The 144,179-nt window shown below is 41.5% G+C and overlaps 1 protein-coding gene and 1 non-coding gene across 2 annotated transcripts; one reads left to right on the top strand and one right to left on the bottom strand.

Moving 5' to 3' along the window:
- Positions 1 to 69,164: 69,164 nt before the first annotated feature.
- Positions 69,165 to 143,807, bottom strand: LOC126262997 (CLIP domain-containing serine protease HP8-like). Its single transcript, XM_049959958.1, has 7 exons — positions 143,709 to 143,807; positions 121,745 to 121,820; positions 119,504 to 119,598; positions 96,609 to 96,714; positions 93,122 to 93,312; positions 90,664 to 90,765; positions 69,165 to 69,495 (listed from the first exon to the last, which is right to left on the bottom strand). Exons 1-7 carry the CDS (start codon positions 143,791 to 143,793, stop codon positions 69,185 to 69,187), a joined length of 966 nt encoding a protein of 321 aa, XP_049815915.1. The 5' UTR covers positions 143,794 to 143,807; the 3' UTR covers positions 69,165 to 69,184.
- Trnat-ugu (transfer RNA threonine (anticodon UGU)) lies at positions 71,963 to 72,036 on the top strand. Its single transcript has one exon. It is a non-coding gene; the product is annotated as a tRNA-Thr (tRNA).
- Positions 143,808 to 144,179: the final 372 nt, after the last annotated feature.

Below are 144,179 nucleotides of genomic sequence, written 5' to 3'. Positions count from 1 at the left end.
CGCCATTAGATTGAGGAACAGGGGAACGCTCCACACATTTCGCTTCGCCTAATCTACTTATTTTTGAGCATTTAACGCTTCGGTGAAATGTATTTAATTGTGGAACCAGCTGCCGTATACTAACTACCCTCATCATTGAACGGAACCACTAAATGTTTTCGTATGAGTTATGGAATTGCTGAGCTGATAACTCGCACGTTGATGGGGCGCTGAACTTCAGTGAAAGGAAAGGAACTACCCGTATTCACGTTACTGGCATTTAGCGGCGTAGTTTTTGCCCACGTACAAAAGGGAAAAGAACAATTCTCTGAAACCGCTGCTCATCCGACTCGAAGAAACACGTTTCGCTCATCTCTGACGTCGACGGGTATCCGACACGGAAATAATTGCAAAGAAGAAAGATTGAGAAATGTTTTTCTGCAAGCTCTTTCAAGGTCTAAGTTAGTCAGGCGATAGACATCTCGACTGCCTCTGAGAAGTCACCGATGATAAAACAGTAAGTCTGTGAAAAGCACCGATCGAAATATCTGTGCGCCGGCCGGGTGGTATGGATGTGTGTGATGTCCTTGGGTTCGTTAGGTTTAAGTAGTTCTGAGTTCTAGGGGACTGATGACCTCAGAAGTCAAGTCCCATAGTGCTCAGAGCCATTTGAAATATCTGTTGCATAACTCTAAAACAGGTCTTGGTAAGCACAAATAAACCTCGAGAAAATAACAACTTCTACGCAGACTTAGTGTCACCAGATCCTCCGTAATTCCAAGACGTGTAAACTCACTCAAAAGAAGTGTAATAAATGACGTGTGTTCCGCAAACGAACGTTCTATATATCTTCTGGTGTAAATTAACGCTGTAGAAGCCTTCCTTTAAATGCTATAATATCGAACGTCCAGTGAACAGTTGCTTCGTGTTTCCTTCACATCTAAGGTACGTTACGTTTTTTTGTCATGCAGCGAGTCTGCGAAACCAGCAGCCTGGTAGTACTTTTCTCAATATTGTCAGTGCGGATCGACATGGACGTGTCGCTCATCTATACCTCGCTTTCTTAAAGTTGCACAGCCTGAAGTGCTAAATAGTTTCTGCAGTAAGCAGTCCATTTATTCGGCCTCGCAGTGTTATGTACAATGCAAGGAAAGCGATCAACTAGTTTCTCGCAGGTCGTCATCTTGCAGTTCGCGTCAAAGTTCATGTTTCTTCCTCGATGAATGTACTGTAAGTATGGACGTCATACACGATGATAACACAGAGTACTTAAAACATCAGTAGTTGAACTCAACGATCTTTTCCTTAGTTTCCTTTCATGAGAAAAATGAAAGAGGGCGATTCAAAGTATCGCAGCGGAAATTCCAGTCATTATTGGGATGCTGTAGATGTATAAAGGACGAATCTGTTACCTAACTAGGAATTATATGTATATCACGTCAAAAGGTAACATGATTACGCAACATTATGACCACTATTTGCAAGTTGCTTCATCAGAATATATAGAGTGTTAATAAATTGGTGTCAAAAAATGTAGTTATGTGTTCCTGAGAGCAAAACATTACTGAAAGTCAATGCGAACATCCGAAAAAAAAACCTTCGTCTTCTTTTGGGAATTACGGAAGGAATTCCCTGTAGTGACCCTGATTGAGTAACGTATCAAGAGCCTCTATTTTTACTTACATTTTTCTATACAGGTGGTCTGGGCATTAATTTCAGGGTTGTTTGATTGTCATTTGTCCTTATTTATCTCCGCAATATTATTGGGATAAACGTACCCACAGTTTCTTATAAATGAGATGCCTTATTTACTAGATAATTTACTTGTAGAAGTCACCCAACGGATGTGCTTCATGCACACTAGTGCCCCACCTCATTTTAAGCAGTGGCCGATATTTCGATAACTATTCCCACAATCAATGGATTGGTGGAGAGAGTCCATTGTATGGCCTGCACGAGCAACGTCAGTTTTAAATACGACGGATTTTAACCTACGGGGACATTTGAAGTCCTTGATGTATTCAACTTTTGTACCTAAAATCGATGTTCTGAGAAAATGAACCCAAAATGGATTTGACCTAATACGATGCACTCCAGGAATTTTCAACAGAGTACGGCAAAGCATGGAGCGCATGCTCAGAGCGTGTATCGAACCATTTTTGTAATGTACTCGTTAAATGCAAAACATGTAACATTAACGGTAAATTTTGGCGTTGCTTAAGGAATGATTTTCGGACTTAAACTCATACGGACTTTTGTACTGTTATGGCTTCAGAAACGCGTCCGATATATTTATGGACATCCATTTATAAGCACGTTGTATAATTATCTTGGTGAAGGTCACGTGCATTGTTGGCTGTAATGTTGATTCAACATTTTAGAATGAGACACAGTCTACAATTCAGGAGATCTTTGTGGAAACTAATTACGATCACTTGAGACTGCGAACATACATTAACACCAAGCTGTCAGCGTTTGTCGAAAATTCCTTAAAAATATTGAGGAGTTTTAACGAAATGTGCAGGGTACGTTGAAACTTATTCATAATTGTTTATGGCTGATAACTAATGCAAGAGACATGCCTGATTCTGGTAGACTGACGGCCATTTTCAAGAAGAAGAGGCCATGGCACAGACGTAAGAATCTAACCACCCTCCACCTTTTCTTTCTATACACTGTATAAGGGAACGTTGCTAGCGCAGAAAGGCTTTGACATCTCTGCTTATATCTAGGTTGTCCCCTGTGCGCAAGGGTCGACATGCCATGATGGGAAGTTTGCTGAACATGTCACAGTTGCATTAAAATTGCTATTATGACCGGGTAGCTGACTGTGAGGACTTCAATAAAACATAGTGGCAAATATCAGCACGTCTCATACGCTACTAGTTTTAACACAAGGCTCATAGTTATTCTATTCACAAAAAACCTACATTAGCTGTTAATAGAAAGAGAGTAGCCGAGAACGGCACGGCTAAAAACGAAAAATACAGTGTCTGTTGTGACCTGGACAAATACAAGCAGATACTGAGGACGCAGATGTGGGTTTTGAGGAAGTTTTGTGGCGCCATGACCAGCTGAGACAAGAAAACTCGTTCATCTTTGGGAACTACTTCACTGGCAATAGTTCCTTTTCGCGAAACGTTCATTTTTACTCGTCACCGTTCCATTTTTATCTAATTGTGTGCCATATGGGTTTTAGATTAATTTCCCGAAAAAATGTCAAGTACATACATATATAAATTCTGCACGGTAAATTCGTAGATTACCTAATGTAGTCAGAGTGTTTACTTAGTTTACCTTAACTGAATGTTTTCAGAGAGCATCACATTAGTTAGGACACGTGTCGGGTCAGTAAACGAAAGCTAGGCAGAGAGAGCCCAGGACAAGATGAACTAATTTACAAATTCCGGTTAACCTGTTCACGGCCCAGCGCGAACAACCCTAATCGTCATTCACTTTCGAGGGAAGCTCTTAGTCGTAGCAAGTACAGTGTTTTGGTTTTCAGTCAGTTTACAGAGCAGAAAAATGTACATATTTGTATGCACATTACTAGCATGAAATAACTGGAACTAAACTGTCACCTGTCACACCAACATTAATACTTTTTTGTACATTAACTACGGATCAAAGTGTCGTACTGCATAGGAAGTGAAGATTTATATGGAAAATTAACGACTTGCGACACACGAACTGCGTACTAAGATTACAAGGTTTGTGTCAGCAACGGTGACAACTACATAAATATGCTGGGAGATAATCGAAACTCCAAGAAGTGAAAAGAAATAAGACTTTTCTTAAAAAAAAATTTTGACGACACAGCAAGCATCATTGCTTACAATCAAGAAGATAACCAGTTTTTGATCAGTCAGCAGCTGAAAAGCGCCCCAAGGTACATGCATGGACTCGATCATCAATTATTTGAGAATGAGAACGAGCGAACACAGGCAGCTATTAACAGACGAGACGGAAACAATTATGAAAATCAACAAATCAGTAAATCACCGATTAATGTACTTAAAAGATGATTTTTACACACAATTGTATTTAAAAAGAAACTACAAACCCACTACTACTTCAATCCTGATAATTTAACGCAAACTTCTGTCGTTTAACTTACTCCGGCAAAGGGCAGGAAAAAGTTGCCGGTGAAAGTCGCACTGAATGTCTCTACTGCTAAAATATTAGTTTCTGTCCCAAAGGTATAAAATACGACTCCTTTAATAGCTATGTGTATCTTGATTGAAAACATTTTGGAAAAGATCTCTTGTACGCGGTTACTCAAAAAGATCTAGAAATACTTTAAAATGCTAGTAAAAATATTCGGCATGAGGTAAGGTATTGTATGATTTCATGTACAGAATCAACAACACAAGCAGCACACATTCAGTCCGTAGCCCAGTTCGACACACACTCGTTACAAAGTATTCACGTCGATATCAGCCACAGCTGCCATGATACGCCTTTTTATCTTGGGTTTCAATACCCAATCGTATATGGATTGTATGACAGGTGGGGGCTCGTTAACTGTGATCCTCAGTTTCCTATGCTCTGCATTTGCGGACTCGCTCCTGCAGAACTCCAGCACTAAAAGTACTGAAATTTTGAGCTCAGTTCCCTTGCTTGCAGACAATAATAATGAACTTTTTCAGCACACAAATTATTGTTTTGTTTTAATATACAGGGCAAAAAAGTCAAAAATGACCAAACAGCCTGTGCAACAAAGCACTATTCAACACTCTAAACGAAATACCAAATAAAACACATACATACACACACACACACACACACACACACGCTCGCAGAATTAAAACAGACGGAACAGATTCAAAGTTCCCTGACGTCAAACCAAAACATAACAGTAAAGAAACGACAGTCGGAAGCGCAGCAGAAATATAAATTTCTGCAGAGAAAAATGTGTCCTATCGACAACAACATACAGGAAACAGTGTTCGCAAATGACCAGGAGAAAACGTGAGTAAACACTGACAAAATACAAATAACAAACCACGAATAACGAACTACATCAAATACTTCTCCATATCTAAACTCTTACAGATATCCACAGGTCAGCCAAACTACACAGAAACAACAAATTCGGCACAAAAAAAAAAAAAAAAGAACAGCCACAGCCGAGGAAAAGCCACATATCGCAATGGTAAGGACAAAAACGGGCATATGCCATGATTTTTGCGGAACGTAGGTTTTAAATGTTGCATTGTAAACAAAAATTCAATGCAGACGATATCCTAACAACTCTCATATTTGAAGATGACATGGAGTACTAATTTAAACCTGTGGGTGATTTCGGTTGGCAGCTGCAGGACACGTCCAGAGTAAAAAAAGGGTAAAGTGCTTACATAATTTAAATAACAACAAAATATACGGCAACGTCTTTCCTAGCCTGAACAAAATCTGTAAGTATGTACTTCGCAAAAATAAAATAAAAGAGAAAAAAACACTGCGTATGTCATAGCTGACGTGAAACAGGACCCGTCCTTAATTCTTTTGAGTCATCAGTCTTCTGAGTGGTTTGATTCGGCCCGCCACGAATTCTTCTCCTGTGCCAACCACTTCTTCTCAGCGTAGCAATTGCACCCTACGTCCTATTATGTCCTATTATGTACTATTATGTACTAGATGTATTTCAAGCTCTTTCTGCCCCTACCGGTTTTTTCCTCTACAGCTCCCGCTAATACCATGGAAGTTATTTCCTGATTTCTTAGCAGATGTGTTATCATCCTGTCCCTTTTTCTTGTCAGTGTTTTCCATACATTCCTTTCCTCTGCCATTCTGCGAAGAACCTCCTCACTGCTTACCTTATCAGTCCATCTAATTTTCAACATTCTTCTGTGGCACCACATCTCCTTTCGGTTTTCTCACAGTCTATATTTCACTACCACACAATGCTTTGCTCAGAAATTTCGTCCTCAAATTAAGGCCTATGTCTGATAGTAGTAGAGTTCTTTTTGACAGGAATGCCCTCTTTACCAGTGCTAGTCTGCTTTTTATGTCCTCCTTGCAGGTCGTGTAATTTTTCTTCACTTTCACTGAGGATAGCGATGTCATCAGCGAATCTTATCATTGATATCCTTTCATCTTGAATCTTTCTTTTATTTCCGTCGTTGCTTCTTCGACGTATAGACTGAACAGTAGGGGTGAAAGACTGCATCCCTTTCTTACACCCTTTTTAATCCGAGCACTTCGTTCTTGGTTTCCACTCCTATTGTTCCCTCTTGCTTCATATACGTATTTTATATTACCCACTTTCCCTGTAGCTTGTCTCTATTTTCCTGAGAATTTGAAACATCTTGCGTCATTTGAGGTTGTCGAACGCCTTTTCCAGGTCAACAAATCCTATGAACATGATTCGATTTTTCTTTAGTCTTGCTTCTCTTAGCAACCGCAACGTCAGAATTGCTTCTCCGGCGCCGTTACCTTTCCTAAAGCTTTACTGATCGTTATCTAACAGATCCTAAATTTGATTTATCATCCTTCTGAATATTATTCAAACTCGATGAGTGAGCTGTTAAGATGATTGTGCGATAATTCTCACACCTGACGGCTCTTGCTATTTGCGGAATTGTGTGGATGATGTTTTTCCGAAAGTCAGATAGTATATCGCCAGACTCATACATTCTTCACACCTCAGCGAATAGTCATTTAGTAGACACTTGCCCAATTATCTTAGAACTTCTGAGGGAATGTTATCTATTCTTTCTGTCTTTTTGGTCTCAGGTCTTCCAAAGCTCTCTTAAATACTGATTCTAGCACTAGATCCCCTATCTTTTCTACTATCGACTCCACTGATTATAACACTAGATCCCCTATATTTTCTGTTATCAACTCCCATTTCTTCTTCTGTCACGTCACGAAACAACTCGTCCCCTTCATAAAGACATTTAATGTACTCTTTGCACTTATCCGCTCTCTCTTGAGCATTTAACAGTAGACTTCCCATTGCACTCATAATGTCAACATCCTTGCTATCAGTTACACCGAAGGTTGATTTCACTTTGCTATATGCTGAGACAGTGCTTCTCACAATCATTTCTTTTTCGATTTCTTCACATTTTTGCGGCCATTTCGCCTTAACTTCCATGTACGTCCTATTTATTTCATTCCTAAATGGCTTGCATCTCTGTATTCCTGAACTTTCCTGAACATTTCTGTACTTTCTTCTTCCATCGATCAACTGAAGTATTTCTTCTGTTACCTATGGTTTCTACGCATTTACTTTCTTTCTACTTGTATTTTTCTTTCCAACGTCTGTGAGCGCTGTTTTTAGAGATGACCATTCCTCTTTAACTGAACTACCTACTGAGCTATTTCTTATCGCACTACCTATAGCCTTAGAGAATTCCAAGCGTACCTCTTCATTTCTTTGTGCTTCCATACCCCGATTCTTTACTCACTGATACTTCCTGACTAGTCTTATAACCTTCATCCTACTCTTCACGACTACTTTGAGTCTGTATATACTCTAGGGTACGCCTCACAATTCAGTATCTGATTTCACAATCTCTACCTGATTCTGATGTAATCTAACTGAATTCTTCCCCTATTGCCCTGCTTTTAGTAAGTATACTTCCTCCCCCTTTGATTCTTGAAAGGAATATTCACTATCATTAGCCGAAATTTATTACAGGGCTGAATAGTCTTTCCCCTCTCTCCTTCGTAGTACCAAGCTCTTTTCTCCTATAACCCGTCTTCTACTCCGCCTATAACCACATTCCAGTCCCACTTAACTATTAGATTTTCGTCTCCCTCAATGTACTGAATTACCCGTTCAATGTCCTCATATACTTTCTCTATCACTTTGTCTTCACCTTGCGACATCGGCATGTATATCTGAACTGTCGTTGTAGGTGTTGATTTGCTGTGAACAACCCTATCACTGAACAGTAACTCACTCTCTGTCGTATCTTCTTATTCATAACTATTCCTGCTCTCGTTATACGATTATCTGCTGCTGTTGATATTACCCTATTGTCGTCTGACCAGAAATCCTTGTCTTCTTTCCATTTCACTTCATTGTTCCCTATTATATCGAGACTGAGAATTAGCATTTGCCTTTTCAGATTTTCTAATTTCTTTATTACGTTCAAATTTCTGATATTCCATGCCTGACTCGCACAACGTTATCCTTTCATTGGTTATTCAATATTTTTATCATGGTTACCTCCCTCTTGGCAGTCCTCTCCCATAGATTTTAATGGGAGACCAATCAGAAATGTTTTGCAATAGAAAGATCATGACACTTACTGAATTACAGACCACAAGTCCTGTTGATACACATTATATGCCTTCAATGCAGTGGTTTCCATTGCCTTCTGCATCCTCAGGCCGGTTATCATTGCTGATTCTTCCGCGTTTTAGGGGCAGTTTGCCACCCCAAGGGCAAGAGAGTGCCCTGAAACTCTGTCCGCTTCTCCGCCCTCTTTGACATGGCCGTTGGCTGCGTGAGGGCGATTTCTTATGCAGGAAGTGTTCAGCTGCCATCGCTGCTGATTTTTATTCTAAATTTAAGCAGTGGTAGGGCTCGAAGCCGTTGCCGAGATAGTTTTGATTACTTACCAAAGACGCTACTTTTACCCTACAATAAAAAACAAAAAGCTATCGCTAGTCAGGCGTTGCCCTCAATTGTTCCCAAAAACACTCCCAAGGCAATAGACTCGATAGTTATATAATTTTTTGTTTAATTGGAAATTTGTGGTAAGGTCTTGTGGGTACAAACTACTGAGGTCATCGGTCCCTAAGCTTACACATTACTTAATCTAACTTAAACTAATTTACGCTAAGGACGACACACACACACACACACACACACACACACATGCCCGAGGGAGGACTCGAACCTCCGACGGGGGGAGCCACGCGCACCCTGACAAGACGCCTCAGACCGTTTGTTTAGTTATTTCAAAATGGATCAAATGGCTCTGAGCACTATGGGACTTAACTTGTGAGGTCATCAGTCCCCAGAACTTAGAACTACTTAAACCTAACTAACCTAAGGACATCACACACACCCATGGCCGAGGCAGGATTCGAACCTGCGACAGTAGCGGTCGCACGGTTCCAGACTGAAGCGCCTAGAACCGCTCGGCCACCCCGGCCGGCCGTTTAGTTATTTATTAGTTTATACATGGTTATAATTAGTAAATGTCAAAAATGAAAATTCTATAAAGTAGAATGTTATAAAAATGTGGAAATGGTAAACTAAAATAAGTTTGTATATTACCTGATGCTACTTCGGCTAAAAGAATCTTTCTTCACGAAATGGTGCAACTGGAGTTTTCTTGTCCAGTGCCATTGGCGTTTTCTACCTCCAACAACAACGTCTAAAATATCTGCAGCAGACGCATACTACACTGCTAATGCCTCAATGACTGCAGCTTTCCATGAATCAGCCAGCCTCTCTCTTTTCTCACAGTTGCAATTTAGGTCTCTTTGCATTCGATCTAATGCTGTGTGGAACGTCGCACTGAGCCTGGTACTCCTCAAGGAGGGAGTTTATGAAAACATTGCAAAAATTATTTGCAATTAACGTACAGCACCTCGTTTTGCTTCAAGAGCGTTGTGAGAGTTTTGCAGGTACCACCAGTAATAAAGTTCCACTTTCTCCCCATCTTCAAAGATGCAGTCGATGATGATTTCCTTGAACCACGTAAGCGCATATTTTGCGAGGGAAAGGGGACAACCATCCGGACACCGAAGGATCTGAGATTCAATAACGTCAGGTCTGAGATTCAATAATGCCAGGTTTTACACAGAGGTAACAAGCTGTGATCATTTGTGTCAGTCGCCGAACGCCACACAACGACGTGCACGTGGGGAATGTGTCTCCAGGAGGCGACAGTCAGCGCAAAGTGCGGAGTCTGTCAGTCGGACAGTAAGGAGTCAGTGTCTCGTGGCACAATTTTTTGGGTGACTGGATACCACTCACGCACGAGGTGGTTGGCAGAAAGTGGGGGTGTATAGTTTTCCACAGTCGTGGCATATTGACAATTGGATACTTGGTTTATACAACATTACGCATGATTGCCCGCAGAAGGGTGGTGTAAAATCTTTGCCTTTGGCGGGCGCGTTGTTGGGAGATTCGAGGTCACATAACCGTATTCCAGAATAAAAGTCTATACACGGGAAAACTGTCGTGACGTGCTCCACTGCCACTTGCAGGACAAAAGAGACTGGCATCAGGACCTTCAATAGACAACTTGTAAGATATGCATGTCGACTGGTCCGTCATTTCCACATATTTCTCATACAAAGAGCAGCTGCCTGTGCCCAGACGTTAACCAGTGACAGCTCCCCATCACGTAGGTGGAGGGTGAGAACGTCCTAAAATCCTAAAATACTTTAAATACGTGTTTTGGGGAGAAGAAATAACTGAAGGCTGTCTGAAGTCTGCGACCTAACACTGCCAGTAGAGGATGACCTGTGCCATGTGACTGATTTTTGACGACATGTAAATGTTCAGGTATTTCACACGTTGCAGATGGTTCAAGTTTCGGAGCAGGTTCTTATGTACTATTATAAAGTGTTGATAGTTCGCGTAGTTGTTCTGCACACATACTTTGTAAATGTGACTCCGAAATACCTCAGTTCATAACTGGCGGGAGGAGGCCGTCAGGATCCAGCCCAAGATTGTGTCCACTATACAGCGCTGTCCACTTACTGATGTAGAAAAGACTGCCTGCAACCTGTTCATATTGGTCGATCCAGTTTAGTATGCTGAAGACTTCATCATTGCAACAAAACGGCATTAGCAGGTCGTCGACATACGCCCTATGGTGGAAGGTGATGTCTCACAGAGTGATGCCAGATAGCCTGTGGTTGAAACCCAAGAGGAGAGTCTCGAGCACGACTACATAAAGGTAGAAAGAAAGGGGCAACTTTTCATAGAGACCTCTTAATGGGTACTGAAGCCTGTTGACCTGGACCTGAGAGGTCGTTGTTGCCAGAAGGCGCTGCAGGGTGTCTATGAGCCTCAGCGAAAATCCCATGTGGTCCATCAACTGTAGAGGAAGTTATGGTGCACTCTATCGAAGCCGGCCGAAGTGGCCGTGCGGTTAAAGGCGCTGCAGTCTGGAACCGCAAGACCGCTACGGTCGCAGGTTCGAATCCTGCCTCGGGCATGGATGTTTGTGATGTCCTTAGGTTAGTTAGGTTTAACTAGTTCTAAGTTCTAGGGGACTAATGACCTCAGCAGTTGAGTCCCATAGTGCTCAGAGCCATTTGAGCCAACTCTATCGAAGACCTGACTGACGCTAATTGAGACACTCGCCACTCGCAGGTGAGATGCCTACGATTTTGACGATATGTGAAGGTTCAGGAAATCGATGGAGAACATCAACCCTCCCAGGTGGCACGCCTAAGCGATTGCTATTAAGCCCCTACAGTTTTGACGACATGTGAAGATTCAGATATTCCACAAGTTGCAGCTGGTTCAGTTCCCAGAGCAGATTCTGGCACACCATCACAGGTACAATCTGTAGTATCTGTTGATAGTTCGCCGTGGCTATTCTGCACACTACATTCCCCTTTGACGTCCTTCTGAGTTGAGGATCATTGGCAAAAGTTTCGTAATGTGGTCTGCCAAAAGCCTGACGAAGATTTTGTAGTTGGCATTCAACATTGTAAGTGGCCGACAGTCATTCACTGATTGTCCTCCCACTGGTTTGTGTACCGATGTGAGAAGTCCTGTGACTAAGGTAGGTGGTACGGTGCAATCGAGGGACATGAGTTCACAAAACACTGTAACCCTGTGGGGCATCATTATGTCAAGGAAGTTCTTGTAAGACTCGACTGATAATCCATTGGGCCGTAGAGACACATTGAATGTACCTTCTTCCAAGGAGTCCCCACCTCCTCAGTTGAGACTTCCTCCATTTATTCCATCGCTGTTGCCATGCCGATAGTACATGTCATCTGTTGTAATCCTTCCACTGTGTCCTTGCCAACTAAGTCTCTTTTCTGCTAAACATGACGAAAATGATCTTCCATGGCTTTCACTATCGTTTTTCGTGTCATGCAGGAGCTACTGTTTCACATCGTAAGGCGTATCATTAAATGTCAGCACAATGAGGTGCATGGTGGATACCTCCGTGGCCTTTTGGTAGTATGATCATGACCAGACTATGGTGCCTTTTAATTGGCATTTCCTCAACGACATTATGTGTGCCTTGATTTGGTGTCGTTCTTGTTGTCTGTCTGGCGATGGAGGTACAGTTGAAATGGTTCAAATGGCTCTGAGCACTATGGGACTGAACTTCTGTGGTCATCAGTCCCCTAGAACTTACAACTACTTAAACCTAACTAACCTAAGGACATCACACACATCCATGCCCCAGGTAGGATTCGAACCTGCGACCGTAACGGTCTCGCGGTTCCAGACTGTAGCGCCTAGAACCGCTCGGCCACCCCGGTCGGCGGAGGTACAGTGCTGAGGTCAAGGAGCACTGTGTAGTAGATAGCCATCAACAACTATTGCCACACAGATATGTCCTTGTGTAGGCGCATAAGTATCTTGCGGATTGCCAGTTTGTTGCAGAGAAGCTATCACGCCGAAGTCGAGTGGTATCGAGAGTGATGTCATTCAAAGTTGGCCCATGTTTCAGCTACTCACCGACGGGAGTCCAAGTCTTCGTGGTGTGTAACACTCACCTTCAAAAAGCTGTTACTATGCCAGACTCGCAGGGTATGGAGATGCATCGTGCAGATATAGCCACTGTGATTAGAGAAGGCCAGAGGCCATTATTCGGCGGCCAGAGAACCTGTGTAAGATCTTGTGACATGTATATGTCATCCAACTGAATCACCAAATGGCTAGTAAGATGTATATTTATCACCTGTTGCACAAGTGAACACTGTGAATCTTCCTACCCACCTCCAGACAAGGAGTATGGTGCTGGATTTGGTACTTGAGGTGAAGGATGCAATTAAAATCTCCAGCAAAGACGCTGCGTTTGTGCTGTTCTAGGAAAAGGGAAGCGATGTCAGTGGAGTAGAATGTTTCCTGGTCACGATACGTGCTGGTGCCTGACGGGCATAAACATTAATGAATTGGGTGTAAAGTGCCATGACTGCTAATTGTAGTGTGGAGATACTTTATGCCAGTGGCTTCGATACTATCATGCTCTAAAATCTCCCATCAGTGTCGTTGAGACAACCAGGAATCTTGTACATTGTGTAACCATAAAAGTTCAGGAATGCGTTCATTCTTCTTGAAAAAATGTAAAGTTGAGCCCTATGGCAGGTATTGTTTCTTTCAGCAACTGGATCTTAGCAGGAGAGCTAAACATGTTGATATTTAAAACTTCCTGGCAGATTAAAACTGTGTGCCCGACCGAGACTCGAACTCGGGACCTTTGCCTTTCGCGGGCAAGAGCACTTGCCCGCGAAAGGCAAAGGTCCCGAGTTCGAGTCTCGGTCGGGCACACAGTTTTAATCTGCCGGAAAGTTTCATATCAGCGCACACTCCGCTGCAGGGTGAAAATCTCATTCTGGATGTTGATATTTCATTGTTGCCAGGCAGTAAGACTGGTTGAGAAGTGGATGGGCAGGGGTATCCATGGTGATGGCGGAGGGAAGCAGACATCGTGAGTGAGATCACACCCCAATAACCACGGCCCTCCCAGTAATGTTAAGATCTCAGTGAGCCCTGGATCAGGATGCTGCCTGGTGTCGACATCCTCAGACTTTGATGTGGGACGTGGATGTCTGTTCATGGTCCATTAAGGTCATTGTGGTTGATCGGAAGGGACCGAGCGGCATCGGAGCCTGCACTGGAACCTTCCTGCTCAACACTATCGCCACAGAAGTCTGGCAAACGGACAACACCCGCCCTGCCATCTGTTCTCCAGGGACGGACACATTGGCAATGGTGTCAGCTTCATAGCTGGTGTCTTGCAGGATGAGTTCTCCTTCCTCCTGTGAGTGGTAGCTGCCATGTTCCGACATGCAACATCGCTTCTGGCTTTTCGGTGAACGTTAGTGGTGGGATAAGGCGGCGTATTGAGGACACCATTGATATTAATTTAATTAATTAGCATATCAGTTTGATATCAAAAGTGTCCTCATACTCCTATTACCCCATTGCTACTTCACCATTCCCTGTGCCAAAGTTAGATTCTTTAAACGATAGTCCAGATCATTTTTCCTCTTTCTGTGGGACTTGTGAATATTTCTGCTATTCTCAAACTCAGATGGATTATTGATAATACATTTCATAAGTCAGTTGGCTATGAGACTGTGGTTCATATTATCAGGAGATTAAAGAGATACCTGCAGGATGTACAGTGAACTACAGACATAGTACTTATTACTTTATTTTGTGCTATGAATTCTTTATTCCTAGGCGGGCAGTTGCTCAAAAATATTATCCCTTAAGGCCCCAAAGAATGAAAATATGCAACAAATGCTATCTTACTAACTTCTATAACCCCAAAGTTGTAAATACGTATGGCAAAAGTAGCTAAACCAGTTTAAGTTTTCATCAGTATGCACTCTGAAGAACTTACAATTTTCTACCCAGTTTCTTATTCTTGATGGTATACTATGTTAACGAGAATGAAACTAGCAGGCTGGCTGTAGCCTGATGCTTTAACACATTAAGAGTATTTAGTTTCTTTGTCGAGTGATTAAAGGAACATTTTGGTGCGTGTATTAGAACGATGAGGGTGTTGATACACAAAAAACGTTACGATATGATTACGTAGGTTACTATTCCCCTCTACCACTCATACCATTCCGGTGGATGTTTTAATGTGTTTCTACTTGCAGTGTGAGTGTGCTCACCTTGTTTACGTCCTTTGGGTGACACTAATGTGGCGCCATAACGTGACTAGATCGTGGCGAATCCTTACCGAAAATCGACGCTTTTAGGAACCACTTTACTTGACCAAAAGCACTCGATCTCAAGCACTTTTTAATGTGCCATGACGCAGCACTGCTGACGTCCAAATTTACCAGTTTAGATTCACAGTCAGTTAATTATTGAAAGGTTACATATGAGTCACAATTTTATTGAGAGGTTAGTCACGTTATTATTGCGAGATTACGGAATGATATACTGTTGCGAGGTTAGACAAAATGTGAATGTTATAATTATTTTTACTGTTGGTAGGTTACACTGAATGTGAATGTTATAAATGAATTTTTTTCTGTTGGGAGGTTACAAGGAAGAGACCGAGATCCTGGCTGCCGACATTATCATCATCATCCACTTTTCGATCGTAAGTAGCACGGTCTACTTGAAACTTATATACGACACTAAATGCAACAGTGTTCTTCGAGACACTAAGCTAGGACTCCACTTCTGCCATGCACACAGAAATGTAAGCAACGTTGAGCCTCACCATGTCAGACTGGGACTGTGACTATATGCATATTTGAACTACTCTTCGAACGCCCAGTGGTAGACGCCGTGGCGGCGCTCCGCACCTACAGTACAGCAGATGAACATGTGGCCGAAAAGAAGGCCCAATTTAAGACATATCCAGTCCTCAACAGGACCTTTGTACCTCCTAATAGAAAGCTGCTGGGTCACAGTTATTTACGACAGCCAGCCTAAAACGTGTTCCAGATGCGACAGGGAAGGTCACTTACATTCCGAGTGTCCCCAACGTCGGAGCACACAAATTCTACCGCACGACATGGCAACTCCACCAACATCAACAATCGTTCCAGTAACTTAAGCAGCAGTTCTCACGACGCCTCCATTTGTCCAGACACAACAGACTGACGTTGCGGCACTGGAACCAAGCTCTGTAGACTGGAGCGTGGCCAGTCAGCGTGGCCAATGGCAGAACAAAATGGTTCATATTGCTCTGAGCACTATGCGACTTAACTTCTGAGGTCATCAGTCGCCTAGAACTTAGAACTAATTAAGCCTAACTAACCAAAGGACATCACACACATCCATGCCCGAGGCAGGATTCGAACCTGCGACCGGAGCGGTCCCTCGGTTCCAGACTGTAGCGCCTAGAACCGCACGGACACTCCGACCGGCCAATGGCAGAACACCTTAGAACGCCATTGATACCACCAAGCACTACAGCCATCGCTAATAGCAAGATGGCGATGTTTTAGTCAATGGCATAATCTGACACAGATAAAAAAAAGTGGGTTAGTATTAGAGTAAATTGGGTAGGAGGGCACTTGCAATAGTGGAGTAAGGATGAAGCTGATGCAGTTCGCTTTGTTGCCATTTTTTTCATGATAGCACATCTCCTTAAGAGTCCCCCCCCCCCGCCCCACTACCTCTCTGTGCGGCGTAGATGAGGTTATGTTTCACTGATGATGTCACTTGATGACATCATGGCCTTTCATTCTTCCCCTCCCCCACTTGAAAATTGGTCGGAAAAATTGCTCAGTCTGTTCTGAGCTGTTGGTGTGGGAGGACATAGGGTAGTTTATTTTCTTAATTATGTGTGTTATCCTGCTGGAAAATTTTCTATATTTCAGCATTTTTGAACATAATAATAAAAATAATAATATACTCATTATTTATAAATATTCAATTTGCATATCGCTGGTGTAGAAGGATGTAGTGCACTCTCGTCATTTTTTGAATACTGAAGCAGTCTAACTATGACATCACGATCCAAGATGACCGACGTAGAATACTGGCACAGTCTAACTTCCATTTTCCTATTGCCAGGAAATTCGTAAATTGGGGAAATTAAACTTTTTTTTCTTCCTGTGAAAGATGGGAGTTGGAGATGGATAATTACCACCGATCAAGTGCTAGAGAGTAGCTCTAGACAGTCTTATCAATAACTGCTGGATGCAGAGGGATATTTTCGCTACTAGTCTAGCACTATAGAATTGCACCAGACGGTCTAGTCAGTAGCCTTATGTGGGAAGGATGGGTAATAATATTAATAGGACAGAAAACTATCTCTGAAGTGATCTACAAGTGAACAACTGCGGGGAGGTATGGGTAATAATATTAGGACAGCTACCCACTCTCCCCCCCCCCCCCCCCCACACCCACTATATATAGGACTCCTGCAGCAATAGCATTGGGAAGTGAAACACACTTATACCTATTTATGACTTGCGTGTCGCATCCCAGCCAACAGAAATATGGGAAATGTTTTGTACGATATTTTTTGTGAGTCTTATCTTATTTGAACACAGCATCTCCAGACGCAAAAGTTGACCAGTCACTTCCAGTTTAGTACAATGCCATCCACCAAGTGTACTGTGTACGTGAAGAACCGACAGTTCTGAACATTTCTCCGTATCCCCCAGTCACAAGCGGATAGGCTGTGGCCTCTAGTCAGCTGAAGTCTAGTGACCACTCCTGCCCCTGGCCGCGGCACACTGCGACACAAGCAGGCACAGTTTGAACATATAGATCTAACTGCAATTCCATCCCTGACAGAGACTCCCCAGTTTTAAAAAAATCCACATTACCCAAACCGAAATGGAGATGTTCGTATACCTCCAATTTCTCACGCAAAATGTAGATCCCACTCTTTTATACGAATTATTTTCGAATACAGAAGAAATTGTAGCGTCAGCGTTAAAGTACTATTATTTGTTGTGAAAATGCTATGCAACAATATGGCATAGAGTATTAAAAAAATGGTTCAAATGGCTCTGAGCACTATGGGACTTAACATCTGAGGTCATCAGTCCCCTAGAACTTAGAACTACTTAAACCTAACTAACCTAAGGACATCACACACATCCATGCCCGAGGCAGGTTTCGAACCTACGACCGTAGCAGTCGCGCGGCTCCGGACTAAAGCGCCTAGAACCGCTCGGCCACCGCGGCCGGCTCATAGGGTATATTTCCTCTAAATATTCTTTCATCTGGTGAAAAAATCTGTTCTTATCAGCTTAACATCAGTTATAGCCTGCAGCGCAGGACTAGAATATTAAACTCAATTTTGGCCCATGATGGAATGCTACGAGCATGCTGTAACTGTGTCACAGGATGCCTCATCACTTTCGAACTCTCTTAAGGAAGCTGATTGTCTCGTCACCGACGAAGTTTCACAAGGTAAACAAACATCAACGTACAGTAGACGTAAATATCATATTAATACTATGTATCACTTTATAAATTCAGTGACACCGCTGATTTTGTTACGATGGCCATCTCTCTCTGTGTACGTGGGAGATTGAAATTTCATTAAAAGATTTCACTGCAACGAAACAGCGCTTGATTACTGCTCCTACTCGTGAATCATGTCCATGATACTCGCACTCCCTTCCACCTACCTGGCAGCACGTCATTGCTAGCAAAGTGATTGACTGATTAATGAAACTGGTCATGAGAGTCCCCTTGTAAAGTGAGTAACTTTTTTCCTGCAGTTGGACTACACTCACCAGGTATCCATTACAGATGTTTTTGTGCCACCACTGGGGGTTTCCCACAGTCTAGGTAGTAACTTCATCCAGTTCCAAAATTGGTGGTAAGTGTCATCAGATAGCTGAATGTATCGAACGCTAATTACGTTTTGTTTGTTGGCCGCCTTGTCTTGCAGGTTGAAGTAAGTCACTTTGAATACCGGTATACTGCTCCCGAATTAATACTACCGAGACTTGGTCTTCTCCCCACCAACGTCGCCTCTGTCCCTCTCCCACTGCCGCCACTGTCACACGCGAACAGCTGCCACCGACATCACCAGGTCGCAGACCACCATCCATACTTTGGGGTCTTACTGCTCCCAGCTAGAAGCAATTGCTCAGAGTGCTAGGAACGTGTTAATGATTTTAGACTCACAAAAGTTGTCCTATCCCTCCCAGAAGGAGTGGGCACTTAAATGTTCAAGGTGTTCAACAATATGCTTATCCTCCTGCCACCTGCGAATTCAATCATTCTGGGATGTGTTTTCGAAATATGCCAGAAACGCTGACACAGTGAAAAAATAGCGAAATACGTATCTGCTGATCACCCCATTCCATACCTGTACGAGCCTGCAGACATGGGCTTCCCTGAGAATACAGAACTGTAGAAGCGTTCCTATTGGCTCCCACTAAATTAGTGACAACTCAAATGGGAGTCTATGGAGGGAAGACGAGGTTCTTTCAAGCAACATTATTGAGAAAATTTAGAGAGCTGACATTTGAAGCTGCCTGCAGAAGCATTCTACTCAGCATACATTTTCTCCTTTATCATATTTCACGAAGATAAGATGTGAGAAATTAGCACTGATTTGCATGCTTATATATAGTCTTTTTTTTCCTCGCTCTATGTGTGAGTGAAATAGGAAAGGAAATAACTAGTAGTGGTACCCTTTGCCACGCAACATGTGATGGTTTGCGAAGTATGCATATACATGCAGATTTAAATTTAGAGTACATTTTAAGATGTCAGTCCATCCATTTATAGGCTCACAAAACTCCCAGAAGTATGTTGTCTTCTACTTAAAAAGTTGAAACTTCTGTTAATGATTGTCTTTCTGTAAAATCCTTCGTATTAGCCCCTAATTTTCTCATCTTAGAAGAAGCGGTATAGTTTCGTCTGATTATCACTTACCTGCCATATTCTCACGAATCTTCCAGTCTTCGAAATATATTATTTGAATCCACCTGATTTCGACCAGTAAGAGATGTCCACGGACAAGTCACAGACCCTTGCTAATTCTCTCAAAATCCCGTCACATTCCAACTGCACTGTTCAGTTAGTTAGAAGGCTGTCCATTCCTCCACCTGACTAGGTAGAGAGCTATCACAACGAGAAAAATAGCACACTAACGTACAGGAGGAAAGTCACAGCCATGCAGAGTATGCATGGATTGTACAAAGAAATTCAGAAGTATAACACCTACAATGTATCCCCCTATATGCATTGTAATCCCCTTTATCGTATTCCTATGGTTGACACGCTAGAAATACGACTGCTTAATAGTGTCTCAGGCTCTCACCTCCTCACGTAATTCAGAACTACTGCAGGAGTATGGGGAGATTTGAGACTTAATCACAGCATAGCTCATTTTTTTTTACCACCACCTGCTGTTTGATGGTGGACTAACAATGATACTGTATTCCTTCTAGAGCAGAATGTATCCACAAGGGTAGTAGGTACCGGTTGTGCTAGTTATTTATTTGGATGTAAGCTCGGTACATACTCCCTTGTATTTTATGTATTGTATTATGTTGAACTGGGGACCTAGAAACGACGGAGAGGCTTCGTCCCACTGTAGTCCCCAGTGGTTCACAAACTCACAACAGGCCACAGCAGTCCACCCACACCCTCACCGCCGATCTACACCGAACCCAGGGTTATTGTGCAGTTCGGCGCTTCAGTGGACCCGTCCCCCCATCCCCCCCCCCATCCCCCCCACCCCTTCCCGCCGCGCCCCGGTAACGTCTTAGACCAGATGAAAATAAATAGTGTAATCCCAATGTTGGCGTGGTAGACTACTTATGGTGCACACGTACGTGGGGACAGTGTTTGCGCATCAATCGCGGACAAAGTGTAACAGAGGCGGAATGAAGGTAACCAGTCCGCATTCGCCGAGGCAGATGGAAAACCGCCCTAAAAACCTTCTACAGGCTGGCCGGCACACCGGACCTCGACACAAATCCGCCTGGCGGATTCGTGCTGGGATCTACTTACTCACTTACTCAGCTATTGTGCATCGATAGCCAATTAACAAAGTACAAGCTAGACCAAGTCAATGTCAACGTTCCCTCCAGCAACAGCAATCATTTTAAAACCTCCCACACCTTGATCCGAAATGAAAGCGCTATACCTACGTGAATTTCGGTCACTCGCCACCTACACAGTCATTTCTTAGTGTGCGGATAACATCTACTTAAAAATCCAGGCAGATGAATTTGAACCAGATATTTTCTCCTACTTACCTCATCGACTTGTCAATTATTAGTGTTTGGATTGCTTCCCTTATGATTCCAGCAAATTAATCTGACCTAACAAGTGCGTTCTACTTCATCTCGCTCCAGATGCTTACTGGTAGGCATTTCATGGCAGGTAATGCTTTCGATGAAAGTGTATAGGATTTCTGGTCCTGTTAAGGACAAATGGATTTACTTATGTTCAAGACGATTATGGTTCAAATGGCTCTGAGCACTATGGGACTTAACATCTGAGGTCTTAGAACTACTTCAGCCTAACTACCCTAAGGACATCACATACATCCATGCCCGAGGCAGGATTCAAACCTGCGACCATAGCGGTCCCGCGGTTCTTTCGTTTAGCGGATCATAGCCTATCATATAACCGCAAACGGGTCTATGTGTGTTAATTTCCGGGTAACGGCTGCCAATGGCCTGAGGGCTATGGTGGAAATGGGGACTGTGTGGTGGGGCCCTGTGGGAAGCTCCCAGAGACATCATAGCAGCATCTGTAATGGTTACCTGACGAGTGTAATCCGACTGCAAGAAAAAAAGAATTACTGACCACGCAAATGGACTCTCATGATTAATTTAAGTAGTAAGTCAGTCAGTTTGACAGCAATGATGTGCTGCCAGGTGAGTGGAAGCCAGCGTGTGTGTACCAAGGATATGATTCACGAGTTGTAGCGGTAATCAGGCGCTTCTATCTTGCAACAAGATCTTTCAACGAAGTTTGAAGCTTCCACCTATACAGAGAGAGAGATGCTCACCGTAATAAAATCACCTATATTTCCGAATTTATAAAGTGATTAGTAGTATTAACCTCGCAATTACAACTCCACTGTGCTGCTATTTGACTACCTTAAGAGACTTCGTAGGTGACGACTACTTGGTGATCTTAAGCGGTTTCTAAAGAGAGGAGACATCCTGTGATAGAGGTACAGCATGCTTTTAGCTCTCTGTCATGAGCCAAAATGAGTGTAGTATTTTAGTCCTGTGTTACAGGACATAAAAATTATTAAGCTGATAAGAACGGACTGTTTTTTATCTGATGAGAGCCTGCGCCATACCATTGCACAGGATTTTCGCAGCAAGTAACGGAACTTTAGTAAGGTGAAAATGTGTGTATTATCCAATTTCTTCTCTCTTTGAAAATGTTGTTGTTGTGGACTTCAGTCCTGAGACTGGTTTGATGCAGCTCTCCATGCTACTCTATCCTGTGCAAGCTTTTTCATCTCCCAGTACCTACTGCAACCTACATCCTTCTGAATCTGCTTAGTGTATTCATCTCTTGGTCTCCCTCTACGATTTTTACCCTCCACGCTGCCCTCCAATACTAAATTGGTCATCCCTTGACGCCTCAGAACATGTCCTACCAACCGATCCCTTCTTCTGGTCAAGTTGTGCCACAAACTTCTCTTCTCCCCAATCCTATTCAATACTTCCTCATTAGTTATGTGATCTACCCATCTAATCTTCAGCATTCTTCTGTAGCACCACATTTCGAAAGCTTCTATTCTCTTCTTTTCCAAACTATTTATCATCCATGTTTCACTTCCATACATGGCTACACTCCATACAAATACTTTCAGAAATGACTTCCTGACACTTAAATCTATACTCGATGTTAACAAATTTCTCTTCTTCAGAAACGCTTTCCTTGCCATTGCCAGTCTACATTTTATATCCTCTCTACTTCGAGCATCATCAGTTATTTTGCTCCCTAAATAGCAAAACTCCTTTACTACTTTAAGTGTCTCATTTCCTAATCTAATTCCCTCAGCATCACCCGACTTAATTAGACTACATTCCATTATCCTTGTTTTGCTTTTGTTGATGTTCATCTTATATCCTCCTTTCAAGACACTGTCCATTCCATTCAACTGCTCTTCCAAGTCCTTTGCTGTCTCTGACAGAATTACAACGTCATCGGCGAACCTCAAAGTTTTTATTTCTTCTCCAAGAATTTTAATACCTACTCCGAATTTTTCTTTTGTTTCCTTTACTGCTTGCTCAATATACAGATTGAACAGCATCGGGGAGAGGCTACAACCCTGTCTCATTCCCTTCCCAACCACTGCTTCCCTTTCATGTCCCTCGACTCTTATAACTGCCATCTGGTTTCTGTACAAATTCTAAATATCCTTTCGCTCCCTGTATTTTACCCCTGCCACCTTTAGAATTTGAAAGAGAGTATTCCAGTGAACATTGTCAAAAGCTTTCTCTAAGTCTACAAATGCTAGAAACGTAGGTTTGCCTTTGCTTAATCTTTCTTCTAAGATAAGTCGTAAGGTCAGTATTGCCTCACGTGTTCCAGTGTTTCTACGGAATCCAAACTGATCTTCCCCGAGGTTGGCTTCTACTAGTTTTTCCATTCGTCTGTAAAGAATTCGTGTTAGTATTTTGCAGCTGTGACTTATTAAACTGATTGTTCGGTAATTTTCACATCTGTCAACACCTGTTTTCTTTGGGATTGGAATTATTATATTCTTCTTGAAGTCTGAGGGTATTTCGCCTGTTTCATACATCTTGCTCACCAGATGGTAGAGTTTTGTCATGACTGGCTCTCCCAAGGCCATCAGTAGTTCTAATGGAATGTTGTCTACTCCGGGGGCCTTGTTTCGACTCAGGTCTTTCAGTGCTCTGTCAAACTCTTCACGCAGTATCATATCTCCCATTTCATCTTCATCTACATCCTCTTCCATAAAATTGTCCTCAAGTACATCGCCCTTGTATAGACCCTCTATATACTCCTTCCACCTTTCTGCTTTCCCTTCTTTGCTTAGAACTGGGTTTCCATCTGAGCTTTTGATATTCATACAAGTCGTTCTCTTATCTCCAAAGGTCTCTTTAATTTTCCTGTAGGCAGTATCTATCTTACCCCTAGTGAGATAGGCCTTACATTTGTCCTCTAGCCATCCCTGCTTAGCCATTTTGCACTTCCTGTCGATCTCATTTTTGAGACGTTTGTATTCCTTTTTGCCTGCATCGTTTACTGCATTTTTATATTTTCTCCTTTCATCAATTAAATTCAATATTTCTTCTGTTACCCAAGGATTTCTACTAGCCCTCGTCTTTTTACCTACTTGATCCTCTGCTGCCTTCGCTATTTCATCCCTCAAAGCTACCCATTCTTTTCTACTGTAGTTCTTTCCCCCATTCCTGTCAATTGTTCCCTTATGCTCTCCCTGAAACTCTGTACAACCTCTGGTTCTTTCAGTTTATCCAGGTCCCATCTCCTTAAATTCCCACCTTTTTGCAGTTTCTTCAGTTTTTATCGACAGGTCATAACCAATAGATTGTGGTCAGAGTCCACATCTGCTCCTGGAAATGTCTTACAATTTAAAACCTGTCTTTGAAAATAGCTGGTATAAAAGGGAGGAATCTGCATTTCGTGTGACGTTTTAGATTGGGTAAAGTGGATTTTTTTTTCAACTGGGAGTCTATGTCAAGGGTGGAATTACGATAGAGCTGTATGTCCAACTCGCACCCACTTGTCTCATGGTTGCCACGGCCGGCGGCGGGCGTGGTCACGAGGCTTCGGCTGACCAGAAGCCATGGCTTAACCTCTAAAGACTGGCAGATACAAAGAAAGGCTCTGAACTGTCAGTTCTTCAGGTGCACAATACACTCAATCGAGGGCGCTGCGCTAGACTGTCGTTTTTTTCGTCTTGATATGCTGTGTTGAAGTAAGATGAAGGACATTACACTCACAGAAAATACCGTACGATGTATTTCCCATGTTGCTGTAGGCTAGGCTATGACTTGCGATTCTTGCATAGGCATAAGTGTGATTCATTCGCCAACGCTGTTGCTACAGGAGTCCTATATATAGTAGTAAGGATTTGTAGCCGCAGTGGGACAGTGGGTAACTCTCTTGTCGATCAGCGGTAGGCTACTCGCCTGTACTTCAGTGATAGTTTTCTGTCTTAGTAATATTAATACGCATCCTTTCCACATGTGGTTATTAGCTAGATTGGCTGGTGAATTCTCTAGTGCTAGATTAATAGTGAGCATATCCTCTCTACAACCAACAGCTATTGATGAGATTAGAAAGAAGTACATTCCAGCACTCATCAATCGTAACTACGCCTTACCAACTCCCGTGCTTCACAGCTAGAAAAAAAAAATATTTCACACCAATTGCTGGATTATTTGCCAATAGGAAGAGGGAGGTTAGAGTACTCCAGAATTGTAGGTCGGCCTTCTTTGATTGTGATGTTCAACAATGAAAAATCCAGGCTGGAATGTAACAATGTTATGAAAAGGATAGTTACTAATCACCATATAATGGATATGCAGAACAAAAAGACTATCAGAAAATGAGCTGTCAGCCAACAAGACTTTCATCGGAGATAGAACATACATGCAAACACAAATGCAGCTCACACACACATGACTGCAGTCTCTGGCGGCTGAGGCCACACTTCAAGCAGCAGCACATGATAGGACACGGAATCTGGTGGTGAGGGAAAGGAAGAGGCTGGGGTGTGGAAGTTGAGGGACAGCAGGGTAGGAGTGGGGGATTGTAAAGTGTTGCTTGTGGGAGCACACAGGGAAGAGGTGGAGAGAGGGTAGGGTAGCTAGGTGCATTCGAGAGGATAGACAGAGGGCAAAGGAGGGTTAGTGGAATAGGAGAGAGATAAAAACATGTGGGTGTGTTGGTAGAATAGAGGGGAGAGTTCCCACCTTCGCAATTCAGAGAAGATAGTGTTGGAAGGATTCAGATGGTTCAGGCTGTGGATCACTCATTGAAATGAAGAATGTTGTGTTAGGCAGTATGCTCAGCGAGGGGGGGTCCAGCTGTTTCTTGGCCACAGTTTGTCGTTGCTTATTCAAGCGAACAGACAACTTATTGGTTGTCAAGCCCACAAAGCATTCAACACAATGGTTGCAGATTTGCTTGTAGATCACATATATGGTTTCACAGTTAGCCCTGCCTTTAATGAAGTAGGTGGTGGTGGCAGGATGTATGGGACAGGTCTTGCATCTAGAACTATTGCAGGGATATGAGTCATGAGGCAAGGGATTGGATTTGTTTGTAGGTAATGGCTTCAAAGGAGAGGTAATTTTGGGTACGAATGTGATGTGATTGTGATGCCATAGTTAGACTGCGCCAACATTCCGAAGGTGATGAAATAAAGAGAATATTCTACATCCTTCCACACCAGCGATATGCATATTCAAATTTTTATAAGTAATTATTATATTATCATTATTATTATTATTATTATTAATGTTATTATGTCTGAAAATGATGAAATAAAGAAAATTTTCCAACAGGATAACATCCAAAATAAAGAAAACAAGCTACTTTATGTCCTTCCACATCAACAGCTCAGTACAGACAGAGTGATTTTTCCCTCCAGATTCCAAGTGACGGTGGGCAGGGGAGGTGTTTGAGAGGAGAGAGAAATAGCCTACGATATTATCTGGTGAAGTCATCAGTGTGACTTTACTACATCTACCCCATAAGATAGAGGATGTGATGGAGTGATACACCCACTAAGAAATAACTATGTAGGTAGCGAGTGACCGAAAATCCCATAGATATATCGACTTTGATTGGGATCGAGGTGTGAGAGATACTAAGATGATAGCTGTTACTGGAGGAAACATTGACAATGACTATGTCTGGTTTATACTTGGTTAACTGGCACTCGATGTACAATACCTGAATAATCGAGTATGTACTGGGCTTGCTTCTAAATAAATAACTAGCACTACACTTATGTACACTACCTATGTGGATACACTCTGCTCTAAAATGAATACAGTAGAGTGGTTGGTCAACCATTGAACAGCATGTGGCGGTAAAAAAATGTACTATGCTGTGATTAAGTCCCAAATCTCCCTGTACTTTTCAGTAGCTCTGTATTATGTGTGGAGGTGTGAGACTGTTGCACCAATGTAAATAACTCAATGGATAGTGTGTTGGAAGCTCTGTGCTACGGTTAGAGTCGTATTATGGAGGTATGTTCCGGTTGAAAAAATGCGACATATTTCTCACGAAACACAATGACATCATCAAAGTCTCTGACACCATTACGCTGTGGTTTTTCTAGCGTAGCAATCATAGGAATACGATAAAGGAGACTAGGATGCATATAGTGGGATAAATTGTAGGTGTTATATTTCTGAATTTCTTTGTGCAGTCCACATATACTCGCATGACTGTGACTTTCCCCTATCATCATGATAACTCTCTACCTAGTCAATGAGAGGTGGAGGACTAGACAGCGTTCTAACTAATTGAACAGCACTGTTGGAACGTGATGGGTTCTCGAGACAATTAGCAAGGATCTGTGACTTGGCGATGGACACGTCTTACTGGTCGAAATCAGGTGGGTTCAAATGATGCATCTCGAGGGCTGAAAGATTCGTGAGAATATGGTGGGTAAGCGATACTCTGAGGAAAGGAGAGTTGAGAGGTGAGCTCTATAACGTTTCTTCCAAATATTGTGGGGAATGTATAACTACCTGCCACATATGTCTTGCGAAGTGACTGCAATGAGAAAATTACTGGCTAATACAATATTTTTATTGAGAGACAATCAGCAGCAGAAACTCCACCTTTTGTTTTCTGGATGAATAATAGAATATTCTTCTGTAAGTTTTGTGTGTCTATAAATGGATGGACTGACATCCTAATGGGTGCACTAAATTTATATCTACGTCTATATGCATACTTTGCAGGTCACCATAAGATGGGTGACGTAGGGAGTCCTACCATCTTGAATAAATATGGCAACAATGGACATTGCGCCATTACTCTATTAGTTGAAGTACGCAGCTATTTTTCTGAAAGTCTACTGTTTCTGAAAGTGTGCTTTTTCCTTACACATGTAAGGGACTGATACAGTTTCTTCTCCCCCATTTAAATCCCTTGGCTGATGCTGCTAGACTCCATTGTAAAATAAATTCGTTACGCAGATCTGACACAGCGATTTCCACTCTTAGTTCTTTTCATAAATTGGATATGGAAATCAACTATTAACTCTTTCCCTAAGAGTTTTCCATCTGTTAGAATGAAATGCGGTAAAAATTGGGTAATGCTGAATCTAGGATCTTACTGAACCAAGTTAATTAAGTTCTATGTCTATTGGATTTACGGTCACCACCCTATCCAGGCAAAGAAATGGTTCATTTTTAGAAAAGCAGAAGAAGTAAACCTGGTCCACTTTCCTGCTGTTCCCTAGCATAACTTCACAAATAAATATAACTTTTCAGGATATGATTCTGAGACAGCCAAAGAAATCTTTTAGTTACTATACCCACATACTTATATAATTTTGATCTAGAAAGGTGACGAATTTTTAATCATCACCATGTGCTAATAAATTTGACAAGGGAGTCTTTTAAGTTTGCATTTTGTGTAACCAATAAATTAAATACTTAAATATTCTGACAGCATAATACACATTTAAATTTATTAAGCCACTTTGTTAAGAGCCACAAATTCAGCAGTCATCATCCGAGGCTCTGTGCAACAATTTTGAGGCAAGGCTTGCTTGAGTGTTGCCGCTTTCACTAAGAACTTGAACAAATATATAAAATTACATATACAAACATTTTCATTTCATGATCTGTGACAAAATATTATTTAGTAAATTATGCAGTTCACATATTTATTTACATAAGTTACATATATACATTAGCAAAACACTAATATCACATGTATCACACTTTCCATACAGCCTTTGCATATCACAGCTATATTATGACACACTTTAGAGAAAAAAAATTATAAATTAGATGACTGATTGAATTACATATGGTTCTGTTTCAATTAAGTGACCTAATAGGTAAGTATGACTGAAATATACATGAAAACGTTTGTTCATCAGTTCATTTACTTTCAAGCATTGTCATCATGACATTTTCTAACTCTTATTCAAACTATGTATATATTATAAACCGAAATTCTATTATAAAATATATCATAAAATCACACTTTACCTAGAAAACTGTTACGTAAATTATACTAAATTTATCATAGTATTAAAAAGTTGCTGACCCATATGGGTACTATGGCTGTTCTTTTGGTTCCTCTGCATACTGCATAAATTTCACTTTTTGGCTGCTTCTTAATAGGTTTATTAGCAGTCCTTCTTCTGTTTAACTTAATTACACTCTGTGTAATTTTGTTTGTTGGCTGCCTTTTTACCTTAACATATTTGGGCAGCCCTTTGGTGCCAAAATTATATGTTTGCTATGCGCCTTAGGGTGCATTATTTCATTGAATATTCCTCTAAGTGACACATTTTTTTCATTTATTTCATAATCGATGTTATATAAACATTTCTCAGAATCTGAAACCTGACAGGTATTAGTTTAGGTATAACAATATTACATGTAACATACAGATTTGCCATCATTAAGAGTTGCTGTAATTTTAGCACTTTTCTAGCTACATAATTCTTTAGATCAACTTTATTCCTGATTCCTAATTGTTTTCTGGATTTAGGATATACCAGGATATATACATTTTAGGTGTGGTATTCCTTGAATTTCTAGGGACAATAGTAAATGTATTTAAGTTTGGATATCTCATGGTGTACCTAGTTGGATTTTTCGTGAGCTTTCATAAGGATTAGTTCACCAATATTAAATTTTGTGAAATTTAATTTTTCGCCATTACTTTTGATGGTTACTTTTACTTTTCTTCTACTTAGCTCCCCTACCAAGTCCTTTTGGCTAACCAAGTCTACCTCTTTGGTGGGTGGGTATTCTGATATTTCATCTATTAAACTCTTACTTTTTTAATCTAGCATAATTTCTTCAGGAGCGAAAACATTGGTTTCATGATGTAATCAATTCATGATTACTTGAAATTTTGGAATGAATGTGTGCCAAGTTCTATGATTTCGGTGACAATATGTCCTACATAGTCTTCATAACTCTTGCAGGTAGTGTGCCACAGGATTACTAGATGGCTGGTAAGCTGAAATGTGTTACTTGTTCTCTCCTTTCTTCCATTCCTTCTAAATATAATTTGACAATAAATTGTGGACTATTGTCAGGCAATGCTCTCTTTAGTACTTCCATTTCATTAAAGTACTTTAGTATTTTGTTGAATACTTCTTCAGCTGTAGCTTTTCTGAGAAGATAACATTTAATAAATTTCGAAAATTTCATCTAAAATTACTAGTATGTATGTAAAATTTCCTGCAGTTTTTGGTAGGGGCCCATAATTACTTCGGTGCTGAGTTCTGAGATCGCCAGGGAATCATGTGTAGAAATACAACCTTTTACTATAAATTCTACTACAACTTCTATCTTTTATTGGTTTACTGTTTCTTCTAGTCACACTTCCGTTTCTGATTCCTTGCACAGACATTACGACTATACCTAGTTTGTCTTTTATGTGTTCGTAACGAGATTTAGATAAAGCACTAATTTGAGAGCCAGTGCCAAGTAATGCTGTAATTTTGTAGACAGAACAAGTATCGGAATTATGGTTTGTTTGGTTACTTTCACCTCTGAATCCTCCTGATCTTCCCTCAGTAATTTATTATCTACATTGCATCTGCTCATGAAATGGCTTTCATTTCTTTAAATTATGTGCCAGGTTGTTGTATTGGTATTATTCCTGCTTTTCATGGTTGGTCTTCTAGTGTTTTTCTTTCTTCTTGAACAACTTCTTCATGTTTGATATATCGTTTCAGCAGCTTTTCGCACGGAATGTTATCATTTTCCGGCATTATTGTTTGTATTAAACAGAGGTTTTCAGTGAGATCCGTTTCTTATATTTTGGAATCACTTGATCGAATGATATCTTCGTTTTCAATTAAGTCGGTATCTTCAGTATCACTGTCGAATGCCAATGTGAAAGCTCTTCTTAATTTATTTGACTTACAGGTCATTGCTAGTCTCAAAGTCCACGCACTTCTGATTTCATTCGATAGTAACGAGTCCCTCTTGCTTATCTTCATTAGCAGTCAGACTATTTTCGTAAGTCTTAGTTTGTCTTCATCTGAACTACCTTCCTCATCTTCCCTGAGATCATTAGGTTGCACCTCATACATATTGTAATCTTTGTGGATTTCTGTCAATTGCACAAATTCATTTTCCTTTAACTCAGGCTTGTGAATGACAGAAACATTTTTCGCAGAATCGTTGTCACGGAATGACTTTTGAACAACGTGTAAACTTTTATCTTCCGTTTCTCGGCGACTCACAACCTAATCGTTTAACCTAACATCAGCTGCACGTGTCCTTTGCGTGGTGCTTTTGGATTCATTTACATTGGCCGACTGTTATTCATGTTCTGCACCATCTGTCGCAGCGGCCCTGCTGCCCAGCGTCACATTTATAGCGGCGTCTGTATTAAGAATTTTTCCTGTATTTGAGCCTGCTGTATCTTGTTTCCACGTCATTCCGACCTTCCATCCTTCCGATCACTCAGTGGCACTTTTTTGTGTTTTCTCACATACTCTGTTATTGATCCTGATAGTTCAAATCAAAATGAGGTAACTTTGATTATATGTTTTAGATGAATACTTGCTTCAGCAGTACATGTACTACAATTGGAAAGATACGGATATTTTTTTTATGAGTGGCTATTTTGCTGTCGTTATGTTATGACATTACACTGTCTCATCTAGAAACACGACGTAGTTCCTCTTTTATATTCAAACTGTGTTGTTAAAAATAGTCTTTAGTTGTTACACATAGATCAGCTTTCGATTTCCTGTGCGTCTTCGCATGAGAATATGGTAATTAAATGAATGGGCACTTTAACCTCTTGGTAGGTTATGTGCGAGAATGCTAACCAAACAGTAACTCAGTAAGATAGTGAGTTCCAACTGTTGTGCAGGTTGTTATACTTAGGACGAACAGTCTGAGTGATAAACTCTGATCTGATGGAAAAATAGGATAGCTGAAGTGAAGTAGACAGACAAGCAATTTTTTTTCATGGCATTATTGCATTTTTGTGACACAGTTCTTACGTATTCGACGATGAAGAAAGGAATCGTTGTCGTCTCAAGTGCGTACCTGGTTTCACAGTTTCACAAACAGGTAGAGAGGCACTGAAAATCGTCTTCTCGGAACCGAGAAACATTTATGATGCAGTTTCAGGAAGTGTACTTGTGAGAGGACAGGTAACATACGATGACCAGTTTTATTGCTTTTCTCTGTAGCAGTTGGGTCACTCGTGATAACTCTGTATTATACAAATAAAAGAACAGAGTGGAAGTTCACAGAGCGTAGTGTCTCCCGTGTCTCCATATTTATTACCGAAATTACTGTCATACTCTGCAAAAACAGACATAATGTCTGATGGGTTACCGCAATCACTAGTTATATAAGGTTACTTACAATCCGTCTTGATTGCAAAAATGTTTATTCACATGACCGGATTATAGGTAGCATTATTACGGTCATAATATAGTTCTTCCACGTTATACAGAATTACTGCGCTGAGCCAAATAGTTAACACAAATCCATCAGTGTTAGCTAATCTCTTTAACTTCAACCACTGGAATTCAGTAATCTAAAGTCCTTTTGAAATTGCGAAATAAACCAGCAACAACAAATAGAATAAACCTTTGTATACACTGAACTGTACTATTTACAATGAAATACATCGATTTGGTGTTTCAGTTTATTTAGGCTTTTTACAAAACTCCAGTTAAAGATATTTTCAGCTCTCACTAAAGACAAATGCATATAATCAACAGTCATCTTGTCGTGTGCTATTTATTTGCTTGAGCCTCATTTGGATCAACAGACTTTCTGCGGTTGTTGTCATGCACTATGGCAATAAGCCGTTCTTATCTTTTCAGTATTTGGGACTAGTGGTCTTGTGATACGTCCGCCGAGCAGTTAGTTGTTCACTCATCGTTTTCACAGCAGCGTCGCAAGCGTACAGGAGTTTACAACTTCAGTGGTCTTTGTGCCTCTGTGTGGGTGACATCGTCGTTGTCTCGTCTCGTCCTTAGCTAGGTGTGTGTCTGACAGCGTCCTAGTCCTCTCGTGTTGTTTCTCACGGCGTCCAAGAGAGTGTCATGGAAACTTACTGTCAATTTTTCATTTGATAAGTCGACGCGTATGCCAGTCTGAGACCCTGGAAAACCAAGACTGGTTAGTTGATACTTTTCGTGTTACTTCGAACCAAATGAATACCGCCTAATTTGACAACGAGATCTATGCTTTCTTTGTGAAGTTTGTAGATCCTCTTCAAGTAGACAAGTTCCTATATGAGCATGGTAATCAGGTTTCCTTCTGGTGCAAAGATGGTTCGATCAGTATGGTGCTCATTCCCAATGCGGACATTGGATGTACCAATGTTCAAATATTCTGTCTTCCTCCAGACGAAGAGTATATTTATCTTAAGGAAGTTTTGGAGCAATGTGATGACGTGGGACGCATTTGCCATGAATGCTGTTCGAGTGAATACAGACTCCAATGTTATACTGGCATACGTTCAGTGGAAATGTAAATCATTGCTGTCCTTGTTCTCCCTGGTAATGAACTTAGGTTAGCATTTTGTCTTGTTTCGGGTGATCTGACAGTCTTCCACAATCACTGCAGGTGATTATTCGCCAATTCAAGTTAACCGTGACCCCGTTTCTGCTACTGCTTGTACAGCAGAGCACGCGATTCACAATAAGTGGCGCCGTCCTCAGGATGGTGATGGTTTAGTAGTTCCTTCCCTGAGCTGTATTTGTCTTTTATTCCTACAGATAGTGCGCTTCGACACAGCCCTGGCGAGGGGTAGATCGAGGAGCCAGTCGCTGGTGTTTCTACTGCTGCAGGGATGGCTCCTTGGGATCTGTTCCGGAGAGAGTGCACGTTGGAGTCGTGTCCTTTGCAGCCTCTACCACAAGTGCAATCGGTTAATACAGCAATGCCCTCCCGTCCTCTGTCCTTCACGATGGGGATAGTGATTTGCAGCCTATTGCGACTCCTGTTGTGGAAATTGTTACCGATGTATCCGAGCCTCTGTCTTTCTCTTTAGCTTTTACCCTCTACAGCACCCTCCAGTACCATATAAGCTATTTACTGATGTCCTTAAACATATACACTCCTGGAAATGGAAAAAAGAACACATTGACACCGGTGTGTCAGACCCACCATACTTGCACCGGATACTGCGAGAGGGCTGTACAAGCAATGATCACACGCACGGCACAGCGGACACACCAGGAACCGCGGTGTTGGCCGTCGAATGGCGCTAGCTGCGCAGCATTTGTGCACCGCCGCCGTCAGTGTCAGCCAGTTTGCCGTGGCATACGGAGCTCCATCGCAGTCTTTAACACTAGTAGCATGCCGCGACAGCGTGCACGTGAACCGTATGTGCAGTTGACGGACTTTGAGCGAGGGCGTATAGTGGGCATGCGGGAGGCCGGGTGGACGTACCGCCGAATTGCTCAACACATGGGGCGTGAAGTCTCCACAGTACATCGATGTTGTCGCCAGTGGTCGGCGGAAGGTGCACGTGCCCGTCGACCTGGGACCGGACCGCAGCGACGCACGGATGCACGCCAAGACCGTAGGATCCTACGCAGTGCCGTAGGGGACCGCACCGCCACTTCCCAGCAAATTAGGGACACTGTTGCTCCTGGGGTATCGGCGAGGACCATTCGCAACCGTCTCCATGAAGCTGGGCTACGGTCCCGCACACCGTTAGGCCGTCTTCCGCTCACGCCCCAACATCGTGCAGCCCGCCTCCAGTGGTGTCGCGACAGGCGTGAATGGAGGGACGAATGGAGACGTGTCGTCTTCAGCGATGAGAGTCGCTTCTGCCTTGGTGCCAATGATGGTCGTATGCGTGTTTGGCGCCGTGCAGGTGAGCGCCACAATCAGGACTGCATACGACCGAGGCACACAGGGCCAACACCCGGCATCATGGTGTGGGGAGCGATCTCCTACACTGGCCGTACACCACTGGTGATCGTCGAGGGGACACTGAATAGTGCACGGTACATCCAAACCGTCATCGAACCCATCGTTCTACCATTCCTAGACCGGCAAGGGAACTTGCTGTTCCAACAGGACAATGCACGTCCGCATGTATCCCGTGCCACCCAACGTGCTCTAGAAGGTGTACGTCAACTACCCTGGCCAGCAAGATCTCCGGATCTGTCCCCCATTGAGCATGTTTGGGACTGGATGAAGCGTCGTCTCACGCGGTCTGCACGTCCAGCACGAACGCTGGTCCAACTGAGGCGCCAGGTGGAAATGGAATGGCAAGCCGTTCCACAGGACTACATCCAGCATCTCTACGATCGTCTCCATGGGAGAATAGCAGCCTGCATTGCTGCGAAAGGTGGATATACACTGTACTAGTGCCGACATTGTGCATGCTCTGTTGCCTGTGTCTATGTGCCTGTGGTTCTGTCAGTGTGATCATGTGATGTATCTTACCCCAGGAATGTGTCAATAAAGTTTCCCCTTCCTGGGACAATGAATTCACGGTGTTATTATTTCAATTTCCAGGAGTGTATTACCATCGTGACTCTTCTTCTTGTCATTGTTTACCATATATTCCTATCCTTTTTGATTCTGCTGAGAAACTCCTCATTCTTAACGTTATTAGTCCATCAGGCGTAAACAGTGTGCACAGCTGGGCCGCGAAGCGTCGTGCAAAACAACTAGGTGTAATCCAAAAAGACAAAGCCGTACTGGACAGGAGTAACAAAAGCAACCGAAATCACATCACGGTATTCAGCCACAGGGGAAATAAAATGGTTCAGATAGCTATGAGCACTATGGGACTTAACATCTGAGGTCATCAGTCCCCTAGAACTTCGAACTACTGAAACCTAACTAACCTAAGGACATCACACACATCCATGCCCGAGGCAGGATTCGAGCCTAGAACCGCTTGGCCACACCGGCTGGCACAGGGGTAATAGGGCGACTAGAAAGATAGCTCTGATACTCGCCGACGGTAGCCCCAGCGAGGCAAACATCATACGACTAAACGGCCTCGCCACTGTCTTATAATCCAAATTCAGTGACGTGAGAAAACTAAGGTGATCAACAGTATTACGACCAAAATGTTTAGATATCAACACGATTTTCCCCACCCTGAATGGAGCGTGCACGGCTCCCTCCCCTTATCGCCTCGTTGAACCTGGGCGTAAATGTGACGCCCAACAGGGGCCAAAAGCGCACATAAAATTCCTTGGTAAGTCCATCCATACTTAGCGATTTGTGAGAAGAGGAAATAAGATCCTATGAACTGAGGTGGCAAAATTCTTGAGATAGCGATATGCACGTATGCAGTTGGCGGCTGTGTCACATACTGAAGGAACAAAACGACAATGCATTGGCTGAGCTGTCACTTTTACTCAGATGATTTATGTGAAACGGTTACCGACGTGCTTATGACTCCAGCACGGGAATTAATACAATCTGAACGCGGAATGGTAGTTGCAGCTAGACGCATGAGACACTCCGTTTAGGAAATCGTTAGGGAATTCAGTATTCCGAGACCCACGGTGTTAAGAGTGTGCCAAGAACATCGAATTTCAGGTATTAGGTCTCACCAAGGGCAACGCTGTGGCCGACGGCGTTCACATAGCAACCGAGAGCAGCAGCGTTTGTGGAGAGTTGTCAGAGCTAACAGACAAAAGAACACTTCTTCGTTGATCAATTATGGATCGTGGGATGACGGCTCGCATGAACTTCTCGATGCAATAATTTACCAACAGCCGTACGATCTGTAGAAGTTTATTTTATTTTATGAACTTCTATGTGCTACGAGTTTCGGCATTACATTGATGCCATCTTCAGGTCCCACTCGTCATAGTCGTAAAATCGCTATACACGGAAGGAGCCATATAACTGGATCCGTGAAGCAATCGTCCTGCAACAGCTCTTGGTGGCCAGGCGACACAGTGTCGCCTGGCCACCAAGAGAAGTGATGCAAAAAGTGGCGACGCTGAGCTTGACACAAAAGCCAATGGTATAATGATGTCAATTCCTCCAACACTAGTGATCGTGGTTCCAATCGCACCTGCAACCCTTCCGTCTGTTGTCGCTTCAACTGCAACAACTTTGCTTTTAAAACATAATATTCTGCAATCCACAACGGGGCGCGATCTGCACCATCATACAAGTCGCGCAAGAGACAATAATAAAATTCACGACCTAGTTATTTTTCAAAAATTCTCAGATTTAAAGACCATGGTTTTAATTTTCTTGTTAACCCATTTAAAATTTTCTCAGTAGGAAACCAAGAATTTAGTTTTGTTTTTCCCCCACTTAAAAATTTATCTATACATGAACGAAATTTCCATTTATTTAAAAAATATAAAACCTAATAAATTTTTTCTTTGCGAATAAGTTCTCTGAGATTATGTTTATCTCAACCAACAAACGATATTTGCATTTAACTAAAAAATCTAATAAATTTTTTCTTTATAAAAAGCTATCCAGGATCATACTTATCTATGTCAGTGAACAAAAGTTTCATTTATTTAAAAAATAAAAATTTAATAAATTCTTCTCTTTATAAATAAGATCTGTCAAACCTTGTCCATCCATATCATTGCTTGAAATTTTCGAAGGTACATTTCAACTGTAAAAGTTTTTAGAAGTTTAAAGTGTATGTTTTTGTGCAAATAAAAAGCAAAAACACTATGTAGTCGAAAGCTGAGCTATTTCAACACTTAAAAACTATTATAAAGAAAATCGTCGATTGTTGGGTTATAAAGACTTAGAAAATTATTACATAGGGAAAGGTTACTCAAAAGTAACTGGACAAGATTTAGAGGAATTATTTGTTATTTTAATATGAAACAAAACGAAGAAGGGAGAATTAAGATACAAGGATATGAAAGAACTATGATCAATTTGTAAAACAAAAAAATTTGAAATTATGCTGTACTCAATAAAGAAATATTTACAGATCATATTCTAAATCGTATTGACAATTTTAATGATAATGATAATGACATTGGTAAAATATTTTTAAGGGGACTTTGTAAAATCTGTAAAACAAAAAATTTAAAGACTTATCCAAAACTTAATAAACAACAATTAATCGATATAATCAAAAAAATCTAGGACAAAATTAATAATAATGGTAATAAACTGAATAAGAAATCTTTAGAAGAACATCATCAAATCCTTAAAACAAAAAATAATTAAAAATTATTCTAGTCTTAATAAATGACAATTAATCGATCTTAGCAGTAGATCTATGGGCAATGTTTGTAATATCGATAATGAGAATTATTTTGAAAAGATTCTGTTGAATAAATATCAAGAAATAAAAAATTTATCAGAAAAATTTGTGAAGTTTCATTTTTGTAGATGACAAAATCTTTTTTTGAACTACTTCAACGCATTTATAGACAAGCTTCTGTTTTTGAATCTAGAACAGTAAGTTATGTAATCAATAATAACGATAATATTGTTGAACAAGTAAATTTTTTAATCAAATTAGAGAAGAAATAATCACCAAATTAAAGAATATTTCTATACAAAGAAGAGCAAAATGAAAGATGAAAGCTATGGAAAAATATTTTAGAGCATGTTGGCTTAAGATCGAAAATGTATTCTTATAATGTTGGTGATAACGAATCGGAAAAACCTATAGGAGTTATAAAATCTGTTGCAAAAAACGTAATTGGTTTTGATGATTTTAAAAATTTTTACATTTCAAAATAAAACACTATAGAAAAATGAATATAAATAGAAAATTTAACCATTAGTTGTATACTGTTGAATGTAATAATATTGTTTTAATTTCTGATCATGATAAACCTGTTATATTACATATAGTCATTATAAACTAAAGCCATATGATAATAGATAATAACAACGATTTCTTGTGTCAATTAACCAGTTGTGTAATAGATTTACAAGAAATAAACAAATAAAAAAATAATAAATTAAAAATAAATCAATTCTTACAATTTTTCATGATATGACAATTTTTATTGTGTTTTCATGTGCATTGTACAAACAAATATTCCACAAAAACATTCAACTTTTTGATAACACCTTTCCTTACATTTTTGATAACTGGGGATTATTTTCTCTTTTTTTGAACGATATTTAGAAGGGTTTTTAAATAATTTTGTACAATTTTCACTAATAGACATTTTTATTCCAGTTATTAACAAGTTCTTTTATATAACCATATTTATTTTCCCTATGTTCTTTTTGTTTCCTTTTATACAATGAATACTATGCATTTTGAAGACGTTTTCTGATGTGTTATTTTTATTTCTTTATGAATTTCAGTTTCTTGATTGCACAATGGAGAAATCATTTTATTTTCACTTCCTATTTATAAAGAACAATTTTGTTTCATAGCCCTTTAGATTTATGCACCTTCAATTATTGGAATGAAAATCATTTTTCATGAAAATCAAGAATTACTTTAAAACTAATGAACAATTATATTTGTTATAATATATTTACAATAATATATACAGCATGTATTCAATGAAAATACCATTATATCTATCAAACAAATAAATTTCTGTAAATATCTGTTTTACATAAAACCATAATCCAAATCTTCTGTCAAGGCACATTAATGCAGCTGTTCCCATAACAGTTTTTGCACATTGTTGTGCGATGTAGGCCAGCCTTCACACATCTGCACTTTCTTCCACACCCTTAAGTGCAGCCGCATGAAATCAGTATTTTTTCTGGAGTAGGTTGTTGTTTCACATGAATTGGTGAGACGGATGAATTTGATTCCCTCTAGTCCCTGTTTCTGGGATCCAAGTTGTTCCCCAGACATGGCTGCACTTGTAAGTAAATTTGGTAAGAGTGGAGGCGTCCTGCATCAGTAGTGGGTGGCAATCAACAGAGTATGACAGCACTGTATGACCCACAAGTAGATAACAACCTTTAAATTGAATGGCATTTTAGTTACCATCAGGATTCTCTACTGACTTAGGCTAGAGAGACAGTATGACTTGCTCTCCTGCTTTTGCAGTGGTACCAGGACATGAAACAGGGTCGTTGAATACCTGTGGAATGTTATGAAGTTTGGGATAGTTGGTTGCAGTTTCCCTTCCCCAAACAAGGCTGAAGTGCTGTTGCAACCACTTACTCCACGAAGAAATCGTACTGAATTCTTGCATTCATGAACAAGTGAAGAGTTACGTTTATCTTTAGAGCTGTAACACCTTGTTCTGATGATACCTTTTCCTTCCTTCATCTGGATTATCTCTGTGTCGTATGGTGCAAGAGCAGAAGTAGCACAAGAAGATTTACATCTTGACCCACTATAATCAGTTGCTGGTTAAATTTTGTGGCATTTATTGCTTTTGGAACAATTTCAACATCTGCCTCGTCACCCGCAAACCTTGTTTCAATACCAAAACTCTCTAGGTTTTTGCACAAGCTGTGTAATAAACATTTCCTTATTGCTGAGGTTGGTAAGAAAGGCAGACTGTGATTCAACTCATAATGTCTCACCATTAAAGAAAATTACACGTGAGGTCCGCTTCATCGTTTACCTTTGTTGTTCAATAGTTTTTATGTTCAGAGTGCTTTCTGGATATAGTCAAATACAGCAGCAAGATCATTTTTATAATGTCTCTGAATATAGGCTATTAAGATTTTGTAAATGTCACGAAAAGTTCCATTCTTGGGTCATACGAAATGGTGGATAAGAAACGCTCTATCTACAACAAAGATCTTCGATTCATCATTGTCAATATTTCTTTCTGATACTTGACTGAAAAGATTGTACAGTGACGGTTTTTTTGTTTTCCTCACCAAACAGAGATATTGCTACACTCGATAATTCGTACGTGAAGCAATCCTTTATATCATCTGGTTAATGTAACGTGCAGTTCTTCTCTGAAATAACTGAGCTGTATCTATTTCAGTTACATTTGTTTCAAGCCTAACAGTTGACATGCATATTGTCTTAACCATATTGAATCGCTTAAGCTTCAGAGAACAAAATTTTGGTGAGACAGTAACTATTGTTCGAAGAGCTTCTTCACCAACAGACACAGCTTTGTGGCAATTTACCTCCTGAGAAGCTACTAACCCAGAACCTAATGAGTACAATTGCTCCTTATAAGTAAATTGAGTGTGTTGTGGCACCCATAGATGAAATCGTCTGCGAATTTTCTCGCTAATTTCCATCCTCCCACTCCTTAGTTCAACATGTTGATCACTCGAAACCGAATGTAAATTTCAGACCTGTTCTGGGAATGTGATCGGCTGTTGATATTCAGCAAATCCATCGGTTCAGCACACTATCGGTGAAACGACTTCCATGTGAAACACCTCCAGCACTTTTAAGGTTCTCCATAAGTGTTTCTTCTATTGTCATGTTGGTTCATACTCCACACCAATACTTATCAGAGAATCGAACTGTGAAGAAGCTGTCCTTGGCTAATTTATCAAACTCCGCGGATTTCATGGTTTCTTTCCCTGTTTCCATGCCCTGGAGGTACACATGACACGCCTTAGCATAAGGAAAGTGCCCAGTTGCATGGAATATTGGGAGCATAGCTCTCACACACTCTATACAGAGCTCCCAATTCCCCATACACTCTGCTTGGATGAAATACAATGCCAAGATAACAAGCTGAATATATTGTATCCAAAACTGGGACGTTTCCCTCTTTGCTTAATACAAATTTGTGTTGACAGATTTATTTTTCAGCTTTTAAATTACTTGATATTTTCTCAAATCGCCCAAAGATGCAACATTTCCAATCATATCGGGAATACAGTCTTTAATATGTCGCTTTTCTCCTCCATGACTGCCATTTCCTCCAGTATTATGGTGGAAAGCGCACACTTGACTGCAGAGTGAGCTTGAATTGCCCTTGCATATGCATGAAAAGAAAGTATATGGGGAACAGAAGCTGCAGCATATATAGTCTCCAAAAGTTGAGAGAGTATACTCTCTCTCATTAAGAATCCTATTGCTCCTAGAAAACACATCATCAAGTGGAAGTCTCCTAATCGAATAACTGCTTTAGTGAAAAGCTCATGCCCTCCATTAGCCTCCACTGCAACTATACCTTTAGCTTTCATACAGAGCAGTTTATCAAACGTCATGATACATGTTTGCTGTGTGGTCTACATACCCTCTGTGATGGCTTAAGTTAAAGCAGTTAAAATAATGGTATAATCTGTGGGTAAGTTGTTGATGAAAGGAAGCGCTGCTTTATTTCATTGCGTATAAGCTTCTCCAGTTGTGATTTTCTGCATAAAACCTTGCCATGCTGGAATAGAAAGCTGTAAAAACTTTCCAATCATCCAGGTAAAATAGTGTTTGGTAGGCACTGTTGCTTTAGAGAATGATTGTTTGGAGTAGACGTTTTGCAGAACAATTTCTTCAATTCCAACTCTATTATGCCTTTGGAATGTTAGCGGACAAATTTTTTCGGCACTTGCTGTTTCAGTAGAGCTCGTCATGACAGAGTGTTTCGTTACTTTCTGATGTTCTATCGCTGTCCCTGGAGTCACACACCTGATTCCACCCATAGTATGGAATGTATCTTTGCCTGTCATTGTTGCAATACTGAAGTCTGCATTATCGAAAACAAACTGTGAGAATGAATCATGTGAAGTATTTGGTTTTCAGAACTGAATGGCAGAAGTCTCAAATAAAGCCACAGTGCTAACTCAAGATCAGAAACGCATATTCGACACAATTTCAACAAAGGTCTTTGATCCCACTTTACGAACCAAGTACACTGCTAGACCAAGTTGCAATGGGGACATAAATGAATAAGGCCTGGTAGCTGACACAATCGCATGGAATATTGTTGTACATTTTTTAAAGGGGACTGTTCTGTATCTTTCTTTTTTGACAAAACCACACCTTCACAAATTCGTGTAAAGAGGCAGAACCCGTAACTTCAACATTCTCTGTCAAGTCATTGGTATCTGGATAATCGGTAATGCTGTTAGGAGCCATTCTTATATCTTCATGGGTGACAGCTGCTGCTGCTTCTGCTGTTCTCCTTCTCTGATCTTTTTCATTAACAGCTCGTTCATTGTACCACTGATTCAAAATTTTTTGGCCATTGTCACAAAAACATACAACTCCAAGATTTTTTGACATTGTGGCAAACAAGATCCCATCACTGAAGTGTTAAGTCAGTTTATTTTTCATAGTTTTTATAGTCATTGTCTCTCCTTCTGGGAGACATTCACAAACTTTCTGGAATAAATCGAGCAGTGAAAATTGACAATTCTCTGACCTATCTAAAAATTTGCATAATTCTTGAAAAGCAGCATCAGAGTTGTTATCTTGAGGGTGGCCTGTTTTTAGAACAGAAGAGGGGTACGACACTAACTTACCATAGCAGTCTTGATGATAACGGGCTTCTGCAGCCACTAAACACAAAACACTCTTGATGCGTTCGGCAACCTTTCTATCGAAATCATCATCGTGTTTCTCAGCTTTCTCAAGCAGCGTATGTTTCACAGTTAAACACTCCACAGCGTTTGTGGAGAGGTTTTTTTCGTTTCCGCCTCTATATCACACTTTTCAGCACATATGAAACAGTCTTTTTTTAAAAAAAATTGAATGGCTAAGAGAAACAGGATCTCAAAATCTTATCTGCTTGTGCAGCATTCTGATAAATTAGTTTGATTATATTACGTTCCTTAATATATTGGCGTCGACATACCTTATGGACTTTAATCAGTCCAGCGTTCTGTATAACATTATGAGCTCCATCCTTCCGTTCCTTGCAGACCCATATCAGAGTTTCCAAGCCCTTCGTGTACTGTGATGTCTCTTTTTCCAAAACAGATTTATCACAAATAAAACAGGTAGTATAGTAAAGCATTATTGTTTGCTCAGTCCTGACAAATGAAATGAAACTGAGAAGAATCACTTGATAACACCACAAACTGATACTGTCACAAAAGCAGAACTCTCTGGCACCACTTTGACAGTTCACAACATTAACTCAACTGAGCTGGACACTGGGTAGGAATAAACGGCAGCGACAGTAGTGGTAGAGGCTGAGTGAACAGAATGGGGAACTTGACGTTTTCATTGTTGGCATGTACTCCTGATTTCAATAATACTGATAGGAAAAGAAATATCAACAAGTAGAATATATAGGCCACGAAATTTTTCCATAGACTTAATTACAATTTTCATTTAAATACTTTGCTAAGCAACAAAAACTGCGAACTATTGCATTAACAGAATTCTGTTCCAATTCTAATGTCTCAAATACCATTCGTATAAATGAAAAACTTTTTCGTGTACAATTTTGCGAGGAATATATTTACTAATAAGAGTTGTGTTCAAAAAATTAACCTTTTGGGGTATAAATTAAAAATATGGTACAAATTGACTTTTGGAGGGGATAGAGGGGGGGACTGCAACGCGTCCGCCCGCCCCCCCCCATGAAGAGTAACTTTTTTGTTTTTTATTACTATACCTCATATGAGTATTTTCCCAAAGTTTGAAAAATTTATAATTTTTCCCCCATCAGCTGATTTTATTGGGGCAGATTGGCATATAGCATGGCAGCGGGTTCCTCGAATCACAAGAGGTCACCAAATGGCCAGTGTAATTTTGAGATCGTCACTGGCCTCCGAAAAATGCCGTCGGTCAAAATTCTCGTCAGTTTGATGGGAATATTATGCTGGTTGGCGGAATATATAATTTCATTATCAACAAGCAAAAACTTTCTATCCACCATTTTACCATTTCAGAAGCTTTTCCACCAGCAGAAGTGATAAATATAACATTACATTACATTTTTTAAATACCAGTAATACTATACACTACTGTTTTCGGTGACCGCCGAGATATCTACTTTTTCAGTCTGGAAGCAAAGCAAATAAAAAAGGAAATATTGGTCTCTTCTTTTGCACTTCCAATGTCAACGTGTTTCGTATAAAATTCTGTGAACAGTTTCGAATAACTGTCAAATGTCCCGTCCATAAGAACAGTTATATTTTCTCTAGTTCTTCACAACCATACACAAAAATTGTTTTGTCAGGAGTAGGCGCATCGTCAGGTTTTCAGAAAACATATCTTCAGCTCATTTCATGTCTTCACTCAGCTGAATCTCAGGAGTAGCACTAGGTCTCTAGTTCGTCCCAATAGCTTCTCTTCATGCTTTACACAGAGAAGTATAGGCCTTTCTTTTTCACATCTTGAAATTTCTCGTTAGTTAGTTTCCTATGTCATGGGTGCTAATACGAGAAGTTGTTATGATGTGGAACGAATCAATTTATATTCGCATAACACAATAATTTGTAAATATTTGCTGATCATTTAATACAAGTTCTTTTTAAATGACATACCAATGTCAGTAATTCCTACCCACCACCTTTTACAAATACTATAATAGATATCCTTGTATGGAGTAGTAGGAGCTGCCAAGAAGAAACTTTTTCATTTTATTTTCAAATTTTACTTTGCTGTCTTTCAGAAGTTTTCTATTACTGGGTAACTCATCACAATTTTTGGTTGCAGCATTGTGTTCTCCTTATTGTGCTAATGTGGAAATCTGGTTGAACTAAGTTGCTTTCGGAGTTCCATAACGTCCTTTTCCCAGTTTAAACTCTCATCAGTAGTGACACCTAATGATTTGGAAGTTTCTACACTATTTATTATTTCCTCACTATGTGTCACACTTATCAGTCGAGTGGTACATCTTCATGTGCAATACTAAATATGTTGGGGCCTTTTCAAATTGAAAGTGCAACCATTCGAAAAAAACCCAGAACCTTGTGTACTATTTTTTCTGTTGTTGTATGTATGCTTAGAATGATTACAACGCTAATGACATCAACAATAAACTTATCTCATTTATTATGCATTAAGCTTTAAAAATTGGGAAAACCGTCACCGTCTTTTCTTCATGGACTCTCTTCCTGCAGTTGTTATTAATCTGTACACCTGCTTCCTCAGGGGGTAAGAATTTGTTGTAGAGATATGATTCTGCTATTTGCAATTTTTAAATGACCTCAGCACTCCCTCCATTCTGAATTCATGAACAACTAGTTCACATACTCCATCACATTTTCTGTTCACATGACAGCAATGACTGATCTTTGAGAAGACACAGATTTCTTTTCATTTTTGTAACTACTTCCATCATTCACAGTATATAGAACTCTAGCAGCTCAGGCCTACGAAACTGCAGAGAAAATAAGGCTGTCTGCGAGGCACTGGCTGACTGGTGGTGAGAACACATCCGCTGATTTCCAGGAGTAATCCTCTATATTAATAATATGATAATTAATAATTTTTCTTCCTAGTGGCTGTTCTGCAGATAATATCCTGTGTAGTTCAGGTGAGTACGTGATGAGCCAAGGTAGACGCAATGGGCCAGAACAGTGACCTGATGTTCGAATAGATCCCCCTGGGGTCTGTGGCCTGATATTTCAGAGGAAGGCAAGGCGACCGCTAAGAGCAGGTACTAGACACCAACCCCGCTATCAAACGTCTTTGGCGATTTATCTGGTAATAAATATGCAACCAATAGCTTCTTCAAGATTTATTCACCCATGAACATGTTTTCGAGCCACTGCAGGCTCATCATCAGATGGACATGTTACAAGAACCTTATGTTGAGGACCATGTGTAGCTAGATGCAGAGTTCGTGTTGCTGGCGGAAATGATGGAAACTAAGTAATCGGTGACGAAACATTTACGTAATTTTTTTATGTTTTAGATACTTGCAGTGCACTGCTTTTGTGGTCTTCATATCAGATCGCTTCCTAAACGTACATTATGAAGCCCGAAACTTACCCTTTTGTATGTAAGGAATGACAGTGCTGGAAGAACTCTTACGTTATTTGATTTTAGAACAGCTGAGCAAAACTCAACGTACTCAGACAGTTTTCTCTATACTTATTCTGATCATCACTAAGTATACACAATATTTTTAGCGCAACGCAATCTGACTTTCAAACATCCCTGCAAAAGAATGGCCCTGACTAACAATAATTTATACCTTTCATGAATCACTTAGCTCACAAAAATCTTCGTTACTCGAACTACTGCAATACAGCGAGCGCCAATACTAGCAGCTAAATAAAACATTCTAACAACTGTTGTTGTGGTCTTCAGTCCTGAGACTGGTTTGATGCAGCTCTCCATGCTACTCTATCCTGTGCAAGCTTCTTCATCTCCCAGTACCTACTGCAGCCTACATACTTCTGAATCTGCTTAGTGTATTCATCTCTTGGTCTCCCTCTACGATTTTTACCCTCCGCGCTGCTCTCCAGTACTAAATTGGTGATCCCTTGATGCCTCAGAACATGTCCTACCTAGTCAAGTTGTGCCACAAACTCCTCTTCTCCCCAATTCTATTCAATACCTCCTCATTAGTTATGTGATCTACCCATCTAATCTTCAGAATTCTTCTGTAGCACCACATTTCGAAAGCTTCTATTCTCATCTTGTCCAAACTATTTATCGTCCATGTTTCACTTCCATACATGGCTATACTCCATACAAATACTTTCAGAAACGGCTCCCTGACACTTAGACCTATACTCGCTGTTAACAAATCTCTCTTCTTCAGAAATGCTTTCCTTGCCATTGCCAGTCTACATTTTATATCCTCTCTACTTCGACCATCATCAGTTATTTTGCTGCCCAAATAGCAGAACTCCTTTACTACTTTAAGCGTCTCATTTCCTAATCTAATTCCCTCAGCATCACCCGACTACATTCCATTATCCTTGTTTTGCTTTTGTTGATGTTCATCTTATATCCTCCTTTCAAGACACTATTCATTCCGTTCAACTGCTCTTCCAAGTCCTTTGCTGACTCTGCAGAATTACAATGTCATCGGCGAACCTCAAAGTTTTTATTTTATCTCTATGGATTTTAATACCTACCTCGAACTTTTCTTTTGTTTCCTTTATTAATTGCTCAATATACAGATTGAACAGCATCGGGGAGAGGCTACAACCTTGTCTCACTCCCTTCCCAACAACTACTTCCCTTTGATGTACCTCGACTCTTGTAACTGCCATCTGGTTTCTGTACAAATTGTAAATAGCTGTTCGCTCCCTGTATTTTACCCTGCCACCTTCAGAATTTGAAAGAGAGTATTCCAGTCAACATTGTCAAAAGCTTTCTCTAAGTCTACAAATGCTAGGAATGTACGTTTGCCTTTCCTTAATCTATTTTCTAAGATAAGTCGTAGGGTCAGTACTGCCTCACGTGTTCCAATATTTCTACGGAATCCAAACTGATCTTCTCCGAGGCCAGCTTCTACTAGTTTTTCCATTCGTCTGTAAAGAATTCGTGTTAGTATTTTGCAGCTGTGACTTATTAAACTGATAGTTCGGTAATTTACACATCTGTCAACACCTGTTTTCTTTGGGATTGGAATTATTATATCCTTCTTGAAGCCTGAGGGTATTTCTCCTGTTTCATACATCTTGCTCACCAGATGGTAGAGTTTTGTCAGGGCAGGCTCTCTCAAGGCTGTCAATAGTTCAAATGTAATGTTGTCTACTCCCGGGGCCTTCTTTCGACTCAGGTCTTTCAGTGCTCTGTCAAACTCTTCACGCAGTATCATATCTCCCATTTCATCTTCATCTACATCCTCTTCCATTTCCATAATATTGTCCTCAAGAACATCGCCCTTGTATAGACCCTCTATATACTCCTTCCACCTTTCTGCTTTCCCTTCTTTGCTTAGAACTGGGTTTCCATCTGAGCTCTTGATATTCATACAAGTGGCTCTCTTTTCTGCAAAGGTCTCTTTAATTTTCCTGTAGGCAGTATCTACCTTACCCTAACAACTGAAGGCACTAATTACTGATAGGCATAGTTAGCAAATGAAAGATTTTGATATAGAACCAACAACATATTTACCTTAACAGTGTTCAAAAGTCGTAATACACATATAATTTTGTGACATCCAATTAAACAAATTTCCTTTTTCTGACAGACACACGTCCAGATCGTGCTCTCATAGTAACATCTCAAAACTCTGGCATCTCTCTCCCCACATCCACCACAGCTGGCGGCTCACCTCCAACTGCCCAATGGTACACAAGCGAATATTCCAACAATGAGTCCAACCAGCCACAGACTGCACACAATGCAGTCAGCGATTTTCATACAGAGCATTACGTGATGCTACCAACATAAAAACTTAAACAGCCTTCTTACATGGCCCCCATGCTCGCCACAAAAGATTTTACAAATTGTTTTGGGCAGTGGCCAATACTTATTTGCTAAAATGTTGTTTTTGTATTAACGATAACAAATATATCAAATGCACACACTTATTGATATAATGTTTGTCAAAAGCAAAAATTGATCTCACAATCCATAAAGTTAGTCCTGATCATTTATCATGGTAGTAATTGCAGTCTTTGCAAAAAGTTTGAGTAGTAAAAGAAAATGCACATGGAAGCAGTGGATTTCCATGCACTCTTGAAGAAGTGGCGTTGTCCTTCCAATGGAAGGACAGTGTTGACTCTTGACAGGCAGACAGGTAAGGGGCCACAACACAGCAAACCCACAGCAGAGTCAGTCGAAGTTTTGGATAATATTGGCAGGTAGGTGATCACAGTGCAGACCCACAGTATTTCTTGTAGAGATGATAATACTGGTGGGCCACCAAAGGTGCAGATCCACTGTAGTCATGGTAGAGAGGGGCAGCAGCCATCTGTTGGGACTGTGCGAGTGCACAATCACCATCGAAGAGTCTTGCAAATAATATAGCAAGTCTATGAACCACTACTTGTGCACCCACAAACTTTTCGAATGTCCTTAGAACCAGAAATGCTGTCAACCAGTCCTTGCTAAATTATCAACACTCGTGGACCACTAACAGTCTTTTTTTTTAACTTCTCACATATTGTGAATATACTATGACCAACAGAAATGTGCACAGTGAAATAAAACCCTACTATATACTTAATTTGAAGAACTGGTGTCTATACAATTACAAATTTATGGCATAAGAATGGATTTATAAAGGTACAGAAAACATAATTAAAGAACATTATAATACAGATAACATTTGTAGTAACACAGGCTTTATAAAAGAATAGAAATAAACATATACATCAGTGTTACAGGAATTATGACATAAATAAATAAATATAAAAAGTGAGAATATCTTCTGAAAGATTAACTTCACACAATAGCATTAAAAACAGAACAGAATAAATAATGTCTAGACATCTTTACCAAGTAAAGAACATTGTATTAATGCAAATTATATTTGAGGATAACAGTATTCCTCATCATAGGGAATGTAGCTTAGTATTAAAAAAATTCTGCAACATAACTCTTATCATTTAAACACATAAAGACAGGAAGAACACAAATACACAAGGATACACAAACAAGAACACAAATACACAAGGATACACAAACACTTAGCAGAATAATACAAAAGGAAAGGACAGGGTTCGTTTTCAGTGTAACATTTGGTACTGCAGTCCAACCCAAAACCTCATTTCATATATCTTTTCTCTTATTTCAACATTTGTTCCTGCAAGAAAATTCCTATCTAAGTACGCTTTCTGTATTTATATGTTCACATATTTCTTACCTCATTGTTTATTTTCCATTACCTTATCTCATCATTTGTTTCCAAGAAAATCCTATCTAAACCTGTTGTTCCTAAACCCTACTTCTTTGTTCATATCCTCTTTCAAAATAATTATTCTTCATTGTACACTACTTTTTTGGCCAAACCTTTTTCTTATAGCTTCTCAATGCATTTCTTCCCATTTATCACAACTCATTCTGTTATATAGCCTACCCCCTTTTAAGCTAACTTAAATCTACTGAGCTCAGACACATAAACTAAGGGCCAAGGCAATGCCACAGCACAAACATTAACACAAACAAGAACGAGAAAAAAATGCAATGTGTCAAAGCAAGCCTCAGTATACATAAATTAGCAAAGAAAATGCAACATTACAACTAATATGAGTCAATGTACAGAAAAAAAATCAGTAGTAAAACTGGCTTAGCAGGGTAATACAGAGTGAAATTCAGTAGAACTATGCCTTGCAAACAGCAGCAACAACATGACAAAGCTCAAGCAGAAAAAATATTACAGTAAAGATAGCCATGCCTAATATCTATGTCAGATCTTAACACTAGAGTGATACATCACGATACCTTACTCCACCAAAGGGTTATGAAGTCATTGAAAATATTATGTATGTAATTCCAGTGAAGGGAAATGTCTATTTGTGCTCCCTTTTTTAAGAAAGTAGATCATAAAATTATTATTTGATGCATCTGTAGACAGAAAATATTTACATTAGAACATAAATTAAATTTTTCTTTAACCATTGCTGCAGCACAGCTAAAAACTAGATATTAAACAAAATGAGCAAGTATATATGTAAAGCAAGGGATGAAACATCATTCACTACTAATATGTCATCTCCTAAGGGAAAAATAAACTCTCAACTAGAAAGAAACTAGTCATAATCAGGTGTGTATACGTAAAAGATTTGTCACCATTTCATTAAGCATTTCAGTAAATATCAGAAATGACGAGCTCCAAAGTGTACTCATATGTCTTCAAGTATGACCATGTCGTATTTGCGATTCTTTCTACAAAGAAATGTCAATAGTGAGGTTAATGGCGTCTTTTTTTTTCTCCACCTGTGCCTCTGAAAAGCAAACACTAATGGCTTTTTTTTTCTGGCGACTGTTGCGCAGCTGAGCGCCCATAATGCATTATGTCAAGGTCACCTACCTTCTTTTTTGAAACATTTATGACAGCAGTTTCCACTACAGTGACAGTCTCATAAAATAAAAAAGTTCACAGGTTGGAAATTTACGTTAGAAGAGTGTAGAAACAAAATCTCATATATAATAGTGTCCAAAATTTCTGTTAGCATAGTGGTACTCGCATTCACGCATGCACACACATTCATAACTCTTAAAGTACGATTCTTGGTTTCTAACACCCTTCTCACAAACCAGAGTCCCTAACCTCTACTCATTATTCATATACTTATGAACACATGATCACATTCCTCATACAGCATCATCTTATTGAACATAAGCACACCTCAACAGCATAATACACATCGTCGGCGTAGGAACATCATCATAACAGATCAGTCACATCTCAAAATCTTCATAGCTTCTTTCAATAATTTCAAAACTTAAAAAAAACTTCTCTGCTTGTTACAATAGTGTCATCTACCTCAAACATACTTCGAAAATCATTATCCCATACCAAATACATCATTCAAAGCTCTCATAGTATCACAATGGTTCCAAAACAATATTAACAGTTCAGAAAGTACAGAAAAAATACAATTTAATTAGTGTGAATTAATTTAACTGTGTAATTATGTAAATGTGTGTCACTGACATAGAAAAAAATGTTTGTCTCTCTCTCTTAAATGATCAGATAGCTGTGTAATTCTGTGATAGAGAAATATGGTACCGATGTGTAAAGTTGTACAAGCACATTACCATATTAGCTAGGGCTCCTAGCGCTTGCCACACCCTTAGTACACAAAGTAGACGTGTACCCCTGAGGATTAATGTAATTATACTGTCAGGTGTTATAGATTACAGCAAACAAATGAAATGTATCACTAAAAACCTTCTTTGTATCTTTGTAATTCGAAAATCTTTCAAAAAAATGTTTTAAGTACAAAATTTAATGACTCCAATACGTGTCCTGTAGCGCTAAACTGTGTGTTTTTCTATAAGATAATTTCTGTTATTACGTAACGGTAAAATGTGCCAATTGTCGTAGCTGTCGTTGTCCATAAGCAAAGTTCTGCAAAGGTCAATGTACGTACCTCATCATAAACAAAAGTGAAAATGCTATGCGTATAGATATCGTGGCTATTACCCTCATTGCCATGATCAAGAAAGTACTGTAGTGTAATGTATTGTTGTGATACAGAAAATACTGTCTCATTGTAGCTATACCACAAAAGTCACTACTAAAACATGTTTTACTTTACAGAAGAATACAGAAAAACTGTGCAGATATAAAACACATACAGCACAAAAGCAATAATATAAATTGTGTCACTCATTAATAGCGTCGTGATATATCGTGTAGCTGTCAAACAAACCAAATACTAAGTCATCTGTAATACCTCAGAAAGTACTTTAAAAAAAGAATGTCTTTTCAAGTAAACCAAAATGTTGCATTAATATTTCATCAACAGAATATGTTCTAAGTATGTAAGCATTATAGTTAATATGGAATTGTGCAACTAACAAGCAAGAATGTATACACAGTAATACTGTGTCATCTGTTCTCTATAACAATGCATTTGTAATTACTGTCTAAATAAGTTTCCTAGTTAACTTCAAAACAAAGTTGCGTATTAACAGTTTCCAAGTGTGACAAAGCATACTGGTAACGTGAAATGAAAAATTTTTTGGCAAAGACTAAGTTAAAAAGCAGATTATCTCTCAATAAACGGCTTTACGTGTGAAATGTGGTGCAATCCTTTACTCTTCCTAGCAAGCAGAGTTGCAACTTCAGCGCAATTATCATGTGGTATACGTCGGATTTTGTAAGGTCCATTGTAAATCAGAAAGAATTTGTGACTCAAGTGTTTCTTCTTATGTCAGCTTTAACAAGAACTTTCTGACCAATATATAGCTTCTTTGGATTTGCTTTACTGTGTAGTTTGCTCCCTTTTTCTGCAGCAGAATTTATATTTTTAATAGCCAAATAAATTTATGTCTTTGTGTCGAAGTTTACGTGTACTTGGAAAAGGTACAAGCTCTCTGATTCTGTTCGGTGGTTCTTCATTTTTCAGTAGAAGAATAGGTGGTAAAGCAATGGAGTCATTGAGTATTTCATTCAGCACGTTTTGAAATAAGTGAAAATATCTATCCCAATATTGATGCTTTCTGTGACAATAAAGTCTGGAAAGCTTATTGATTTCTTTCATAATCTATTCAGATGGGTTACAATGTAGTGCGTGCAATGAAATAAAAACGGGTTTGATTTTACGATTCCGAAGCATATGTGACCAAACAGCAGATCTGAATTGTGGTTCGTTATCTGAAATGACGTTAGCAACATGTCCAACTTCACATAAGAAATATTTAATAAAGGCGTTGGATACAGACCGTCCAGTGGCTTTACGCAACCATGTGAAAGTAACAATTTTTGAAGTAAGTTCAACAAACAAATTTTGAAGTAAGTTCAACAGCGACTAAAATGTACGAAAATCCATTTGATGTTCTGACAAGGGGTCCCAAGAAATCAACAGCGGCAAATTCCTTTATTTTAGAAGGAATGATAGGGAACAACAGAGCACGATGTGAGTTGGTAGATGGTTTAGCTTTTTGACAAAGTTTACAAATAGACAAGACTCTTCGAATTATCTTTTACATATTGTTAAAATAACAAGTCGTCCGAAGAATATGATAACATTTTCGTGGAACAAAATGTGCGTAGCTGAAATGAATGTACCAAATCAGCGTATTAATAAAATCGTCAGGATTGCAAAGTACCCATGGCTTGTCATCAAAAGTGCAACATTTGAAGAGTATGTTGTTTCTAACCATAAAATAATGCCGTATCTGCGTGTTTGTCCTTTCATGCCGTTTACTTTTGATGGCTTTCCAAATCGGATCCTTATCTTGTTCATAAACAATGTCTTTTAAGGATTTAGTGATGAAGTTTTCAAAGGCTACTTTCTGAAAGTAAAGAATACTGAAATTTTTTTCGAGGTAAGTTCCTCTGTTGTTTTTCTCAAGCCCAGCCGGTGCACCTGACAGTGCGTCCGCAACAATGTTCTTCTTGCCGGGAATGTAGACTATTGTGAAGTGGAATTCTTGCAGAAACAATGCCTAACGTTTTAACCTGTCATGATTTAATTTTGAAGATATAAGAAATTGTAGTGCACCGTGATCACTGTATACTTTTACGTGTTTACCAGAACGAAACAAACGGAATTTGTTAAATGCATAAACGATAGCTAAGGCTTCTAATTCAGTGACAGAATAATTCTTTTCAGATTTTGTTAGCACGCGGCTAGCAAAAGCAATGGTTTTCTGAACAGTAGTGTCATTTTCTATAGCTTCTTGAAATAAGTGGGCACCAAGACCGACTTTAGAAGGATCCATGCTGAGGCAGAAATCTTGTGACAGATCTGGATGAGCTAGTATTGGTGCGTTAAGTAGCGCTTCTTTCAAAGAACTGAATTCCAACTGTGCCTGTTCGTCCCAGTTCCAAATAGCATTTTTTCCAGTGAGAGAACAAAGTTTTGATCTAACTAGAATTTGCATATTCAGAAAACGACGGTAAAAATTCACGAGACGTTGAAAACTGCGAACTTGTGTTTTTGTGGATAGAACTGTAATGGCTCTAATTGCTTCTAACTTTTCAGGATCCGGTTGAATGCCTTCAGGAGAAATAATGTGTCCCAAAAACTTCACCTTTGTCCTACCGAATTCAGACTTTTCCAAGTTAACTGTAATTCCAGAGTCTGCAAAAATACGTAACACACTGTTGAGGATGCGATTATGTTGTTCCCGTGAGGCTTCTGCTATTAAAATATCGTCCACATATAAGGTGATGTGACGTTTTAAGAACTCAGGTAATATGGAATTTAGCCCACGAATAAATGCTGCCGAAGAAATGTTCAAACCAAAAGAAAGTTTCCGAACTTTATAACAAACGCTGAAATCTGTGTATTTTCTACATTATGGATGGCGTTCGATCTGATAAAAGCTCGGTCTGAGATCAATAAAGGAAAACACTTTACGAGTAACACCATTAAAATTTTGAAGAAATTCTTCCAACATTTGTCACCTATATTTCAGGAATGGTGATAGTATTGATTTGTCTCAAACCGAAGACAAGCCTGACAAATCCATTTTTCTTCTCGACAACATGCAACGGATTAACGTATGAGCTTGCTGTAGGTTCAATAATGCCCTCGTCAAGCATAGGTTGTATTTCTGTTCTAACACGGTCCATATAATGTGTCGGTCTAACACAAAATTTAGTTTGCTCATGAACACGAAACTGGTATTGAAATCCCTTGACTGTACCTGTTTTGTGAGTAAAAATTGTGTAATGTGCTTGTAAAATGTCAAAAACGTCCTGCCTATCAGTGTCATAACAGTTTTCGATTGTTTGAATTTTATACTGAATTAAGTCATTAGTATCAAATACGTCGTCGATATCATCCCTGTCAATACTTGCAGAGTGATTGTTAGTGTCAAATTGCGTCGAAAATTACGAACTGTTGTCTAACAAGAGGTAAAGCCGATTAATTTCCTCGTCATGATTTGAGAGCCAATCTTCAAATTTTAAAGCTATTGACTTACTTTCTTTCCCTAAACTTATTTCAGCATCATGAAAGTTTAAGATTGCTTTGCATTCATTCAAAAAGTCTAAACCCAACATAATTTCTGTCGACAATAATGGAACAATAAGAAAGTTCATAGAGAATCTGTGGTTTTGACAAAAGAATTTAAAGTTGGTTTGTTTGCGTACATCTACACTTTTTCCAAAGATTGCACCTTATAATTAAATCTTACGTAACAGAAGCGTGGGGCAATTGTTCGATTTGTTGAATTTGCTAAAAGCTGTTTCATCAATTACTGAAATGGGACTGCCAGAGTCAAGTACTGCTGTAAATTTTACATCATTTACTGTAATTTGAATTACAGGGTATGCAATGTTGTTCTGTTTAACGTCATGTTTCTGGGGTAAGATGTCCCTAATGTCTTCCATTTTTACGTAATTAATAGCCACGGCAGCTACGTCGTCAGCTTCATTGGTACGTTTTGTGGCAGCCAACGTTGTGAGTCATTGTCTCCTGTCTCTTTGCTTTCAGGCGTCATTATCGGGATTTGGAGATCTAACCTCTACAATTTCAACTTGTCGAGAGGGACCTGCTCTGTTTGAATCCCACCAGTTCTGATTAAATTCTGGTCTATTGTTAAGATTATATCGTCAGTCGTCATGTTGGTAGTTCCTGTAATTTCCCTTGTCGGTAACTTCGTGGAGAATTTCTCCCTGACTCGTTACTGCGTGGTGGGCTGTTGCATTTGAAATTATTCTATCTCCCTTGATAATAACAGTTCTGGTTTCCATATTGTCTGTTTCTATGATTGTCTCTGTGATAGTCATTACCACAGAGAGGTCATCTTTCCCTGTAATTATTATTACTTTGCCAACGGTTGTCATATGGGTGGTGTCTGTTTTGACCACGATTTACGTTGTAAGAATAGTCTTGTCGTGTCCAGTTATTTCTGTCGTCACGAAATTGTGATGGATATGACCTGTAATTGTTGTTTTCTGGTTTCGCTTCCCGCAATTGTCAATGTCAATTTCCAGTTCTTGTAAAAGTCCCTGAAAAGCTTCGATGTCGTCTTTGCAACGGCCTGCCAAAATAATACGTTCCGGCAACTTAATTAAACAAATGCGAATAAGTTCTGAGGGCTGTATGGTTTTGACAGATACTGATTCTTGTGGAATATGTCTTCAAAATATTTGACGAGACTGGAAAATTCAGATTGTTCAAAGTGTATCATCATTATGACGCAATGTTTTATTTGGTCTTGAGTAGCTTGAGACCAATGTGCTGAGAGGAAGTCTCGATAAAATTCTCCTTCAGTGTGACAATCGTGAATGACCGATCCCATACTTACAGCTAGTTCATTCTCTAAGTTGTTGTTGTTGTGGTCTTCAGTCCTGAGACTGGTTTGATGCAGCTCTCCATGCTACTCTATCCTGTGCAAGCTTCTTCATCTCCCAGTACCTACTGCAACCTACATCCTTCTGAATCTGCTTAGTGTATTCATCTCTTGGTCTCCCTCTACGATTTTTACCCTCCACGCTGCCCTCCAATGCTAAATTTGTGATGCCTTGATGCCTCAAAACATGTCCTACCAACCGATCCCTTCTTCTAGTCAAGTTGTGCCACAAACTTCTCTTCTCCCCAATCCTATTCAATACCTCCTCATTAGTTACGTGATCTACCCACCTTATCTTCAGCATTCTTCTGTAGCACCACATTTCGAAAGCTTCTATTCTCTTCTTGTCCAAACTGGTTATCGTCTATGTTTCACTTCCATACATGGCTACACTCCATACAAATACTTTCAGAAACGACTTCCTGACACTTAAATCTATATTCGATGTTAACAAATTTCTCTTCTTCAGAAACGCTTTCCTTGCCATTGCCAGTCTACATTTTATATCCTCTCTACTTCGACCATCATCAGTTATTTTACTCCCTAAATAGCAAACCTCCTTTACTACTTTAAGCGTCTCATTTCCTAATCTAATTCCCTCAGCATCACCCGACTTAATTCGACTACATTCCATTATCCTCGTTTTGCTTTTGTTGATGTTCATCTTATATCCTCCTTTCAAGACACTGTCAATTCCGTTCAACTGCTCTTCCAAGTCCTTTGCTGTCTCTGACAGAATTACAATGTCATCGGCGAACCTCAAAGTTTTTACTTCTTCTCCATGAATTTTAATACCTACTCCGAATTTTTCTTTTGTTTCCTTTACTGCTTGCTCAATATACAGACTGAACAACATTGGGGAGAGGCTACAACCCTGTCTCACTCCCTTCCCAACCACTGCTTCCCTTTCATGTCCCTCGACTCTTATAACTGCCATCTGGTTTCCGTACAAATTGTAAATAGCCGTTCGCTCCCTGTATTTTACCCCTGCCACCTTCAGAATTTGAAAGAGAGTATTCCAGTTAACGTTGTCAAAAGCTTTCTATAAGTCTACAAATGATAGAAACGTAGGTTTGCCTTTTCTTAATCTTTCTTCTAAGATAAGTCGTAAGGTTAGTATTGCCTCACGTGTTCCAACATTTCTACGGAATGCAAACTGATCTTCCCCGAGGTCCGCTTCTACCAGTTTTTCCATTCGTCTGTAAAGAATTCGCGTTAGTATTTTGCAGCTGTGACCTATTAAACTGATAGTTCGGTAATTTTCACATCTGCCAACACCTGCTTTCTTTGGGATTGGAATTATTATATTCTTCTTGAAGTCTGTGGGTATTTCGCCTGTTTCATACATCTTGCTCACCAGATGGTAGAGTTTTGTCATGACTGGCTCTCCCAAAGCCATCAGTAGTTCTAATGGAATGTTGTCTACTCCTGGCCGCGGTGGTCTAGCGGTTCTAGGCGCTCAGTCAGGAACCGCGCGACTGCTACGGTCGCAGGTTCAAATCCTGCCTCGGGCATGGATGTGTTTGATGTCCTTAGGTTAGTTAGGTTTAAGTAGTTCTAAGTACTGATGACCTCAGAAGTTAAGTCCCATAGTGCTCAGAGCCATTTGAACCAACCCGGGGTCTTGTTTCGACTTAGGTCTTTCAGTGCTCTGTCAAACTCTTCATGCAGTATCTTATCTCCCATTTCATCTTCATCTACAACCTTTTCCATTTCCATAATATTGTCCTCAAGTACATCGCCCTTGTATAAACCCTCTATATACTCCTTCCACCTATCTGCCTTCCCTTCTTTGCTTAGAACTGGGTTGCCATCTGAGCTCTTGATATTCATACAAGTGGTTTTCTTCTCTCCAAAGGTCTCTTTAATTTTCCTGTAGGCAGTATCTATCTTACCCCTAGTGAGATAGGCCTCTACATCCTTACATTTGTCCTCTAGCCATCCCTGCTTAGCCATTTTGCACTTCCTGTCGATCTCATTTTTGAGACGTTTGTATTCCTTTTTGCCTGCTTCATTTACTGCATTTTTATATTTTCTCCTTTCATCAATTAAATTCAATATTTCTTCTGTTACCCAAGGATTTCTATTAGCCCTCGTCTTTTTACCTACTTGATCCTCTGCTGCCTTCACTACTTCATCCCTCAGAGCTACCCATTCTTCTTTTACTGTATTTCTTTCCCCCATTCCTGTCAATTGTTCCCTTATGCTCTCCCTGAAACTCTCTACAACCTCTGGTTCTTTCAGTTTATCCAGGTCCCATCTCCTTAAATTCCCACCTTTTTGCAGTTTCTTCAGTTTCAATCTGCAGTTCATAACCAATAGATTGTGGTCAGAATCCACATCTGCCCCTGGAAATGTCTTACAATTTAAAACCTGGTTCCTAAATCTCTGTCTTACCATTATATAATCTGTCTGATACCTTTTAGTATCTCCAGGATTCTTCCAGGTATACAACCTTCTTTTAAGATTCTTGAACCAAGTGTTAGTTATGATTAAGTTATGCTCTGTGCAAAATTCTACAAGGCGGATTCCTCTTTCATTTCTTCCCCCCAATCCATATTCACCTACTATGTTTCCTTCTCTCCCTTTTCCTACTGACGAATTCCAGTCACCCATGACTATTAAATTTTCGTCTCCCTTCACTACCTGAATAATTTCCTTTATCTCGTCATACATTTCATCAATTTCTTCATCGTCTGCAGAGCTAGTTGGCATATAAACTTGTACTACTGTAGTAGGCATGGGCTTTGTGTCTATCTTGGCCACAATAATGCGTTCACTATGCTATTTGTAGTAGCTAACCCGCACTCCTATTTTTTTATTCATTATTAAACCTACTCCTGCATTACCCCTATTTGATTTTGTATTTATAACCCTGTAATCACCTGACCAAAAGTCTTGTTCCTCCTGCCACCGAACTTCACTAATTCCCACTATATCTAACTTTAACCTATCCATTTCCCTTTTTAAATTTTCTAACCTACCTGCCCGATTAAGGGATCTGACATTCCACGCTCCGATCCGTAAATGCCAGTTTTCTTTCTCCTGATAACGACGTCCTCTTGATTAGTCCCCGCCCGGAGATCCGAATGGGGGACTATTTTACCTCCGGAATATTTTACCCAAGAGGACGCCATCATCATTTAATCATACAGTAAAGCTGCATGTCCTCGGGAAAAATTACGGCTGTAGTTTCCCTTTGCTTTCAGCCGTTCGCAGTACCAGCACAGCAAGGCCGTTTTGTAGTAGCCACACATAAATTCTAATCTGTGCTCTAATTTCCAGTTGGGAGGAAAACAATGAGGGAATTGATGAAGCCACGCTTGTTGATGAATGTCGTTGCCACAATTCTTAAATGTTTTGATTTTACGCGTAGTAATGAACAGCTTATTTTCAGTCATTATGACGACGAGACGCATATCGGTCATTGTTACGTCGTGTGGCGGTTCCATCTAAAAATTTGGTGCACCTTGCCAATTTCTTTCAAAATTTCCGAAATGCCCTGTGGTATTATTTTGTGGCTTTTCCGTATTTCTAAGTCCCTCTTCACGTATTGGAGCATGAGTGTTCTCTGAAATACGCAATTCTTGTATTACTTGTACCAAATGATCATGTACTTCCCGGATTTCTCTTTTGTGTTGCATTATAATTTGATTCCGATTGTGTTTGAATTTGCTAATTTGTTCGTACTCTTCTGTGTCAGTAAAGGCTACTGGTCTTTTGTCATTCAGATCATCGTCTACCTTTGTAGATAAGTTAGTGAACTGATCCGATAGTTCGGCTACTTTCGCCCATAATGAACTGATTTCCTCAGTGTGTTTTTCTGAACCAAGTTTCAGAGTGTCCATTTGTGTTGAAAGCGTATCTACCACGTCCTTTAAGTTTTCCTGAGTTTTTGCAAGTTGCGTAACCGACTCAGTAGATGCAACTGAGCCAGTTTTAGCTTCCAAGGTGTCGTGATTTTCATGAAAAATAGTTTGCAGTTCTTTTATAGCTGCTTCGTGAGTCAGTAATGCATTTTCATGATGCGAAGAAATAGGTTGAAAATGCTCACAAATTTGTGTTTTTACGTCATTACAGACTTTTTGACATTTAGATTCGACGTTATGTAACTCAGCAGTTAAAACTTCACGTGTTTGTTCAAGCGTTGTGTCTAACTTTTGAAGCTCTCGTCCCATTTGTTGCATTAATTCTAATAATAATTTATACATTTAATCGTATGGCTACAGCGCCCGTCAGGCTGGCCGTTCGCTGGGTGCCGGTCTTACAATGTGACACTACTTCCACGACCTGCAGTCTATGAGCATGTTAGGATGATGATGACAGTACAACACACAGTCCCTGGGCGTGGAAAATTCCCCGACTCAGCCGGGAATCGAACCCTGGTTCAGAGAACTGACAATCCGTCACGCTGACCATTCAGCTACCGGGTGCGGACGTAATAACAATGCACTGATGTCTGAAACATGTTCCTCTCTACTTGTCGGCTGTGCATTTGCACCGGCAACATTCGCATTTTGAAAAGCAGAAAATGGGTCTTGACTTGATTGAGAGACGGGTAATGACGCAAAACCTGAATCTACAGTATTTGCAAGATTGTGTCCTGTCATCGCATTCCTGGGGCGAGCTGCTGCCAACCGATCGATCCACAATACTACCCTGTTCACTAGCTGTTTCACTGTCTACACCATTGTTTACTGCCTCTTCCATTTCCCTACGCACAATCATTAAATTACTATTCTGAATATTTGTTAATCCATTACATGGTGGTGCTAACACACTACTATCGTCTTCATTGTAATTTCTCAATTTACTTTCCTGCCTAGTGTTACGTTTTACACACGCCATAATTGCCAAAATATTTCACACAATAACACAGAAAAGCACAATTTGAAGAGCAAAATAAGAAAACTCATTAAAATAGCACTGAAAATAGTATCCAATTAATTGCAAGCGCGGCTGCGAAATATTTGGTGCAAATCTACATGCATGTCACAACTGTTTTACTGTACAACAATGAAGAACAACAACTACAAAGGAGATTGTCTCTACAACTGCACACTAGCAATAAACAATAACTACACCAATTACACAAACTACAAGAAAAAGATCTGACGATTCCAGTGAGGTATCCTTGGCTAAGGGTCGACATATGAAACTTCCCGTTTTGTACGTAAGGAATGACAGTGCTGGAAGAACTCTTATATTATTTGATTTTCAAACAGCTGAGTAAAAACTCAACGTACTCAGACAGTTTTCTCTTTACTTATTCTGATCATCACTAAACTGACACACAATTTTTTAGCGCAATGCAATCTGACTTTCAATAATCCCTACAAAAGAATGGCCCTAACTAACAATAACCTATACCTTTCATGAATCACTTACCTCACAAAAATCTTCGTTACTCGAACTACTGAAATACAGCGAGCGCCAATACTGCCAGCTAAATAAAAGATTCTAACTACTGAAGGCACTAATTACTGATAGGCGTAGTTAGTAAATGAAAGATTTTGGTAGAGAACAAACAATGTATGTAGCTTAATAGCGTTGAAAAGTCATAATACATATATAATTTTGTGACATCCAATTAAACAAATTTTCTTTTTCTGACGGACACACGTCCAGATCGTGCTCTCATAGTAACCTCTCAAAACTCTGGCATCTCGCGCCACATCCGCCAATGCTGGCGGCTCACCGCCAACTGCTCAACGCTACGCGCTGTTCACATCCAACTACCCAACACTACAATAGCGAATATTCCAACAATGAGTCCAAGCAGCCACAGACTGCACACGGCGCAGTCATCGATTTTCATACAGAGCACTACGTGGCGTTACCAACATAAAAATCTAAACAGCCTACTTACAAGCTATGTGCATAGATATACACAATATTTAGCTACACTTGGTTTTACACTGATTCACAGAAAGTAAACACTCCATGTTTTAGCAAAGGATGTGGATATGATAGATCTTACACTAAACTACATAATTGTCTTTCGGCAGAGATACGTTGCATTATGGTACAAATATTACTGGCACAGATTTTACATTTCAATAAATGTTGCTAGCTGCAGGAGTGTCTTCATATTAACAGCAACATTTTTAATATGGATTAGTAGTTAAACAGATGGTAAACAGATTGAGCGAAATATTTAATACGTAACTAAAAACTTTTTGTAAGTTACAGAATACCATGTTATGGAACATATTAAAAATTTTGTTACCAATATGAAAACACTCCTGCAGCTAGCAACATTTATGGCAATCATGTTACCTTCCATTCAGAAGGCTGTTGCAATCAGCGACTGTTATATTGACTTGTAAATCACAGGTTTCAGCTATCAGTCGTACTTTTTAAGTTTTATGGTCAGATATAGATTTCAGCTAGAAATTAACCATTCTCAATGCACTATCATTTTTGATCGATGCATGTAATGCCTGTTGGTCGGGCTTCATCCACAGTCCATTTATGGAAATGCAAAATCTGTACCAGTAATATTTGTACCATAGTATAACGTGTCTCTTGCCAAAGACCATTATGTAGTAAAGTGTAATATATACCGTATCCACATTTTTTGCAAAGACATGTAGTGTTTACTTTCTGTGAATCAGTGTAAAACCCAGTGTGGCTACGTACTGTGTATATTTGCGAACATAGCTAAATAATGCACATTATAGGACGCGATCTGATATGAAGACGACAAGGCAGTGCACTGTAAGTATCTAAAACATAAAAAACTTTCGTCACCGATTACTAAATTTCCATTGTTTCCGCCAGCAGTACCAACACAGTATCTAGCTACATTTGGTCCACAGCATAATGTTCTTGTTACGCCTCCATTTGATGATGAGCCTGCAATGGCTCGAAAACATGTTCATGGTTGAATAAATCGTAAAAAAGTGATTGGTTGCATATTTATTACCAGATAAATCGGCGATTTAAATCACAGTCGCAATTCGTCATCCACAATGGACTTACTGAACTTCCCAATCGCCTTTCTGCAGGTTTTGTATAGTTCTATACGCTTTTCTCAATACGGGTCCGTGGCTACATTCGCAGAAATACACTCCTGGAAATTGAAATAAGAACACCGTGAATTCATTGTCCCAGGAAGGGGAAACTTTATTGACACATTCCTGGGGTCAGATACATCACATGATCACACTGACAGAACCACAGGCACATAGACACACGCAACAGAGCATGCACAATGTCGGCACTAGTACAGTGTATATCCACCTTTCGCAGCAATGCAGGCTGCTATTCTCCCATGGAGACGATCGTAGAGATGCTGGATGTAGTCCTGTGGAACGGCTTGCCATGCCATTTCCACCTGGCGCCTCAGTTGGACCAGCGTTCGTGCTGGACGTGCAGACCGCGTGAGACGACGCTTCATCCAGTCCCAAACATGCTCAATGGGGGACAGATCCGGAGATCTTGCTGGCCAGGGTAGTTGACTTACACCTTCTAGAGCACGTTGGGTGGCACGGGATACATGCGGACGTGCATTGTCCTGTTGGAACAGCAAGTTCCCTTGCCGGTCTAGGAATGGTAGAACGATGGGTTCGATGACGGTTTGGATGTACCGTGCACTATTCAGTGTCCCCTCGACGATCACCAGTGGTGTACGGCCAGTGTAGGAGATCGCTCCCCACACCATGATGCCGGGTGTTGGCCCTGTGTGCCTCGGTCGTATGCAGTCCTGATTGTGGCGCTCACCTGCACGGCGCCAAACACGCATACGACCATCATTGGCACCAAGGCAGAAGCGACTCTCATCGCTGAAGACGACACGTCTCCATTCGTCCCTCCATTCACGCCTGTCGCGACACCACTGGAGGCGGGCTGCACGATGTTGGGGCGTGAGCGGAAGACGGCCTAACGGTGTGCGGGACCGTAGCCCAGCTTCATGGAGACGGTTGCGAATGGTCCTCGCCGATACCCCAGGAGCAACAGTGTCCCTAATTTGCTGGGAAGTGGCGGTGCGGTCCCCTACGGCACTGCGTAGGATCCTACGGCCTTGGCGTGCATCCGTGCGTCGCTGCGGTCCGGTCCCAGGTCGACGGGCACGTGCACCTTCCGCCGACCACTGGCGACAACATCGATGTACTGTGGAGACCTCCCGCCCCACGTGTTGAGCAATTCGGCGGTACGTCCACCCGGCCTCCCGCATGCCCACTATACGCCCTCGCTCAAAGTCCGTCAACTGCACATACGGTTCACGTCCACGCTGTCGCGGCATGCTACCAGTGTTAAAGACTGCGATGGAGCTCCGTATGCCACGGCAAACTGGCTGACACTGACGGCGGCGGTGCACAAATGCTGCGCAGCTAGCGCCATTCGACGGCCAACACCGCGGTTCCTGGCGTGTCCGCTGTGCCGTGCGTGTGATCATTGCTTGTACAGCCCTCTCGCAGTGTCCGGAGCAAGTATGGTGGGTCTGACACACCGGTGTCAATGTGTTCTTTTTTCCATTTCCAGGAGTGTAGTTAATGTGGCGTGGCAAAGACCTTCGCGCACGGAGTCTCAGTTCCTACAAGCATGAACATTCGGGAAAAACAAACTTCAAAGGTACCCTTTAGCGCCAAGAAGTTACATTCTGGGAATGCTAGGCTTGGGACAGTCAGTAATAGATAAATGGCGTTTTGTGAGAAGTGGCTGGCCTTCTGTATGAACATTAATTCGTTTCGCTTTGTGAAGCATTGAGCAGACTTTGTCACTGCTTTGCCTGAGGTGAATAATAACTGGCCTAAAACTTCGTAAGAGAGATCGTCATAAATGGTACAAATAGCTCTAAGCACTATGGGACGTAACAGCTGAGGTCATCCGTCCCCTAGACTTAGAACTACTCAAACCTAACTAACCGAAGGACATCACACACATCCATACCCGAGGCAGGATTCGAACCTGCGACCGTAGCAGTAGCGCGGTTCCGGACTAAAGCGCCTAGAACCGGACTGAAGCACAGCAGAGAGATCGTCATGGGTTAGCAAACAGATAACGAGTAAGGTAAATCTGGACACCAATTTCCGTGAACTGCGTGTGTGGAAGTGATCGCTTTGGCTAAAACATCGAGCTGGTTGAAGAGCAAGAGAGTAATTTACAATAGTTTAAGAGCAGCTAGCACAGGCCAGTAAAGGATAGTAATTTTGGCAAACCTTTTGGATCGAGGGAAGATTATTGTCTAGCTAACAAATGGATCACTGGCCAGCAGTTGTGTTTCAAATTTGGCAAGGAAGACATTTGTTCGAGGGATGACAGAAAGTACACTTTGATTGAGGTGGCAGAAGAGAACACTTGACTTAGAGAATTTATGTGGAGGTCCGATTACGCTCACTTCGGATTTCAATACTGTCACGAGTGACTGAAGATTCATTACGACTATCGGAAATGTTAGCCGCGCGTGTAGTTCTTTCACTGATATGTCAAATTCAGGCAGTCACATTGCGATTACTGCGTAGTTACTTTACGAGAATTGTTGTGTAGATAATCCTTGCTGAGGTATTCACGTGTTCGATTAGTATTGTTAACAACTGATAACTGTCTAACTCTCTGCATTACTTCTGAACAAAATGATCATGTAATAATTTGTAATTCGTGCATGTCAGGAGAGAATTTCGTAATAAACAGGGATCAATATGGAACACTGTTTCGTTTCATAGTTATATAAACACTCTGTCATCTTATAAGGTACAGCACCTGTGTCTCATGTTTGCTTGGACCACACCTGTCCCGTCTGTTATCCGGTATTAACTGTATATGAGTCCAACTGAAGTACGTCATTCTAACATCTGCAAGAGTATCTCGAAGGCTCAGCCACACCACAGTACCACGATTTCCGTATCCATTTTTCTCCATTCCCCATTTTACCTTGAGATCTATGCCTGTTAGTCTCAGCGTCGGAGGGTCATTAAAAACCTCTTCCCTTAACAATGTAAGCACCATCACTAAACAGTTTTTCCACCTTAATTCCTATCTTAATAATGGTCCTAAGCATGTCTTTTTTAATGTTGGAAATGACGTGGGCAATTCTGAGAGTATATCATAATTTCTGTAATTGACCATTGAGCTAATTCTGTTTTATTTCATTTAGCTATGGAAGTCTGGTGAGCAAAAACAAACTTTTCGTTTCATTAATGAATAATAAACGTTTGCCATTCGCATAGATGGCAAGTTTTATTACAGCTACAAATGTGCTTATGATTTCTCCTGAATGAGAAGATGGCCTATTGATCAGCGGTAATTTTTACTCAAATACTCATAAACTACATCCACAATGTAGATATGTCAGGTGGCAGCGCCTACACTGTCTACACAGCACTGGCTTTCAGGTTATCACGTTCCCTTGAGCGGTGGGAACAGCGGAAAAACATTTTGGAAATTTGTGGTAAATTCCTATGGGACCAAACTGCTGAGGTCATCGGTCACTAGGTTTACACACTACTTAATCTATGATAAACTAACGTAACTAAAGACAACACACACACACACAAAACACACATGCTCGAGGGAGAACTCGAACCTCTAACGGGGGACAACAGAGCTACCTGGCGAGAAATCCTTAAGATCAGCAATTACCAGGCGTTGCTTAGTATATGATTTGAGCTGTGAAACAAGATATATTTTAACGTGTTTGTTTATAAACTATGAGGAGCCAGAAATACAATCTATAAATGATGATACAGTTTACTCCAATGATTCACAAGGACAACAATAGGAATTTCAGTTTGTAAAGTTATCTTAATACTCAGAGTGGTTTCAATGTTCAAAATCATTTTCTCTGATTGAAAACACGTTCATAAATGCAACCATCAATCGATGAGAAAGGAAACCAGAAGAGAATTTACGTTCTGGTAAGGTAAAAAAAAACTATGTAAATTTTTAATAACTGTCGTAAATAAATAGCTTTTCTGATGGAAGAAGCTACAAAAACAATATCAGAGCAATCCTGTTTTCCGTGATTTAAAAACTGAGTCTGCATAATTGGATTAAACACAGTTGTTTAAACTAGAACGTAAAGAGGCTTGAGAAAGAAGGATAACTTAGTTATGTTGCTGTATAGAATAGTATGTTGCGTCAGGTGATATAGCAATTGTTATTATTTATCAAGATTATTCCTTTCAACTTTTGGTGTTTTGGTTGTCATTGATATTCTTGTTTTGCAGATATCAAAACCTTACGAGATTTTACTGTTCACAGAATGGATCTTATTAAAAATTACTCGAAATTCTTACTATCACAATCGGCTGTTCAGCCCCATTACAAACATGTAGATCACGTGACAAATGTATTTCAGTTTTCCCCCTTGAATGTTACGCTGTTGTAAATGAAGTGTTTTCTAGACAGAAAACTGCAAAAGAATGCAAATGTGTGTGAAATCTTATGGGTCATCAGTCCCTAAGCTTACACACTATTTAACCTAAATTATCCTAAGGACAAACACACACACCCATGCCCGAGGGAGGACTCGAACCTCCGCCGGGACAAGCCTCACAGTCCATGACTGCAGCGCCTTAGAGCGCTCGGCTAATCCCTCGCGGCAGACAGAAAACTACGACGAAGAAAAATTTAAGAATTAAATTAAAAATATCTTAAAGACGATGGTGAGAAATGGCGTGAGAACAGATCCTGCTTTGACTTAAAATCTCTTAATGTGTAATATCGCTATTTTTTATTGTATCAATGTGAACATTAGGATTTGAGAGTACATGTACTTCGTCTGGATGCATCCAGTCGAATGGTGCATATGGCGACACAATGATGTGTTGTGGATGTGGTTTGGTGTATGACAAGTAAGTGACGTTATGGCCGAATGGTGTCGAGTATCCACGTAAGGAAGGAGGAGACACGGGTGTAGACGTCAGGATGGCCCACCACGCCGCAATCGCGGCGACCGTACGAGTCGACCCCGATGAGGTAGGCCCTGGGCGGCTGGCCCTCTAAGGCCATGAGCGCGCTGCCGCTGTTGCTGGCGCAGGAGTCATCGCCGCCCCTGCCGCCGGCGCAGATCTGCGACGGCACGATGCGCCGGTCCCAGCGCGAGTACCGCTGCTGGCACGTCTGCTCGTCCACCACCGGCACCTCTATGTACAGCTTCACTGGGGTGGAGCCACCTGCAAACCCCAAACAGGAGTTTGTTAACCAAAGCAAGTGCACATACTAAATCTCCTTGACACAAACTTCTTTTGACATATCCGCACGGATTTAGTAAGCATTGCTCATGGAGAACTCAGCCTGCCACTTTTTCGCAAGGTATCCTGCGAACTATGGATGGAGGGCAACAGGCAGATTCCATATTCCTAGAGTACAGGAAAGTATTTTACAGAATGCCCCACTGCAGACTATTAACGAGCATCTGAGCAAAATGAATAGGTTCCCAGATATATGAGTGGCTCTAAGACTTAAGTAATACAACCGAACATGTTGTCCTGCATGCAAATGTTCATCAGAGACAAGGGCACCGTCAAGAGTTCAGTAAATGGTTCAAATGGCTCTGAGCACTATGGGACTTAACATCTGAGGTCATCAGTCCCCTAGGAGTTAGAAGTACTTAAACCTAACTAACCCAAGGACATCACACACATCCACACCCGAGGCAGGATTCGAATCTGCAACAGTAGCGGTCGCGCGGTTCCAGCCTGAAGCGCCCAGAACCGCTCGGCCACACCGGCCGGCCCCTCAAGAGTGTACCAGGGAAATATTATAGGACAGGTCTGAATGAAAGGTGAGCTGCAATATGGGACTGTTCCCAGAGGATGTAGTAGAGTAAGGAAAAGCGTTTCCATCAAGTGACTAGGAGGATACAGCTTGATTTAAACAAATTTCTATTTGGTGTATTGAATGGCAACTTGTTCTAAATGTTTAAAAATGTAACTTAATGTGGATGAATCGAATAAAAAATCCTGTAATATCCGAATGCAGTATTTTTAGTGTGCTGCTTTATACAGTTATGTCGATTAAATGTCGAGGCGTAACGTTGCAAAGGGATATAAAATGGAAACAGTACGTAAGGTCGGTAGTTTATGTATTCAGAGAATTCTACGAAAGTTTAATTCGTCTACAAAGGAGACCGGATGTAGAACATGTCACCCATTATTAAAAACTGCTGAAGTGTTTGGGATCTATACCAGGTCAGATTAAAGCAAAACATTACAGTAATTTAGAAGCGTGATGCTAGGTTTGTTACTGGTAGGTTCGATCAACACGCGACTGTTACGTAAAAACCTGTCATCTCAAATGAGAATCCCTGGACGAAAGTCGGTGTTCCTTTCACGAAACACTACTGAGAAAATTTAGAGTACCGGTATTTGCAGATGACTTCAGTACCATTCTACCGTCGTCAACGTACATTTTGCATAAGGACCGTGAAAGGAGAATAAGAAAAATCTGGGTACGTACGAAGGCATATATACAGCTTTTTCACTGTCTCCATTTGCGACTGGAACACGAAAGGGAATGACTTACTAGTGACACAAGACACCCTGCACCGCATGGAGTCTTGCTGAGTACCGGAGTATGTCGTAGACGTATATGTAGATATGAGGTACAAACTAAATCTGTGATTGGACTGAGGTTTTCTTGGTTAAGACGACCCAGAATGTTATCTTGGATGACGAGTCATCAATAGATTAGACGTAAGTTCAGAAGTTCCCGAGGCAAGTGTGCTGGGACACTTACTATACGTGTATTATATTAAATGACGTGGCGGACAATGCTGATAGTAACCTAAGAGAGATTTAGTCGATGACACTGTTATCTATAAAGAAATATTGTTTGTAAAAACATCACTACTCAGGCAGATATTCTGCTTGAGACTTTCCAAACCTAGTAACGGCTTGGAACCTTATCGGGAAAAGCATCAGTTGGTGTTGTAGATACTGCACAACATTTCTATGATGCGATACCTGATGATGACGAGCAGCAGTCTTGTAGCAATATTGTGCCTTTTCCACAGAATCATCCCATGTGCTGCCCAACAACTTTTGATGCGCACTTGCAGCTTCTTGATAAGATTTCAATGTCGTGCAAACATTAGCAACTTGTTTTAAATCAACAAAAATGTAACATTGTGCAATGGAGGAAATGCAAAATGTTTTTATCTCTTCACAACAATATCAGTGAGTCCCAACTGCCATCAGTCAACTTAAGCTTGAGTGTGATAGTTTGTGGGAACATGAAATGGATTGCACAAGCTTAGTCGTGCGTAGGAAATTTGGCATACACGTGTAATGGAACTGCTGACAAACAGGAACTGGCAGACAGTTTAACGTAAACAACTATCCCGTCAAAGTTTACTAACGTATTTTCAAGAACTAGTATTAAGTGAGGACATGTCCGAAAGAACAGATACCATCTTAGTGTATATATATAGTTAAGGCTCACCGGCCACTTGACCATCTTCTTCTTCTGTGCGAATGCACAAACAGTGGCCGAACTCTTACGGGAATCGGCAACGCGCCGCGAGTAATGAGTATAATGGGCGGGGGCACTACGAATGTAGTGTGGGACAATACTTTGAGAATGTGGGTTTCATAGGAGGCGTGACAAAGATAAATCCCTGCAGTGGCGCTATCCTCTGTGTCCTCGATGGCTCAGATGGATAGAGCGCCTGCCATGTAAGCAGGAGATCCCGGGTTCGAGTCCCGGTCGGGGCACCCATTTCCATCTGTCCCCGTTGACGTATGTTCTAACGAGCTGCATGGTCACCGATGGTATCTGTTCTTTCGGACATGTCTGAAAGAACAGATACCATCTTAGTATAGATGCAGATATAGTTTTAATTGTGTCATTGAAAAGCTTCATTTCACTCAAGATGGTGATTCAAAAAATGTAATAAATATATCAAATTTGCTGTTGTGATCTGAGGAAAAAACAAAACGACACCAACCGTCTTTCACAGGTTGTAGAGGGTGTCTTGAGAAAGAAGAATAAGAACTCGTGCCCGGAACGTCTAATGCTGCCACACAACGTACAAGTTTCAGATCTGCAGGCTGCTCATTCTGCAGCCAACGTGGTTTTTCCGCTGACAGACCTAATCGCAACTACTCGCGAATGGGCTGCCAGTATTCAAATCGTTAGAGAGCAGCGGACGTGTCCACGCCTGTCACAACACTGTAGAGCATACAAACTTCCTTTTGTCGTCAAAAGGTGACTTTGGAGCACCCATTGGCCACTGTAGTTTGGATGCATTGTAGCATCCTTAGATGACGTTTCAGACATGGGATTCTGTCCCCAGTTTGGTTTTCAAAACACACTCAACAATCCCTCGAAGTTTGTCGGTGTCGTTATATTCCACTCTCTGCATAACTTTATATAATATTTTAAACAGAAAAGAACTAAACGGAATGTGTAGCTGAAGCATTTACAAAAGATACGAGAACTACTGGCAAGAGGACCAATAAGAATTGATTTAGGAAATAGATTTGCAAATGCTTTATATGGAACGTAGTACAAACGGCACAGGAAATTGAACAACACAGAAATAAGACAAGAAATATCTTGAAAGCTTTGAAATCTGGCTGTGGAGAAGAATGGAGAAAATTAAATAGATAGGAAGAGAGACTAACGAAAGATTAAACGTTGAAAAAAAAAGAGGAAGGAAGAAATCACCCAATGGGTCGGATATGTTGTAAGGGAAAAATGTCTTAAAAAAATATCAAAAGTTTTGAAGGAAGAGAGAACTTACCAAGAACTGCAGAAAACTGCAAGGAACTGGATTTCGTGGAAGATGAATTCCAGCTGAAATCAGTCTTCTGGTAGATTATTGTATCATGATCATTTTCATTAATACTACATTGAAGTGTGAGACTGAACTACTGAACTAACTCCACGTTCTTGTGAACGCTCGGACGCTCGAAGAACATCTGCTCTTGAACTGCAGTTATGACAGTCCGTAAAACATACAGTGACGACATTTAGCAAAATTTTACGCTACGAAGTAACTAGAATAAAGCGCGTATTAAAAGGTTTTGTCAGAAACAGCCTTTGATAGACAAGCTAGTTTCCGCAGGAGAAACGATGCTTTGGAGTTAACGTATTATTGTATTAATTAAAGGGCGTCTACACAATCAAACTACCGCGTTATTGTTTCTAAATGAGCACGAAACGAATCACGAAAGGTTTTACAATTCGCGGATACGTTTTAGTGGCATTGCCAGCGTTAGAAGGAGAGATTCTAGGTAACAATGTGTACATGTAACCACTGATTTACACCCAAATCCTCCTGCTCACATGGGGAGCAGTGGTTCTGTGTCACTGTTTAAGTATTGTTTTCATCTACTAAAGACAATGAAGAACATGTTACGTTACGTAATAAAGATGAACTAAACTTTGCCGCTGTTGCAACTACTGCCCAAACGTAACAATAACAAAAGAGCGAGTGCAAGCTACTACGCTTAAATATAAAATGTCTTTGGGCTAGAGTATGCCAATCGTAACCACGCATATACATTATCAGATATGCTCTCGTTTCATTACGAAACTGCTTTTCGTAACAAAGTTCTTCCAGAATTTTGTTTAGACCCAAGTAATTTCGCGTCCAATGAAAACAAGTAACGTAACCAGAATGTCTACCAAACATCATTATTGTGGTGTTCACTCCGAAGACTGGTTTGATAAAGCTCTCCATACTATTCTATCCCGTGCAAGCCTCATCTCCGAATAATTACTGCAACCTAAATCCTTTTGAATCTGCTTCTGTATTCATCTCTTTGTCCCCACTACCATTTTTACCACCCGCTCCTCCGTCCCCGCACACACTTCGCTCCGGTACTATGCTTGTGATCCCTTGACATCTTAGAATGTGTTCTATCAAACAATCCTTCCTTTAGTCAAGTTATGCCGCAAATTTCCTTTCCCACCAATTCCTTTCAGTTCATCCTCGTTGGTTACACGATCTACCAATCTAATCGTCAGTGTTCTTCTGTAGCACCATATTTAGAAAGCTTCTGTTCTCTCCTTGTTGACCTGTTTAACCTCCACGTTTCACTTCAGTACGAGGCTAACCTCCAGGCAAATACATGCAGAAAAGACTTGCTAACACTTAAATCTATATTTGATGTTCATTCTTCTTCACAAACGGTTTTCTTGCCATTGATATGCTAAAGTTTTTGCCCTCTATTTAGACCGTCACAAGTTACCTTACTCTCCAAATAGCAGATCTCATCTACTACTTATAGTGTCTCCTCTCCTAATCTAATTTCTTCAGCATCGCCTTAGATAATGTCTCTACACTCCATTATCATTTTTTATCTTTTACTAATATTGATCTTATATCCTGCTTTCAAGATACTGTCCAGTCCGTTCAGCTGCTCTGACAGAATTACATAGTCATTGGCTAACTTGAAACTTCATGTCTCTTCTCTCTTAACTGTATTTTCTTTTCCAAATTTCTCCTTTGTTTCCTCCACTGTTTGTACAATGTACAAGCTGAATAACATCGGAGATAGGCTAAAACCATATCACACTCCCGACTCAGACACTGTTCCCTTTCAAGCTCTCATATACTTTCTGTACAAGTTGTACATGGTCTTTCGCTCCCTGTATCTTACCCTCGCAACTTAATCATAGCTAACACTTGGTTCAAGAATCATAAAAGAAGGTTGCATACATGGAAGAATCCTGGAGATACTAAAAGGTATCAGGTAGATTATATAACGGTAAGACAGAGATTTAGGAACCAGGTTTTAAATTGTAAGACATTTCCAGGGGCAGATGTGGACTCTGACCACAATCTACTGGTTATGAACTGTAGATTAAAACTGAAGAAACTGCAAAAAGGTGGGAATTTAAGGAGATGGGACCTGGATAAACTGACTAAACCAGAGGATGTACAGAGTTTCAGGGAGAGCATAAGGGAACAATTGACAGGAATGGGGGAAAGAAATACAGTAGAAGAAGAATGGGTAGCTCTGAGGGATGAAGTAGTGAAGGCAGCAGAGGATCAAGTAGGTAAAAAGACGAGGGCTAGTAGAAATCCTGGGGTAACAGAAGAAATATTGAATTTAATGGATGAAAGGAGAAAATATAAAAATGCAGTAAATGAAGAAGGCAAAAAGGAATACAAACGTCTCAAAAATGAGATCGACAGGAAGTGCAAAATGGCTAAGCAGGCATGGCTAGAGGACAAATGTAATGGTGTAGAGGCTTATCTCACTAGGGGTAAGATAGATACTGCCTACAGGAAAATTAAAGAGACCTTTGGAGGAAAGAGAGCCATTTGTATGAATATCAAGAGCTCAGATGGAAACCCAGTTCTAAGCAAAGAAGGGAAAGCAGAAAGGTGGAAGGAGTATATAGAGGGTCTATACAAGGGCGATGTACTTGAGGACAATATTATGGAAATGGAAGAGGATGTAGAAGAAGATGAAATGGGAGATACGATACTGCGTGAAGAGTTTGACAGAGCACTGAAAGACCTGAGTCGAAACAAGGCCCCGGGAGTAGACAACATTCCATTAGAACTACTGATGGCCTTGGGAGAGCCAGTCATGACAAAACTCTACCATCTGGTGAGCAAGATGTATGAGACAGGCGAAATACCCACAGACTTCAAGAAGAATATAATAATTCCAATACCAAAGAAAGCAGGTCTTGACAGATGTGAAAATTACCGAACTATCAGTTTAATAAGTCACCGCTGCAAAATACTAACGCGAATTCTTTACAGACGAATGGAAAAACTGGTAGAAGCCGACCTCGGGGAAGATCAGTTTGCATTCCGTAGAAATGTTGGAACACGTGAGGCAATATGACCTTACGACTTATCTTAGAAGAAAGATTAAGAAAAGGCAAACCTACGTTTCTAGCATTTGTAGACTTAGAGAAAGCTTTTGACAACGTTAACTGGAATACTCTCTTTCAAATTCTAAAGGTGGCAGGGGTAAAATACAGGGAGCGGAAGGCTATTTACAATTTGTACAGAAACCAGATGGCAGTTATAAGAGTCGAGGGGCATGAAAGGGAAGCAGTGGTTGGGAAGGGAGTGAGACAGGGTTGTAGCCTCTCCCCGATGTTATTCAATCTTGTATATTGAGCAAGCAGTAAAGGAAACAAAAGAAACAATTGGAGTAGGTATTAAAATCCAGGGAGAAGAAATAAAAACTTTGAGGTTCGCCGATGACATTGTAATCCTGTCAGAGACATCAAAGGACTTGGAAGAGCAATTGAACGGAATGGACAGTGCCTTGAAAGGAGGATACAAGATGAACATCAACAAAAGCAAAACGAGGATAATGGAATGTAGTCGAATGAAGTCGGGTGATGCTGAGGGAATTAGATTAGGAAATGAGACACTTAAAGTAGTAAAGGAGTTTTGCTATTTGGAGAGCAAAATAACTGATGATGGTCGAAGTAGAGAGGAAATAAAATGTAGACTGGCAATGGCAAGGAAAGCGTTTCTGAAGAAGAGAAATTTGTTAACATCGAATATAGATTTAAGTGTGAGGAAGTCGTTTCTGAAAGTATTTGTATGGAGTGTAGCCATGTATGGAAGTGAAACGTGGACGATAAATAGTTTGGACAAGAAGAGAATAGAAGCTTTCGAAATGTGGTGCTACAGAAGAATGTTGAAGATTAGGTCGGTAGATCACGTAACTAATGAGGAGGTACTGAAGAGGATTGGGGAGAAGAGAAGTTTGTGGCACAACTTGACTAGAAGAAGGGATCGGTTGGTAGGATATGTTCTGAGGCATCAAGGCATCACAAATTTAGCATTGCAGGGCAGCGTGGAGGGTAAAAATCGTAGAGGGAGACCAAGAGATGAATAGACTAAGCAGATTCAGAAGGTGTAGGTTGCAGTAGGTACTGGGAGATGAAGCAGCTTGCTCAGGATAGAGTAGCATGGAGAGCTGCATCAAACCAGTCTCAGGACTGAAGACTACAACAACAACAACTTTCAGAATTTGATTATATTCCAGTCGTTACAGTCAAAGCTTTCGTCATCTCTGCTAACACTATAAATATTGGTTTCCCTTTCCTTAAGCTAAGTCATGGGGTCAGTATCGCCTGATGTCTTCCTATATATCTTCAGAATCCGAACTGATCTTCCCCGAGGTCTGCTTCTAACAGTTTTCTATTATTCTGTAAATAATATTGCAACCATGCCTCATTAAACTGACAGCACCTGCTACCTCTGGAATTGGAATTATTACATTCTCCTTGATGTCTGAGTATGTATCACCTGTCTTATACATTTTACACAACAGATGGGAGAGTTCTGTCATGGCTAGCTCTCCCGAGGCTATCAGTAGTTCTGACCGTATGTCGACCACTCCAGGGTCCTTCTTTCGGTTCAGGTCTTCCAGTGCTCTGTAACACCTTCTCGGAGTATCATATGTCCCATTTTATCTTCATCTACGTCATCTTTCCTTTCTATAACATTGCCTTCAGGTTCATTACCCTCGTATAGACCCTCTATATAGTCCTTCGAACTTTTGGCTTTCTCTTTTTTGCTTAGTACTAGTTTTTCATCTGAGCTCTTGAAATTCATACAGCTGCTTCTCTTTTCTCTAAATCCATCTTTCCCCTAGTGATATGCGCTTCTCTATTTATAAAATCTTTAAATTTGTGTTCTAGCCATCCCTGCTTAGCCATTTTGCACTTCCCGTCAATTTCATATTTTAGACATTGGTATTCCCTTTCACCTGTTTCATTTGCAGCATTGCTATAATCTCTACTTTCATCAATTCAATTCAACATCTCGTGCAATATCTCAGGAGTTCTACTAGATTATGTCTTTTACCTATTTGAAGCTCGGCTGCCTTCACTGTTTCACTCTCAAAACTACCCAATGTCGTCGTCTGTATTCCTTTCCCCTGTTTCAGGCAATCGTTGCCTGACACTCACTCAAATTCTCAACAAACTCTGAGCCTTTCAACTTATCCAGGGACCATCTTCTTAATTTACTACTTTTCTGCGATTTCTTCAGTTTCATTCTACAATCCGTAACCAATAAATTGTGCTCGGATTCCACATCTGCCCAGGGAAAAATCTTACAGTTTAAAATCTGGTTTAGAAATTTCTCTCTGATTATTGTGTAATCAGTCTGAAACCTTCCGATGCCTGCAAGTCTCTTCCACGTATATAACCTTCTTTCATGATCCTTAAACCAAGTTTTAGCGATGATGAAATTGTGCTCTGCTTAAAATTCTGCCAGGCAGTTTCCCCTGTCATACCTATCCCTCAGTCCATATTCACCAACTATTTTCCCTTCTCTTCCTCTTACTGATTTCCAGTCCCCCATCCAAATTAAATTTCTGTCTCCCTCTGCCGTCTACACAGTTTCTTTTGTCTCATCACACATTCTTTTCATCTCTTCATCATCTGTGTAGTTAATTGGCATATAAACTTTTACTGCTGTGGTGGGTTATGGATTCGTGTCTATGTTGCCCATGATAACGTGTTAACTCTGCTCTTCACTACAGCGTACCCTCGTTCCTATTTTCTTAGTCATCATTAGACCTAATCCTGCATTACCCCTACTTGGTTTTGTATTTACAGCACTGTACCCTTCTGATCAGACATCCAGCCTACCCTGCCACCGAACTTCGCTAATATACCACTACAGGTAACTTCAACCTATCTAGTCCCCTTTTTAAATTTACAACTTACCTACCTACCAAATTAAAGGATTCAACATTCTGTTTTGGTGTCCCTGGCGATATTCTCCTAGGTAGTCCCAGCCCATAGGTCCGAACAGGGGACTGTTTTACCTCCAGAATATTTTACCCGGATGGATGCTAGGATTTAATGATACAGTAGAGCTGCTTCCCCTTGATTTCAGCCATTCGCTGTACTACTACAGCAAGGTCATGTTCGTGGACGTTACAAAGCCAGATCAGTCAGTCATACAGATTGTTGCCCCTCCAACAACTGAAAAGGGTGGGGTCCCACTTCAGGAACCACACATTTGTCTTGCCTCACAGCAGATACTTATAACTGCTGTAAGGTAATATTTGCGTGAGCGGGAATTACAGAAACATCCGCCCCACTATCGACTAAAAATTGCAATCCCGTTTTTTTTTTGTCGGTTACAAATGAGCGGGTTTTGCGGCAATGGACTTGGGCAGCAGAACTTGCCGCTAAATCAGCTGCTGGGTCGCGTTTCCCTTTTCAGTCCAGCTGTAAGGAGGTGTGCATTTTTCAGGCTTGCAGTTCTGCCCAAAGTGGTAATAACACCACTTGCCGTTGGGGTTGTATTTATTTCTAGACTTACTACAACTTCTTTCGCATTGACGCTCACAGCTTCTGTTACGAGACCTGCCTCGATAACCAGTTGACAGCGCGGCCATTTGTTGCTCTAGCCCCGAAATTCTTGTCATCAAGTCACTCATTGTTATCGAAACATCCTGTTGGCTACAAGCACCACTTCTTGTGACGAACAATTCGTTACGGGGATTTATTTCTGTTATTCTATCAGCCATTATAGCCACCTTTTCGAGTCCCTCGTCGCTGACAACTAAAATGTTCCTCATTGAATCCGGAAGTTTTTCTAGCCAAAGTGTCTTTAGGACTTTTTCTGACACATCTACACCTGCCAAGGCTTGCATTTTGCATAATAACTGACTAGGTTTTTGGTCTCCCAAATCAATTCCAGTAACTACTCTCTTAATAAGCTTATCTTCACTTTCTTTCAAAATATTCAGTAGACGTTCCTTAGCCAAAGAATATTTATTCGCATCTGTGCCGCAAATAATGTCCCAAATATTCTCGATGTATTTTGGTTCTAATTGTGACACTAGGTGGTTAAATTTAGTTTCTTTTGTGACAATTTTGCAAATGCTGAACTGTGTTTCTACTTGATAGAACCAAATTTCGGGTTTTTCACTCCAAAAAGGCGGAATTTTGATGCTAACCTTGTTTCCTTCCAGGCGATCTTCGGAAACGCTCCCGTTTGTCGTCATATCTTCTTATTATCACATCTGGGTCACCAAATATAACTGCTGTAACGTAATATTTGCGGTAGTTCCCAGAAGATGTTGCTTGACGATATTTAGTCTAATTTTAAATCACCATGAACACACACCACTTGGCCTGCTTAAGACTCTTTTATTGACTTTACTTAGCAGCTATCCCAGAATCATCACATCTTTGCTACCAAAGAATAAACAAAAAAAATTTTTTAAAGATAATTCATCATGTTATCAGTAATGAACGATAGCTATTGACGGTCTTGGCAACTTCATAAAATATAAAAATTCCATTTAGATTTCATCACTGTTGCCCTTAAAATTATTATTCACCTTTTTATTTTGACCTTGGGTTACAAGGACCATACAGTCAACAAAGATTATAAAGTGCCAAAGAAACATAATCGCATAAAAGCAGAATAACACAAAATTATGAAGTTAGTAAACAAATACACTCTTAAAGTAAAACAAAAGCGCAGTTAGACAAACATTACACAGCCGGCGGCAGTGGACTCTGGAGTGGAATTACAAACCGCAGTAAACAGCATGATTATGTTAAAAAATGTTCAAATGTGTGTGTGAAATCTTGTGGGACGTGACTGCTAAGGTCATCAGTCCCTAGGCTTACATACTACTTAGCCTAAATTATCCTAAGGACAAACACACACACCCACGCCCGAGGGAGGACTCTAACCTCCGCCAGGACCAGCCGAGCATCATTATGACGAACATGCATACGCTCTTATAATAAAAGACAAAACATGAAAGGTCAAACACAGTACATCACACAATAAGCACAACAATAGCCGAAGAACAATAATGCAGATAACATCATACAACAATGTGAGGAGTGTAGCATGCACACAGACCTATTTAAGATAAAAGAAAAACTCAAGATGACAAACACAATACAGGCAACCGTACGTACATACGTACAATATTGCCAGTAGAACGATGACATAAAATGGACAAGAGAGTAATAATGAAAATTTAATGTACAAATAGAGGTCTGTACACAAATTAAAACACTAAATTACGCACCAGATTACGAACCAGGCTGATACCACGTGACAGACCTCTATTCGTACATTAAATCTTCATTACTGCTCTCTTGTGCATTATATGGCACTGTTCTACTGGCACTACTATACGTACCGTTGCTTGTATTGTGTTTCTCACTTTCGTGGGGAGGGGGTAACTTCTCGCAATCAGTTCCTTACAAAAACCTGATAGTGCAGTCTTGTACTTGGAACACGCCAATATGATACGGTTAAGATTCGCTACTGTCGAACGCATGCGTCGCAGCCTCATGCGAATGGTAGAAGTCACATGACGTCTACGAAGCTGCACCGAGGCGAACCACGATCGACAAGAGGTGTTCAGTTCCATGACCGCCAGGTCGCCGCCCTTCGAGTGCGGAGAGACGTGCCATTTACAGTTCCAAGCGTGATAAGTAATCATCCGTACCGTCGATGTGAGATCCGTATAAGGGATCAGCGTTGGGTGTAACTGGCCTTCTGTAATACTCCTCTTGGCAAGGCGGTCAACCGTTTCATTGTGAAGAATACCATGATGTTCTTTAATCCAGATTTACTGAACGGCAGTGCTGAGATCTGTGCATCTCTTACGACCGCCAAGACGTCCAGATCATACCTCTTGGTCTGTTTATGAAACGAGGGATGTTGCAATTTCTGCAACACACTTTGAGAGTCCATAACTATCAGTAAGAACTTGAATGTCCACGTACCATAATGAATAGCTTCCCTGACGCCCAGTAGTTCCGCCGTATACATAGAAGGTTCAGGTGGAAGCGCAAATATTTGGTAGGCGCCACTGTAAGGGCAAAGGAAGGCGTACCCCACACCGGCCTTAGACTCAGAACCGTCCGTGTAGACGTGAGCGCTCTGCCCCCATTGCATGCTGAGAAAATGCTCCACGTCGCGAGTGATGATGTTCTCCGTTCGGAAATCGGACGGCTGGTATGCCACTGGGGATGGAGTGAAGAACAGACTAAACGAAAAATGAAAACAGGGGAGTTATTTGTCCTGTTGAACGAGTGGAAAGAGATAGCGTCATTTCTCTTAGTTGAAAAAAATGTTCAAATGTTTGTGAACTCCTGAGGGACCAAACTGCTGAGGTCATCGATCCATAGACTGACACACTACTTAAACTAACTTATGCTAAGAACAACAAACATACCCATGCCCGAGGGAGGACTCGAACCTCAGGCGGGAAGGGCCACGCAATCCGTGACACGATGCCTCAAACCGCGCCGCCACTCCGCACGCTCGTAGTTGCAAACTAGTAAAGGAGTTCTTGTCATTTGTCGTCCATGAGGTGACTGTATGAGTCTCTAGAATCGAACCAACGCCTTAAGAGAGGCCCAATCCGATATCGAAGTTCGTCTGAGGAGAAAAATGTCAGACAACATCTGCCGTCTTATGGACAACGGCATGACGGATGCTTCCACGAGCGATGACTTCATGACTTCGAGGACAAGACGAATCGCTCTATAATGGACTACATCAAGGCTTGAGTTGCTGTGCCGTAGACAATTCTACAATAATCCAAGATAGAACTGATCAAAACCTTTCAAGAGCTTAAACGGTTCCGCTCCCCACCACAGTCGGACAAGCATACGCAAGATAGTCATAGCGTTGTCCACCTTGTCGATGAGCTCCGCAACATACTTTCAACAGGAGTATCCACAGATAGTTGTTCGCAGAACTTGCTCTTGTGTTTTGTATTGCGGGCCTTGAGAAAGCGCTTCGGTGGACGCATTGTACTGTGAGTTCGCTGTCTAAGTAGCTGACAAAGAACTTAGCTTGTGCCCGAACAGGAAATGTTTACGGGCCAAGACAAAGTTGGGATGACAAGTTATTACGCTATTTCCTCGTCAATATCACAACAACTGATTTATCAGGTGACAAAGTGAGCCCATTTTTTAACTCCCATTCGACCAGAATGTCATGTTGTTGTTGTTGTTGTTGTGGTCCTGAGACTGGTTTGATGCAGCTCTCCATGCTACTCTATCATGTGCAAGCTTCTTCATCTCCCAGTACCTACTGCAACCTACATCCTTCTGAATCTGCTTAGTGTATTCATCTCTTGGTCTGCCCCTACGATTTTTACCCTCCACGATGCCCTCCAATACTAAATTGGTGATCCCTTGATGCCTCAGAACATGTCCTACCAAACGATCCCTTCTTCTGGTCAAGTTGTGCCACAAACTCCTCTTCTCCCCAATCCTATTCACTACCTCCTCATTGGTTATGTGATCTACCCATCTAATCTTCAGCATTCTTCTGTAGCACCACATTTCGAAAGCTTCTATTCTCTTCTTGTCCAAACTATTTACCGTCCATGTTTCACTTCCATACATGGCTACACTCCATACAAATACTTTCAGAAATGACTTCCTGACACTTAAATCTATACTCGATGTTACAAATTTCTCTTCTTCAGAATGTCATATGCGTCGGTAAGCCATAGGCGTGTGACCCAGAAGCAGGACGAGTGAGGGTATATATAGACGTGATCCGCATACTGCAGAACTTTGAAGGTGGGGCTGAACAAAGTCTCTAGGTGGACAACATGTAGGACATATAGTAAGGCACTCAGTACCGTGCCCTGCTGGAGGCCACAACACACATACGGGGTCCATGCAACACCGGATATGTACGGTATAGCAACAAAGCCAGCTGTATATAACCCGTACAATCACCGCTGGGGGATGCAACAATTGCAATTTGTTGATAAGTTCAGGTATAAGGACATTGTCGTACGCTCTCGAAAAGTGAAGAAAAATGGCCGTTAAACACCCGCTACCGTAGAACGTGTTTTCAGTGTCCATCGCAAGCGAGGTAATATTAGCGTAAGTATTTCTTCCCTTACGGAAGCCGTATTGCGTCCGCAGGAGTAAGTTCTCATGTTCCAACGACCATTCTAAACTTGAGGAGACGTTCGAAAGTGATACACACGCAGGGTAGTCGGGCGATACGATACTCCTTGACCAGGGTCTTTCCCTGGCTTCAATATGGGCACCAATAAGTAAGTCTTCCAGTCATCAGGAACGTTCCCACCCCTCCAGATGTCATTAAAGATGTTCAGAAGAACACGTTTTGAATCGTCAGCCATACTGAGAACAATGCAGTAGTTTATCTGGTCATACCCGGACGATGTGACAGGGCCCCATTGATTTCCACAAGAGAATGGCGCGGTTATACTATTTCGTAGATCGACAGCGGCACCTGTATCCGCGAGATCGATGGATTCTGGCATGGCAGTTGTGGGTGCCACAATAGCAGCAAACTCGTCTATCCAGATCTGCAACCTCTTGGGAGGTACCGGTCTGCGTTAGAGCGAGTTCACCACCGACCAAATACACTCCTGGAAATGGAAAAAAGAACACATTGACACCGGTGTGTCAGACCCACCATACTTGCTCCGGACACTGCGAGAGGGCTGTACAAGCAATGATCACACGCACGGAACAGCGGACACGCCAGGAACCGCGGTGTTGGCCGTCGAATGGCGCTAGCTGCGCAGCATTTGTGCACCGCCGCCGTCAGTGTCAGCCAGTTTGCCGTGGCATACCGAGCTCCATCGCAGTCTTTAACACTAGTAGCATGCCGCGACAGCGTGCACGTGAACCGTATGTGCAGTTGACGGACTTTGAGCGAGGGCGTATAGTGGGCATGCGGGAGGCCGGGTGGACGTACCGCCGAATTGCTCAACACGTGGGGCGTGAGGTCTCCACAGTACATCGATGTTGTCGCCAGTGGTCGGCGGAAGGTGCACGTGCCCGTCGACCTGGGACCGGACCGCAGCGACGCACGGATGCACGCCAAGACCGTAGGATCCTACGCAGTGCCGTAGGGGACCGCACCGCCACTTCCCAGCAAATTAGGGACACTGTTGCTCCTGGGCTATCGGCGAGGACCATTCGCAACCGTCTCCATGAAGCTGGGCTACGGTCCCGCACACCGTTAGGCCGTCTTCCGCTCACGCCCCAACATCGTGCAGCCCGCCTCCAGTGGTGTCGCGACAGGCGTGAATGGAGGGACGAATGGAGACGTGTCGTCTTCAGCGATGAGAGTCGCTTCTGCCTTGGTGCCAATGATGGTCGTATGCGTGTTTGGCGCCGTGCAGGTGAGCGCCACAATCAGGACTGCATACGACCGAGGCACACAGGGCCAACACCTGGCATCATGGTGTGGGGAGCGATCTCCTACACTGGCCGTACACCACTGGTGATCGTCGAGGGGACACTGAATAGTGCACGGTACATCCAAACCGTCATCGAACCCATCGTTCTACCATTCCTAGACCGGCAAGGGAACTTGCTGTTCCAACAGGACAATGCACGTCCGCATGTATCCCGTGCCACCCAACGTGCTAGAGAAGGTGTAAGTCAACTACCCTGGCCAGCAAGATCTCCGGATCTGTCCCCCATTGAGCATGTTTGGGACTGGATGAAGCGTCGTCTCACGCGGTCTGCACGTCCAGCACGAACGCTGGTCCAACTGAGGCGCCAGGTGGAAATGGCATGGCAAGCCGTTCCACAGGACTACATCCAGCATCTCTACGATCGTCTCCATGGGAGAATAGCAGCCTGCATTGCTGCGAAAGGTGGATATACACTGTACTAGTGCCGACATTGTGCATGCTCTGTTGCGTGTGTCTATGTGCCTGTGGTTCTGTCAGTGTGATCATGTGATGTATCTGACCCCAGGAATGTGTCAATAAAGTTTCCCCTTCCTGGGACAATGAATTCACGGTGTTCTTATTTCAATTTCCAGGAGTGTACTTTCAACAGGAGTGTGCACAGATAGTTGTTCGCAGAACTTGCTCTTGTGTTTTGTCTTGCGGGCCTTGAGAAAGCGCTTAGGTGGACGCATCAATCCGTTTCTAGGCAGCATTGTTCTCCGAGTGGTATGCCGTTTAAAATTACTACAAGCCAGTCTCCACCGCGCCACCCGACTATAACATTCTGGGTCCCTCTAGGGAATCGGGCATTGGCTGGTGCCAGTCATCATCCTCTTCTGTGGAGCAAAATGCGATATGCTACGTTGATATAATTCCTAAAGCTAATGTACCTTGCTTTCGGGGACACCACGGTGAGGAATGACGATAGTTGGGCATCCATTATTGCTCCATACCGTGACCAATCTGCCTGCATAACGTTCCATTTTTGGGATGGCCTACAGGTCTTCGATATAAGAAGGGCGTAGTGGTTAGTAAGGAAGAGTAATCCATGTAGAAAATGGAGAATGTGATGCCTAACGCAGACTCAGATCGACAGCTGGGGGGTGTTTGGCAACCAAATGGTCATCAGCAACGATAAATTCCCAACACTGGGGCAGCACTCATCGGAACAGTAAAGACAACCAACTTACTTACTTGGATTGTAACAATGGCGCCACGACTGGCAAAAGCTTTGCCCATTGTCTGACATTTTGTAAGTCTGCGAACGTTCACAAATCCAAATACACTTATAATCACGAAAAAAAATCTCTTTCTACGCGACTTGACTAACGACGACAATTATGTAATATGTATAAAGAAAAACCGTATTTTGCCGTAACTGCGGAGCCGCCTCTCGATACGTCCGCTCCCATCTGACCCCAGCTGCGTTCTCCTGGAACAGTGGAGCGTCCTCCTCCCTGCTGCCCCACCAAGACGACAATGACATCGTGCTAGCATTTTTCATAATTGTAGACGTTTTTGACATTACAATACCTTCCGTTGATAGCTCCACATGAGGTCCTTACAGAATGATATCTGCCAGAATTTTACCCCTCTTATTACAGTCCGTAACTTTATCAAGACCTATTTTGCCCCTGACATTTTATGTTAATATTGACTGATCCACATGCTGGAAAAGAAGGGGTAACCGCTGCTGCATACTACACAGTATGTTTGTTTAGGACTCTTTTCGTATCTGTCAGTCAGTCTTTGAACCTTCTAGAAGCTGTGGCTTCGCCCACGCCCCAATGACTTGCATTTCTCGGTCAACATCACCCCAATCCGCGACCCTGGCGTTGCCCGTCTGTTTCGGTCAATAATGAATTACGATCAGTCATCTTGAATTAAAACTCGTGATCCGTTACTCGTATCAAGTTGCGGGTTTCATCTCATTTATTCTGATAAAATGCTCTTTACAGGTAAATATTCTTATACTAGCTCCATTCTTCTTTAATTACTCAAATTTACCCAAACAGGGACGAGGAGTACTGGGAGTGTGGACAGAGGACGTAGATACCAGTCCCACAACTCAACTAGAAGGCCGGCAGTTGTGGCCGAACGGTTCTAAGCGCTTCGGTCCGGAACCGCGCTGCTGCTACGGTCGCAGGTTCGAATCCTGCCTATGGCATGGATGTGTGTAATGTCCTTAGGTTGGTTAGGTTTAAGTAGTTCTATGTCTATGGGACTGACGACCTCAGATGTTAAGTCCCATAGTGCTCAGAGCCATCTGACCCATCAACTAGAAGTGAGAACTTTGGTCTCTTCACAATCTATACATATGTTGTTAGTTTTTCTCTGTATTTGTTGCTTTTAGGTGCTCTTCATGTGCGAGAATTAGCAGTGCATGAAAACGAGTTCTCGATCCATAGAAGAGCCAGATATATACGTCACAGTGTTTATGAAATGACAGGATCGGTTGTGGCACCATTCCAGACGTTGACACCATCTGCGACAGCATGACATAACTACCGACCAATCAGAAGCCGTCTTTGGGCTGTATTAGGCCACCAAAGCAGTAGGTTTTACAGTCAGTTGCTTTTGACGAAGACGATGATGGAAAGATTTAATCCTGAACTGACAAGGCGAGAAGTCTGAGAATGTTTTATGCAACTACTACACTTATTCTGGTTTGTGAATAGTTTCCACTTACACAGTTATCAAATTAGTCTCCTGAAACCATGCAAAGTGAACTGGAAAATTTGAAACCAATTTGTCAGGACTTGTGCACATTATTCAATTTTTTGGGCATTGCAGTATAGCAGTTTTATAGCCCCACATGCAAATCGACTGAATCGGCAAGTGATGAAGTTCAAAACATACTTAAGCGACAGACTGCTGTTATCCATCAACCTGCGGTTTTACTTACACATTGAGAAAATTGTTCAGTTTACAACGCCTGTCCAATTGTAGTATCCCACTAAGGCGGCTCTTCAGTTGTCTTTAAAAGGTTGAGTGCAATCTTTTCTACTTCAGTCAGCAAGAAAAATCCTTTACTGTACCAGGAAACAAATTTCGGCATCCCAGTTAAGTGTGCTAAATACTCAACTGAGTCAAGTACCCCATTTAGAAATTTCCGTATTCCTTTGATTTGTTTCAGCTTTCGTTAATACACGACTTTTTCATCTTAGTATTTGTCGCACACATGAGCCATACACCTTGACACGACAGGGTATCTTCTGAGCCTCAACAATGCACATAATTGTACCCTATGTGAAACCACAATGGAAGAGTATGTAAAGGCAACAGTGATGAAATCTAAATGGAATTTTTATATTTTATGAAGTTACCAAGACCGTTAATATTTATAGTTCATTACTGATAACATGATGGAATATCTTTAAAAGTTTATTTTTTTGTTTATTCTTTGGTAGCAAAGATGTAATGATTCTGGGTTAGCTGCTAAGTAAAGTCAATAAAATAGTCTTAAGCAGGCCAAGTGGCGTGTGTTCTTGGTGATTTAAAATTAGACTAAATTCGTCAAGCAACATCTTTTGGGAACTGCCGCAAATATTACGTAACAGCAGTTATATAAAAAAAAAATCACCCTGGCAGTGGGTGCTAGCAAGACTCGCGTGGCAGGTACAGTTTCAAACATTAGAATGAGGGCAGATTTTTAATGTGCGTTCTAGTGGAAGTAACTTGTCTTACATATCATTAATGTCGACCCGAGAGTAAACGTTACTTTCGTGAGTGCACTGCGACTTCTAATCGAAGCAGCTGGAGCTTAGTGCCACCGCTGTAACGAATGTACATTCATGAAATTGGAGGACAATGGGCCTCGTCAATGCATCAGGGTATTAACAGATTTGTCTGTGGTTTGTTTACGAGGGTAACCACTCCCCAGGAGTATTATTTTCGTAGTACTTTCGTACTCAGAACTCGCAGGCTGGTGTGCAACGTGCTTTGGGATGACCTGTGGGCACATCAGGTAAGTCTGACAGGTGTGGTAGGTGTAATTGGACTTCAGATTTGCAAAACCACATAGGCAGATCTTCTAAGCATTTGATCCACCCAGCCTTGTTAGACAACAGCGTCCTGATGCAGACAATCTACAGCTTGTATGTTGTGGCCAGAGTCTGGTCCTTCATTATTTTCTCTTGTAGGATACCGATGTGTGTTATGTTATTTGACCTGACAAAGGTAACAAGTCAAATTTACGTATAATACGAGAGGGAAGACCGACCAGGTTACTGAATTGTGTCTTTCAAGTTATGAAAAACAAGAAATTTAACGGTAGCTCGAAAAATTATCTTCAGCGACTTCGAGACAACTGAATTATGATTCAGAACACATCTATGATCCTCAACCTATGAAAATATGAAACGAAATACTTTTAAAGGCCGATTAAATCTTCTAAGTATCTGATTTTATAGAATATAAATTCCTTAACAGCTGTAATATTACCTATGAGAAAAGATATCCTATCTGAAAAGAGGCAGAATTTAATCATGCACTATTTTAAAATAATTTATGAAACTTTTGAAGAAGTGAGAGCTGTCACATCAGGCATTTGATGTTAATATGTATGGAACACTTGAAAAGATCGATCACAGATTATTTGCATCTATTTCACCACCATAAAGCCTGTTATGTCAAACAGTGGTCGTCATAATATAAGACTTCGTTTTAAGATGGCTGCACAACTGGATTTTTCAAACCAGGATCAATAAAATTGATCAGGAATTATGCTGAATGGATAAAAGTAAGAAAAAGAGTGTCAGTGAACAACCAACCACCATCACGGCTATCTACGATTAAGCTTTACATTTTTGACACAAAATAAACTAAGAAGTAGCTTGCTGTTTGCTGTACGTTGACAATAATAGCTTAGGAATGTTTAAGATGCCCACTTTATTTTTAATGGTGGTATCAATGGGGAAAAGAGAGAGAAGAGAAAAATGAGAATCGTTTTAAAATTTGTGACATTGTTACCGATCTTCAAATCGGCGACACACAGTATGTGGGTTTCTTTATTCTTTCAATCAAGAAATGACGTTTGTGGGTGATGATTATCTTAGCTACCCGAAAATAAGAACGTCGAGGTTCACCAAGAAGAATCTACACAATAATATTGTTTCAATATTGAGAATACATTTTTGAAAGCAGTTCACACGTGGAGAGGCTTACCTTTTTCGGTTCTACCCCATCCAGCCAAAACAAGATTCTTCCCGACGAATGTTGCTTGCCTCATCGCAGGAGTAATCGGCAAGCATATTGTTCTAATGAAAGCTGGAATTTAAAGAAACGGGTCTCTTATAAAATCGATTATAACAAGATTGAGAATAAATTATTAGCAAATATGACATCCTTAATGTATACGACAATTCTAAAATTTATCAATACAGCTTAGTAAGCAGGAAAAGGTGTTAGGACTTAACATGACTGCCAATTTTTACAAATTAAAAAATAAAAAGAAAGATGGAAACGAAAGCTACTGAGGCCCAGTGGATTATCGACATCATAATCATTGTTCCAACCGTAAACAAACAAAATTAAAAGCATAGCCAGCCTTGCACACACAAAATTGGTCACAATGAACAGTTTTGCAACTTCCTTCGCGCAAATAACCTTCAGGTATAGTTATGCCTCAATTCATCTGCTCTCATCTTTAATGGTGTAATAAAGGAAGAAGACTTTTTAAAATCCTTTACTCAGGTTGACTGATTTGGACTGGTAATGAATTGCGAAGAAAGAATTTTACGGCGTTACTGCATACTTGTTTATTCATTTGAATATATGTAACCATAGAAACTATATAAATGCAGAAGGGCTGGACAATAACAGGGGAACACCACGAGAAATGCATGCTTGAACACAGGAGCAGATGCTGACCAAGCCTGCTGTTGCTTTGTTCAAATGGTTCAAATGGCTCTGAGCACTATGGGACTTAACATCTATGGTCATCAGTCCCCTAGAACTTAGAACTACTTAAACCTAACTAACCTAAGGACATCACACAACACCCTGTCATCACGAGGCAGAGAAAATCCCTGACCCCGCCGGGAATCGAACCCGGAAACCCGGGCGTGGGAAGCGAGAACGCTACCGCACGACCACGAGCTGCGGACTGTTGCTTTGTTCTATTTGACCATGACGTAGATGTACATCTGGATCTGTGCAATTTTCTCAATAAGCTGCAAGTGTCAGCCATCGTCAGAATAGTGTTGTGTGTAGTTCTGAGTGCATTAGGTTTGACCTAAGCGAATTAGAACGTGACATATTACTGGTTCTCGTACGGTGAGTGCTTCCATTACCAGGAGAGCGGAAGTGTTTTGAGTTTGAAACTGACGATTTACACCGCATACAGGGAGAGCTTAAAAACATCATCCGCTAAGTTACAACTCGGACGAAAGTGTGCGCCGAGTGATCGTGACGGGCGGCCGTTGGAGACGTTTGTGACGAAAAATAAGAGTGCGACAACTGAAAAAATCACTGCAGAACTTAATGCTGCGCTCACGAACCATGTCAACATAAAAAAATAACACGAAGAGAGTTGCATAAACGGGAAATTGCAGTTCGAGCTGCCATTCAAAAACTGCGAATGATCTATGCAAATGCCGTTAACAGGAAACCGTGGTGCCAAATCCATAGAACCTGGACTATGGTAGAACGTCATTTGGTCGGACGAGTCCTGTTGCACATCGTTTCCAGCTTGTGGCTCAGTTTACACCCCAAGAGTGAAACATGCTGGGGTTTCGATGATGATTTGGGCAGCCATACGATGGCCCAACGGGCACTGTGAAGGGTCACACTGCCGAGGATTATGTGGCCGTTTTGGGTGATCAGGTCAATGCTATGTTATAATGTTTGTTCACCAACAGAGATTATGTTTTGCAGGACTACAGGGCGCCTGCTCGAACAGCTCGCTTCAGCCAGAGTTTTTTGTGAGCACAAGGATGAAAGTCATATCCCTCCTGGTCACCACAGTCATCAGATCTCAATACTATTCAGCCTTTATGCTCTGCTTTGGAGAGAAGATTGCATCATCGCTGTCCACCTCCATGCAGCTTGCCAGTTTTGCACGAAGGGTGATATGAGGTTCTCTTGAAAACCATACAGGACCCATACGGAGACAACTGGAAGCTGTTTTTAAAACCAACAGTCTTCCTACCCTGTTTTGTCATGATAATGTGTTTTTGGTGTTTTCTTATTTTTCTTCACCCTCTGTATTTGTTCCGCAGATATAGGTGACACTTGCATTATTTTTTAGTATGTTCTGACACTGCAAAAGTAAAATTGTATTGATACAATTGCATGTTCTGCACATTTTGAGGTCTGGCCAATACTGTTCCCTGACTCATCGTCAATAGTGTGATAACACAATAGAAATACATTGTTTTGGTTATTATTGCAAACATTGAGTGGTTTGAGACGTATGTGTATTAGGCTGGTCGACTGAGTATTCTAATTTGGCACGATAGTCACTTCAGGGTTTATCTGTTTTTGCAGAAACTACTGACAACGGGCGTGGCGCAGCTTTTATCCCTGACACACTGTACTCGTGTTATACGAAACATTGTATTCTTCTGCTCGGCAGTACAGCTACATAATTGTGGTAAAGAGCAGCAGAGAGTGGCACACTCACGAGAATTGGGGACGTTGCGGTCGAGTCTGAGCAGCGCAATGTCGTTGGAGGCGTTTCTGGAGGACAGCGGCTCGTAGTGCGGGTGCGGGATGGCCTCCTCGACGCCGTAGTCCTCGGCCGGCGGCGCGCAGAAGTCGCCGTCGCAGTCCACGTCCGTGCGCTGGTCCCACTCGCCCAGGCGCACGCTCAGTCTGGCACGGAGAAGAAAACATCAGTCGCTGCCATCATTCAGAGCGAAACACCAGATACGAACGTCCTCCGTTTCGTTATCTTACTGCTAGATATCAAATTCGCTTGCTGTTAATGGTGGCGCCTGTATACTATTTCTCAAAAGAAACCTATTATCTTTGAGTTCTTTTCGATTTTCTCTTGTCTCTTACAGATAGGTTTTTGGTTAAAAATTTATTAGTCATGGGGACTGATTCGCTCGTATGGCAAGTGCTATATAACCTACGAATTTCTTAGCAATGCCACGTAATACCTTTGTGGTTACTTGGTTATAGGAACGTAGATTCTCAAATCTGGATGACCAAATTGGTTTCCGTTCCCTACGCTATTTTTAAATAAATTTCTGAAAGGGAAATATGCACGACAATGTTTTTGTTTTCTGCGTTAAATGACAGGCACAACATCTACTTACAAACGGACAAGAACAATATGCTAGTAGTATGTGTGTATGTAAAGGTTGCAACAAAAAAATGGTTCAAATGGCTCTGAGCACTATGGGACTTAACATCTATGGTCATCAGTCCCCTAGAACTTAGAACTACTTAAACCTAACCAACCTAAGGACATCACACACATCCATGCCCGAGGCAGGATTCGAACCTGCGACCGTAGCAGTCGCGCGGTTCCGGACTGAGTGCCTAGAACCGCATGACCACCGCGGCCGGCAGGTTGCAACACATCGATTGCAGAATTCCTTAAAGCATGTCATACTGCACAGGAATTTCTGAAGATTTGGCCTTATTTATATGTTAACCTCTTAGTGACATCGCTGAAAAATATCTTTGTGTAGTCTCATGAAGTCTTTTTAAGAGTATCTTTATAGCTACCTCCGTCATTGGTGGTGCACAAAGCTCCCTTTTTTTTTTTTTAATGATTTACTTACTAACTTTGATGTATAATACTCACAAATTTCAGATTTATGAATCAGCAAGTTTTATATAAGTGTTACAAGATGATATTAAGGAATCACCTCAACAGGACATGAACGGTAATAAATGAGGTTACAATATATTATTAAACATGTCTTCTAACAAGGTAACCTCCCCATCGCACCCCCCTCAGATTTAGTTATAAGTTGGCACAGTGGATAGGCCTTGAAAAACTGAACACAGATCAATCGAGAAAACAGGAAGAAGTTGTATGGTACTATGAAAAAAATAAGCAAAATATACAAACTGAGTAGTCCATGAGTAAGATAGGCAACATCAAGGACAATATTAACTCAGGAGCGCCGTGGTCTCGTGGTTAGTGTGAGCAGCTCCGGAATGAGATGTCCGGTTCAAGTCTTCCCTCGAGTGAAAAGTTTATTTTTTTTATTTTCAGACAATTATCAAAGTTCAGGCACTCACACATAATCAACTTCGCTCTCCAAAATTCGAGGACATGTTCAAATTTGCTTGGACATATGCAGGATTTGGCGGTCTACACTCGGAAAAATTTGAAAACGTTAAAAACATATGTTTTGACAGAGCACAGGGATAACTGTGCGACTGTGAAACTGTTGCATTCATTTGTTGCAGTTTATGTGACAAACTTTTATGTTTTCATCACTTTTTTGGGAGTGATTATCACATCCACAAGAAAACCTAAATCGGGGAAGGTAGAAGAATCATTTTACCCATTCGCCAAGTGTACAGGTTAGGTGGGCCGACAACATATTCCTGTCATGTGACGCACATGCCATCACCATTGTCGTATAGAATATATCAGACCTGTTTTCCTGTGGACGAATCGGTTGACCTATGACCTTGCGATCAAATGTTTTCGGTTCCCATTGGAGAGGCACGTCCTTTCGTCTACTAATCGCACGGTTTTGCGGTGCGGTCGCAAAACACAGACAGTGAACAGAGACGTCAATGAACGAACGGACAGATCATAACTTTGCGAAAATAAAGAAAGTAAACTTTTCACTCGAGGGCAGACTTGAACCAAGGACCTCCCGTTTCGCAGCTGCTCACGCTAACCACGGGACCACGGCGTTGCTGAACTCACAGTCTCCTTGATGTTGCCTATGTTGCACATGGACTACACAGTTTGTATATTTGGCTAATTTTTTTCACAGTTCCACACAACTTCTTCCTGTTTTCTCGATTGATCTGTGTACAGTTTTTCAAGGCCTATCCACTGTCCCACTTATAACTTAATCTGAGGGGGGGTGCGATGGGGAGGTTCCCTTGTAAGTAACTTTTTCTGGTTGTGTTTTTTGGACCATGTAACATGCAACTTTTGTCTGTATGATGCCTCGGCTATCAAACAAAATTACACAGATGGATTGCATACTGTTACTAGGCATACGCCCAGGGTTTGGCACAAGACTGGCATCTTATTATCGACTGAAACAGCTCTAGGTCTAATACTGGTAGAATTACATATGGACCGGCCAGACTTGTCCTGACAGACGGTGATGGAGGCTTCAAGAGCTATCACTCACAGATGACAACGTCACTAACGTTCCAAGAAAAAACTCACAGGCAGTGGGCAAATTTTTACAGGTCATTGACGTTATGGGTATTTAATAAGACACAAGCACAATTTTTTTGATAATTATTAATTTAGTAAGCTGACAATATTTACACCCAGGATACATAAGTGTGTATTTTGACATGGATTGGCATTTCAAACGTTTGCAACTGACCACCCTTTTCTGAAACCCTCAGCTCACAGTCTTCACTACCACAGGCACTTACAAAGTTGTTGAACATGACAAGAGCATTCGAAAAATGCAAAATAGTGGGCTACCACTAACAGATTTTTGCATGTATAGCTTTATTCTCTATAGCATTACGTAGAAGTTTTCACATTAACGTGAAGAGGGTTTCATCGCACTTGTGGGGAAATATGGCCGCTCCCTGCCCGTATATTAACTTGTTGATCTTGAATCCGACTGGTTAGCGACTATTGCTGGATTTGTGTCTGCCATTTATACAAAATCGATAAACGGTCAGCTATTTCACCTGGAACTGTCTTGATTGTACTTACCTCAGGTCCAACCCTCCCACTAGAAGAATACCCATCGTTTGAAGCAGTCAGAGAATCCATATGGTGCTTATATGATGCGCTACCATAAAGCAGATCATCCATATGATGGCTAGCCAACCAACGATGGCATACGAGGCACCATAGACTAGCCGTACGTCATCATGTCTAACAGTGCAAGCCCTGTATAGGATGGAAAATTGCTCTCTCTCTCTCTCTCTCTCTCTCTCTCTCTCTCTCTGACGACACGTTGCTGGGAGTCAGTATGGAGAGCAGTACTCACAGCTTGTAGGAGCCGAGCTTCCTGCTGTTGACGCAGTGTGAGACGGTCAGCACGTAGCGTCTGGTGATGAGCGAGCCGCCACACCGGATAACCAGGTCACTGCCACCTGCAAACGTTAGGCCTCACAGTTCTAACCCAGCAAAACATCTCAAAATTATTTCACTAAGAGTTTTATCTGTTCCTTGTTACTACTTTAACTTCTGAGTTGCCACGTTGTTAGGAGTACATTGTTTTTGTTTTAGTAATGTTTCTTTAGTTGATCAGTTATAGCCAGTACCATACAGATTGCAAATACATTGCTTGGGATAATCGTTTAGAACAGCATGGCTTTATTCTTCTTTCCATAAGCACAATTCATCCAAACCGAGATACCATAGTAACAAACAATACTGGATTGAGATTACATCTCACCCATTCTCTCTTTAAAATCAGTGGGTCGAATTTGGTTGCAGTCTTAAGTGGAAAGCATATCACAAGTAACTATATTTACAATATAATAACATTGTTCTGCCTGAGACTGAATAATGTTTATTGGCACACAACTGGTCGTTCTCATCTATGCAACAATAGGCGCCTGCAGGTTTTCATGTCAGTAGGGCATAACATTTTCATCATTCATATGTTTAGAAATTTTGTGGAAATTGTTGTCTGCTCATCATGAAAGGTAACATGCCCTTGACATACCATTGTACCACACGACATGCCTCAATCACTATCAGCCATGAGATGCCTTCATACCCGTCTGCTCTTAATACATGATGTCAGGAATAAAACTGCTATGCCTCTCCAAAAGTTGGAAGAATGAGATCTCTCCGCAGTCATCGCCATATATGCCAATGAGCCATCCAGGATAATGCAGAAACGCGTCTCATCGATGAAAACAGTGCGATGCTTTTCATCAGCAGTCCTTGCTTCTAGATCACATCATCACTCCAAATGCAGCCTTTTGTGTTGTGTTGCTAATGGCAGCCTATGCGTGGGACAGTAACTGCTTAGTCCATCTGCTATTCTTATTACTATCCACCAATGGTATGTATGTGTACGAAGTTACATAGATATCTCACCACATCTTTTGGATGCTACATTTTTTTGGTAACTGTTTTTCCACCATAAAAATTTTGGGACCTTTTTCCCCACATTTTACTCGTTTGAACCACTATCAACGTATCAACATCGATTTTAAAATCGATTTATGTGGAAAGTGATCTCTCGATTATGTCTCATAAATGTTAAGCAGGACACACACAACCTGTATCATAATGTTCAACATACATTGAGGTGACAAAAGTCATGGGAAGCCTCCTAACATCATGCCCAGTGCAGTGCAGAAACTCGATGTGGCATGGAGAAATCGTTTGAAGTCCCCTGTAGATATAATGAGCCATGCTGTGAAGAGACTCCTCGTTCCTTGCCTTATCAGTCCACTTAATTTTCAACATTCGTCAGTAGCACCATATTTGAAATGCTTCAATCCTCTTCTTCTCTGGTCTTCCCCACAGTCCATGTTTCACTATCATACAACGATAGCAGTAGGACAACAGCGGCGCCAGTGCATTTTGTTAGTGCGGGTTGCCTACATAAGGGGCAGGCATGCACTTAGGGGAGAACCTATTGTTCCCCTTTGATTGACAGGCCATTAACCTATTGTTCTCCTTTGATTGACAGGTCATTAACCTGTTATTCTGCAAAGTGGATCCTCTTAGAAGAACAATAGGTGAAGGACCTGTCAGTCAAAGGAAAACAGTAGGTTAATCACTTGTCAGTCAAAGGAGAACAATAGGTTGGTCTCCGAGTGCATACCTTCCCCTGACGTAGGCACTAACAAAACGCACTGGTGCACCTGTTGCCTACTACTAATGCTGTGCTCAAAACTACCATTTTCCGAAATTTCTTCCTAAGGCCTATGTTTGATACTTGTAGGCTTGTCTTGGCCAAGAGTGCCCTTTTTGCTGGTGCTAGCCTGCTTTTGATGTCCTCCTTGCCCCATTCATCATTGGTTATTTTGCAGCTTAGCTTTCAGAATTTGTTAACTTCATCGGCTTCATTTCCATCAGTCCTGATAAGTTCCCTGTGTTCTAATTCCTGCTGCTTCTCATTACTTCTGTCTTTCTTCAAATTACTCTCAATCCATATTCTGTACTCATTATACCATTCATTCCATTCGGCCCATCATGTATTTCTTCTTCACTATCACTGTGGATACCAATTTAATCAGCAAATCATATCATTGATATCCTTTCACCTTGAATTTTAATTCCACCCCTGAATCTTTTTATTTCCATTGTTGCGTTTTCAAGCTACAGATTCAACAGTAGGGTTCGAAAGACTACATCCCTGTCTTACACTCTTTTTAATTTCAGCACTTCATTCTTGGCTGTTTACTTTTATTATTCCCTCTTGGCTTTTGTACGTATTGTATACTACCCATCTTGCCCTATAGCTTACCCTTATTTTTCTCAGAATTTCGAATATCTTTCACTATTTTACATTGTCAAACGCTTTTTCCAGATGAACAAATCCTATGAACGTATGTTTATTTTTCTTTGCCCTTGCTTCCATTATCAACTGCAAGTTTAGAATTGCCTCTCTGGTGCCTTTGCCTTTCCTAATGCCAATCTGATAGTCATGTAGCGCATCCTCGATTTTATTTTCCATTCTTTTGTATTTTATTCTTGTCAACAATTTGTATGCATGAGCTGTTAAGCTGATTGTGCGATAATTCTCTCACTTGTCACTTCTTTCAGTCTCCAGAAGTGTATGGCTGTTATTTTCCTGAAAGTAAAATGGTATGTTTCAAGTTGGGCGTCTATGATTCTGCTATGTGCATACAAAAACTCTGAGTCTGAGATATTATTATCGTGAGTAGTAGCAAGTGAGCAGTTGGCGAGGGGAGTCGGAAGTTATTTGATGCAGGGTGCGGTGGAGAGAAGCCATGCAACATGAGAGGTGCAGCCTGCTGTAATCGTGCTAGTAGCGCCAGACGAGATTATGATATTAATTGAGCATCTGTGGTACTTTGCCTTTCTGTTGCGTGTAGTTGTTGGTTGCTTGTGTACTGGAGAGATTTTGCCAAATTTGTGTATGGATCCACTCAGAGTCATATCGATATCTCTGTCGTGGACAGAAATGTGTTTACGGAGTGTGGACATGGTGGAATAGTTAAAAGCCTGTGTAAAGTTTGTCAGTATTTAAATTATCAATTTTCTGAATGTAGTAAATCCCAACATTTTTAAGAAATTAATTATATCCCATGCTTTGGTCACTTCTGTGTGAAATGAGCAAGGGGATAGTAATTTTGTGGTCGAAACTCTACCATTGGACACGTTTGCCTCCTGATACATAATAAGGAAATGTGGTTCTGCTTTGAGAAAACAGTTGTTCTTGTTTTAATACCGATAAATACATCGAAGAAATGAACATCACACAAACATTGAAACAGTTCCACGGCGATGTCCTGTAGAAGCACGAAAACGAGAGATCTACAGAAGAATGACATACTGGAAGGCAATAATTGCAACTGTGCTGCAGATACCAAACAGACTTGTGAACACCAGTATGTAATAATAAAGTAATAAATAAAATCCACTGAATTTGGAGATACTTCTTCACAATATATATCGGTAGTGAAACAAGAAAAATTGTTCGCTCAAGCTAGAATTACATCTCCTTATTACGAGTGCACTAGGAGGTTGGAACTGAAAGAATAAAAACGATAATTAATTCAAAATATTATTATTTGAAGATGTACAAAAACCGTTGTATAACCACCTTAGAGCTAGTACACTATATGACGGCACGTAGAGATTCTCCTAAGTGAGAGAAAGTGTGTTGTCGGACAATACGTGTTTCTAGTTAGAAAATCTTGCAACATTTGCTGAAACAACTGGAATGTACACTTCGATTTTTCTTTTAGTTTCCAAAATGAGTCAAAAACTTCGACACACAAATATCGATATTTCACAAACTGACATTGCGTTTGGCACAACATAGATATTTTTGTTTAAGTACCCATACACAGTACAAGTTAAAAACATTGACGTGACTATGATATTAAGCAGATAAACGTCAATATATTTTAAACAAGTAAGAATTCATTGCTGAGCAACGTAGTTGTGTTTTCGCTACAGACAATGCATTGTTCGCTGTTCCCAACATTAAAAGATGGACTGTTTTGTTATAAATAGATGTTAAACACAAACATTTAAAAAACTACATAAACCTTAAAAATGCTTTCATCCTTTACGATTAATATAGTACAGTATCGATATGACGATAGTGCCAAATTAAATTTACATCTCTATACAGCCAGAATATTCGGGATTTCAGTACTTGTGAATAACGTGCAGCTTATAAGAAAAGAAAGTGCTTGTCAGCAAACTCCGGATATTGCTAATGATCTGCCGATCGACTGTAGGCGATCCCACAAGAAAGAAATCCATTGTGAGAGTTCTGTCTCGAACATGTTGGCTTGCTAGGGAAAGGAAAGGTCATCCCCCCAGTTCTCACGTGACTAGGTACACACATTTTTGTGGACCTCAAATGGCTCTCGGTGCAATAAAAAAACTGCCCGACAAAAACTCGCTTTCAATCTTCCAACAATTGTTCAGAAACTGCCAGGCGCCAATTGAAAGTAGTATAATGCGTTATTTCTTACGCTGCAGGGATGTTCATTTGTATTGCGTGCCGCTGATCACTACTTGTTGTTAGAAGCAGGAAGTCGTCCTCGTTGCAACTGCTCACGGGCTATGAGATCTAACAGTGGCTGCCACTCAGAGTAACTGTTGTACGACAGCTTTCATTTAATTTATTTATTATCATAATCACAGCTGCAGATATACACCACAGCTGACCATGAAAGTCTCTGTAAGGCGCTGTAGCCAAAAGCAGCTGATCTGTACAGTGCTAAGATGTCGAGTGTGAATGAAGTTCTTTCAACTCTTCCATAGTTCAACAGTGTGTTTGAAGTGTGTAGTGGAGCTTGAATGCGGTTTCTTTAGAATGTTGTGCATTGTGAGGTGTAAAAGCATAATGAACAGTGAAAAAATTACCATATTCGTAAGTATTTTGTACCTCATAAATGAATGTAAAGCGAAAATGAAAATGAGGAAATCGAAAAATATATTACCTGCCATGAAATATCATAATAAAAGGGTGAGTCAAACTGAAACATCTGTCAAAAATTGCAATAATTGTACTGATGGAGCAAAATACAGACCTAGCCAGTACCTCCACTGGATTCAAATGCTTTGGTGAAAAGACAGTATTTCCGATGTTGGAAATTATATTGAAACGAAGAAGATTGATTATTCCCTAAAGTATAAGATTTTATTGAATCCATGGCTACCTGACAAAAATCATCATATAAAGCATGAACTAGATGACATGAAGAGAGTATTTCAGTTCGGTGGCTGTAATTAAATCTATGGTTGGTTCATTGTAAAGCAGCTAAAAGTGCACTTTCTAAGTTGTGTTTTATTTTCTGGCTGCCTGTCACTCATCATGGCGCATTCCTAAGCCATCCATTCACCAGTTTCAAAAAGTTTCACAAACTTCCAAAAATGTATCTGAATCCCGAATGGTAAAAGATACAGCTGAACAGTCAACTAATTTTGTTAATGCTATGAAAAACAAAACAGTGTAGAAGGATTCGTCAATGAGAATCTTGCAAAATTAGTACGACCCAACAACGTTAAAATCACTGTTTCTTATCTGTGTTTTTTGTGTATTACTTGGTTTGCTTCCAAGAGGAAAAACAATTTCAAACGCTATTTTTGATAATTTATTGCAGTCTACAGTACAGTCAGGTGAAAGAACAAAGTAGAAATATTTTGTAAGGGCCTTGAAAAAAAAAATCCATCTGTAAAACCGAAAATGATTTACGTTCTAAAACAATGAGGTGACAAAAGACGTGAGGTAGCGATATGCACACATAAAGTAGCGGAGCTGGCATTTGTAGTAATGCGATTCATGTGAAAAGGTTTCAGATATCATTACGACCCCACGACGGAAATTAACAGACTCTGAATGTGGAGTACTAAGTTGGAGCTGGACGCATGGGATATTCCATTTCGGAAATCTTTAGGGTGTTCAGTATTCCGAAATCCACAAAGTCGAGAGAGTGGCGAGAAAGCCAAATTTCAGGCATCACCTCTCACCACGGACAACGCCGTGGCCGACGGCTTGCCCTTCACGACCGAGAGCAGCGGCGTTTGCGTAGAGTTGTCATTGCTAACAGGCAAGCAACGCTGCGTGAAACAACGGCGGATATCAATGAGGGACGTACGACGAAAGTAATCGATAGGACAGTGTGGCGAAATTTGGCTTTAACTGGATATGGCAGCTGACGACCGACGCGAGTCTCTTTGCTAACAGCACGACATCACCCATCACCTTTAGCGCCCCTCCTGGGCTCGACTCCATATCGGTTGGACCCTACATGACTGCAACACCGTGGCCTGGTCAAATGACTCGCGGTTTCAGTCGATAAGAGCAGATGGTAAGGTTCGAGTGAAGCGCAAACCCCACGAAACCATGGACGCAAGACGACAAGGGACTGTGCAAGCTGATTGTGACTCAATAATGGTCTGGGAATGGAGGGGTCCTCTGGTCCAACTGAACCTATCATTGACTGGAAACGGTTACGTTAGTCTACTTGGAGACCATTTTCAGTCATTCATGGACTTCATGTTCCCAAACTATTATGGAATTTTTGTGGACGACAGTGTCCCATGTCACGAGCCCAATTGTCACCATTCGTTAGAAGAACACTTTGCACAGTTCGAAAGAATGATTTGGACACTCGCCGAACATTTATGGGACATAATCGAAAGGTCAGTTCGTGCGCAAATCTCTGCACCAGCAACACTTTCTCATTTATGGACTGCTATAAGGCCAGAGATTGCACCCGTATTAGTAGCGTCTTTCATTAGTAATCAAAACGTCCTTGGTCCTGTGTTCACCCCCCCCCCCCCCAACGGCCTAAATTTTGATTAATAATCAGCTGAAGACTTCCAGCATAAGAAGTAACCCTCATTCTGCCGACGGCCTTGTCAGAGGTCGGAGGGTGGACAGAGATTCAGGGCACTTTCTTGTCCTTCGGGTGGGAAACTGCCTCTAAAGGCGGAAGAATCAGCAATGATCAACGGCATGAGGATGCTGAAGGCAATGAAACCCACTGCATTAAAGTCACATGACGTGTACCTACAGGACGTGTTACGTGTAACTGAGAAAGTGTTATGATGATCTGTTCATTGGCAAAAGATCCCAGAATAGTCCCCAATTCGGATACTCGAGAGGGGACAGCCAAGGCGGAGGTGACTGTGGGAAAAAGATTGAATAACGAACGAAAGGATAACGTTCTATGAGTTGAGGCGAGGAATATCAGAAATTGGAAAGTGATGGTGAAGATAAAAAATCTGAAAAGGGAAATGCAGAGGCTCAATCTAGATATAGAAGAGGTCAGTGAAATGAAATTGAAAGAAGACAAGGATTTCTGGTCAGATGAGTGTAGGGTAATATCAACAGCAGCAGAAAATTGTATAACGGGGAATAGGATTCGTTATGAATAGGAAAGTAGGGCAGAGAGTATGTTACTGTGAACAATTCATTGATAGGATTGTTGTTATCAGAATCGACAGCAAACCAACACCGACAAACGATAGTGGCTCGCTATTTAAATGTCTCTCTCTCTCATTTTTGTTTTTTTGTTTTTCTTTTTTTTGAAACCGCCCGCCTTCTCAGAACTCGCCGGGATGTCAATATCGAGATCGGATTGGAGTCTCTGGTGGCCGCATATCTTTGGCGAGTTGGCATCCCACGCGCCGCGAGGCGGACAGAACGAGGAAGAAGGGGCTTTCTGTGAGTTAGCTCTGGACTGTGTTTGAGGAGCGACGCCTGTGTCGGAGGACAAGGCCTCTTGGTCGGTGGTTTCGGCAGAAGCAGTCGTCTGGGGATGGAGCGCCGTGGGCTCGAAGATCCTAGTGTGGAACGCCGGTGTTGTCCCAATGGCGATCATCGTGTGGTCATTCCAGGGCTGAAAATCGATTTCTTGGTTCTGCCCTTGGATTCCGAAGAAAAATTACGGCAAGTTTGGGGTATGAGGTGAACATAAGAATTCTAAAAAGGTGTACTTTGGTGGCGCATATATCAGACTTGTGAGTGATGTAAGCTGTGCTTCGGTACTGCAGTTTCCAGTTACAGCGCTGCTTGCGAGGAGAGCATTGGTATCGGCATTGTCATCTATTTATCTGGTTTAAAGTAACTTGCTGTTTCGGATCGATGGTGGAACCAAGTGAAGGACCGAATCATTTCTTGCCTTACTAAGAAACCTAAATCGGTCCCAGCGTGTTTGTTATCTACAGTTATAACGAATAATTGACACACTGGTAGTGTCCACGAGTGAACTTCGAAGGTACTGATGTTGGTAGTAAGGGAAGGATTGGCTGTGGAGCTTCCGAGTCGGACGCTTATGAATCGTGTTAATTGCAGTTCACTTCCTATGGCATTTTACGGTTCTACTTGTCGTGGCGAAATCGACGATAGTATTTTTGTAATTTGGGTTTTGGACGTCATTCTGTGGTTTGGTGTGGCCCTCCCAAGAGTTTAAAGTCCCAAATATTTTCTTGCTGCCTTGCTGAGGTTGCCTTGCAACAGTTGTTGATTTGTCTCTTGTCTACCCCTTCGTGCGGTGTGGTTTAGTCGAAGTCTTCAGTAGTACCGCATCTACTCCCTCGCCCACTTAAGAATTGCGAGCCGCATCCACATCGACGCATAATGCCAGTATGCAATTTGTGTAAGTTGTTTACGCCCTGTTAACGTTTTGTACATCATAGAAGGTAGGGCAGAGAGTATGTTACTGTTAACAGTTAAGTGACAGGGTTGTTCTTATCAGAATAGACAGCAAACCAACACCGAAAACGATAATTTAGGTATATATGCCGACGTCGCAAGCTAAAGATGGAGAGAAGGAGAAAATGTATGAGGGCATTGAAAGGGTAATACAGAATGTAAAGGGGGATGAAAATCTAACAGTCGTGGGGACTGGAATCGAGTTGTAGGAGTAAAAGAAAAGGTTACAGGAGAATATGGGACTGGGACAAGGAATAAGAGAGGAGAAAGACTGAGTTCTGTAACAAGTTTCAGCCAGTAATAGCGAATACCCTGTTCAAGAATCACAAGAGGAGGGGGTATACTTCGAAAAGGCAAGGAGATACGGGAAGATTTCAGTTAGATTATGTAATGGTCAGACAGAGATTCCGAAATCAGATACTGGATTGTAAGACATACCCAGGAGCAGATATAGACTCAGATCACAATATAGTAGTGATGAAGAGTAGGCTGAAGGTTAAGGCATTAGTCAGGAAGAATCAATACGCAAAGAAGTGGGATACGGAAGTACTAAGGAATGACGAGATATGCTTGAAGTTCTCTAAGGCTATAGATACAGCAAAAAGGAGTAGCTCAATAGGCAGTACGCTTCAAGAGGAATTGACATTTCTAAAAAGGGCCATCACAGAAATTGGGAAGGAAAACATAGGTATAAAGAAGGTACTTGTGTAAACACCATGAGTAACAGAAGAAATACTTCAGTTGATTGATGAAAGGAGAAAGTATAAAAATGTTTTGGGAAACTCAGAAATACAGAAATGCAGATCGTTGAGGAATGAAATAAATAGGAAGTGCACAGAAGCTAAGACAAAGTGGCTGAAGGAAAAATGTGAAGTCATCGAAAAAGATATGATGGTCGGAAGGACAGACTCAATATACAGGAAAGTCAAAACAGCCTTAGGTGACATTAAAAGCAAGGGTGGTAACATTGAGAATGCAACGGGAATTCCACTGTTAAATGCAGAGGAGAGACCGGATAGGTGGAAAGAATACACTGAATGCCTCTGTAAGGGGAAAGATTTGTCTGACGTGATAGAACAGAAACAAGAGTCGATTTAAAAGAGAGAGGGGATCCAGTATTAGAATCAGAATTTAAAATAGCTTTGAAGGACTTAAGTTCATTTAAGGCGGAAGGGATAGATAACATTCCATCAGAATTTCTAAAATCATTGGGGAAGTGGCAACAAAACGACTATTCACGTTGGTGTGTGGAATGTATGAGGCCGGCGACATACCATCTGACTTTAGGAAAAGCATCATCCCCACAATTCCGAAGACGGCAAGAGCTGACAAGTGCGAGAAATATCGCACAATCTACTTAAGAGATCATGGATACAAGTTGCTTACAAGAATAATATACAGAAGAATGGAAAAGAAAATTGAGAATGCGCTAGGTGACGATCAGTTTGGCTTTAGGAAAGGTAAAGGCACCAGAGAGGCAATTCTAACGGTGCGGTTGATAATGCAAGCAAGGGTAAAGAAAAATAAACACACCTTCATAGGATTTGTCGACCTGGGAAAAGCGTTTGATAATGTAAAATAGTGCAAGATATTCGAAATTCTGAGAAAAATATGAGTAAGCTATAGGGCAAGACAGGTAGTACACAATATGTACAACAGCCAAGATGGAGTAATAAGAGTGGCCGACCAAGAACGAAGTGCCGAAATTAAAAAGGGTTTAAAACAGGGATGCAATCTTTAACCCCTACTATTCAATCAGTACATTGAAAATGCAACGATGGAAATAAAACATTCAGGAGTGGAATTAAAATTCAAGGTGAAAGGATATCAATGATATGATTCGCTGATGGAATTGCTATCCACAGTGAAAGTGAAGATGAAATACATGATGGGCTAAATATAATTAATGGTATAATGAGTACAGAATATGGATTGAAAGTAAATTGAAAAAAGACAAAAATAATGAGAAGTAGCAGGAATGAGAACACGAGAAACTTAAAATCAGGACTGATGGACATGAAGCAGATGAAGTTAAATTCTGAAAGCTATGCTGAAAAATAAGCAATGACGAACAGAGCAAGGAGGACATCAAAGGGAGAGTAGCACTGGCAAAAAGGGCACTGTTGGCCTAGAGAAGTCTACTAATATCAAATATCGGCCTTAATTAGAGGAAGAAATTTCTGAGAAGGCACGTTTGGAGTAGAGCATTATATATTAATGAAACATGGACTGTGGGAAAACTAGGACAGAAGAAAATCGAAGTATTTGAGATGTGGTGCTACAGGCGAATATTGAAAATTATGTGGACTGATATGGTAATGAATGAGGAAGTTCTACATAGAATTGGAGAGGAAAGGAATGTGTGGAAAATACTGATAAGGGGAAGTGACACAGTGGTAGGACGTCTGTTGAGACATGAGGAAATGATTTTGTAAGGTGGCAGAATAAATGAAGGTCAGATTTGCACCTTACATGAGAGCTTTATACACAACAACGGGAAGGTGAATGTGGTACCTAACTTAATTCTGCAGTTATGAGAAAATTTGCCTATCAGTATGTAATGCAAAACAGGGATAACACTCAATCGACGATAATTAACACATAGTTCCTATACAGGGTGTTACAAAAAGGTACGGCCAAACTTTCAGGAAACATTCCTCACACACTAAGAAAGAAAATACGTTATGTGGACATGTGTTCGGAAACGCTTACTTTCCATGTTAGAGCTTATTTTATTACTCCTATTCAAATCACATTAATCATGGAATGGAAAGACAGCAACAGAGCGTACCAGCGTGACTTCAAACACTTTGTTACAGGAAATGTTCAAAATGTCCTCCGTTAGCGAAGATACATGCATCCACCCTTCGTCGCATGGAATCCCTGATACGCTGATGCAGCCCTGGAGAATGGCCGTCCACAATACGAGCACGAAGAGTCTCTACATTTGGTACCAGGGTTGCGTAGACAAGAGCTTTCAAATGCCCCCATAAATGAAAGTCAAGAGGGTTGAGGTCAGGAGAGCGTGGAGACCATGGAATTGGTCCGCCTCTACTAATCCATCGGTCACCGAATCTGTTGTTGAGAAGCGTACGAACACTTCGACTGAAATGTGCAGGAGCTCCATCGTGCATGAACCACATGTTGTGTCGTACTTGTAAAGGCACATGTTCTAGCAGCACAGGTAGAGTATCCCGTATGAAATCATGGTGGTGAATCGAGGAAGTACAGTACATACTGACGAAACTAAAACGAGCTCTAACATGGAAATTAAGCATTTCCGGACACATGTCCACATAACATCTTGTCTTTATTTGTGTGTGAGGAATGTTTCCTGAAAGTTTGGCCGTACCTTTTTGTAACCCCTGTATAATGCATGTCCACGAGCAGAAGGTGCAACAAGCAGCAAGAGGCGTTTTAGTGTGGAATTTAAGACGGGCGAGCAGAGGCAGGGCTGTGCTACAGGGGGTACCATGGAAACCACTTAAAGGGGAGTTCCAGGCGGAAAGTCAATGACCTACCAGGTGACTCAAATGGGTAGAGCAAGTATAACGGCCCATCTGAGGGAGGACAGGAAAGAAAGCTTTTAAAAACTGTGTTTCGGAATCCTAAAGGGATACGAACAAGACCTGTGACGCATTTTCGAACATGTGTCCAGTGAGTGCTACACACATGAGAGTCAATGTATGCATTTAGGCGTCTGGAACAGGCACAAAACGTCCAATTGGTGGAAACGCGCTACGAAGGAGAAAAGAGCCAAAGTTTCGATGCAGTTTAATGGTAGGGACCTTGCGATTGGTAGAGAGAGTTTCCACAATATAAGAGGAATGCTCCTATTCGTCGAAAAAAGCCGTGACATGAAGAATGAAAGAACCGAGATGGGGAGACAGTTAAGCTATGAGTAAGACAATACGAAAATTTCAGGAGACTCTTTTCTGAACTGGCATCAAGTGCAAAACGGAGCACTTAAGGCTCTGTACGATGCAGAGGAGTAACTTGTGTGAACACTGCGTTCACAACGGCTGACATACAGCTAGAAATTAGCTGTAGCATGGTTTAGCTCCAACTGTGGAGAAACAAACCAGCCAATTAGTTAATTGTTCTTGCAAGAACTGAGAGGGCATTATAATATGCGCCTGCTCCAACCATGCATGTGTATATCGCCACATTCTAAGACTAGGGATGAGTACAGGTTCTCTCGCCTGCAGGAAAATTCAGCAAAGGTTTAATTAGTCTTATAGGAATTTCATTGGAAGAGAGCGGCCTAGGAGACAACAGCTCATCGCAGTGTATGGTAAATACTGCGTGCAAAGGTGTAAAACTGTTGGTTCACCAGTCTGTGTCCACTGTAAACTCGAGCGACCTTGGGTAATCTTTATGGTCATCCTAAAAATCGTACCGAACTTTGAACCGGGATCGGACGATTTTTGTAGTACCGAGCAACAATATAATGTAAGCGTAGGAACAATTTTGTAAAGAAACTTCTAGTTAAACTTTAATATTGTCGTGTTTAAGAAAATTTAACCTTCTGAGAGTTAATATTTAATATTATTGTGTTTAGGATTATTTCACTTGCTGATGTTGATGTGATGCGTTATGCTGACAACTGTTTTTTGTTGCCACATTGAAAAGTGTGTAAAAGCGTGTATTTTTGTGCTAATATTGCGACATTAAACATGTCATTTCAACTTACACAGTTGTCTTCAATCGCAGAATAAGTAAACTACAAAATATTGCACCTTACAAATGGCAACCCTGCCTGGATGGCAACTGGTCTGCCTGGAAGTCGATTGGTCCGCCTGGATAGCAATTAGTCAAATTAGTAAGAAAAGTAAAATGATTTTGAATTTTGAAAGAAAAAAATAACTTTGGTTTTGTTTTGTAACGAGGTTACCCAATGTATGTAAATGTATAGTGGACTGAATACAGTAAGTGTGCGATCCAAAGTTTAGAAAAGTTATATTAGCAAGTAGAAGAACATTTGTCATTGTATAGAAGTAGCTTGTGCATGACCTTGCTGGCGTGCGCGAAGTTATTCACTGCGTTGTTGGGTTGGGTTTGAAAATACACAAACAGTGAACAATGTTGCTCATGACGTGTACATAATCTGAGTAACTTTCCATGATATTTTGGAAACGTGTAAGATCATATAACTTGATGTTAACGAGAGCGCAAGCTCGCGCAAGTCGACAAAGACAGAGGCTAGCGAGGCGATCAGACATGGCGGAAGAATGGAGAGTGTCGCAGATAATTATAAACTGAAGATCTTAGCAACATAGAGATGGACGGAGAACAAAAAGTATCGAGTGCGAATCACGGAACGGTACGTTGTGAAAGTGCAGAGGGAATGGCAGCAGTTTCACGAGTTGTATCACAGTCGGAGAATGCACAAAAATGAAATAATGACGGATGTATCGGGTCAGAAATAGAATCAGAGGATGAAGAACTTCGGCACGTTGAACCGAATATAGTAATTTTGAACCAAACAGGACAGTTTCTAACAGAAAGAATGTGTTTAAGTGCGTCCGCACTTTACACGGAAGTCGGTGAGACGCCACGTGAAAGACACGAACGGCAAAATTTTCATCAAATGGTGACTGGTGACGATGGCAAAGAGTCAGTCAGTGTGTTTGCAATATTGAAGCAACTCACTATGGTCGTAAAGCAGACAAATGCAAGGTTAGCAGAATTAGAAACTGAAAGAGCAAATTTAAAAACCGAAACAAATGCAAGGTTAGAAGACTTTAAAACCGAAACAAATGCAAGGTTAGAATACTTTAAAACCGAAACAAATGCAAGGTTAACGAATTTGAAAACAGCAACAGATGCAGTGTTGGCGGCAACCAATGCTACCTTAAGTAGTCTCCAATTTGAAACTTACGCTGGGTTCGAAAAAGTCTGCGTAGATGAGCAAAAATTACGAACGGAGGTTAATGAACAGTTTACTGAAATCCGGAGAGAGGCGAGAGACTCGAGGGAGCCTATACAATCGTTAATGGCTGACCAGAAAAAGATGCGTTCTGACGTTGATCAAGTGCAGGATGCAGTGTCTAACGTTAATCAAAGAATGGAAAGAATGGATACGTTAGCACGTAAGACGTCTGGTAAGGCGCAGTAAATCGTGGTAGAGCTCAATGTCAGAAAACCTGTCATGCGAGCCACATTAAAACGATTCGATACACGAATTGAAAACATAGTCTCGAAAGATCAGAAACAGTATGAAGACCTTCGTACAGAATTGAAACAGGGTATCGGGAATCGTACAGAAAGCAGTAGCGAAGCAACGGAATCGGTAGTATCATCCAACATAGTGATGGATAGAAATCCAGAAATAAAAAAGTCAGTTGTGCAATCTTTCGTAGCAGTAGCGGAAACACAAAAATGTCCTGAGATTCCAGTCGTATATCCACGAGAGGTTGCGTCCATAATAACGGAAGCGAAACAAAAGTAAACAGGAAAAGAGCAGTTAACACAGCTAAGCGAAGCAGGTGATGATCGGTCGCAGCAGACAAGAGAGCGTGAAACGGTAAACGCTCGCATTCCAACAGAGCGGCAGCCGGCCCTCCAAACGTACGCGAGTAACGCGAGAACAGAGCAACTTGCGGCGGCACATGTACCAATTTCGCGATTTCCAAGTTACAGTACAACAGGTTATATACCCCAAGACAATACGAATATAACAGAAATGCAAAACATTGCACCATTAACGGGAAATGTAAACGAATCTTTCAGTCCGATGCTCCAGGAACGGCACGGTGTAGATAACTGCACACCACTGCGTAGATACGATGCTAGATGGGACATATATACGTCATATCAAGACCCAAATGTGGTATAACGAGTACAAGAGAACATGACACAGACGAAGGGAACGAGTAATCTTATGAAAACACAAACGTCCTATGGTGAAAGAGAAAAATTTGACAATGATCACTTTTTGACAGTCAGAAAATTCCAACATTACAAAGGAAGCGCGAAAGGCTTGCATCCACGCACATTTATAAATCAATTTCAGATCGGTTCACCAGAGCACTGGTCACTTAGCCATAAACTTGACTTCATTTGTGGACATATGGACGGCGCAATAGCGGAAACCATGCAAACAGTAGCTGTAAACTGTCAATCGTATGAGCAATTTAAATCCTCATTCTTGGAGCGATACTGGTCCATAGAAACACAAAATAGAATAAAGTATCAGTTATTACAGAAAGAATTGTTCGAAAATTCAGGAGAAATGAAACCCGTTAGATTTTTCGAGGAAAGACAGAAAAGAATCAGTGTTTAGATAATGCATACAGTGATGGGGAACTGATGCGGATGTGCACAATGAAGGTACCGTTACGTTATCAGCAGTCATTGGTTGGTAGAACACGAGACAATATACAAGCATTTAAAGGGATGCTAAGGGAACTTGAATTCATTTTCAGTGAAGATGACGCGAAGAAACAACGTACTGCGAGAGAAAACAATAATAGACGAAATGACAGCAACCGATCAGGTATTAATAATAATAATTCCAATGGCAATAATAACGCAGGAAAATGCAATGGTTTTGGAAGGAGTGGTAATCGCCCGTGGGATTACTTTAGTAATTATGGTTTTGGAAACGCTCAGAGGGCAAATAACAATTATGGTTTTGATGGGCCGCGGAATTACAGTGGTGGATTTGGTCCTAGAAAGTATGGTGGTAACTATGACCCGAGATACGATCCCTGTGCAAACGAAGGCGGAAGGTTTAGAGGTTTTCAGCAGCAAAAATCCAGTTTATTCAGGTGGTAATGGAATGAACAGAACGCAGGAAGGTTGGGAAAATTAAGCTTCAGCGGGACATAACACGCGAAGTGAACCGGTGGAAGAAGTCGAGTTGAGGCCACCAAACCCAGATAAAAGACAGAATTGACGACATGAACCGTAGGGAGACGAATAGGAATGCCCAAGTTAGAAGTGAAAAGTCCTTCCAGTATCTGAAGTAAAACATCGTCATTTTATGAAATTAGCACGAAGCAATAGGAAGGTTACAGCGTTGAAAACAAATTATTTTCGATACACGAAGGCCCCATGGAAGTAAGTGAAGTAGTCCATAAGAATGCAATCGAACTGATGAATCAAAAAACAGGAAAATCATTAGGTTTGCACCATGTGAGTCATTTAAGAGTATATAAAAGACAAAAGAAAAAAAGAGTAATTCCACACAAGAATTTAGTTGTATTAAATGTCCAGAAATCAAAGAGTATGAAAGATAGCAAAATGCACACAGATAAAACTTTTAACTTGCACTTATCTCAGTTAAATAAATAAAATAAAGGTTGTTAGGAAAGTAAAGGGAGACTGATGAAGAAATGACAGGAAAATAAGAACGAAAGTAACTCTTCTACAAACGAAATGTGTCCTGGGAAGGAGTGAAAAGTAAGGAGGAAAATAAACATCAGCATAGTTTGACGGATAGTAGTAGATTATCTCTTAAAAACGTAATGTGAAGGAGGAGGAAGTTGATTTTTGTAGATGAAAGGAAGTGAAGAAGTAGGAACGAAATAGACATTTTTAATTTGTTCCTTTGAGGACGGTGGACCAGTAATTGTGGATATATTTTGGTGGAATATGAGAAGCTTATATGATTTTTGGAAAGCACCAAAATCTGATATTGGACGAGAGACTGAGGGAAATAAATATTAGACGTCGTTAGGAGGTAATAATTAGGAAAGAGAATTGAAGTATGCAGTTAAGCAAAAAACATGTTATTTCGTCGAAGAAGGTAAACGGTGGGAAATAAGATTAACCTAGAAAATATTTTCTATATGGAAGAGTATGATGAGAGAAGAAAGGAACATAAAAGTTTACTATCGAGAAAAAAGGAGAAAGGGATAAGTACAACTGAGAAAAGAAATTTTAAGCTTTAAAATAATGTGATAGATCTATAGAAAAGATTTTTGAAAGGCAAAAGAAAAATAGCAGAGATAATGCGTATTTTGAAGTTCTGTTACAGCTAAGGACAAAAAGAAGGGCTTGCAGAGAAAAAGACGCTGGAGTCGGAGTCAAGGTGCGAAGTTTTCAAAATAACATTTTATACTTGTAGTTAGAAAATTAAAAATAAGAGGTAATGGGCAGTCACTAACTTACTAACCGTCATCACCTTCAATCTCACTCTTACTATCCATCGTGATGAAGATGAGGAAACCATTACTTTTATCTTAAGGAAGAATTAAGTAAATGGGCAAAAAGGAGGAAGACAGTGAGAAGAATTACATTTTCTTTATAATACTTTTTGTAAAGTCATGAAAAGAAGATAAATTTTTTGTAAAGTTTTAGCGTAATTTAAGAGAGAAACATTGTATTAGATGTAAAGTCGTAAAAATCTTCAATATCTGTAAAGTTGATAGCGTAATCTAAGGGAGTAAGGGTTAGAATAATATAAGATAAATAACTGAGGAAACAGAACGTACGTAAGGAAGTAAGGAAAGTAAGATTATCACATCTGCGACAAACTCTGTTTTAGATATGAGGTCATCAGATAAGGTGGTTCATCATTGCGGCCAGATCGACGACAAGTCTGAGGTGAGCAGTTAGGCGTGAGAGGAAGGGACACTGTGTGTGAGTGCCTGGTGCGTCAGCTAAGAGATGATGAAAGAAGAGGCCTTGGTGGAAGAATGTTCCTACATGATAACTCCTCTGTGGAAAAGTTTGGAGAGCTATAACGCATCCTGGATACAATCAACATGTACCATGACGTGAGATTTATTCATGTGAAAGCCACACACAAGTGTTATAACAATGGTTTTGCGAAATTGTTAGATACAACGCTCTTATATCGCGAACTATTGAAAGCAGCATACGAAGAGATAATGGATATCCACCGAATCGGAACGGAGGTGGACATATTATGGCGGGGACTCACCACAAGAAGAAGAAGAAGAAGAAGAAGAAGAAGAAAAAACTCATTTCTGTAAGTCAATGTGCAGAATAGCGGAAACTGTCCTCAGATCATACGAAATTCGACAACTGCGAAACAATCCCTGAGCACCCATGGGACTGAACAAGAAACGGATGAAAGGCTGTTCAACTTATTTAGATGAACAACGGATTTCAATGAAAAATACACAACAATTGCAAAGAAGACGCCATAAGAACGGATTAAACTAGAACGAGGTTAAACAGGTCTTCAATCCTAATTCCCAGTCCAGAGAAGAGCGAAGATACAAGTGAGAAGACAGCAAGATGCACCAAGAACAGAAGATGCAACGCAGAAGATTTGGAAGAAGGAAGAGCCTGGACCAGAAGAGATCAAGACAGCTTTACAAATCCCTTCCCATACAAGACCATTATTGCATTTAACTACCACCGAGAATCCGGTTTAACTGTTCTAGCGATATAAACATCCGATATTCTTTATGGAAAATTGCAACACCTTCAGATGTCATTCCGGAGAATGGGAGATAACAAAACGTATGGAAACCTAGAGACGAAGTGACCAACGATGAACCGGAATAAAAACTCGACGAAAGATGATGAAAAGTTTATGCTCTCAAATGTATGTCAGTTTAAATACTGTAAAGTAATTAGTAGGATTAGAAATTTAATATGTTAATGAAAGTCAAATCTGAAAAATTTTGTAAAGTTATAATGCATAGAGTTAAGATTTTTGGGGAATATAAATATGTTGATGAATAGGATTATGGCTGTGAAGTCATAGGAATGGTTGAGTTATATATCATAAAGTTTTACTGTAAGAAGTTAAACTGTTGTTGTTGTTGTTGTGGTCTTTAGTCCTGAGACTGGTTTGATGCAGCTCTCCATGCTTAAATTATAATTGATATGAAAAAAAAATTATAAAATGGAGGATAAGGTCAAACGAAGGATTCCTCAACTTCAATACATACCCATCATCATTTAATAGAAATTAGGTAAGCAAAGCAGATCAGTTTGAAAGTAGAAAAAGTATAGAGATGATGCAAATTTATGTATCTACTCAAATTTCTTGAATTTAAAATTACAATTAAAGTACAAGCGCGGGGTGAGTTGGGCAGCTCGTAGCAGTTCCAGCCCGACGTGTGACGGAGGCCGACGAGAAAGACAGGCCATGGCGCGTGGCACTGCTGGTCTTGCGAAGGCCAGAACTGTCTCCAGCGGGGAGCGAGTAACTATTAGACACGAGCTTAATAATACCTGACTGCGTGTTTAAATGCATGCTATTTCCCGATAGCAGACGACAAAATTAAGATCTTTTGTGGGTATCTTTTCAATGAAATATTGATCTCCCGTAGGCCCTGCACGGCGCCGAACGTTCGCAAAGTGTTGCCAACGAGCCGACTAGTGTGATGTGACAAGTTCCTTGCGGTTCCCGTACATCTCGTTGGCCCTTCACGGGTCCCAGTGACGTCAGGTGGCGCGAGGGGCCGGCGCCACGTTTGAAACTGCCGCTCCCGCCTCCCTACAAGCCTTTGCTACCTTTCAGTATCCCAAGATTCTCGCATTTTTAAACTGTATTTTGTGACCGTTTTTCAAGTAATGCTCAGCTATGGGCGACTTGTCAAGCTCCCTTTGTTTTATATATCGCTTGTGCTCGGTGCAACACTCTACAACTGAGCGAATTGTGTGGCCTATACAGATACTGCCGCATTCGCGAAAGACTTTGACAACACAATACGAGAACCATTAGGAAAGTAATGTCCGATCGGTCGCGAAATGGAAACCCCAGAGAAAATAAAATATCTTTTATTTGCAGCAGTTTCCTACATCTTATAGATACTTGTCTGCGTAATCGCCGCTCCGATTTAGGCTCAGCGCAAATTGAAACGCGAATAGTAGGTGTGACGTGACACCACGCGACGCGCGCTTTTAATACGCGACGTGCGGATCTGCGCATATTGAGACGCGCATGGCGAGTTCGCCACAGTCGTGGTGATGCGCACTTTCCGGATGCCAGTTACTGGCCTACTGCTTTCCAAACTAACAGTGCGTGATTCGCGACTAAAAGAGTTATTATTGTTAGACTTGAGTTCCGAAGCAGATTCAAATACTAACGCTGAAGACGAAGCCTTGCTTTATTCGTAATGAATAAAAATTCAAATAAAATAAATATATTTTGTTTGAAACGAAAAGAGGTTGACAATTTCAAACTAACATGAGTGGTCCTGATTTTACAAATTAGTTCAGGATTAGTAGACAGCAGTTTTTTGAAGTACATGGAATCACACAGTACACAATTGACTGAAATAGGATGCAATGGAAAGGATGCGTTTGCAACTGAACAAAAACTGATAGTATTTATGAGGTAGTTGTGATGCACTCATGCCTGCCCTCTGGTGCAGGAATTTTACAGCCGCAGCCAGCTTTTAATGGTCACTTCTCCAGTGTTTTCAATCAGTCATGAGGCTGAAAAGGTATGTAGGACACAATACTAGTAGGGAGTGCACACTGTAGTGAATCGGCTGCCCCTTCTTGCCGTCTGAAAACATTGTAGCGGCAGAAGATACAATCCTAGTCGCTAATGGCTCAGTCGTTATTTAACTGTGCGTGACACAAGAAAAAACAAAAAAAAACTGAATAGATATAAATAACTGAAAAGTATAATGTATTAGCAAAAAAGATGGAGCGCTAAAATGGTGAAAAACGAAACACTATTCAATGACAATACATTTGAGTATACAGTAAAGCAGCATTTTTCGGACGCCCAGTACTATTACTGTCCATAGGCGCCATGCCGATGTGAGCATATGGCAGGACTGCTTTCCCTCACCCCTCCCGTAGTGCTAGTGCGGAGCGAGAAACTGTCTCACAACCAGAACGCCGCGTTCCCGATCGTGTCGCGTCCCAATTTACGCCGTCACATTTGAACCTGTAAAGTCACAGAAATGCGCCCTGTCCTGCTCGCATCGTATGCGCTATACACGTCTCAATTTGCGCCTAGCATTAGACATCTGTCGTAGCATTGTACCAACTTTCCAATATACTCCTCTAGAAGGTACTGATTCATGCGAGCAGAGATGAATATCAGAGAGAGCCAAGTCCGGGCTGTACAGTGGGAACTCAAATACTTGCCACCGGAAACGCTGCAGGAGCGACCTCATTACCCCTGCAGTGTACGGCCGAGAATTGTCAATGAGACAGAAAATGAATGACAGGTGCATGAGAGCAGGTCAGACTTCGCAGCGGACACCCGTAGTTGGAGGAGACACCATGCTCTAGGCATATTTACGCCATATAGTGTGCTCATGACTGGAGAGAGCGACGCGATGCCATTGACGGGCATGCCTGGGACAGTGCTTAACACACCTGTGCAAAGCGTCATCGGATTTTCACTGTCGTTTCCAATTCGCGATCTGTCGGACCTTACTTTGCGAATGGCCTTCGTATACCACTACCTGCAGAGTACTGCGACTACCTTGTGCAGTGCACTTTATTTCTAGATCATTATAATATCAATAGAAAGGAAATTCAATTCGTTGTCTTTGCAATTACTGGCGCAGTTTCATTACGGTTCTGGAGGGTCACCGTAAGTTTTTTTAAGTGGAAAAAATTCGCTTATACGAAAAGGTTGAAAAGCACTGTCCTAGAGGGAAGTTCATTTTCCAGTCCAAACTACACTGGAAATAAAATGTCCTAGCAAACACAGCTCATCGATTCCTTTCGGTATGTGCAAGTTTAAAATAAGAGAACATTGGAACTCGCTTTTGATCACTTAAAGACTGAACTGAAGCATCTGACTATTTCCTCCGATGTCATCGCAGGACTTGGCTGTTTTAAGTGATGCTGTTGAGGTATTTAGTGTGCAACAGTTGACCGAATACGTCGTGATGACCCTATGTGGAGTGAAATTTATACATGCTGCCAGTGTCAACCACCTCCTGACGGTAAGAACGAAGGACGTTGTCAGAAGCTTTCGTTGTTATTTAATACTAACCAGAGAGAATTTTTGCTCCCGTACGTCATCGACATGAACTACGTTTCCAGGACCCCAGAAATCGTTCACCTGTTCAGTGGTAAGCAGAAAAGTACTGGCAATCGTCGCCAACAAGAAATATGTGCGAGTAAGAGTGAGTCGTGGAGCTTACCTGAGGAGTAGATGAGCAGCGCCGTCCATGGGTACTTGTTGATGGGAGCCACGCCGGCGGTGATGCGGTCAGAGTAGTCTTGTCCACATGTGTCCCTGCAAAAAACTGAAATGTCACAAGACACCCGGCTTGCCTCCTTCCATTTATACGCTACATTCATCTGCCCATTGTCACACAAGCTACAGGCAGGACGCTTTATTTCATTATGCTACAAGTCCCATGACGTTATTTAATGCTGGGAATGTATTTTATGAACCTGCAGTGGTTGTCGGTCGAGGCTTGTAGTTCCATTTTAAGGAAGCGTGAGAACCGCTCAGTTGGCACAGAACACGTGAAGATAGACACTCTTAGTTTGTATATGGAAGGTGAAAGGTCGCTGGCTTGAGACGTCGAGGACAGAGTTCAGGCGGTGGACAGGACTTCACGGTATCCGTGTTCTGACGAGAAAGATTGTGGTTTTTCACATTCTAACAACCCTACCACAACAAAGGTCAAAATTTTAATAACGATTGTGGTGTTGCTCACGCTGCTAAATACTGCATTATCGGGCAACAACAGTCATATTATGTGGCAGGTGTCATTAGAGCACAGTTAATAGTCATATCATGTAATAATGAAAAAACTAGGCACTCATCTTTTTGTGTTTCCCACGCAGGTCTCGTCGTAAAATCATGGCTCAATCGTTGAAAATCTAGGTGGTTATGATTCCGAGCTCGGATGCAAAGAGGCGTAGGTTTTATCGTGCTATATTCAAAAGTTTTGTAGATGCGCTTCACAAACCATTCTTGGAGATTAAACCTTTCAAAGTTAGCACAATAGTGATGTAAAAAAAAATCAGCACTCCGAATTTAAGTTACACTTCCTTTAATTGCTTTTATTGCAATATCACGCGACACACTAACATTACCTCACAACAGAAAACATACTTGAAAACATCTCTCTCACAGTCACTGTTAAAGTCCACGACTTGACTTGCTCAAGGACCGACTCTCTAACAAGTTAACAACTAACTAACTATCGCTTACTCACCCAAAAATCAGAGTTACAAGTACGTCAAAGATCATAGTGACAAAAGAAAGAATACACATAAGAATAATATCATTGCAATATAAAGATATCGATGTATCAAAAGTGAAATCAAATCTGAATGTTGTCTCAGAAATATGTTAAATAGTTAACAGAAATACAGTAGAATATTACTGGTATCGAGAGGTTCAGGTGAGGTGCCGTAATGGTTACGTAATTCAAGTACCATTACAACATGCGACCACAGTGCCGACTTGCCGCCACAGTAGACTGTTGAGAGTATGCACAGCACCCGCAACAGAAGGGCGTTGATGTTCGAAAATGGGACGTACCGTTGCCACAGTATCGTTAATCCCGGTTCCAGTGAGAGTATCGTTTTTACTTATTATTCAATCAACCACTGGAGTGATTAAAAAGTTTGGTGGGTTGCATTTGTATTAGCGAGCCCTTCCCAATTGGTTCATACCTTGATTGCAAACACTTTTAAGAGTCAAGTCACTGAGTCATGCAGTGTCACTGTTCACCATCACCACCACCACCACCACCACACACCACCACTACTACTACTATTAATCGATTGCGTAAACATAGTCGTTCAGTAGGATTTTGTAGCAGTTCCCCACATTAAGATTCCTTGTTAGGGGCATTTTTGAGATGACGATTCTGTTGGACAATTAAAGTTCAACATAGAGTCTTAAGGAATCTGTGACAGTCTTGAAAATTCCATCATTCCGGTACGGCTTCACATACACACACCGAGGGGCTTTGCAAAATGAGAACACCACCTAAGGAACAAAACTTTGCCTTCTCCTTACAGGCAAGTAACGAGGCTTGTAGTGGGAACACACATTCTTCCATATCTGAATAGCGTAATGACGTTATTTACTTCCATGAATTTAGAAATTGACAAATAACTACCTATGACATTTCACAAAATGTTCAAAATGTTCTGCTAAGGTCATCGGTTTCTAGACTTACACACTACTTAAACTAACTTATTCTAAGAACAACACACACACCCATGCACGAGGGAGGACTCGAACCTACGGCGGGAGGGGCCGCGCAGTCCGTGACATGGTGCCTCTAACCGCGCGGCCATTCCGCGCAGCAAAAACTTTCACAACTTTTGAAATTAAAGAAGCACAAAGAAATATGGTGCAGGTATTGAAGACGTGATGCTATAGAGCAGACTCGGAAAGAGGCGGCGCCACTCACGTGGGCAGGAGCCGCAGGTTGGGGTGCTGCAGCAGGCTCTGCGGCCAGACGGGACCCTCTGGTTGCGGATGCGGCTCTGCAAAGAGTAGCGAATGAAAAGGCAAATTTAATAATAAACATCTTACAGTGAACTGTCTTATTATAGCATTATTGTAAAAATTCTCTGCACAGAATTTGTCATGGACGCTTTTAACGTCTTCCCGTGCATTGAGCATATCTCACTGATTTTCTTGAGATGCGGATTCAGCTTTTCCAGGTGGAACAGGAGACAACACGAATTCAATACAATGATGTACCCACGAGCAAGGTTCTAAACGTCTCTGCAAATCTACAGTGTTTGTCAAAATGAATGATCTGAGCTTGGATGGTAATAATTACGAACCATAGGACCTGTTGGAAATGAAATGTGTGTTGTTTGAATGGGTGTGACCTAGAGTTTCAGAAAATCGCCGTTAGATGTCAGTCAATTAGATGGCGCACTCTCAACTGTATTTTACAGTTTGCATAGAGTGAGTCAGTGCTCTCGGTCCGGCGTGCTTTTCGTCAGCGTTTTGGCTTGGATCGCCTGCACCGAAAAACATTCGTCGTTGGCATTGCCAGTTTGGAGAGACAGGATGTTTGTGCAAAGGTAAGAGGCCCGATCGACTTCGCACTTACAATGACATGGTGGAAAGCATTCGGCAAACGTTTGAGCGGAATCCGCGGAAGTATGCCCGCCGCCTAAGCACAGAACTGGCATTTCCTCACACGACTCTCTGCTGAGTGTTAAGGCGTCGTTTGGTCTGTCAACCATACAGACTACAGTTGGTGCAGTCTATTCGGGTTGGTGGTAAAAGGAAACGGGTTGACTTCGGCAATGCTCTGCTACAGGACATGGAAGACGACACGTGTTTCCTATGGTTAATTTTCAGAAAAAAATGGTTCAATTGGCTCTAAGCACTATGGGATTTAACATCTGAGGTCATCAGTCCCCTAGAACTTAGAACTACTTAAACCTAACTAACCTAAGGACATCACACACATCCATGCCCGAGGCAGGATTCGAACCTGCGGCCGTAGCGGTCGCGCGATTCCAGACTGTAGCGCCTTGAACCGCTCGGCCAACCCGGCCGGCTAATTTTCAGAGATGAAGCAACATTTCAAGTTAGCGGTTAAGTAAGCAGACATAACGAGGGTATATGGGGGCTACAGAACTCTCATAACACTATTGAGCACCAAAGAAACACACCTAAAGTGAACGTTTTAGTGCCATTTGTAGTGAAAAGGTGTGTGGTCCTTTTTTCGGGAATGAGCTATTTTGAAATGCTGCTGAACGAGCTTATTCCACGGTTTCAGGAGGACTCCGATGACTTAATTTTCAGACGAGATGCAGTTCCGCCATACTGGCATAAAAACGCACATCAGTTTCTCAAATACACTCTGCGTCAACGCTGGGTATGGTACACGGGACCCGAGACACGCTCTGCATTCTTGGCCGCCAAGATCGCCAGGTGTGACTCCATGCGAGTTTTCCTTGTGTGTATACAAGAAGGAAAGGTTGTTCATCTCCCCTCTAGGTCGTGACCCAGAAAAAGTGAAGGACAGAATAAGAGCTACGTAAGGTCTGTAAAAGCAAATATATTGTGTACAGTTTATGACCTGTTTAGCTATCGTCTAGATGTCATTCATGCTGCTGCTGGTGGACACACAGAGCATTTGTAAAAGTACGTCTAAAACGTTAAGATTTTATGAGTACTTTGCAATTCATCCCATGTTTGTAGTATGTTTTATCTATAAATATGGAGTTTTCAAATCAGGTAATTCTTTTTGAAACACCCAGTATATAAAAACACTGCACGCAAAGTATCAAAATTAACAACAAAAAATGTTAATCTACACCTACGTTAGGTAATATTTTTGTATGGTGAATTAGAAAATAGATTTATTTAAAATTAACTTTCCCAATGACATGTACGATATTTCTTAACTGATCCTTAGAAGAATAATCAATATGCATAGTGTATGGAGCCCAGGACTAATGTCAATATAGTCATATACCACTCCCAGTATATGGAATGTGCCTGAGTTTAAAATCTATTAACTTGCTTAGGAATCAGAATTTAAGCGGCGCTAACTTTACTAGTAATCTGGTGATGGTACGAATAAACTGCGACGAAAGTAATGTGACTTTTATAATACTCTACATGAATTCGCAACTGCGTATGAGGGCAACCATCAGCTGTAGAATGAAAATTTGTGCCGGATTGAGACTCGAATCCGCATTTCCCACTTATCGCTTGCGGTCGCCTTACCATTTGGCTACGTGTGCACGACTCACGACCAGACTTCCATACGTCGTCAACCATGCGTCCGTGGCCTGTACTCGTGCATCCCGTACAGGTCAGACGCTGCGCTTGAAAGTCATTTGCCCGGTGTTGGCACATGAAAACTCAGTGAATAATAAAACGTTGTCTAAAACTCACTTTTGGTGAGTTCTCTTCCTATTACACCACTGAATATCGTATCCAAATATACATTTACTGATACATTGAAAAACCAATTTACACAAATCACCAACTGTGGCTTAATGAAGACAGCAGTTCGGTCTTACCTGTAGTTTCATTTTATACAATGACTGATTCTTAAACCAGGTGTGACTCTTTTACTAATTATTTACAAAACAGTATGGAGGAATAATCCAAGCTTGAACATTTTACGAAGAGGAAACGTAGGTACATCATCACGCTCAACAGTCCAAATAAAACTTAAAACAGACGAAGGTCGCTGAGAGAACTCCGATCAAGACGATTTTCTTCTGAATTTTGGAACTGTAATAATGGCTATGTACGTTTCCGTAAACACGTGTGTAAGTTTTTGACTAGAAATTTGGTGGAGTATGGTTCAATCTTTAGTGAGTCCTACGGCTGTATCTACCACTTATCGCATCTTTAATTTCTCACAGTGATTCACTGTGATTGATATGTTAGCGCTTCTACAATAAATAAATTTCATACAATTGAGAAACAACGTTGAGAAATAATTTACTCATTAGCCCTTGGTTTCTTCTGTTGTGCTGTGAAAATGTTTGGTGTGTTGATAAATTTCAGCTTCTTCGTATAGAATATTTGTATTTTTCCAGCAATGACACAGATGGACGCCGAAATTCGTTGTCTACGGTTGTAACATGATTTGTTCTCACACTACGCCAATATCGATTTCATCAATGTCGAGGAGAGGTCAGTGGTAGAATTCATTCGTACTGTTTATTGTTTACTTGTACGTTTTCTAGAATGGGATACTAAGTGTTGCCATTTGAGCACTCCTGTTTCGCATCCTTTGTTAACTTGTTTACTTGGCACTAATTGTCATCGCTCTTTACACTCTTGCAGTGCCTGTCTGTGTCCTGTGTATGTCACGGTCTGTTACTGTCATTGCTACGGGAGCACACAATCAACAGGTAACTAATACACAGAGACTCTACATTGCCCATTCACACTAATGTGACCATCGGTCAGAAACCAGACTAACATCTCTTGCAGCGCGGACTGCTTGCGAGACGTGCAGGAAGATAGATAGCGAATGAGGTTCTGGAAGGCACTGAGTGGATGCCATGCCAAATCCAATCCCGTGGCCAGACGCACTTTGTTTCTCGGCTGAGGATCCATGGCGCGAACAGCCCGATCGAAGTGGTCCGACAGATCCTCGATTGGGTCTAACTCCGGGGCATTTGGTGACCAGGGAAGTACTGTAAACTCATCCTGGTGGTCTTTGAACCACGCACGTACACTGCCAGCTGTGTAACACGTTGCATTGTTGTTGTTGTTTAGGGGGAGAGACCAAACAGCGAGGTCATCGGTCTCATCGGATTAGGGAAGGAAGTCGGCCGTGCTCTTTCAAATGAACCATCCCGCATTTGCCTGGAGCGATTTAGGGTAATCACGGAAAACCTAAATCAGGTTGGCCGGACGCGGGATTGAACCGTCGTCCTCCCGAATGCGAGTCCAGTGTGCTAACCACTACGCCACCTCGCTCGGTAACAGGTTGCATTGTTCTGCTGGTAGATGCCAGCGTGATGACCAGAAACTAATTGCATGTAAGGGTTGAACTGATCCACAACGATACGTGCATACTTATGTTGAACCTTTGTCCTTTCCACAATGAAGATATTTCCTAGAAATAGCGAGAAACCTGAACGCTCCTACCTCCAGCCTGGATCCTTGCGACGATTGTTTGAGTGGCCGCGCGGTTCTAGGCGCTGCAGTCTGGAACCGCGAGACCGCTAAGGTCGCAGGTTCGAATCCTGCCTCGGGCATAGATGTGTGTGATGTCCTTAGGTCAGTTAGGTTTTTCTAAGTTCTAGGGGAGTAATGACCTCAGAAGTTGAGTCCCATAGTGCTCAGAACCATTTGAACCATTTGATTTTTGAGGTTGTTTGCTTTCAGACGTTTCACGTCGTCAACGGCCATCTGTCCGATGGAGGAGAAAACGTGATCCACCCGAAAATACCATCTGTCGCCACTCAGTGGACATCTAGTTGCGGTCATCGCCGATGAACAGCATTCAGCACAGGTACATGAAACAGGCGACTGCTGTGGAGGCCCATATGCAGCGACTTTCTTTGAGGAGACACTGCTGGTAGTCAGTTGGTGTGTCTGGGTGGTAGTTGCTCAATAGTTGAACTTGTATTCGCCCGTCCACATCCCCGCAGCCGTTGTTCACCCCTGTCATCTATACCCCGTGCTACACCTCAGAGTTGCCTCGGCGCCGGTTTTGGGTAGCGTCATTTTGCCATGCACGGTATACTGTAACTACAGCGGCCAGCAAACTGTTTACAAACTTACCCGTTTCGGAAATGTTTCCACCTTTGGCACGAAATCCAAAGTTAATGTCCGCAGCTCGTGGTCGCGCGGTAGCGTTCTCGCTTCCCACGCCCGGGTTCCCGGGTTCGATTCCCAGCGGAGTCAGGGATTTTCTCTGCCTCGTGATGACTGGGTGTTGTGTGATGTCCTTAGGTTAGTTAGGTTTAAGTAGTTCTAAGTTCTAGGGGACTGATGACCATAGATGTTAAGTCCCATATTGCTCAGAGCCAAAGTTAATGCGCTTTTAAACGTCAGATGAACTGCTGCGTTTCCGCATTGTGAAAACGACGCCACAGGTTTCCGAATCTCCGACACGCTTTATATTCCTTCTACTGCTAACACTACACCCTGCCGTCTGTAAGTGGTTAGTTCATGCTGACGTCGAACATATGCGGTGGTCACGCTAATGTGACTGGACCGTGTACCTGTTCGCCTTGTTAGGGTGGGGGGAGGGGCGGGGGCGGGAAGAGAGAGAACGAGGGAGCGAGAGAGAGGAGAGATACGTCTAGCTCTCCAGTACAACAAGGCGGCCGGTGTGGACGAGCGGTTCTAGGCTCTTCAGTCCGGAACCGCGCTGCTGCTAAGTTCGCAGGCTCGAATCCTGCCTGGGGCATGGATGTATGTGATGTCCTTAGGTTCGTTAGCTTTAAGTAGTTCTAAGTCTAGGGGACTGATGACCTCAGATGTTAAGTCTCATAGTGCTCAGAGCGATTTGAACCATCCAGTACAACAATTTCAATAATTCTCTCTTGTACATTGTGAGTGTATGAGAAAGATCGACTCTTGTGCTCCTTCGAAAGAACTAATGTGGCTTTTCGGCGCAGGTCAACAGAGTTGAACAAAGAACTTAAAATGTTACTTACAAAAACAACAATCATGGAAGCTCTGAGTTTTCATACCAATACTTCACAAAATATTGCCATATTGTCAACACATTTAGCAAAATGTGAGGACACATACATGTTGGATACAAGCTGTTAGCGGATGTAAATAGCGAAATAGCGTAGTATCACGCTGCTTATTTTTCATTACAAAAAGACTTCCAGTCTATGACCCACACTCTGTATGAGCGTGAAATTAGAACAGCAGAACTATTTTCTCAGCAAACAATCTCTGGTATCTCCAACAGTTTAAGCATCCCTATGCATAAATGGATTTTTCTGATAAATGTAAATGTCGTGTGACTAGGGCCTCCCGTCGGGTAGACCGTTCGCCGGGTGCAAGTCTTTCGATTTGACGCCATTTCGGTGACTTGCGCGTCGATGAGGTTGAAATGATGATGATTAGGACAACACAGCACCCAGTCCCTGAGCGGACAAAATCTCCGACCCAGCCGGGAATCGAACCCGGGCCCATAGGATTGACATTCTGTCGCGCTGACCACTCAGCTACCCGTGGCGGACGATTTTTCTGATGATAGGATGGTTTCGTATCAGAAAACGTAGAATTAACTGTGAATGTTATTGGCTATTTATGTAACTTAGGTAGCTCAAGGTAACACTGAAGTACCAAGATAAAGATATTTAAGCTGCCATTAAAACTAATTTCTAAAAGATAAATACAGCAGAAGATACGTAAAGCAAGAGTAGTCTGTCACTGAAAGCACAACACTGTGCAGTGCATCTCCTACTTCAAAGAGTACTAGAGTCTGAGGATGATAGTAGAAGTGGTGGGGGTGATTTCTTGGTTAAGTTTGGAAGCCCCTATGGACATACGAAGTGCTAATGTCTCACTAAATGCTTTCTAATATTTTAATATAAAAATATGTCATACAAGGCACGTAACACATTGACGAATTGATAAAATGGCGAACATCATGTTATTCCAGTGAACGAGGGTAAAAAATTCGTGTAGTCCTATTAAAAAGTCCTGAGCGGCGGGATGTAAGCTTTGGGACTTGTGCGGAGTGGGATGCGTGGGGTTTTTTGAATGTCACCTTTCTGTGTTTTTCTTGATAACTGGAAGGCAGCGCATTCCAGTGAAAATGTTTCACAGAAAAAAAAAAAAAGGTTCAAATGGTTCTGAGCACTATGGGACTTAACATCTGAGGTCATCAGTCCCCTAGAGCTTAGAACTACTTAAACCTAACTAACCTAAGGACATCACACACATCCATGCCCGAGGCAGGATTCGAACTGCCACCGTAGCGGTCGCGCGGTTCCAGACTGTAGCGCCTAGAACCGCTCGGCCACTCCGGCCGGCAGGACTGTAACTCTAGACCATTGTTTTTCGCGGGAATGTGCTCCAGCAACTGAGCCAGCCGCGCACGACCCAGGAGCCGTCCTCATAGTCTACACTTACACCAGCATTTCATCTCCTATTTTCCAAACTTCTCAGAAGTTCTCTTGCATAATTTTCGGAACACTTCCCACGCACATCTTCCGTAGAGCCCCCTCCTCACTGTTACACCCGCAGAACACAATTTATCCGTTAACAAGGTTCTAGTGTACTTACAGTTGATACACACATTTAATATGTTATTAACCCACTTGATTTAACAATAAACATCAATTTCATACGATTAAAATACTGTTTCCATTTGTTCAACAAAAACGTAACAGGTGACCTTTAAACATCTCCTCCTACTTCCCCCCCCCCCCCCCCCGTCCTAGTTGTCCTGCCCCAAAATCCATCGCTCACACCCCACTGGCAGGATTTTTAGTATATGGTTCATGCTATGTTCTTCGACTACTGTACAAAAATTTGCAATTACATGCTGATTGCACTCTTTTACTATTTGTTAACTGGGCTATTACACTACTGGAAATTGAAATAAGAACACCGTGAATTCATTGTCCCAGGAAGGGGAAACTTTATTGACACATTCCTGGGGTCAGATACATCACATGATCACACTGACAGAACCACAGGCACATAGACACAGGCAACAGAGCATGCACAATGTCGGCACTAGTACAGTGCATATCCACCTTTCGCAGCAATGCAGGCTGCTATTCTCCCATGGAGACGATCGTAGAGATGCTGGATGTAGTCCTGTGGAACGGCTTGCCATGCCATTTCCACCTGGCGCCTCAGTTGGACCAGCGTTCGTGCTGGACGTGCAGACCGCGTGAGACGACGCTTCATCCAGTCCCAAACATGCTCAATGGGGGACAGATCCGGAGATCTTGCTGGCCAGGATAGTTGACTTACACCTTCTAGAACACGTTGGGTGGCACGGGATACATGCGGACGTGCATTGTCCTGTTGGAACAGCAAGTTCCCTTGCCGGTCTAGGAATGGTAGAACGATGGGTTCGATGACGGTTTGGATGTACCGTGCACTATTCAGTGTCCCCTCGACGATCACCAGTGGTGTACGGCCAGTGTAGGAGATCGCTCCCCACACCATGATGCCGGGTGTTGGCCCTGTGTGCCTCGGTCGTATGCAGTCCTGATTGTGGCGCTCACCTGCACGGCACCAAACACGCATACGACCATCATTGGCACCAAGGCAGAAGCGACTCTCATCGCTGAAGACGACACGTCTCCATTCGTCCCTCCATTCACGCCGGTCGCGACACCACTGGAGGCGGGCTGCACGATGTTGGGGCGTGAGCGGAAGACGGCCTAACGGTGTGCGGGACCGTAGCCCAGCTTCATGGAGACGGTTGCGAATGGTCCTCGCCGATAGCCCAGGACCAACAGTGTCCCTAATTTGCTGGGAAGTGGCGGTGCGGTCCCATACGGCACTGCGTAGGATCCTACGGTCTTGGCGTGCATCCGTGCGTCGCTGCGGTCCGGTCCCAGGTCGACGGGCACGTGCACCTTCCGCCGACCACTGGCGACAACATCGATGTACTGTGGAGACCTCACGCCCCACGTGTTGAGCAATTCGGCGGTACGTCCACCCGGCCTCCCGCATGCCCACTATACGCCCTCGCTCAAAGTCCGTCAACTGCACATACGGTTCACGTGCACGCTGTCGCGGCATGCTACCAGTGTTAAAGACTGCGATGGAGCTCCGTATGCCACGGCAAACTGGCTGACACTGACGGCGGCGGTGCACAAATGCTGCGCAGCTAGCGCCATTCGACGGCCAACACCGCGGTTCCTGGTGTGTCCGCTGTGCCGTGCGTGTGATCATTGCTTGTACAGCCCTCTCGCAGTGTCCGGAGCAAGTATGGTGGGTCTGACACACCGGTGTCAATGTGTTCTTTTTTCCATTTCCAGGAGCGTATTTTGTGAGGTGAACTAGGCGACAATTTTTTGTGCATGTACACATCGTGCCAAAAAATTGTTTTATTTTTCCGTCATCAGTCTTCTGACTGCTTTGACGCGGCCCGCCACGAGTTCCTCCCTACATCCTCAGTTAAATTATTTGCTAGATATATTCAAACCTCTGTCTACCTGTGCAGTTTTTATCCCCTGCAGTTACGTCTAGTACCATGGACGTTATTCCCTTACGCCTTAACACATGTCCTATCATCCTATCCCTACTTCTTGTCAGTGTTTTCCATACATTCCTTTCCTCGCCGATTCTGCGGAGAATCTCCTCACTCCTTATCTTGTCATTCCATCTAATTTTCAACATTCTTCTATGGCGCCACATATCAAGTGCCTCGCTTCTCTTCTGTTCCGTTTTTCCGACAGTCCATGTTTCACTACTGCAAAATAGTGTGCTCCAAACGTACATTCTCAGAAATTTCGTCTTCACATTAAGGCCTATGTTTGATACTAGTACACCTCTCTTGTCCAGGAGTGTTCTATTTGCATGTGCTAGCCTGCTTCCGAGCGTCATGTTTTATTCTGCTGTCTAGAATTTCTTAATTTCGCCCACTTCGTATTTCCAAATTCTGATGTTAAGTTTCTCGCTGTTCCCATTTCTGCTTCTTCTCATTACCTTTGTCTTTTTGCGGTTTACTCTGAGTCCATACCCCGTATTCATTATATTGTTCATTCCATACAACTAAATACACCGAGGATACAAGTTTCATATGAGAACTGTATTTTTGTTATCCTTTCATCTTGAATTTCAATCCCACTCTTGAACGTTTCTTTTATTTCCGTTGTTACTTCTTCGATTCAATCCGAGCACTTCGTTCTCGGTCTTCCAGTCTTATTGTTCCGTCTTGGTCCTTGTACACATTGTATATTAACCGTTTTCCCCTGCACTTTGATCCTTTATTTCTCTCAATTTCGAACATCTTGTACTATTTTACATTGTCAACCGCTTTTTCCCGACCGACAACTTCTATGAACATGTCCTGATTTTTCTTAGGCCTTGCTTCCATTATCAACCGTATTGTCAAAACTGCATCTCTTGTGCCTTTACCTTTCCTGAAGTCAAACTCATCGTCATCTAACCATTTCCCAATTTTCTTTTCTATTCTTCTGTATATTGTTCTTGACAACGATTTAGTTGCATAAGCTGTTACGCTGACTGTATGATAATTCTCGACTTGTCGCCTCTTGCTCTCTTCAGAATTGTGCAGGTGATGTTCCTCTGAAAGACTGATGGTATGTCGCCAGTCTCACAGTCTCATTCATTCTACACGCCATCGTGAATAATCCTTTTGTTGCTATATCCCCAGTGATGTTAGAAACACCGATGGATCGGTATTCATCCTTCTAGCCTTATTAGATCTTAAATCTTACAGGGCTCTTTTAAATTATGCTTCTAATACTGGATCCCATACCTCTTCCCTGTTGACTTCTGTTTCTTCTTTTATCATGCCATCAGACAAGTCATCGCCCTTATAAATGCCTTCACTGTATTCCTTCCAACTATCTGCTGTCACGTCTACATTTAATAGTGGAATTCCCATTGAACTTTTGATGTTACTGCCCTCGAATTTAATTTCAATTTCAATTTCATCGAATGTTGTTTTGATTTTTCTGTATGCTGAGTCCGTCCTTCCAGCAATCATTTCTTTTTCGATTTCTTCACATTTTTCATGCAGGCATTTCGCCTCATTTCCCTGTCTGTAGTGAAATCAACCCGATGATGTTAATTGTTAACAAAGGATGTCTGCCTCATAAAATTTTGGCGAGCTTCCAGACGCGTTAAGCGGTTTAAAATCCAGTGGATTTTAAACCACTTGAAGCGGCTGAAAGCTCGAGAGATTTTTATCAGTACATGTGGACCCAAAACCATGTATTCATATATTATAATGTCTGCTTTACTTTCGACTATGTTCCTGCCGAAGTCAATGATATAGTTATTTAGGTCTCGCTGCATCACTGGCCGAACAACAACTTGCTCATATTTTACACTTAATTACATCTGCAATCTAGTATCAAGCGGAAAAAATGAGTAAGTAAACAGCACTCATCACGTTGCGGCCAGAGATTTAGCACCAATGATCTTCTTCTCGGTATCTGGCGTAGCCGCTTCGAACACAAATGTAAACAGCATAAATTATCTGGACAGATTTCTCGTACACAGTGCAGACATAAGATGGACAGACGAAGTGACTCATCTGTACTAGGGATCGGGAAAATTATGGCAACGTTAACACCCAGTTGAACCAATTACTTGAAGTCGTGGATACCATGTGTACCGAAAAAAATATTAAAAAGCTTAAAAGAATTTTATTGATATTGATGAACATAGATGAAACGGCAGACATTCTGTCGTGCTCTAAAAATTAACTTTCTTAACACGGTTTCTCTTCTGGGCCTATTATTGCTTATCGGATAAACGTAAGCTGGCCTACTCTGATATGTGTCTTCGGTACTTCGCATTCTCCTGAAAAATGGCCCAGTAGCTTTTAAAATGGTTTTCAACATCTAATATCATATGGAAACATGCAGATGTGAGGAGTAGAATGCATCATTCGCTCGCATCTCAAGGCAGAGTGCAAGAAAAAACAGTTATCAATTGCAAAAGGAATTTATGCTCCCGTAAACAAGATTTCTACGAACAAAATATTACTCATACTTAGTGACATCAATGTACGGTCGACTCTATGGGACGCAGGCAGAACAGACAGTAGGGGACAAATAGTAGTTGATACAATAAATAAACGCAGCATCTTTGTTTTAAAAAAAGCAGGACAAACACCTCCTTACTTAATGGAGGAGGATCCACCAATGTTGACATGCCACTAGCAGATACAAAGTCCATAATATACGTAACAAATGGGAAGACTAGAAAATACCACATGCAGTGACCGCAACGTCATACCCACACAAACACATACATGAAGACACGATCTTCACAAGAACAAAAGCAACGACTTCTTCTAAACAGGGATGACTGGTAAAAATTAAGGGACGTATTTGAAGAATTTTCCCTCCATCCAGTCAATGGTTGTTTGGACTATAAGGGTCACATTCTGACGGACCTGCTTCAAAAAGCACAACGATTAATTGTCCCAAAGACCGACTGTGCACCGAAACCGAAACTCCACTGGTCAACTAAGATAAAAAACTTAGGAATGACGCTGGAGACAAAAGGAAACATTATCAAAAAGCAAAAACAGCATGAAAGAGGGTGGTAAGATTGGAACTATACCGTGATGCAAAGCAAAACCATAAAAAGAAATTGCCGGCCGAAGTGGCCGTGCGGTTAAAGGCGCTGCAGTCTGGAACCGCAAGACCACTACGGTCGCAGGTTCGAATCCTACCTCGGGCATGGATGTTTGTGTTGTCCTTAGGTTAGTTAGGTTTAACTAGTTCTAAGTTCTAGGGGACTAATGACCTCAGCAGTTGAGTCCCATAGTGCTCAGAGCCATTTGAAATTTAAAAAGAAATTAGACAAGACCTGACAGGACCACTGGTACAATTTTGACAAAACTCCGCAACAAAACGATACATGGGGGAACCATTTAAACTTTCAACAGATTAGGTAAAGACGCCGGCAACTCTTAGGCCCACGGACGGCTCTACTGTAAGGGGCTGGAAATGTCCAACACAGTACCTGCTGAACAAGCTTCTCCCTGATGACGAAAAGGCGAATGACCAGCAACATCACACAGAATTACGAATACAAATGAAGGACACCTACACAAATGGCCCCATTACTGTCCCATTCCCCCAAGAAGAGGTAGCGTTAGCAATGAAACAATTAAAGAATAGGAATCCCGATCGACTTGGCGTACACTCAGAAACACTAAAAAATACCGTTGCACTGGTCACCCTCTTTCTAACAGAGTTGTTGAATGAAGTACCGCTACAAGGTAGAGTCCTTGCCATCTCCCCAAAATATCTGAGGATCGCGACCCAAACGACCCAAAAACTGACAGGCCCGTCTGCCTCTTGAACACTTTCGCTTAAGGTGCAGGACAGGCTCCTGTGTAATTGACGACAGTCACACAAGACGTTCTTCGGCCTTAGTCCAATCAGAATGGTTTTAGGCCAGAAGGCTCAATAGACTATGCCGTTAACAGCGTTCTGGAAATAATACAGGACACACAAGAAAAATACGCAGTAGTAAAAGTAATAGATATAGCAGGCGCCTTCGACAATCTCTGGTGGCCTGCCTTGTTCGCGCTGCTACGAGAGATGCAGACACGAACAGTCTTATGCAATAGCTTACTCGATTCTTCAAAGATAGGGTGGTGTATGTCTAAAAAAAATGGCTCTGAGCACTATGGGACTTAACATCTATGGTCATCAGTCCCCTACAACTTAGACCTACTTAAACCTAACTAACCTAAGGACAGCACACAACACGCAGCCATCACAGGTGTATGTCTAGCAGGAAGACAAATGTTATTAAAAAAATAACAAAAGAATGCCGACAAGGCTCAATCTGTGGGTCAGTTTTCTGGGATATTGCCATTGAACCCCTCCTAAACAACCTGCACGAAGTAGCCTATGCTGATGACTTGCTGGTAGTAGTAACTGCAAACTACAGAACGTAACTCTAAAGCAAGGCTGCACTCCTTATAAAAATAAGTGACTGGTTCAGCCATAAAATCGTGCGTTAGCGTTCTCGCTTCCCGCGCCGGGGTTCCCGGGTTCGATTCCCGGCGGGGTCAGGGATTTTCTCTGCCTCGTGATGACTGGGTGTTGTGTGATGTCCTTAGGTTAGTTAGGTTTAAGTAGTTCTAAGTTCTAGGGGACTGATGACCTCAGCAGTTTAGTCCCATAGTGCTCAGAGCCATTTTTTTCAGCCATAAAAAGCTCACAATTGCGGCAAACAGGACAGTATATTCACTGATCAAAGGTGCCCTGCATAGAAACCCCATCATTAGACTGAACAACATTAGCACACATAGGAAAATAACAAGATACCTAGGCATACACCTCGACGGCCGACTGACATTCAACGGGCACGTAAGACTTGCGACTGAGAAAGCGACAAGACTAATGCACAAACTCGCCAGACTAAATTCAGTTCATTACACATTGCTATTGCTGACACTGCAAATGTATCATACATCCGTGTTTGAATCTATAATGTGTTTCGCAGCGAATTCCTGAACTCATCGACAGTCACTCACGACCTGAAAAACCATTGTGAGGCGTGGACAAAGATGTGTATTGCTCAGAATGTCAGGGGCATTTGGCACCACGTCTGTGGAAGCCCTACGCATTGTACTTGCAACATACCATATTGAATAACCATTAGCCACAGAGCACCAGCACACTGGCTTAAAAGGGGAAGCCTGGATGAGGTATATGAGATACCAGGGAAGCATATTATAGAAAAACGCCAATTAAATATTTGGAAGGCTGAGACATGGCGAAAAGAATGGGAATCATCTGACAAGGACCGTCGGGTTTTCTCCTCCTTCCTGAATATCCAGGAATGGTTGACGCTCAGACACGTTGACCCAAGTCGCGGGCGGGCCATGGCCATGGCCCATACCCTACACACCTGCACCGCTGTGGCCTTAGTCAAAGTGATACGTGTGAATGTGGGCAACGTGGATCCTCCGAACACACAAAACTGAAATGTGTCACTCACATATAAGGCCGCAGACGTCAGAAATCGAAGACACAGGACAAGCTTTAAGAGATCCAGAGCATGCTTAACCGCATCACTGATGAAATACCGAAAGCGCTACATACGACTTATAAGCAGCAACAACCATATACAAAATCACTACCCGAAACACACCCTACACCGCAACATGATGCGTGGGACAACAGATATCCAAACACTGGTATGGTAACAGTTGAAAGTATAGATACAGATGACATGAAACTTCAATATCACCAGATACGTGTACGGCCGGCCGGAGTGGCCGTGCGGTTCTAGGCGCTACAGTCTGGAACCGAGCGACCGCTACGGTCTCAGGTTCGAATCCTGCCTCGGGCATGGATGTGTGTGATGTCCTTAGGTTAGTTAGGTTTAAGTCGTTCTGAGTTCTAGGGGGCTCATGACCTCAGAAGTTAAGTCCCATAGTGCTCAGAGCCATTTTTGGACGGTCACTCTGCAATTAATAAATAATAATAATAATAAATGTGGTAAAAGTGTAAATACATCGTCCTGGTGAGTCGCCAAAATCCCAGCGTTGTCTTAACTTGACGTGAAGGAAAATACTGATGACATGTACCGTTGCAGGCTGCGTGCACGAGGCGCTGTATATGTGACACTATCGGCATGTTTTCACAGCCAATTTGCCCGGTTTCTTCTGTCATCCTCATATGTATACAAAAACGTATTACTTTTATCTATTATTTATATTATAGTGATGTAAGGACAGGAGGAACTACAGCGACATGATAAACACACGAAATTATTTGCAAGGAATGTCTCCTAGTCTTTACATTTGTCGACAAGAGCTTCTTTAACTCCTGACTAATGACATTAAATACTATAGCGATATATAGAGATCAAGTTCTCATCGATTTAGCAAAATATTCTTAGAGATAGGATGAACACTGTGCGCTCACAGGCTGCCCCTTAGAGTTCTTGAGAAATGCACGACGCTTGTGCCACCCTGTACCGTAACGATTTACTGCTGCTAGTTTTCCAGATGGATGTCTCCGTATCTCCCGCGGGAAAACTGTTACGCTTGCAGTGACGTCTACCGTTATCTGGCAACGCATGCCGTTTCAGCTACGTACAAATCTTCTGTCCCAACACACCGTTCTCCAGTTTACAAGTACTTGCTGCTTTAATCATTGTCGCTAACGCACTTACACAATGAATTTGTGTATCTATGTAATATGTGGCTACTTTCACTTCTTTCGAAGGCTTGTAAGTCCGCCATGACAAGGATACTTAGGATGAAATAGCAGCTCACCAATTTCGAGTGTGTTGCCCAGAAAATGTGCGTGTTAGATTAGGTTCACATACAGTTTTGAAAAGCAGACTGGAAAACTCACGGATCCATTTAAAGGTCATATGCGCTTCCCTAATCCTGCAGCGTGAATTATCCGCCTGTGATAGTTTCCAGTTGTTGGACAATCTGCTTCATTATAACTTAAAACTTTGCAGAGCGTTTATGAACAGTCGAGGGCTATCACATGAAACCCTATATTGAAAAGGTAGCAGTAGGAATAAATACGTTGCTCTAAAACTCATCAAGCATCCACCTGGCTGTTTTGGGAAACGGAAACTGCTGGTGCCTCCGTGGCAGCGTCATTTATACAGGGTGTATCATAATTAATGGCGTAAACGCATACAGTTGAAAGTACACGACACTAGAAGCAAAATACGTCTCAGTAAACATAGGATCGAAAATGCATACCTTAAGAGCTACTAGCAATTTTTCATCTTCGATAATGTGAAACAAATCTCTTCTACTGCAAGTTCTTTGCTTTCCGTATTTTGGGAAGTGGTAGTATGGACCAAAATAAGAAAAAAACGTCCAGCAAACATGTACTCTATAGAGTACGCCTACCTTTAAAATTACGAGCACTTGATCATTAGAAGAGTTGTGTTTCAAAGTAGCAAAGATGAACAAGTGCTCGTAACTCTTAAGGAATGCATTTTAAAGCACATGTTGACTGGACTTTTTGTCTTGTTTTGGTCCATGCTACCAGTTCCCAAAATACGGAAAGCAAAGAAATTGCAGTAGAAGAGATTTGTATTACAGTAACGAAGGCGAAAAATTGCTCGTAGCTCGTAAGATATGCATTTTCAACCCTACGTTTACTGAGACTTTTTTGCTTCTAGTATCGTGTCCTTTCAACTGTATGCGTTTACGCCATTGATTATGATACACACTGTATAAAAAGTTCTGGTATTAACACTAACAAACGTGGTGACGGCATTTTTCCACTATTCGTGAACGACTTGAAAGATTTTGTGGATGTCAAACAACATTTTGTGAGATGCAGAGACATCATGCAATTAGACGAGAACTAATTTCAGTATTTTAAGATTACCAATTCCTAGGTTTTCCACAAGGGTTTTCCCTGCAGCATCATTTACGAAATAGTTTCGAAATTATTTGTGCGCGTTGGTTGATTTGCCAAATTCATCATTTTTCGGCTTTCATTAGATAGCATATATGAACTTGTCCATCAATTTTATTTCAGTAGCAACCTCCTGAAAGGTGAAAGGTAAAGGATTCCTGGAGTATTCCGACGATATTTAACCTAGAAAACAGCGCTCACTCACTGGAGGCAAGACGTGCATGTAGGATGAACTGAATCTCTTTCTTCGTTTACAATGCAGAAAGAATCTGTGTCTATATCGTATTGCTCCCTGTAATATAATTCTACGTGGCAGGGAGTTTTATCTTCTAGCTTTGAACGACATGAATGTAAAGACTGCTGCGGATAAATTTATCGTTTCCTTTCTTTTTTGCTCTTTCAGGTAACTTACCCAGAACAATTTCTTTTCTGATATTTCATCCTTTCGATGGCTAGTCCGCACCATTCGAAATGGATATACACAAAGACTGTTTGGACCTTGCTGGGGCGCAGATCGTTATGTGTCTAGTATGTACAGCGTTTCTCGTGACCATTACAACGGATTGTGAATAAGATACTTCACGCACTGTGATCAAGGTGACGTGCAGATTCTACTATTAAATTTGGGGGAAAAACTTTAGATGACTATTGACAGCTGCGCTGTGTAACTTTCCATTTTACGTTTTGGCCCTACGCCATAGTAAGCTAACTATTACAGTAGTTACACAACAAAATTAAGCTTTGAATAAGCTACAGTTGAAATGGTTTTCTACGTTCATTCCCCCCCTCCCCCCCCCCCCCCCATCCCCGGCTATGTCCCCTGAAGCATGAAAAACTGAAAACAGTATTGGTAAGTGACTAGAAAAGGGCGAGTGGGTACTTATGTGTTCCGCTCAGGACTGTTGCCACCGCGTGCCGTGCGCTATGAGGGAACAAAGTAAAATGTGTAAGCTGTGTTACGCAGAAAATGAAAGAGCAGCAAACAGACGATGTATTTTGAATACATTCGGAAGAGAAATTTAAATATTGCTCTAAACGTGATTACAATTGCGATGGAAAGACAGCGTCGCAATCCATGATGTGTTCAAAAAACACTGAAATATTTCTCTGCCCTCTGCTGCTACGCAATTGATCTGCGCAAGCGCACTAAGTGGATCAATGGTTTTGAATTAAATAATGGGAGGAGATATGTGGATCAATACTTTTTCAGTAAATCGTGGGAGGACTGCCATGAAGTAGGAACAAGAAATTTAATTGCATGTTGTTTGAATGCTGCGAATAAGTAGACAGAAAAAACTAAGTGCAACAAATTTTATTCATATGGATTGCAGACTAATGTATCAGTCCGAAAGGACATAAACCAACTGTGGCTCTTGTTGATTCTGCTTCCTCCACACATACCCAAAGAGGTAGCTGTCAAAGAAAGTTTTGCACTACCTCGCGCCATGGAGGGACCCTTCAGTGGAGATCCATGTACCTTCTATCGTATTTATATGGGCACTTGTCCCGGGATCCTTGAAACAGTTTATGATTCATCTGAAGGTGTAGGAAACCTTCATTTTTCAAGCATCTGTTCTTTGAAAAACAGTCGGAAGTAACTACTGTCCTGGCAAAATATTTTCTTTAATAAGTTTCGAAATAACTGCTTTTGAGTGTCTTGGCACAACTCGAGAAAAAAAAAACCTCGTACATACTTCGCTGTATAGCTTCAGACATCCATCGACGTGTTTTCTTGTTTCCTCCGTCAAACTTCTTTCCGAAAGGTGATTCGTCGATCTCGACAATATATCCTTCGCCACATAGTTTGTCATTCTGTCTGTGACAAATCTGCACGCAAACTTCTCAAAAGAATTGTCGCCAGTCGACCAGAGTTTGCTTCGCTAAATCTAATTCTCGAGATATAAATTTATATTGGCTTTCATAAACCCATAAGTACGTGAATGGCAAAATCATGCCAATTTCTAGCTCACTACATGAAAAGCCGGAATTCTTACTAATACAACACTTCGACAAGTGGCTGCTTTTGGTACACTTCAGACTCCATCAGTACAAACTTTACACTCCTCAAGAATCATTTCACTCCCACATTTAATACACTTCCATGTCTCTGCAATTAATCCGTGACCCATACACCAACGAACGTCGTCTCCATGTATAATTAAATCTGTTAAACCACTCCACTTCTTACCATTCGCTGACAATCACGGAATACGACTGGTTCAAATGGTTCAAATGGCTCTGAGCACTATGGGACTCAACTGCTGAGGTCATTAGTCCCCTAGAACTTAGAACTAGTTAAACCTAACTAACCTAAGGACATCACAAACATCCATGCCCGAGGCAGGATTCGAACCTGCGACCGTAGCGGTCTTGCGGTTCCAGACTGCAGCGCCTTTAACCGCACGGCCACTTCGGCCGGCACGGAATACGACTCTAAACTCGTTAACGCACAGAAAAACAGCGAACAGGACAATGGTTTCAATTTCGGTGCTAGAAATACATTGCTTTATCCTCGCCTCTCACTTGTTATTTGAAAGTATTATCCCATTACCTACGCGAAACTGACGCATTGCCAATTTATGAGCAGTAGATGAGTACCGCCGTGAATGCCACTGGCCCTGATCTAGACTTTCGCCAACAATATTATTAAAAGATAAAATTCATTGCGAGTGAGCTGCACTTTGGACCAGGACCTTCAGGTCCAATCAACCGCCCCCCCCCCCCCCCTCCCAAAGCTTAACAAGCAAGACAAGTCATAGCCACAAACAATGCTTACAACACCCATGTATTACAAAGACTCAACCAAAACAAGCAGATAACGCAAATACAAAAAAAAGAACAAAAAAGGAAACAAATGAAAAGAAAACAACAGCCGCTATAGCACATACGGATACATAAAAGAGTAACACAAACCGAAAGAAATGGTGCACTTTCCTATACAAACACAAATCAACACATACTATAGCATGTATATTAATAAAACAGGGATTACACATTGCTTACAGAACAAGAAACACACACCAGTCAAATTTACAAACACAAACAACAGAGAAACTAGATAAATACCAAGGAGGACGTACATACCAGTTAGAATGCCAAGAATGTGAAGCAATATATCTTGGGATGACAGGGAGAACTTTTAAAGTAGATATAAAGAACTTATAAGAAGCTCGAAGTATGAAAATAAGCATTCTACGTTTGCCGAACACCCGATGAAACAGGGACATGAACCATTCATCATGGAACAAGACATGAAAATTATTAGAGTGAACGATCACAACAAAAGACTCCTGACATTACAAGAATACTTTCAGTTATAAAGAACCCTTCCAATGAAATCGAAAGTAATCAGTGGCCAAATCAATAAAAGAAATAACTCACTGATCATGTTCGGAAATCTGAAACATAAGCAGAGTAAATAATTAAGGAATCTTCCTACCCTTCTCTCCCTGTCCCCCTCCCCCACTCTCTCTCTCTCTCTCTCTCTCTCTCTCTCTGTCACACAGACACACACACACACACAAACAAATGGAAAAGATCGGATCACACACAGCACAAACAAAAGATGAAAGACGGGTCACGGGTCGTGCGGCTGCCCCCGTCGGAGATTCGAGTAGTCACTCTCTGGAATGCGTGTGTGTGTGTGTGTGTGTGTGTGTTGTCCTTAGCGTAAGTCAGTTTAAGTTAGATTAAGTAGTGTGTAAGCCCAGGGACCGATGACCTCGGCAGCTTGGGCTCATAAGAACTTACTACAAATTTCCACAAATTTTCCAAAAAAAGACGAAAGATAAACACATTGCGAATGTTGGTAACACTAAACACTGTAAACACACGCATGTTGATCACAAAATGGTAAGTTCAAGTGATGTGTTGTGATAAATGTGGGGGAAATGGGCCAGGTGGAACATGGGAACCGAATGAACACATCTCCAGGACCACATACATGTACTAACGACACTGGGAAATCTTTACACCGAACGATAGTTAAACCTCATGAAATTTGTGCTAGGAAAGTTGTTTTCAAATTGAAAAACTAGAGAATAATATGACAAATCTAAGATAGTAACTATTATATGCTACGTTTATTACGTATATTAAAAGAAACATGTATTACAGGCCACTGAATATGTTAAATAAATAAAAGAAGCGAAACGCGTACGGCAAAAGACAAACTGCCTTTCATTCAGCTGCAAAGACGGAACATACCTCGACGAATTTGAAGTAAATAAGAAATAGTTTTGCAGAAGAGTGGGAAGGAATAATTAAAATCATTATTCGTAGGTTCACAAGTGGTAATACAAGACTCAAAAATGTTAATCGCAGTAACTAGAAAGAGCGCCGGCCAGTGTGGCCGAGCGGTTCTGGGCGCTTCAGTCCGGAACCGCTCGACCGCTACGGTCGCAGGTTCGAACCCCGCCTCGGGCATGGACGTATGCGACGTCCTTGGGTTAGTTAGATTTAAGTAGTTCTGAGTTCTAGGGGACTGATGACCTCAAATGTTAAGTCCCATAGTGCTCAGAGCCATTTGAACTAAAAAGAACAGTTTCACGACATTAAATAACAACTATTCGAATGGGTCAGTCCCCATAGCCACTTTGTTGTAGTGGGTAAATTTGAAACATCTTATATGTTCGGATTCATAGGCATAACAGACGCTTTTGTTTGCATTCTTACGGCTTGGACACTACATAAGAAACTTGGGCAGTTCCCGTGCGCTTTTCTACGGTTTGCTAACATCAAATTACAGCTACAGAAAGCCTTTACAAACAGCAGACGGAACACACTGGGCATCGGTAAAGAGCGGCGTAGTTTCGAGCTAACATACGAGGACCACTCATCGTCAGTAGTCGGCGGCAGTGTACTCACGGGCGCCTACTGCTGCTGCCGCGAAAGCTGCCAAGACGGCGACGGCGCACGCGCGGTAGGCGAGTCCTGCTCCTCGTCTGGCCATGGCTGCGCTGTGGGCTCTGCACACACACTGCCGGCCCGCGGCGCAGAGCCCCGTTATAAATGAGCGACGATCGCAGCCCGCTGACACACACCGTCCGCGATTCCGACACCAAACCAATAAATAGCTCTGCGCACTCCCCCAGACAATGCCCATCCGGCTTGGATCTCCGCCCCCCCCCCCCTACCTTTTATAAATCCCTCCAAATCCTTGAACGTCATGCTCTCCACCTCGCCTATCGCATCCGTCTCCCCTCCCCCACGCGGATCCTGTACGACCTCATCCCCTTCTCCCACCTCCTCCTTTTCCTCGAAAGGATACGGATCCTGTACACCTCCCGCAAACTCGATCCTCCTCACCCGCTCGTCTCCCCGATCCTCTCCCACCCC

The sequence above is a fragment of the Schistocerca nitens genome, chromosome 1 (genome assembly GCF_023898315.1).
Source record: "Schistocerca nitens isolate TAMUIC-IGC-003100 chromosome 1, iqSchNite1.1, whole genome shotgun sequence".
NCBI classification, from domain to species: Eukaryota; Metazoa; Arthropoda; class Insecta; order Orthoptera; family Acrididae; genus Schistocerca; species Schistocerca nitens.
Note: the sequence above shows the minus strand (reverse complement) of the source record. Positions and strands in the feature narration are given on the sequence as shown.

Bases quoted from the DNA above. Each gene is read 5' to 3' on its own strand.
- LOC126262997 (XM_049959958.1), bottom strand. From the start codon at position 143,793: ATGGCCAGACGAGGAGCAGGACTCGCCTACCGCGCGTGCGCCGTCGCC. The intron at 121,821-143,708 runs GTGAGTACACTG...TACTCTTTGCAG, and splicing joins GGCAGCAGCAGTAGGCGCCC to AGCCGCATCCGCAACCAGAG. The intron at 93,313-96,608 runs GTGAGTACTGCT...TCTCCGTGCCAG, and splicing joins AAGCTCGGCTCCTACAAGCT to ACTGAGCGTGCGCCTGGGCG.